This window comes from Cupressus sempervirens, chromosome 3 (genome assembly GCF_028749045.1).
Source record: "Cupressus sempervirens isolate cs-2001-9-10 chromosome 3, ASM2874904v1, whole genome shotgun sequence".
NCBI classification, from domain to species: Eukaryota; Viridiplantae; Streptophyta; class Pinopsida; order Cupressales; family Cupressaceae; genus Cupressus; species Cupressus sempervirens.
This window is the reverse complement of record NC_143120.1, coordinates 494,548,684-494,692,862: the sequence shown is the minus strand read 5'-3', so window position 1 is coordinate 494,692,862 and position 144,179 is coordinate 494,548,684. Positions and strand designations below refer to the sequence as shown.

The window sequence follows — 144,179 nt, the reverse complement described above, 5'->3', positions numbered from 1 at the left end:
TTGCTCTGCATAGCCTAGAGGAATTCAAAAACAAATTGAGAAACTCATTAAAAAAGAGGAAGGATCTAGCCATAGCTGAAAATGATATACACTACAAGGAGATTGATACCACCAACATATTTTCGAGTGGAGACACTAAAGAGTTTGATACAACAATAGCAGAACTGATGGAGAAAAATAAAATTCAAGCAGATGAGATAAGATCTCTCAAGATGGAACATGAATCACAGGCTATAATGATATGTGAAATTACTGAACAAAAGAAAAGAGCAGTTGATGATAAGGTCATAATGGAAAATGACAAAAGGAATCTTGCAAACAGACTTGAAGAAAAATGTACTAAATTGACAAGGATCTCAAACATGCAGATGGATACACTTGCTCAAATGATGAATCTTCATCATGAACTCAATATGAAAGATATTGAGATCTCTACTTTGAAGATGCAGAAGGAACAAATGCAGAATGAATTGAACAGAGAAAGAGAGGTGGCAGAAAATCTCAACAAATCAAGTGAAGCCATCAAATATTTTGAGCGAATACTGAAATCTCCAAGATCAACCCATGATACAACAGGGCTTGGATATAACAACACTGAAGTTGGAGAATCATCAAAGAGTGCAGAACAAAGAAGTGAAAAAGGTAAAGATGTTAAACCTATATGTCATTTCTGTGCAAAGAAAGGACATACATCTAATGTCTGTAGAAGCAAGAATGCCCATCAGCATAACAAACCCAAAAGCATAAATCATTGTCATAAATGCAAGAAGCAAGGTCATCAAGCATATGAATGCAGAATCCAAACTATCTAGACATCAAGATTTGATGGACATTGTTATAACTGCAAAAAGTATGGACATAGAGCTTTTGAATGTAGATCAAAGTCTATGTGGACAGTAAATCAACCGGCAAAAGCATCAAACCATGAATTTTGGGATTACAACACCAGGTACAACTATCACTATTGTCAAGAATATGGACATATCCCGTAGAACTGCATAAGAATGCATTTTAGAGGGAACTACAAAAGATGGTTGAGTCAAACTACATGTTTCAGTTGCTTAAAAACTGGTCATGTCAGCAGGAATTGCCCAACAAGGTCAAAGGCATCAAGTTCTGAGTTTAGCAATGGAAAGGCAAAGATAGATGTTGGACATATCAGAAGTGAAATGAATATGACATGGAGGAAGAAAGATGAGTATAGCACATCAAGTACAAAGATCACTTCACCTAATAGGTCAAGTGATCACACTTCATCAAATTAAGCAAAGAATAAGTGTGTGGGATTGATAAACCAAGTTACATCATAAATCAGTCCCAAGACATATAAGAACTGCGAAAATGAAATCAGCATAAGCAAAGATGCTAAGTCAAAATTGAGAACTTTGTGAAGATCTGTCAAAGTTGTCTTCAGGAGCCGAGTTGCTAACAACGATCGAGTTAATAATTGATGCCGAGCTGTGAAATATCAATAGGAGCCGAGTAAAGTAAAACACAATGGGAGCCGAGTCATTTCGAAACTTTTCAGGTGCCAAGTAGATAGTTGGCAACGTACTAAGCATTTATTACTCTATTTTGAAGGGTACATAAATCCAATTTTTGATCATTTTCCCACCATTCAAATGAGAAGCAAAGCCGAGAAGAGCGGAGAAGATCAAGATCAGCTCAGAAGCCATTTGTGAAGATTTCAACAGTGATTCAAGACAAGTTTCATCGATTTAAGGTATTTTACTTAAGTGCCGAGCTACGTAGGACTTATAAACTTGTTTAAATCATAAATCGTAGTTTGGAAAACAATGGCATCTGGGTCAGGAACCACTAAGGGTATAGAGAGTCATGAAGTACAGTTGGTTAGCAACGAAGTTAAACAACCTAAATTTAAGCCCATTCCAGAAGTAGCATACAAGAATGATCCTGTAGGTGCATTATCAGTTATTCCGGATAAAGTTGTTATGGTCCAAGATGTTCGCAGATGTTATAATTGCAAAATTGGTGCCATAGGAGATTTAGAAATCTATAGTGCATATGATAAACTATGTGAAAACAAAGTACTAAAAAATGAGTTTTCAATAATAGAAAGAAAAGGTTTAACCTAAACCCTAGCATTTCTGACTATTTTCAAAATTGAATGGGTACGGATAGTTTTGAGCTGAATACATGATGGATCTTTTTGGTTAGAGTCAGGGCCAATAAAATTCACCAAGAAACTGTTCATAGGGTTATTGGTATTCCAACCCTAGATCGGCCAAAGACCCTGCAAAGTGACAAAAGGGAAGTAATAGAGAGAAATACAGGTGCTAAATGGAACAATAGAGGAATGACTATCGACACAGTCACAGATCCCCTACTAGATTTTGCCGTGAGAATCATTTCACATAAATTCTATCAATCAAGCAGGTTAAACAGTGTACCTTGTATAGCAGTTGATGTTGCATACAAGATAATCAAAAGGGATCACACTTATGATTTAGCAGAGCTCATGTTTCAACAGATTAATGAAAATCTGGGAGCTATAAGGAAGAGCAAGGGAGCTCAATGCAAATTTGGATCTGTTTTGATGTGCATGTTTTTCTATCTGATGAAAGAATTTCCTTCTATGGGTAAGGTAAGATGGAATCCAGACAAAACAATTGTTGAACAAATTAATGGATACATTGAACAGATGGGTGAAAATTTTGATGCCCAAATGACTGGTTACTTTGAGGACTTCAAAAAGTCCATGAAACAAAGAATGAGAATTCCAGTCTCATTGACTGAGAAATATGAAAAAGACATTTATTTTCTTGTAGATATAGATTATACCTACATACAAGCAGTTATACCTAGAGTAAGATGGCTTAGGCCACTAGGTTATGAACTTGATGTTGATCAAGCCTCTGCAACAATAATAGCTCTACTTGTAGAAGAAGCTGATAAAAATGCAAAATTTTTTGGAACCTATGATGTTGTCAAATCAAAGGTGATAACAGATTTGAAGACTACTTCAACAGTAAAGAAGAAAGAGAAAATGGTGAGACAAATCAAGAGAAAATTTGGCGTGGAAGAAGAAGGAACAACAGAAGAAGAGGGAGAAGACATTGAAGAAGAAGGAGATAAACTTCAAGGTCTGACTCAAGGGTTAGGAGAAGATAAAGAGGAAAGTGCCGAGATAGAAGAAGCCAAGGAAGCACCAGTTAAGAGAAAGACCACAACTCCTTCTGCTCCTCAATCCAAAGGGAAGAAAGTAGCTGCTCCTGCACCAAAGAGACCTACCACAAGGGCTGCATCACAAAAAGCCCAAGAGGAGGCAAAAGGAAAGAAGAAAGACTCAAAGAAGATTGCTGCTGAGTCAAAGAAAAGGAAATTTATTCCCCAACCTAAAACAGATGAGGAGAAAATAGAGTCAGAGGAAAATAGTCAATTTCAAGTGGTAAGACACAAACCCCAGACTGCTGTTGATAAATTATGTTCAAAAATTAGGAATGATGATTTAAAAGGTTTAAAGAACCTGAATTTTTCTAAGCTCACCAAAGAAGAGCAAAATAAATTAGAGGAATTTGTGTATGCCATGATGGCTGAATATAAGCACACACCTCTAGAATTAGATGAATCTATGCCAAGAGAATTGTATAAAATTGTAGAAGGTAAATGGCATTTTTGTTTACAAATGGAAAAAGAGATAAGGGAGTCAACATTAGCCAGATTGTTGCCTGATTTGACTAAAGATCAAGTAACAAATGCAGTAAAAAGGCATAATAATAGATTCACTCCCAAGTATAGAGCATTTAGCATATTGTAGAATAAAATTGAAGAGGTAGTTACTAAATCCACAAGATTGTGGAAAATAGTTTACAATAAATTAGAAGATGTATATAATGAAGAATATAAGGCAGAGGCAAGTGCCAAGACAAAGGAAAAGAAGGTGTCAGGAACCAAAGAAAAAGAGAAGGAACTAGTGGAGAAGAAGAGTAAAGAAGAAAAGGAAGAAGAGGCACATAATGAGGAGAAAGAGGAAGAGAAAGATACAACTGAGCCACAAAATCAAAGTATGCAAGACATACAGGTATCTCCTCCTAGTCCTCCTCATGCCACCATCACACCTGCAGATATCATAAAAATAAAAGATGTTACAGATACTTCAAATCCAAACATCAATTAATTAACTACAAAGGATTTGGAAATCCTTGATCAATCATCACTAGTAGCAAAATTAAGTTCAAATCCTGTATTGGTCAGTGTTGATGAATTACAGAATCCAGAAGTTAAAATAGAGATAGTCAAGGTAAAAGCACAAGTGCCACCTTTGACCATACAAACTACTAGTATTCTATTTCTTCCACCACCACCTCCACCAAGTATAGTCACTTATACACTCCAAATGTCGAGTACAGTAGCAGGGGAAATAAAAGAAACATCTGAACAACCAACAAGTTCAACCCCACCTAGCGATCAAAAAAGGGATATTCAAGCTGAAGAAAAAGATGAGACAAAGAAGAAGGAGGAGACTGCAATACAAACACTGGTTGCATTACCAAAATTTGGTACTCCAACACAGACTCTTCAGCAGCCGAGCACAGATGGGTTATAGCTACAAATCAGGACACCAGGCTCGAGCTCATCAAAGGCAGTCAGGAAACTTCACTATGGAGTTCCTGAGCTTGATGAAGAAATAAAGATCCCATATTATGAATCTAGCACTCTTACTGAAGAAAAGATTAATGAAATTCAGAGTGCATTGGACAAAAGAAGGAGACAAGAAGCACTAAGAAAAGAATACAAGCATAAGCTTACCTTAAATGAAATTAAAAATATATTCATAGAAGCTTTTTGCTTACAGTCTCCAGATGAGTCAAGACCAATTATAGAGCAACTATCTGATATAGTTGACCAGGTGACTAATGAAGACCAGGAAACAAATGCCAAATTGCTTGAATGGTCAGAAAGGAAGTTCCAAGGTAAGGTAAATAGTAAAATATCCAGTGATATAGCACTGTCACAAGAAGAATTGGAAAAGAAAGTTATAACAGTTAAAATTGTACTAAGAAACATCTTTTCCCTGTACAACAAGTTGTATGATTTTTCCACATTCACACAGGACACTAGCCAGAAAATACTGAGCTTGGAAAACAATCTAAAAATTTCTAGCATGAAACTCCCCACAAATCCAGCTCAGAGTGAGAAGCATTTTGTCCAATCGCTTCACACACAAAGAGAGTTAGTTGTCTTAGCAGCAGAGGAGGCAACCACAAAAGCTAAATTGATGCAAATTCAATCATCAATAACTCCTCATTTGGAACTACTTCACAAGGAGCAGATAAATGCAGAGACAATCCTCAGGAAAGACCCCAATCTTTCTTCATCTGATGGACTTGTACACCTAGCAGCAGAGATTGCCATCCAGCATAAGACATTGCATGTCACATTAGCAAATTGGGATGCAGCTCTGAAGGTAATCCTTGAAGTAAATAGCACATTTTTGGCTAAGTATGGCATTTCATTGTAAGACCCTTGACATAAGTGTCAAAAAGGGGGAGAATAAGTAATAAGAGAGTAATAAGAAGTGATTAAGTATGGGGGAGTTAAGTACAGGAATGAAATGATAAGTATGATAAAAGGGGGAGATAGCAAATTTAGCAAATTTTGGGAGCAAATTTTGAATTTAGGATAAATTAATGAGTCACAAGGATCTTAATTAAGTGTTTTTGCCACTCATGTCAAAGGGGGAGATTTTTAGCTTAAAGAATAAAATTTGACAACTGAGTGTCAATACACTTAACCAAGATCAAAAGTAAGTGCCAAGTAAGATAAAGTGTCGAGCTATAACAAGTTCTGAGTATAACAGGTGCCGAGTGTAACAGGTGCCGAGTGTTAACAATTATCGAGTGTAACAGGTGCCGAGTGTTAACAAGTGCCGAGTGGAACAGGTGCCGAGTGTTAAACAAGTGCCGAGAGCAACAAGTGTCGAGTGTAACAGGTGCCGAGTGATATAGTTTTGTTTAGGTGCTGAGCTATCCAGGAAACAACATGTGCCGAGTATCAGCAATACTTCAGGAGCCGAGTAATTCAGTAGATCAACATAAAAGTTTGAAATTGCACAAACTATGATGCAAATAGTTTTTGAAGCCGACATAAGATGAACTTTGAGGGATTTAATGATAAAGTCAAATCTTTTATTTTTTTCGTGCAATTCACATGCAACCAATAAGAAAAATGATAAAGGCATGCAACCAATCAGTAAAAGACAAGTATTGAGTAGGAAATTGAGATTCAATATGGATCGTAGATCCAAATCAAACCCTAAGTCTTTGAAGTCTTTATAAGGAAGACAAAATTTCATTGTAAATATACATGAAAGGACATACAAGGGTGTATAAGGAAATCTATTTTCAGAAGCGAGGGTTATTAGATCACAAAGGATCAAGATCAAGAGAAGGCGAAAAAGGAGCCTACATTCAGCAATCAAGGATTGTAATCTATCAGGTTTATTGTATCTAATACTCTCTATCAATTGTATTAGAATGAAAATCCTATGGTGATAGGTTAGCTTTACAGCTATTTTGTAGATCCTTTTGATTAGGTGATTAAAATCCTTTAACAGGGTGACACTTCATGTTAAGTGTTTGTAAATCCTCTAACCAGGTCACTATTAATACAATGTAAAGCCTTTAACAGGGTAGGCCTTTAACATGGCAAACCATCAGAAGTGGTTGAACAATATTGCTGCAGTAAATTTTGTGGGTAACATCCCCACCCCAGTTTTACCTTCTTATTCCTGGAGGGTTTCTGGGTTACCAAATTCTAGTGTTATGAGTTATTGATGCATGAGTTTTGTTACATGTTTATTTGATGTATTTACATGCATGCAATTTACTTTCAGTTAAAAGTTTTATTGGCTAAAGTGTGATGCTTATGATTCACCCCCTCCCCCTCTCATAAGTACTCTTTCCATATTTGAATATTCCAACATTAAAATCATAACGAGGCATCCTCACGATCTGACGACCACAACATTTTAATTTTTTCTGCCTCTTTGTGGTCTATCCTTTGTTGCTGGCCATTAACCGTGCGACTGGGTGCCCATAGGTTTTTTGACCTTTCAATTGACTTTAATCATGTGGTCGCACCATTGTACTAATGGTTACACTTTCTACCTATGACTATGTGAAAACCTTTGGTCAATCATTAAGTTGTGGCTTCGTACATTGCCATGCATTTTAGACCTTTGCTCTTGCGACTAAGTGATCAATCACATTATTCTTTGAGTTTGATTGTCGCATGGTCACGGTCTAATTAATTTTTATATTTACTAACTATGCGACCATGTGATCAAGTATCTTAATCCTTCTTGCTAGTTCGTTGACTTAACAACTCTTATCCTTTCTAATTATGCAATTGGGCGAACAAGCATTTTATGCACTTTTATAACAATGATCATTGAGTCACAACTCAATTCTCTAACTGTCTAGCTAACATCGTGATTGCATGATTTAACATCTCTTTAACCCTTTCACATGGTCATGGTCAAAGAATCAAATACTTAACCATAATACGTGCCCATGTAAACAATCAATCCCTATGTAAATGGCTCCACCTGTCATGTGTCAACTTTTGACTGATCTAACTTTGCTTTGTACCATGGGTCCATCATGCCACATGGCAGGCAACTACATCATCGTGGCCCTAACCCATGATTATTTATTACCTCCTATGAACATGTGATCAACAACATTTCTCCATTTTTCCATTTCACCATGCAAACCCAAGCTCAACCTAAACCTCATGTGATCCTATGATTGAAAAATTGTTCATAATTCAATCGTTCATAAGCTTCTAAGCATTTTTGTACAGTTGCGACAGATCATAGACCTTCATTATCTAAGCGCTTGACCATGTGACTTAAGCAATCACCAACTATTTTGCTCATGCATGGTTTGAGAAGAGCCTAAGTGCTTGTTTGCCATGACTCAACAATCAAGGGAAAATAACTGCCTTGTCGGGTTGTGTCATTTGATGTTGCATTTTGACGAAGAGCCTCAACCTTGCAACTAACCATAGTCACCTAGTCGCACATTAGAAACAAAAATTTAGTCAGAAAGTGCTAACCTTAGAGGTATTTTGAAAAAAAATTAAAAATGAAGAGTGCAAGCTTAAAAAATAAGGATTTGCTAGGGTAAAGCATTTTCATGAAAAAATCAAGGAAACCCTAGGTGCCTGGCATGGATAAAAATTATCAACATGAAGGTTTCACTAGAGGATACAAATAGATTGCAATTAATACTAATTGCTCAACAATAAAAATGTTTTCTCAACAAAAAATTGGATATTAAGCCTAGTGATAATGAGGGCTAATAGTGGCTCTGTCTGGGGATGATGGATAACTTGTATCCATCCAAGAATGTAGAATTTTTGGCAGAAGCAGACCATATAACAAAAACAACCCGAGACAAACTTCTGAGACTATACAAAAATATACACATATATATAGAGGCTATAGACATATGTACATAAAATTATACAAATGTACAAAGATATACAAACCTAAATACTATTCATGGAAAATAAATACCTTCAATAGAAGTATTTCTTCAAAAAAATTCCATGAGCTGGCAATTCAAGAAAGCTTCCTGATGATTCCTTGATGAAATATGTATCCTCACCCCAAAAAGAATCAACCAGATAAGGGCCAATCCATACATGATCAAATTTTCCATGCTTACCTTTTTCCTCCATATGTGCATTCCACATTAGGATAAGATCATCTGGTTCAAACTTTCTTTCCATTGCCTTTCTTTCATACATATGCTTTACTTGTAACTGCAACTTTATGTTTCTTGCAGAGGCTTCCTTTCTTGTTTCAGTCAACCCAACCAATTCATCCATCCTTTCTTGCAAATCATCAATGATATATTCATCATATACTTGGATGTAATTGTACAAGCCTATAAGGTTGTTCTCAGCCTGGATTCCATATACAAGATCAAAAGGTGAAACACCTATTGCCTTCTTCATTGTCCTAGACTGCCAAGTGCAATTTTGAATCCCATGCTTTCTTGTTAGCATCCAAAATCCTTTTTATAATTTTTAACAAGCTTTTTTTTGTGGACTTAGCTTGTCCATTTCCTTGTGGATGATTGGGTAATGAGGTTGACTTGGTAATGCCATACTTGTCACAAAATTTAATAAATTCTCCAGAGTTGAAGCACATGGCATTATTAGTCACTATTCTTTCAAGACACCCAAACTTCGTAATTATATTATTTGGCAAAAACTTATTCACCACTTTACTAGTGGAATTTCTTATGGGAATAGCTTCCACCCACTTTGAGAAGTAGTCAGTTGCCACCAAAATCCAAGAGTAGCTAGTGTTGGACTTGGTTGAGATTTTACCTATAAAATCCATCCCCCATTGCTGAAAGGGTGCCTATATTTCTATTGATTTTAGAGGAGTGTTCCCAGAGAGCTTTAACTTTCCTACAAATCTCTAGCAAGGGTCACATTTTCTAACCAGGGCTTGGGCATCTTTAAACAAGCTAGACCACCCAAAGCCCGCTCTCATAATCTTGTGGGTAGTAGTCTTTTCCATTTAATGACCCCCACACACTCTAGAATGTATCTCATTTAGTACTCTTTTTTATTCCTTTTGATCAATGCACTTCAAGAGTATCCCTTCAAAATTTCTCCACCATAGACTACCATTTACAATAATGTATCTGATTGAATGCAATTTTATATATCTTTATTCATTATCTGTCAAATAGGGTGGGGCTTGCATATGCTGTAGATAGTATACTACATGTTTATGCTAGTCATATTGATCCATATCACATGTATTTAACTTGAGGTCTTCTGATACTACATTTATTTGATTACCATCTAGATTTGATTGAGCCATTAGTTTAGCTAATCCTTGACCTCTTACCAATTTGGTGATCTAGATATCTATATTGAATTATTGGATTCTACTGATCCATTTGCACCTCCTACAAGATACCTCTTGCTGAGAAAATATATACTTAACTATTACACTTAGTACAAAAGCAATAACAATAGCACCCACTAGGTAACATCTAAAAGCCTTGACAACTTTGACTAAAGCATATGCCTACTTTTCATTGATTTTATATTTTAGTTCAACAAGTTGTAGAGACTTGCTAAAATATGCAATTGGTTGTTCATAGCCTTCATCATCTTTTTGTAGTAAGACAAAAATAATAGTATGGAAAGATGCAAAGGAAAAAATATACCTAGGCTTTCCATAGTCTGGGGTCCTAAGGACTGATGCATTCTTAATAGCAGTTTTAATTTCTTGGAAAGAAATAATAGGCTCACCTTCCCAAATAATAGTTTCTCCTTTCTTGAGCATTTTGGAAATTGGTCTGTTGATCTTAACAAAGTTTGTCACAAATCTCCTTAAGAAATTTACTTGTCCAAAGAAATATTGTATACCCTTGACATTCTTGGGCTTTGGTACCTTGTCAATTTTTGTTACTCTATTAGGGCCAATCTTCACCCTATCGTTGGACACAATATGACCCAATAAATTTCCCTCGGTCACCCAAAAGGTGCATTTCTTCAGGTTTAAGGAAACACCATAGTCCAAGGCTTTGATAAAAATCTTTTCTAAATGTTTGCAATGGTCTTCAACCTTCTCTGAATATGCAGTTAATTCATCATGATATACAACCATAAACTTGTCAATATATTCATTAAAAGCTACATCCATGGCCCTTTGAAATGTTGCCCCTACATTGATTAGACCAAAGGGCATTCTTACATACACATAGGTCCCCCAAGGAGTAGTAAAGGTTGTCTTGAACTGTTCCTTCTCATCAACAAGGACTTGGTTATATCTTGAGAATCCATCCATCATAGACATTAGCTTTAAACCAGTAACTTGTTACAACATAGCCTCCATATTAGGCAATCCATAATTATCCTTCAAAGATGCAACATTCAAGTTTCTAAAATTAACACAAATCCTAATGTCACCATTCTTTTTCTGACTGGTACCAAGTTAGACACCCATGAAAAATGCCTAATTGGCTTTATTATCCCCCCATCCCTAAGCTTCATAAGTTTTTCTTACATCTTAGGGCTAAAGTTGGATTCATAGGCCTCTACTTCTATCTGAAAGGTTTAACAACATCCTTGAGAGGTATTACATGTTGAAACAAATCTTACCTTTAAGCCTTAAGGTCATCATACATACATGCAAAAACATGTCTAAATCTTCTTAACAGACTTATCAAGGATTTTGTAATTTTAGGGGATAGGGTTTTACCAATATATACCTTCTTAGGGGATTCATCAGTGCCAAGATTTATCTCTTCTAGCTCATATGGCTTCTTATATTTGGCCTCTGAACATAATCAATCTTGGTTATCATAAACATTTTCCAAAACCACCAGTCCCTTGGGTACCTTGTTAGTCTTGAGCTGCAGGATCTCCTGGCTAAAGATTTCCTCATTTCCATCTAGTGTTTCTATCCAAGCAGTGAAATCCAACTCTTGGCCATGATATTTATCCTCATTAAGGAGGAAATTCAAGATGTCCATATCATCTTCAAAAACTTGCCAACTTTCTACATTGTCTAGAATTGATGGCATGTTCTGTATTTCAATCTCAGACACACTGGCAAATGATATGTCATCTAGCTTAATGGCTATATTAACTAATATATTAGCCATTTTATTATTACTTTTTTCCCTCCAAGAAATACCAAAGGCATCAAATGCCTCTATTTGATCTCAAACAACATTCCTATACTGCTTCAGCCTCTTGTTCTTAGAGGCATATGTTTCCTTAACTTGAGACACAACTAATTCAAAATCCTCAATAATGTGCAACTTCTTATTTCCATGTCTAGCTGCAACTGTTAATCCTAGTAGCAGTGCTTCATAATTTGCAACATTATTGGTACATGTGAAGTTCAAGGCAAATGAATATCTAAAAGTGTTTTTCTCTTGGGATATAAATACTATCCCAACTCTTGAGCCTTCCCTAGAACTTTCTCCATCAAAAAACATTGTCCATAATTTCTGTGAATCCAAACATTTAGTCACCTCTTGTGTAATCATAGGAGGTGGTTGCTCAATTTCTTGGATGATAAGTTCAGCCCTAAATGCATTGACCTTAGTGTCCAAGAAACAAGTAGCATCCTTATCAATACTATCCTCAAAGACATAGGTAACCCTTGGCTTCCTATTGATTTTGATAGACTTGTCTCCTATATGGAAAGTTGTATAGGATAGGTCACATTTTAGGTTACCTCCCATTGCAACACTCCATTTTCTAGAAAGTAACACCCCATAGTGGGGAGGACTATCAACTACCAAGATTGTCATGGTCATTTCAATATCAGGGTAAGAAACTAACTTGAAAGGTAGGGCATTAATTGTACCTATGGAAATCACCTCTCTTGCATCCATTTCTCTACACCTACCTTGTTTAGTATCCACTTCTAAAGCAAGTGCTTCCATCACCTTGAAAGGCATAATAATGTTTGATGCCCTTGAGTCAATCATATGATTTTTTAAAGTTTGGCCATTTATGACTAAACTGAGGAAAAAGGGATCAATATCTTGCAGATAAGCTACAAAGGAGTTATCCAAACACATTTGGGGTATTTAGGACATGACTTCTTTGTCTTCTTTATCCTTTATTATAATTTATGTCTTGGATGATAAGACTATTGGTTCTTGTGTGACAACATTATTATTTCCTATCCCATCCAACCAAGATAAAGCATTATTTTTGTGTTCCTCTATCCTAAACATCTCTGATAAGGGAACTTTAACAATGATTTGTGATAACATTGAAATCATGTCAACAGGGTCATAACTGGTGGACTTAATAGAAATACCTGTGAATTCAGGAGTTTGAACAGTAGGAATCTCCTTTTACTTGAAGTTATTAGAGTCAGATTTCTTTTCTTGTACAATTACCTTAACAATTTTAACTCCTTGAAACTGCACCTTTTTCTTTGGCTCCCACTTCTTGCTTTTTTTATCCTTGAGCTTGGATGTCTCATGAGTGTCCTTCTTATGTTCATCATTTATCTTAACAATAGTGTCCTTAATGAAGATACTAGTTGGCTTAGCTGGAATACTATTAACAGTTTGATTTCTTAAATTGTAAGTACTTTGGATTTTAGCCACCATCTCTATAGTAATTCTATCAAACTCCTCTTTAGATGGTTTTCTCAAATTTATGCGATCCACGCCTAACAATACATTACAGATTGTGTTCTCATCCTGATCTTCATCATCTGAAAACAATTGTTGATGATGCATTTGATATACATTTCTCTAGTCTAAAACATCAATCTCGGATTCCTCTATGTCGTCACAAAATTTTACCATATTGCATTTCACATCCTCATGATTTTCTTCTTCCTCTCCCTCATCATTTTGTGCCTGGTGATTTGATGCAAATGATTGAGTAGCTATATAGTAGTCATAGGAGTGAGGGGATTGACATACAATATACCATGACATATCATCAGACATATTCACAATATTTCTTTGTAATGCGCCTGGTGTACCTTTATCTTTGCTAACCCGAGTAGGATTTGGGATGGGCTTCCCATCCTTCCATTGTGTAATATAAGGGTAGTTTTTCATCCTAGGTGGTTTGATGTAATTATTGTTAAATGGGGCCTTCTCACCAACATTTGGTTTATTTTCATGGTAGGTCAGTAGATTCATATTCTTTAGCAAGCTTAAAACTCGCCTCATTGTATCTTCTTTAGGCTTATTACCTACCATAGGCCTCTCACCATCCTTCTTATTTGATTTTGGACTAAAAAGCTTTGGTTCATCTCTTATCCCCAACTTACCAGAAGCCCTTCTATAATTTTCAATATTTACAACCATTGTATAGGTCTCCCTCAAAGTTCTAGGTTCTTTATCCCTTAGGATATATGTCATCTTACTATCAAAGGCATTGAAATAAGTTGTGAGACACACATCCTCACCTAGCTTCATAACTTGGAACAATTTATACATTCCTTTTTGAAATCTCACATTAAAGTCAAACATGGACTCATTGGGGGTTTTTCTTGATATTGTCAAATTCATTCAAGATGAAAATAGCATTGGTCTTATCACCATATTGTTCTTTGAAATACTTCTCCTAGTCATTCCATGAACTGATACTATTATCAAGCAACCTTCTAAACCAATCTCTAGCATCCTCTATCAGTGAACGGACAAACAACTTCATCACTACATCTTCATGCTCGACCTCATAGTCCTTGAACATGTCAATGAATTCTTCAGGTGCTCCTCACCAATTATGGCATCATTTCTTAAAAATTTGACAACCTTATCTCTCAAGTCATTAGAGATAGGGCGGGGAAAACTGAGAATACCCATAAAGGACATTTTCTTATATTGTTCTAGATAGTAAGGTCTTTTATGAGAAATAACAACATTAGATGTGCTTTCCCAAACAACTCGGCTTTGGATAGGGATCTAGGGTTGTTGGACTTGTTGGATAATAGGGTTATGGCTAAATGTAGTAGAGAAAATGGCAGGGGTTGACTGAGATAAATTTTAGTTAGTTACTGTAGGTCCACAAGTGGGAATAGATGGAATAACTTGTGAGGATGGATTAGGGCAAGATGCTAAAGTAGAGTTAGCTTTAATAAATTGTATCTTTCTCTTAATTTTAGCCGCATGAGCTTCATTTTCTACTTTCTTAGGTTCCTTTGCTAGATCTTCCCTTTCCTTCTTAGCCTTCTCTAGATCTAGGTCAAGCTTAGACATGGTAAGGCTTGTAGACTTACTAGGAAAAAACTTGGGGCTCATTTATTTGTACTCGCACAATTTTTTGATTTCCCTTATCATGGTCTTTTACAGTCGGATGTACAAAAGTGGGTTCAACATGTCTATAGGGTTGCACCTATGCAATAACATGTCCCTCTTTCTCTTTAAGAAGGTGCTCCTACTCTTGGACCTTGGACCTTAGAACCTCTACATCTCCAAAAGCATATTGGTGTAGTTTAGGAGACTTCTCCTATAGCCTTTTTTTTTGCTCTTGTGAGGAGGTCATTCTCCTAAGAAAGTTATCTCTCTTAATAAGAGTATTCAAGGTGATTTGTTCTTTTTCTTTTTCCAAACGAATGTGTTTAGCTCCTTCTTCTGCAACCCTCTTCTTAAGAAGGACTAGTTCTGGGAGTAAATCTTTAGGGTTTGCAGTAGTTGCCTCTGAATCTACTAGGTCATCCAAATCTATGAGGTTAGCCACACATGGTCTTTGTCTAGGACTAAAATTGGTATCCATATTTTCTCTAAAATCCCAACTGTGGTTTATTTCATTCACTAGTTTCAGTCTACAAGGGATATCCCCTACAAAAGATGCATTTTTATCATGATGTACCATGTTGGTCATGTCTTCACTTTAGGTTTATCTCAATATATCTCTAAGTGAGTATTCCAAGTTCCTTTTGTGAGAATCGGGGTTTGGTGCTTTTAATTTTGTTAACCCTAGAATAACCCTAATTTTTGTTTCACTAAATGCCACCTTAAGAAAGCTTTTGGGTTGTGTGCCTTTTCAAATTAAAATACGTGGGAGAAATCATTTTAAATTCCCTCATTTCTATTTCTAGAAACCTTTTAAAAAGTTGTTCACATTGTTTAAATATTTCCTAAAGTTCCTAAAATATTTTTGACCCAAGCTTTTATCTCTAATTTTTTGTGGGTTCATGTTTCTTTTTGAAAAAGTAACCGAGTAATGATAACCCTTGATCTTCTCAAGATCAAGGGTGAAGATCAAAGGTTGTCACCTTGTCGCCACAAGAAATCGCATGTCATTTACTACTAGCGATATGGTGACCAAGCCACAGAACCCAGTTAATAAAGGAACATGGTTTTAAGTTGAGCAATACACACTATAAGATCTTCCTATGATGGATGGTGGTCTCTTTGTCACCATGAGAAACTGCAAGTTTTTAATCCTTGGTGACATAGCGACCGCCCGCAAAAGGAAACACTGCAAGACTGAACTTAAAGACAACACCATAAATTTGCATATCATCAATAGCCTTGTCAGCATGTCAGGATGGTATGATGTTAGATGCCACTGAGGATTCACACTAAATGAAATGTATTCTTGATCTGCACCATCAGATCTCTTCAAGATCGATAGTGGTCACTTTGTCACCATGAAAAGTTGTATACTTTACCGCTAGCAACATAGTCACCAAAGGGAAATACCATAGGCCCACTTTTCTTACAATGAAGTTATCTTTTGATTTCTACCATCCAATGCAAGGGGCATTGATGATGGTCACTATGCCACCAACGAGAGTTGCTCGATTTTTACCCTTGATGACATAATGAGAGCATGCCATGTGTCCAAAGGCACAAGTAGGTCTAATGTAAGTCAATAGTAGTGAAAGGAAAGGCAAATGGGATTGACTGCCAACTTGGAGGGTTGAAGTTGAGTCATCAAAGGTTTTATTCTTAAATCGTCAAATTTTTCAAAAATATACGGTCTATTTTCAAATTTGAAGGTGATGCCACCCTATTTCTCTGTGATCCATTTATGAGAATTAAGGCTTCTCGTGCATAGTCAAGCCAGGAATATATTGTGGAAACTCAAAGATTTTCTTCATGCAAATAGATGTCTAATTTTCTAAGAGTTAGAACCTGTTGAAGAGTTATTTCTCGCCTGGTTGAATTGTGAAAGAACTTTTTGTATCAACAATTTAGTGTAGAATTTAAAGAAGAAACAAGAGAGCTAAGTAAGTATCTCAAGCCGTATATCACTCAAAGAATTCTAGTTTTTTTGCGTTATTATCAAATATTCCTCCAAAGAAGGGTTTTTCAAATAAAGTGGAATATGCCAGTAGGAATATACATGATGATTTCTTAGAATAATTAACTAAATCCACAAATGAGTCAGTCCAAATGCAAAAATTAATTCCTGTGAACCCTAGACTACAGATTGTAGATGGCTTGTATGATAAAGGAAATTGGACTAGGGATGCCATTACCTCTAAAATAGGTCTCCAATTATTCAAGAAATGGTTCTCAAAAAGGAAATTATTTTCCCCCATGGAAATATTTGGAATTTTGATTTGGGTAAGTTAGTAGTCCCTGGGGTTTTCATGGATTTAGACCTTCTCACAACCATAGTCCTAAATTATGAATCGATATCTAGGATAGTGAGGAGGGTAGATGGGGAATGTCTATTAAGAATTAATATAGAAGAGATTCGAGATGTTTTTGTGTTGGAGCCAATCACAAATTATCATGAGATCATTGACTTCCAGGGATTGGAAAAAGAATACTTATCTCAAAAGGATCAAGTCATATAAGGTGCATTGGGAGCACACTTGGTCACAATTGGAAACTTGACTTTTGTTACAACATTGAATAAGGAGCCTTTTAAGAAACATTTTCTCAATACTAGGGCCATAGACAATTATATGACTTTATGTAGGGTTTTTGGTGAGGATGAGCAAGATTTTATGCCAAGAAAGTTCATGTACATAATGACACAAATCTCTTCTTTTGTTGTGGATATCATTTTTGATTTTGCATCTTATTTAGCAGAAAAAAATCATATAGATCTGATTGGAATTGCAAAGAGCAAAGTTTAGAAAACATTTGGCCATTATTCGTTGTTGATGCATATGTTTTTGTTTAAAGGGGTTACTTACTTTGAAAAAGAGATGGTTTTAAATAGAGAATATGAGGGAGAAGCTTTGCCAACCAGTTATGGAGTGTAGATATGAACTGGGATGCATAAGAGGCTAGTTTTGATATATTTGATAGGTACTTCACATCTAGGTTGAGGAGTCTCATATTAAGGGACAATCCCAGAATTCCTAAGGCACTGCTAGATTTTATCAAGCCTATGGACAACCCTGCTAGTTTGAAGGTGTCTCACAATTGGGCAAACATCATAACTTACTTTGTATCTATAATTTTTAGAGTGTATGGATTCCAAGGGACTCCCCATGTACTTCCTTACCAAGTGCCTCTGAAGGTAGGAATAGCTAAAATGCTATGGTGGATAGTTGGGTTGGAGGAAGCACAATTGACTAGTCAGTCTATATGCTCAATTGTCCCATCTTGTATAGTTGCTCACCAATTCATAATCACCAAGGGTGCTTGGTTGTTTTTGTATAAATTTTTAGATCAATATAAAATGGTTATTTCTCATGTTCATTTCAATGATAGTAAGGGATTCTTTGATATATTCAGACAGAGGGCTAAGACTGGTGCCAAGGACCATTGGCCCTATTTCCTTGAAGACATAATTAGAAATAAATTCTCTCTTCAAGAGCAAGAGATTAAAAAGGAGAAGTGGAGAGTTTATTCCAGGGTTTTGGAATTTATTAATTGTTTTGATAAGGATTATAAGCCTCTAGAAGATGCAAAGACAGAGGTAGATAAAACAAATAAATTGGTGATCACTTTTCTAGAGATCATGGAGGCAATGAATGAGAAAAAGACATTCTTTATGAATTCTTACCCTAATAAGGCTCGAGAGGTCATGAGAAAATTGTCTTTCACCCCTGCAGTAGGATCAGGGTAGCTAGTTATTCAGAGGAGACCTGGTTATAATGTCATTCAGAATAAAAGGTCTATAATTGATAAGGGAAAACAAATAATTGGGTCAACCAGTGCTGTTTGGGAGGAGAAACTTGATAAGCCCATGCCCAAAAGGCAAAAGATAGAAGAGAAACATGTGCCCTAAGTAGAAGAATACTCACATACCCAATCCCCACTACATATAGGAGATGAACAACTCACTAAGGAGTAGATGGAACAATTGGGATACCAAGGGGGAGTATTTATCATTGTCTTAGAGTTGGAAGAGGGGAATCCTCAAGAGCCTCCCATGCCTAGCCTAGAATTAACTATTGTTGATTATAAAGGAAGGGATTTGGACCCTGTGGTAGAGAAAGCTCGCCAAGAGTTTATTTCTGATAATAACTTTGTCAAATCTAGAGCTTTCTACCAGTTTACATGGAGGACAAATATTCAATTATTTAAGAAAATATGTAATAAGATGAAAGTAGAGCATCCTGAGATGGAAGAAGAAACTCTACAAAACCAAATACAAGGAAGAAATAATGCAAGAATTTAAGAGCTTGACCCCTGAAGAGGAGAGTAAAATGATAAAATCATCTGGGGTTTTGCTGTTGCCAAATTGGGACATTGTTGATACAATGATTTTTAATTTTGTCACCAAAAAATTAATTGCACATGAAAATGTGAAGAAAGAACTGAAAGGTGCCAAGTTTTGTGAAGATCATGTTACATTAGTGATCTAGTCAATGAGAAAAGAATCCAGAGCCAACTCTTCCTAGCTTGATGATACCAACTTGATAGGAAATTTGATTGTAAAAAAGGTGAAGGATACTACAAGTGAAGAGGTTGCAAAGCTAGGTGTTGGAACAACCAACTTCACCCTAGCCATAACCCTGAGGGATAAAAGGGAAAGATTAGAGCTACATGAAAAATATGAGAAGGTTTTGGTAGCATATAATAAAGAGGTACAAAAGATTATAGAACTTGAGAATAAGTTGATAGGGCACCAAGGACAATCTAACAGGCCTAGAATCACTTATCCTCATCCACCAGTGGAGCCTTTTAAATCCACTAATCTTATTGAAATTCTAGATACACCACAGAGACCTTAGTACTACACTATGGAGGATTTTGAAGAGGAAAAGAGCAAACTATGGGCATTGCATATAGAAATAGATATATAGTATGAGGATAAATTGAGGAAAGCTATTATGTATTTAGTTGATAAAATTGGTTGGCCAACATTTTATGAAAAATTAGCAAAAGTAATAAACATATGGGATGAGCTAAAAGAAAATGATGGTGCTCTAAAGCCAATTCAAGAGGGACAAAGATATTACTCTTTTGTGTTTTTTAGTTATTACTCTATCTTGTGAACATACAGAAAATATTTATGACTTGACTAATGATCTCTCTAAGTTTGATGATAAAAGAACTGCATTACAAAGGAGAATAATTAATTATCTTGAAAAATATAAGAGTAAAATTTTTAGACTTTTCCCCCATGCCCTGGATAGAAAGGATAAGTTGAAGAATAAAGAGGAATGGGCCCAAGAATTGGATAAACTATCATGTCTTAGGATGAATAGGTTTACAAATGAAAAAGGAAATGCATGGTGGGCAAGTACAACTAAAGAGGTTGTAAAAGTGCAACTATTTTATGATTCTTTAAGAGAATATTCATTGAAATAGACAAATTGGGAGAATATGTGATCAAGAAACAACATGAGATTTTGAATTTTAATTGGCTAGATGATACACTTTTTAACAAGTGGATGACAAATTTTGTACATGCAAAGCAATTGGAACTAGGAAAAACCAATGATGATGAAATGGAACAGGATGATTTGCAAATAATTGACACATCGATAAAAGCAGAAGAGGACAGAGGTAGGCAACCAATTGTAGTTACAAGCACAAAGGCCTAAACAAATGACTTGGCAACAGGACAATCAAATGTTACTGTCAACTTGTCAATACATGGTGATGTGGATGGAAAACCTCGAGTTGAATTAAGTCTGCAACCATCAGAACTAGGTCCACCACAAGTAGGTTCATCGATTACACCCTCAAAGGAATGACAATAGTCTCAAAGCCAATCATGAACCCCTCAGCAACACAAAGTGTAGTAGATGTGGTCCCATAAAATAAAATTCATAATGTAAAATCATTTTGTTGCACTATCTTTTGTCTTTTGTGATAGTAACCTTGCAAATATCTTTCTGCCTTAAGGACAACTACTAGTACTCTCTAGACCCAAAGCTTGATGCATCTCACATTAAATAAGTGAGATGCCAAGGCTAGAGAAGGGGTCCAAATCATTGCATAACTTTTAGTTTTGTTAAGTTTCATTCGGTCTAGTCCTTGATGCATGTTTTATGATGTATTTTCTCTGTAAATCAGAGAATACATTAAATTTCTAGGATCATGGTGTATTGCCTTGAGTTGTTTTGAGTTCTATTTCAATGTTAACATAATTTTCAAAGATAATTAATACAAAGATGAACTGTCATCATATATTTTCTCTCTAAATCTTGTCTCATTTTAATTGACTAGTTATTTTGAGGTTGTATGGGTAAAGCCTTTCTCAATTGAATGCAACTAGGATAGGTTGTATATCAGTTTACTATTACTTTTAATTCAATGGATTAAGTAAATTCTTCAGTGAAAATGATAGCATCTCTAGGCAATAAGAAGGATTTATATAAGAATGAGTTTTAGGGAGAATTGCTGATGTATTGATTGTAATGCAATCAATTAGGTCAAGAAATTGGATAGACTTTGATTCCCAATGGATGAGGCACTGATCAATTATTTCAGTTTGAATATGAAGAGATCATAGATATACATCAAGTAAAATCTTAAAATTTAAATCAATTTTTAATTTAAATGTATAAAGAACATCATAGCTGGTCTATACTTATTTACATTTAATCTTTGAGTTATAGTTAGCTGCTATTACTAAGAATTACTTGTAAATCTAAGAAGAATTGTGACCAATCTGCTGTAGGGGATGAGCATTATAATAGAATGTGATTGGATGAATTAAATGTGGAAATAGTATCAAGTTTAAAATCTTTTTGTCCCTCAGGTGCACCCATCTTGGTTTTGCAGAGCTAAAAGAGTAGAAAATTCTTATGATTTTGTTGAGGTTGGGTCCAGATCTGAAGACCGTCTAGCCGATCATTGGAAGTAGCTAATCCATAGGTTATTTTGATCTTCACCATCTTGGTATTAGGTATCTTATTATTTGGTAGTGTAAAAAACACAAACATACCTTTTATGTCTAAATGGGGTGGTGAATGCTTCTCCCAATAGTGTAGTATGCTCAGACTTAGAACTTTTGGAAGATGACTCTTTCTACCCCCAGAAGGTAATTTCTTTCTACCCCCAGAAGGTAATTTCATGTAGAGTGGTATTTTTGGGTGGGCCTTTGTAACAACATGTGTATTTTTCTTCTTATCTTCCATTGATTAGGATTATTTGAGATATTTATAGCACTAGCTACAAAACCTTAGACTTGAGTCACCACCTTTTAAAGGGAAAATGGTCTAAAATGGCCTAAAATAACATGAGAAAAACCTCAAAAATAGAGTTGACACAAAAGTTCAAATTGGGGAACATTCAACACTACACACTAGGTAATAGAAACCTTATTTTGTAGACAAAAGCACTAGTTGATATGACAATATTATTTACTCAAGTCCCTAGTAGAGTCACCATTTTTTTGGAGTTTCTTCTTGTAAGGAACATATTATCCTCTTCTAGACCTAATACCAAGAAGCATAAGACATAGACAAGCCTAAGGATCATCTAAATCCTATGGATTAGCTAAATCATATGGATTAGCTAAATCCTATACTCAACAGGATTAAATCTTAGCTCTAGGTCAACTTCAACAGAGTGACTAGGACTCACTTTGCTTTAGGCTCTATAGCGCCAAGGTGGGTAGTCCTTAGGGATTATGAAGATGATTGATGATTTGGATTTTCTTTTTAAACACTTGCTCACTGATATTTTTCTCTTCAAAACTATCCCTTATAGCAGAAAGTGATTGATTTTCTTATATGATTTGCTTATAAAATCCTTGATCATAGTAGCTAACTATAACCAAAGAAAAAGTTAATGCAAATAAGTAACAAACAACAATTTTAGTTCTTCATTACATAAAAAGGTAAATTGATTATTTGATTGTTATGTGTGTTCTGCAACTATATGAATCATAAACTTACAAGTAAAATTAAGTGACCAGTGTCTTATGAATTGTTATATAGAATCAAAACCAGAAACTCGGACCTATTTAATCAATTTGAAAATTAAATTTGTCAATAGTGAGCTTTGAATTTCATTCTCACCATATCCTTCTCATTAAACCTAAACCCTATCACTTAAAGAAAGCAATTACTTAATTCCTTGAATCAAGAGCAATCAATAAGAGACATACAACTTATCTAAATTGTATTTAATTGAAAGAACATTGTTCACTTCAATCTCAAGATCACAGATATATAAGGAAAGAGACAAAATTCAAAGACACAGATATTCAAGATTTCTTTTTTGTATTGATTTCCTTTGAAAATGAATACAATACTGATAAAACTCAAAGTATAACTCATAACTTGACAATAGATACTTGGTATTCACTGTAATCTCAAGTATACAAGGTTGATTACATTCATATAATTACAAAAAACTTGGACGGACTGAAAAAGACATAAAATAAGAAAATTCTATAGACTTCCAAACACTACTCCACATCTTGGGAATCCTTATATAGAGGATTGCAGCAAGCTTCAAATGGGAGGGTAGGTGTCAAAAACTAACTGGTCAAAAACAAAGAGGCAAAACCTCTGAAAGATTATATTAATACATTCCTTTGCAGTCAAAAAGTAGATAGGAAAGTGGGTGCAAAAAGTAGATAAAATTTATGGTAGAAGTCTTTACTTTAACTCTTTTGTCCTCTTCCATCTCCTTCTATCTTCTCGTAGCAACCTTTTGCTGTCTCTATCTAATCATCTTGCTCAGATGGTAGAGCCTTAATGTTTGCTATTACTTCCCATATAGCCACATATGTGTCTATCTCGGGCCAAACAACATCCCTAATTGCATTAAATTCTTCTATGTATTTATTCCATTTACAATCAGTAATAGACTTTACTTCTCTCGAGACTTTACCCATATCTGATTCTATCCTAAAAAGAAAATCAATCAAATCATAGACAACATTTACATCTGTCTCATTGTTGCAATAGGCTACAAACCTCAGATGTCTCAGAATATGTTCAAACCAAGAAGACCATTCCTGCCATTCCTTGAAAATTCCATTATTATCTATAATACTAGGAATAAATTTGGGATCCCCACGTCAATTGTTTTTATTTTACCTTGAATCAGTTGCATCTTTCCTATGAAAAAACCATGTACCTCTCTTACCTTATTTATCATTTTCCTAGTATTAATGGTTACCACCTTGTGTAATTCCTTTTTCTAGGGTAGTAGAGGGACCAAATTATCAAAAATTGGGCATAAGGCCCCCAAGTTATGAATAGAGGAGATTAAAGGTCTAATACCTCTAAGCACTTGTATTAAGCTCCTTGCAAGATAATGTAACTACCATGCACAATTTGTGAAACAACTTGTAAGGCACCAATTTTGTGCATAAGAAAATTCTGAATTGTCTTAATTTCTACTTCCTTAGCACCATCCCACTCATTAGTATCCATATATTGGGTTTCTCCCACAATTGCTATGCCAACTTCAATTTGAGCATCATGGTCCTTTACCTTTATAACAAGTCTAGCCACAACCCTTAGGTTCCTTATTTCATCTTCCATGTTAGCTATCTTCTTCTCTAGGACATAAGTCCTCTTCAACTCCTTTTCATATTTTTATCTAGCATCAATGGATATGCTATAAGTTGTGTATAGCTGCTCTTGCAATGTATCCATCTTGCTCTTCTCCATTAATGATGATGTATTCACCAAATTGTGGATTTGGTCACTAGATACAGTAGAGACATTCCAAAAAATTACATTTCCCTAGGGGGACTACTTTATCTCCATGAGAGTTCGCTTATTGTCATATAGAGCCATGCTCCATATTGCCACTGTCTTACTATCTATTTTAAATCTAGACCCTTGCAACTCACCTGTGATATTAGTCTCTTTAAAAGAGATTGATCATTCTAGCTTTTTGATATGGTCCAACATAAAAGGGGAACTAAGTTCCCAACTAGAAAAAAGAAACATTCCACTTCTTATTACTAATGCTCTTGCTTCCTCAGCTATGAAATTATCACTATTTGGATCATACTCCTGCAACTTCTACACTAATTCTACAATTTTCTTAGGTGAATCTCCAAGTTGCAACTGTAGGGCAAGTTCATTCTATTTCACCTTATAAAGAAATGACTTAAATTCATCATAATTTACAAAATGGTCATCCTGTGTGAATTCCTTTGCATGAATTATTCTTTCATCCAACATCTAAATTTGCAATTCAATCATGTTGGGGATCTTTTCATGCTCTCTTGCTTGTTTGATTAAAAAATTGTGTTTGATGGTATCAAAGAATTTAGATCCCTGAGGCATAAGTTGCAATGTCTTTCCTCTATCCTTGTCAAGGATTTGAATCATCTTTTGCTTCTTCTTTCCTTTAACCCATGAAGAGCTCTAGGGTTAATCATCCTCAACCTCTATAATTATAACATCCTCCTACCAAGGAGATTGGGGTTCTACTCTATCCCTAAACTCTGTAGGTACTTGTGTCATCAATTTATCAAAATTGTCCAAGCACCTATTGTACCTATCCAGATATAGTGCATCATGGTGAAAACCCTTGAATGATAGGTTTTTAATCCTCATGGCTTCTTCTATCTTCATTATCTTACACCATTTCTGAGTCCTATACATACACACCTGTGTTTGCAAGTAGTTCATGATGCAATCTTCTTCCCAAATTGGCTTGCTACTAGGAAGTGTACTTCCTCATTTGTTTAAGAGCATTCCTCACCAAATCATTTAGATCATAGGTTCTAGCTAGGGTAGAGGGAAGTTTATTCAACCAAACATTGATCTATCTCTTCTATAACATTCTTCACTATCAAAAAATCACCTATCTTTCTATTTCTGGTTACAAAAGAGCCTTTCATGACAACAGGGCCTAAATACTCTTTACTCATCATTAGTAATTGCCAAAAAAATTATGACTGACCTAATCTCTTAGGGACATATTTAGGTAATACATGGGGAGGTTGAGGACATCCAAAAACTTTTATAATTGAAAAATTCTCAAATAAAAACAAACTTGCTAAGTCATGGCTAAGTACCTTATCCCCATTTCGGCAAGCAAATGGTCTAATTAACATCCTTTCTTCCCTAGCTATTCTCTCATTTATATCCATTAACGTATTCATGATTGGAAAGTCAAAATCATTATAGAAAGCAATAGTACTAGCATAGGGATAAAACCTTTGCCAGAAGTGAGTCCACAACTGCACAAGTATGGTTTCTCCATTCTCCTCAGTGGCCTTGATAAAGTTTGGATTGATATGTCCTATATTCTTGAGAAGGATAATGTGCATCAACAATGAATAATGGAAAAACCTAAAGTTTCCCATTTCTCCCTTCTAAGCCACCTCAATTTCTTCATGCATCCTTTCAATGATGTGTTCCACAAAGTCATAACAAACATTATGATTTAGATCCTGGATATCTAATGCCATTATATATATATATATATATATATATATATATATATATATATATATATTCATGGTATTATCAACTCCCACCACCTTTTCAATCTCATGGATGGTGTATCTAAAATATTTGTAGAAGAACTCCATTAGCATTAGTCCACTCTCCTTCTTAGGAAATTCCCCCTTTTCCTTCTTTGACTTGGAAATGCGCCTCCTCATGACAGTTCCAGTGTAGAAACTCTTGGAATTCATGAAAGTCTCATTCATTTTTTCTTTCTCAATTTTCTTTGTGAGAGGTCCTCCTAGGTCAAAAACTTCAAAAAAAGTTTTCCTATCCAATCTACATAGGGTACTCATGTCCCTTCTATGGAAGGCCTTGATTGTTGGATTGTAAGACTTGATTAATGCCTTCACCAGATCAACATCAACTATCACCTCTAACACTATCAACTTTTCCATGTTTCTGATCCATGGGTTATAGATTCATGATTTTGCATACCTATTCTGATAAAAATACCAGAATAACTCATTCTCATTGGTCTCAGGTACAATGGCATCCCTATAGAAGGAGTATATATCTTTGAAGACATGGACATTCAAAGTTTGAACTTGAGAATACCTTGGGAGAAAATACACCCACTCTTTTGCATATAAAGTTTCCAATTTTGGCTTTTCCTACTCTGTGATTTGTGAAGATTCTTCCACATCAATTTGAACTATCATCTTTCGCTCTTCTTGTGCCATGATATTTGCAATTGAGAAAATTGGAACAATCTTTGTCAATACTGGCTCTGAGAACACTGAAAAACTCTGGAAATTCTTGGCACTCAAACTCTTATCTTTGAAGATATGCAATATATTATAACTCAAGAATCTTTTACATCCAACCTATTAATGGAGAGAAATGCAATAGAGGGGCATTTATGTCTCTTAATGTCAACGTGTGTAAGAAATCTCAAAATTTGCAAAAGTGTAAAGTAATGACATGTACAACTAGCCTTTCGATCCTTTCATGTACTTTTGACAGGACATAACTTTTTAAATCATAATGAGGTCTCTAACAATCATTTCTTACTTAACATTTCATCCTCACAACTCAACAACCACAACATTTTACTTTTTTTTGCCACTTCGCGGTCTATCCTCTATTGCTGGCCATTGACTGGACGACTGGGAACCCATAGTTTTTTTGATCCTTTAATTAACTTTAATAATGTGGTCATACCATTCTACTCATGGTTACACTTTCTACCTAAAACAATGCAAAAACCTTTGGTCAATCATTAAGTTGTGGCTTTGCACACCGCCATGCATTTTAGACCTTTGCTCTTGCGACTGAGTGATCAATCATAGTATGCTTTGAGTTTGACTATATCATGATGTAAGGAAACTTGCAACAAAGAATATAACTATTTCCACATAACCCATAATAGATCTGAAATAGATATGGAATTAAAATCCACATGCAAGAGAATAGATAACATACCCACAAAAATGTGACACAAGATATACCCTAAGAAACCCTCGCTGAGGGAAAAACCTAGCCTCCAAAAGCATCCATCACCATGTATTATTAAAAAAAAATGCCATTGCAATACAACCATGGAAGCCTTCAAAGCCATAGCCACTACCAAGCAATCCATGTGAACAAGCATGAATCCACAGATCCCATACCATGCTTCCAACCTTCACAAATGCTCCCTTGGCTAACCTGTCAACCCTTGTCCTGCTTGACTCTTTCCCTTTTTGCCTTATGTCTTTTTACCTTGTTTCTACAACTACCCATGTGGCTACTTATATAGTAGCAAGTCACACAAAACCACCAAGTGGTATTACATAAACCATGTGCTACCTGACCCATTGACCCACATTTAATATTGGAAATTTAATTTCTTTTCCCCAATATTAAATAATTACATGAAATATTATCACAATGCTACAATACAACTCATCAAGTATATCCTATGGGAATCTTTCCATGTTGCACATCCATCTAGGTGCAACATTACATACTAAAATAAAATAATACAATAAAATAATATTATGCAATGTGTGCAACACCCATTATCTCAACAATCTCCTACTTGTATACATTGCATAGGGTCAATCTGTAGCCACATAAATGAATAAGGGAACAATCCCTCCTAGCACATCCACCATCATGGATCAAAGTACACCATGTGCTCCATCCTGGTACCTGTAACAAAATCAAAGTATCCAACATCTTAAACACGAATGATCTCACCTCCTATTATGTCACTGCCACCGAACATACATAAAAGCCATCCAGAGAGAAAGCCACCCAATCTGTCGCATTAGAAGATCATAAAATCTTGTACCAATTGAAATGCCAAGCACAAAAAACCTGATCCAAAGGTATTCACATGTATCTGTAGTTGTCAAAATATCCAATGCTAAAATATCACCCACAACAAGTGCCAAACCCATCAAACTATCCATACCTTCAAAGATATACCAAATGAATATCACATCATCAACATATCCAATCTATAACCTACAATCACAATCTTTAAAAGAAATATCTGCCACATATATACCACGAAGCTCCCACTGCAAAAAATAATTTCAAATCTATAACCAATCCAATCACAACATCTCAAAGAAGTGAATCCATGTAGTCTTAAGGACAACCAAAACACATAAACCAATAATTTGCAAGAACAACTCTCATTGAAAATCTCCAACAGCCTCCTAAGCTCCCCACAACCAACAAAGGAAAGAAATAAAGGAATAACCATGTCATCTCTCACATGACATACATAAGCACAAACCTATGATTAAAATCTCTAACCAATCTCAAATCCAATGCAAGTGAAACCGAACATCCAGGAAGATAACCAAGACCAAAGAGAAACCATGCAAATCATAACTTGTATCATGTCCTTCTACAAACACCTCTAGATGTAAATTGTGCAAGTATGATCTCCTCCATAAAACCCCAACAAGAAGCCTCAACAACACCCAAACCATCCCTATAACTAATCATGGATGTAAGCCTCTCATGAGAAGATCAAACTCATAAACCATTCATAATCCAAGGAATATGCCCAATATAAAATCATCTCCCAAACTCAAACAACATAACAACATATGCAAATGGAGATAACCAATGCTAAACCATCTCTCAAATGTACCCTCCAAAACTAAATCATGTGCCATAGCTCAAGATCTGTATCCATGAAAGACAAACATAAATATAATGCACCTGAGAGAAATAATGGACTATACCTCTCAAGTAGAAAAACTATCGAGTAGACCAAGACTGGGGAATGAGAATGCTCATCAAGATATCAAAGTCTCCAACCAAGACTCATGTAAGAAAAATATCCTCTCAAGTCCATATCAGGTGAATGTCCCTCAAACTCTCCTACTCAAACTATCAACCATCCCAACAAATACTTCTCTAATCTAAGAGAAATCAGCATCACCACCATCTCTAAGTATCTATGAGAACCTATAACTAATCAATCCATGCCAACTCCAAATGCAACATAGCAATATCATGAAGTATCCAATTTATGATCAATGTATTTGATACCAAGAAACTAAACCAAGATCATTGTCAAAGTTCCAACCATGGCCTCAGGAACATAAACATGACAACATGATCTAACCATCTCAACCAAAGAGATAACATGCTCCATATGAACAGACTATAACATGTCAAAAAACTCTAAACATGCATCAAGAGTATACCATGACATAATAATAAAACCATCCTCACACCAAGGATAACATGTCAAATGAAAGCATAAACCACACCTTTACCAAGAACCCCATTAGTCCTCAAGATGCAACCATCTCCACACACCATGAAGAAAAAGCATCTCCACATACCATGAAGAACCATCTCCACACACCATGAAGATAACGAAGAACCCCATGAGTCCTCAAGATCTAACTATCTTCACACACCATGAAGATAACAAGTGCACTATGCAAATGTCAAAGATGCTTCTGCAGTAACATGATCTAAGACAAACCTCCAACATTTACAGACACTCAATAAATATATCAATGCCAATAACTCCCACTCAACTGTGGTATCAAGTAACTCATAGAATTGTAAAATCTATTTCCTCCTTGAAGATTCTCCAGGTCTACACTCACATAGCCAAAGTGTCAGTACCAAGTGAAACCAAAATCTCCAAACCCAAGAAGGTACAAACCAAACTAGGAACTAATCCTGCACTATCACCCCATCACTGCCACAAGCTCCCACTCAACTGTGTATCCAAACTATCCATGACATCATGATGAAAAAAAACCATCTCTAACCATGAGAATCAACTAAGGCATCAAACCATCAAAGAACTCGAAGTGTACATCATGAGCTCCTCAAAAGAAACCATATGACCATTATCCTCAACCAAGAAGATATACCACCATAACCAAATTAGGAATCCAAATCAATGAACATCAAGGATGTACTTGTATATCCAATCATGTCATGCCAAAATCCATGGCACCATGATCACATCCATGAACCGAGCAACTAACTCTCAATATGTCCAACTTGTCAGCATAAAATAATCAACCACAATCCTCCACCATGACTATACTTGGTAACAACATCTCATCCCTTCTACATAAAGAAAAAAAAATTCAAAAAATCATGTGACTTAGGGCATGAACAACCCAAATCCAAGCCACCAATTTGAATATGCATCAATAATGAAAGATCAATGGGCAAAGACAACCCATAACCAAGCTATAAATGTAACCTGTAAGTATAGACCGCTTACAACACTGCATAACTTGTAGACTTAAAAAATCATCATACATATCCAAACCAAACATTGATAACCATATTATCATGAGATCAATTTGAAATATGAACTGAGTATACAATGACATCAAATCTTAAATCTCTAAATATACAATGTCATAAACTCACAATGCTATCATAGCCAATATATATCATAAACTGTTCAGATTAACATATCACCAAATAAACCATGCCAAACCTACACCAAATCTAAACCAATGTGTCGAGCTCTCCAAGAGCTTTTCGTTGACTACTTGAAGTCCAAAATCTGACTTCGTATGCCCAAGTTATGCCCTAATCTGTGCTCAAAATAAAAAACATCTAACTTTCAGGCTCTTAAAACCTAATAAAATGTCAAAATTAGAGAACCAAACCTACACCAACTTGTAGTGCTCTAAATTAGCTTTCCAACGCCTATAAGAAGTTTGAAATCCGATATCTTGAGAGAAAGTTATGGTCATTTTATTGAGATATTTTTTTTTTTATCATTTTCACTGTGGTTTTTTTTTTGTGATGAAAATTCTGACGGGATTAAATTTGATGGCCATCACAGGTTGAAACTAGAAAACTCTTTCATTTCCTCTAAACATGGCCAAACTAGGGCATATTATATATCAAAATTTATGGAAATGTCAACCCATATCCAATGGTGAGGTTTGCTTTTACGCAAGAGGTCATTTCTACAAGCTCCCTCTAAAAGCCTCATTTAAATGAAACATCTGAAAAAACTTTTTGTCCAACAATTTCACATGCCCAAATTCTAACAATATCCTATCATAACAGAAAACCCAAACCCTTAGATCTACAATAAATAACTCATATATCTTGCCATTCTTTTACCCTCTCATGCATTCCCATGGATTCAATCTAGGGTTACAGTAATAAAAACATAGCTCTGATAGCACTTGTAAGGAAACTTGCAACAAACAATATGACTATTTCCACATAACCCATAATAGATCTGAAATAAATATGGAATTAAAATCCACATGTAAGAGAATATACAACATACCCACAAAAATGTGACACAAGTATCTTAACCGTTCTCACCAAGTCGCCGACTTAACAACTCTTATCCTTTCTGACTATGTGATTGGGAAAACAAGCATGCTATGCACTTTTATAACAATGATCACTAAGTTGTAACTCAATTCTCTGACTATCTAGCTAACATCGCGACTACGCGATTTAACACCTCTTTAACCCTTTCACATGGTTGTGGTCAAAGAAATGAATACTTAACCACACTACATGACCATGCGAACAATCAATCCCTATAAAAATGGCCACACCTACTACATGTCAACCTTTTATTGATCTAAATTTGCTTTGTATTGTGGGTCCATCATGTCACATGGTGGGCAGCTCATCATTGTGGCCCTAACCCCTTATTATTTATTACCTCCCACGAACACGTAATCAACAACATTTTACTATTTTTCCATTTTTCCATGCAAACCCAAGGTCAATCTAAACCTTATGTGATCCTGTGACTGAATCTTTTTTCATAAGCTTCTAAGAATTTTCACACAATCACGATCGACCATAGACCTCTATTATCTAAGTGGCTGATCATGTGACTTAAGCAATCACCAACTATTTCACTTAGTTATAATTTGAGAAGAGCTTAAGTGCCTGTCTGCCATGACTCAATGATCAAAGGAAAATAACTGCCTCGTTGGTTCACGTCGTTCAATGCTATAGTTTGATGAAGAGCCTCGACCTTGTGACTAACCACTGTTGCCTGGTTGCACACTTAAGATCCCATGAGCTCTCATTAGAAAAAAAAATTAATCAAAAAGCACTAACCTTAGAGGTATTTTGAAAAAATTAAAAAAATGAAGAGCACGGGCTTAAAAAATAAGGGTTTGCTAGGGTAGAGCATTTTCATGAAAAATTCAAGGAAACCCTAGGTGCTTAGCATGGATACAAATTATCAACATGAGGGTTTCACTAGAGGATGAAAATAGACTACAATTAATCCTAACTGCTCAACAATAAAAATGCTTACTCAAAAAAAAATTGGATATTAAGCCTAGTGAAAATGATGAGTTATAGTATACATTCAAAACATATGTCCATACTAAGTTCTAGAAAACATAACTTTTGAAGAAGTCTTTACAGGTATTTAAACCTCACTTAAGTCATCTTAGAATATTTGGTTGCTCTATTTACATTTACATACCTAAAGAAAAAAGAACGAAGTTAGAACCATTTGGGAAGAAATGAATATTTGTTGGGTATAGTGAAAACTCCAAAGGGTATAGAGTCTATGTACCTCAATAAAGATCAGTTTAAGTATGCAAAGATGTCATATTTGAAGAAAAAACTACTTTAAAACTATCAAAAAGTACACAAGATGATCTCATCACAGACTTAGATGAAAATCCACAAACTGAAATTTAGAGGGAGAACATATCAGAAGAGAATGAATCACTACCAAATATAGAAAAATAGAGACATCTCTAATATATAAAAAGGCCATTATAGGCAAGGAAAATGTTTGAATAAAATAATGTTGAGCCATATGAAATTTCCATGGAAAGCAAGAAAACTAAAAATAAATCTTGTTACACTACTTTGCTCTAGTAACTAAGCTTACTAAATCTAAACCATCAACTGTTGAAGAAGCACTAACTTTTCAAGCTTGGAAAAATGATATAATTGAAGAATATCAATCCATATTACAAAATGAGGTTTGGGATATTGTACCTAGACCAAAAGATAAATTAGTTGTTTCATCAAAGTGGTTATACAAAATCAAATATGCTTCAGATAGTAGTATTGAAAAACATAAAGCAGGGTTTGTTGCTTGAGGTTTTTCTCAAAAGGCAGGTATTGATTATGTGGAAACCTTTGCTCCAGTTTCTCCATACACTTCAATAAGAATGATTATTGCAATTGCAACATCCAAAGGATGGAAGATACATCAAATGGATGTCAAGACCACATTCTTGAATGGTTTCATTAATGAAGAAGTATATATTAAACAACCTAAAGGTTTTTTTTATAAAAAATAAGAATCTATATGTATGTAAACTCAAGAAATCTCTCTATGGCCTCAAACAAGAACCTTGAGCTTGGTATGAAAGGATAGATAACTACCTCGCCAAACTAGGATACTCAAAGAACAAAGTTGATCCTAACATCTACTTCAAAATTTATAATGATGACATGTTAATACTTGTTTTATATGTTGATGATCTATTGATAACAGGTGATGATCACTTAATTGAAAGATGCAAACAAGATCTTATAGCTACATTTGAAATGAAAAATTTAGACCCACTACACTATTTTTTTGGGTTTAGAGGTATGCCAAAAGAAAGATCACATTTTTCTAAATCAAGGGAAGTACACTTAGGACATCTTAACTAGATTTAGATTGATGGACAACAAACCTCTAGCAACTCCGATGGAAACTAATCTATGTAAACTAAAAGAAGAAGTTGTGAATTCTGAGGTTATTAATCCCACTCTTTACAGATAGATCATTGGATCACTTATGTATTTAGTAAAAACTAGATCTGATATCTTCTATGCCACAAATGTTTTAAGTCATTTCACATCTGAACCAAAGAATATTTATTTGATGGATGCTAAGCATATCTTGAGATATCTACATGGTACTATTGATCTTGGATTGGAGTACAAGAATGTTGATATTAAAATTGAAGGATATACTAATTCTAATTGGGTTGGATATTCCATAAATTGTAAGATTACTACAAGATGTTATTTTTAGTCTTGGGTCATCAAAGATATCATGGTTCATTAGAAAACAACTTACAGTTGCCTTAAGTTCTACCGAAGTCAAATATATGGCAGCCTCCATAGGATCCTGCGAAGTATTATAGCTAAGAAAGCTATTATTTGGACTTTTTGGAAAACAACTAGATCCCACAGTGATTCATTGTGATAATCAGAGTTGCATCAAACTTTTTGCCAATCTATTTTTCCACAATTGGTAAAGCACATTGACACACCTTATCACTACATTCGAGACAATGTCAACATAAATGTTATAAAGCTGATTTACACCGATCAGCAAAATGCTGACATTTTTACTAAGCCTCTTGCAAGGCTGAAAATAGAGTACTTAAAAGATAAACTTGGTATGACAAATTTGTAAATTCATTGTTTTCATATATATATATATATGTATGTATGTATGTATGTATGTATGTATGTATGAATAAAATTAGATGTTTTCAAACTTGTGTTATGAGACAACCTTTCTTATGTGTAAGATCACTATTATAAGGTGATGACCTTATTTATAGTTGATCTATCTTCTAACACCAAAAGTGTTATGGTTCTTCGGGCCAAATTTTGCTAGACATCATATTTTGGTTAAACCACATTATAAGTGGTTCATAACCTTGTATTATATTTCCTTTAATTCCCTCGTTGCTAAAGAGGGAGTGTTAAGAATATTAGCTTCATGGAAATTGAAGCAAAATAATATATATGTGTTTTATATATCTGATGATAAATTAATATATTAAATCTAATTACACACACACATAAATTCCTTATCATTGTATTCTGAATGCTGATCAAGTTTATTATATTCTAAATGTCGATCAAGTATAATATATTCTGAATACTTGATCAAGTAAATAGTGATATGATGTTAATTATTTGTATCGACTCTAACTTGAACCAATACTATGATCAGATGCTAACCTTAATTAAGGTTGAGTTTACATTAAGAATTATAGCACTTGATTGGTGCTTCTTAAAAGGTTATAGTTATGTGTTGATGTATGGTTACGTAGGGTCATACCCCTATGTAAACATACCTCAATCTATGTAACCATACCTCAACACACACACACACACATATGATATGATATACATTTGTGAGTTCTGAAAAATAACCAACTAAAAAGGCATTACTATATAAGTGAAACTTAGATATGCATATTCTATATATCTACTTGAATTAAATCAGTACTAAGACATTGAAAAGGAAGATGTATTCTTATCTATAAATTCATAATCAAATTGAAGATTTCTTACACAGATAAAATTATATAGTTCAGTTAGTCTCCATCAAATTTATATTTTGTCTATAAATGGCAGTTGTACGGTTACACATCTACCAATTCCATTTGTTTGACACTTTTTAATCCTTTCCTACAAACTACCTTGTTCCTCTTTATTAGAAGCTACATTAAAGCATTGTGAACATGATCCCATTCTATTTGAATGGGAACTCAACAAATATGGATTGGGTCCACTTTGTTTTAGCATATCAACTATTAGAATAAGCATTCAAAGATATATATCATGAAGGTAATTACTAGAAGAGTAGTATTATAGAATGATGCAAGATAAATGCCAAATTATGATGTGTCTTACATGCCCATCAACTCATGTGCCAAATTGATTCATAAAGAATCTCCACCCAAAATAGAGATGGGAGAAGATACCTTGGGACTAGTCATCTCCACCAAAATAGAATCAACAAGTATAGATCAAGACGTAAGGAGAATAAATCACTCGAAAAACATCCTAAGTTCAATACAAATACTGTTATATCTTGAAATAGCTTCAATTTATTTTGATGGAATTGCAAAGGGAGGAAGTATTTGGTTGATGCTAATCATTTATTCACTCATGATGGTCCTACATCACTATGCATAGAGGTTGAGGAGCCTTGGAAACAATGACAACTAGGTAAGGGACTAGAGGAAACTATTGTTTAATGGATCCATAAAGAAAAGTGTTTAGTCAATTTACCATTGATTTAAATTTGAGAAGTGTCCTTGAAGATCATTTTCACAGTATTACAAAAAAATCAAGATGTCCTAACTTTTTTATAACTATAAGAAAAAATGGCTACTCAATTCTATTTAAAGATTTTCCAAAGTAAGGGAGTGACCTCCATTTTTTTTTTTAATGCATCATAATCAGTCAAGCATGTCCTAGTTTGAATGACAAAGCTCTCCAAAATGTTTTTGTTATATATATGACTAGGATGATTGGTAGAAATTAACTAGGGAGAATATCAATAAAACTTAGGGAAAACATGTTTACAAAATATTAAATGGGGCACTGTGTGGGGTTATAGGTCTTCAATTTTTTTGAAGGATTTTGGTATAGTCCCTTGGAAGAAATTTTATAACTTCTTGTTAATAACATTATCAATGGAACCCTTATCAATTTTTTCATTGTATTCCTCCAATATATTATAATTAATCCAATCAAAAGTATATTTCTATAACTCAATTGATAGACCATCCACACCAAGACTTCTCATATCTAGCAATTTATTTGTTTAGAATGTAAACCTATTCTCCACTAAGCTTTTCAAGGATACTATATAATATATATTTTCTACAATTCTCACTCTAGTTACAATAATTAGTTATTTTTATAGAACTAATTATACTCAAACTATCATTTTTTGTGAAGTTGATCATTGATTTACTATGAATGCTCCAACATTAATAATGCTAGGTGGAAAAACAATTGTGAATAAAACTCACAAAACTCACAAAATAGAGTTATGTAATTGAACTACTCTTTTAGGTTGTAAAAAAACTATAACAATCTCCATTGATATGTATATAGAGGTTTCTTCTACCTTCACCTCTTACAACACTTATACAAGAAACTTGTCATCCTCCTCCGCCACATATTTACCATTTTTCCCCTCGCCCATGTGGACTGACTTCCACCAAAGGCCATCCTCCTCTATTAAAAGTGATATAATTTCATCTCTTTCTTCGTGATATCTTTCCTATGTCAAACCAACTACCTCAACCAATATCATGTGGAATCCTCAACAATCTCTACAAGTAACCAACCAACCTTTTGACAATATTCACTTGCCCTATATCTATGCAAATGTCTGCCACTAGATCACTTCTAGTCTTCTTTACTTCAAAAAATAATAATAGCCACCTTTGATGCAAAATCCCATTAATCCTCTAGTATTTCACCATCTCCTCCTTATTTTTTCTATCTACAACTTTAGGCTAGGATAGCTAGGATACATTTTCACTCAATGCAAATTGTTAGGATTAATGAGACAAAAATAACAATTACATGTAAATATAACCAATATAAGAAAAATAATAAATCTCACATAAGGGAACACAAGAAACAAATATTTAACGTGGTTCACCCAATCCATAGGCTACGTCTAAGTTAGATAAATTTCAAGAATCAACACATTATTGTGAAAATGATAAGCAGTGGACTATTAATTTAAACCTTAATCCCTTCACTTGTGAAATATTGTTTAAGGATCATTGCTCATTAAATTGGTTATATTCTATTATTGTTTTGGTAATTAACATGTATGTTTAACCATCTTAATAGGAGGGGAGGGAGAGAGAGAGAGAGGGAGGAAGAGGGAGAGAGGGAGGGAGAGGTGAGGAGGGAGGGAGAGGGGCGGGGGAGTGATGGGGAGGTTTGGGGTGACACAACACATTAACCATTATAGGAAACTAATATTTTATAATGTGTCCTAACATATTTTAATGTTTTCTAAGGGGTTTTAAAGGGTCTTAAGTGGTCGTAAGAACCTCAGGATCCATTGACCCCTTTGAACACATTTATAACCACTAATACACATTGGAACCCCTTATAACACATTAATCATTGTATGATACACTTTAGGGTTTTAATGTGTGCTAATTTACCCTAATTTTTTTATAAGGGGCTTTAGTGGGTTTTAAGTGGTTTTAGGAACTCTTAGGACTCATTACAAATTCCTACGACCCCTTACGACCATTATGACACATTAGGACCTCTCATAGCATGTTAAACATAGTAGGACACTCTTTTGTGGTCTTGTATGTCCTAATGGATCCTAATGTGTCCTAAGGGGTTATTAGGGCATATTAAGGACCTTTATGACCCATTAGGAAACATTAAGTTCCACTAGGACACATTACAACCCATTAGATCTCATTGGCACACATTAGGACCCATTAGGACACAATAGAATCCATTACAACCCCTTTCAACACAATAACCATCATAGAACACACTAATGGTCCTAATGGGTTCTAATAACTCGTAACGGCTCATGATTGGTCCTAAGTGGTCTGATGACCCATTAAGACCGATTACAACCCCTTAAGATGTACTAGCACCAATTAGAACACATTAGAACCCATTAATACCCCTTAGACCACTTCAAGGTGCTCAAGACACACTAATGAGTTGTAATGTGTCCTAATGGGTCCTAATATGTCCTAAGGGGTTGTAATGTTATCTAAGTGATCCTATGACACCTTATGACCCATTAGGACCCATTAGGGGCCCTTTAGACATATAAGAACCAATTAAAATCCCTTATAACACATTAACCATCATAAGACACACCATTTTGTTGTAAGGGGTCGTAAGGGCCCTAAGTGGTTATAATAAGTCCTAATATTTCTAATTTGGGTTTAATGGTCCTAATTTATTATAAGGGGTTATAATGGGTCCTAAATGGTTCTAGGACCCCTTATAACATAGTAACCAATGTAGGATACATGAATAGGATGTAAGTGATTCTAATGTATCTTAAGGGGTCTTAATGGATCCTAAGTGGGCCTAGGGCCCATTATGACCCATTATAACCACTTGGGACACATTAGGACCAATTAGGACACATCAAAACCAATTAATACCCCTTATAACACATTAAAGGGTGCATGGCATAGTATGATACATGTATGTGTGCTAGTATATGGTAATGGATTTGAAGGGGCCATAAGGGGTCCTAAAATACTTTAATGTTTCCTAGGAACCCTACTAACCAATTAGGACCCCTTACCATACATCTTATGGTTACAAAAGGGTCTAAAGAGGTAGTAAGTGATCCTAGGACCTATTGACATACACTTATGTATCCACTAAGGGGTCCTAGAACACATTAATGTGCGTTATGACCCCTTAAGATCCCTTAAAACCCATTAATAAGTCCTAGCATACATTAGTGGATGGTAGGGAGTCTTAAGGGGTCCTACAATACATTAATGCATCCAAAGACCCCATTTAGGACCATATATCATACATTAATACATGGTAAGTAGTCTTAATGGGTTGTAAAGGGTCTTAAAGGGTTGTAAGGGGTCTTAAGGGGTTATAGGAATTATTAACATGTTTTAGAACCCCTTAAGACCCATTAATATGTATGTTAAGGGCTCCTAAGGAACTTAGGACACCTTAAGGTGTCTTAGGATCCCTTAGGACCCCTTACCATGTACTAATTTATGGTAAGGGGTCCTAAGGTGTCATAGGTGGATCTAGGAAAAATTAATGTGTCCTAAGACCCCTTATGACTTGTTAGCACTACTTTCTCTAAATGTTATGGTTCTTATTATTTTTAAGGAGTCATAGGTTCCATTGCAACCCTTATCCCCCCCCATATGCTAATGTATGAAAATGTGTCCTAAGGTGTTGTAAGGGGTCTTAAGGGGTTATAAGACACATTATTGTGTTGTAAGACCCATTAAGACCCCTTACAATCTCTTATGATACACTAATGAATGATAAGGGTTCATACGAGGTCATATGACACATCAATGTATCCTAGTATGGCTTAAGAAACCTTATCATAAATTGGTCTTAAGGGATCCCAACAGGTCTTCATGGGTTGTAGGAAATATTAATGTGTTATAGAAACACTTAAGATTTCTTACTATATTTTAGTGTATGGGAAGGGGTCCTAGGATATCTTACGAAACCTTTGGACCCTTTAGGAACCATAAGATATATTATAATATTCCTAATATAGGGAGGAAGGGAGTGAGACCCACACACACAAACAAATAGAGAGAGAGAGAGAGAGAGAGAGAGAGAGAGAGAGAGAGAGAGAGAGAGAGAGAGAGAGAGAGAGAGAGAGAGAGAGAGAGAGAGAGAGTTGATAAACAATCCTAAAATGATCATGCATAAGTCAAGGGATGAAGGTTATAATCAATAGTCCACTAGAAATTATGTTAAAGATAATGTGTTGAATCTTAAAATTTGGCTGTCTTTTTTTTAAACCCTCAAAATCCAAAACCTTTATCTTAATTCCAAAGCTAAAACTACACTCAAACATCCTTAAAGCATATACATAAAATGTCAAAGTATAAGAAACGTCTTCTACTTAAATGCTACATTTTATGTATATGATCCCAGTGTTGAAATTGAAATCAATGTGACCTATTTAAAAGGATTTTCTAATCTTTCTTTATTTCTTCACAGAGTGTACACACTATAGCACATGCACCCTATAGCACGAACACACTATTTAATCCACTATATTTTGATAGTGGTTGTGTGCTTCAGGGAAATCATACTTTTTAATACATTTGAATCCACCAAGCCCAAGGCTTGGATTTGGCTTGGAGGTCCAACTCAAATACTTGGTGGACTCAAACAAGTTTGAGAGGTATTTGTTAGAGTGGGGTTGTCATTGCACCAAAAGACCAATCTGTCAGTGCCCAATACAACCACTCAACTTATAGTACATAGGAGACGATTAAGCCCTTATCACGAATCCCAAGGGGAGTGTTGAATTTTTTTCCAACAATCCCCCCCTCAATGTTTCTTGAGGGTTTGAGGATTCAAACCTATGACCAAGCTTTGATACCACTTGTCAGAGTGGGATTGTCGTTGCACCAAAAGATTGATATATCAACGATTGATACAACCACTCAACTTATAGTACATAGGAGATAGTTAATCCCTTGTCACAAATCCCAAGGGAGGTGCTAAACAAATTTCCAAAAATGTTTTTCAGAAAACATACCAAAAAATACATTAAACAAATTATATGTTCTCAATTAGGTTTCTTCGTCGTTGCATATCGATAAACCCAAATTATATGATGTTCTAGATCTCAACTATCTAACTATTTAATTTATTTTGAATTTAGACTATTTTAAGTGTTTCAACTATAATTTCTTTTGAATGTACTTCCATTTTTTGTGAAAAACTAATGTGTAGTATTTGGGGGTTATATTTTAGCTCCTTTATCAAATTTTACAACAACTTAGTTTGTAGAAACTAGACTCCATTGCACACACTTTTAAAAAAGGAGGTTTTAATTTTTAATTAGATCTCAATGAGTTCTAGGGGGTGCATAGAAATATTTCACATTTTTGGGATGTGTCCACTTATAAAATTCATAAAAAATAAAATATACATTAAAAAATAACCTTAAAATGTAAGATAAACTATGTGGTGTTAAGTAACTTTTGACTAGAGTGATTAAATAATTTTTTAAAAAATAGAATTTTAACGGGACCACATTTGACACTATGTTATGTTTTCATTAAAAAATAATACCACTTTCTGTGACCTCCCTTTTTGAAGGCCTTCAACCCCACCATTTAAAAAAACTTAGAAACTAGATTTAGAGGACTACAACTTTTGTTTTTGTCATATCTTGAAATTTTAAGTCTAACTATCTTCATTTTCTCATTTAAGTCCATAAATTACCAATTTCAAAAAAAAAGTGGCATCTTATACCCCCTTTTTGGTACAACATCTTTGTGCAGTTACCCTATGCACTTAGTTCCTAATCATCCCAAGGCATCATTAAACTAAAATAATAATAAAATCCATCATACATTTTGGATCTACTTGAATTACTTGCTCCACCACCAACATTGTTACCCTCAACTAAAATGCATGTAACTACCTTGTGAATTATCAAAATCAAAACCTCTTAAATCATAGAAACATTGTGATGTGCTTAAAAAATTCCTTGTTACACAACTAAATATATCATTATGTGTTCTTGTGTAAACTTGATATATGTAACTTTGTCATACTATCAAATAGTAAAATAAATGACCTTCATCTCTAACATCATAACTTAGACAATTCACCATGTCAATAATTGAAAATTGACTCAACACTTGTAAACAACCTCTAAATAATCCCATAAGTTGTGTCATCCCTCACCCTCAATAACCTTCTTATGCCACTTACTTGAACATACCCTGTTACTGAAAGAATTACACACCAAACATTCATATTGTACAACAAAAATGTAAATCATATAAATTAAACACTCAAATTTCATGATAGGAATATTGACACCATTTGATAGACATGTTGACATATTGCAATAAAAACTAACAGTATCCAAAATACATCATTCTCTTTCAGAGTGTCTCTAACTTAGTTCTTATATTTATTCTCCTTTGGTTACTTCCCTTGGGATTATTCTTGTATGTACACTCCTCTTCTTTGTTGAAACTATTTCTTATGTCCAAGTATATAAACTTTCTCTTTGCATAAGTTGTTTTATCTTCTTCACTTTTTCTCTATAACCGATTTTCATTCACATTCTCTCTCTCTCTCTCTCTCTCTCTCTCTCTCTCTCTCTCTCTCTCTCTCTCTATTCACATCTACTCTCTTAATCTTATCACAATCTACATTTATTGTCCCCCGCCACCCTTTGACATCAATGAAAAGACATATCACCTACTCTAGGTCACCAAACACATCCATACTTGCAATACCTTAAATCCTTGATAAATGGTTGTAACCTAATTTTTTGTAGTTCCTTTTAGGTATTCTTTAAATTTTCTCCTTACCATGAAAACCATTTCCCCTTAGTAGTAGCCTTTGTACGTCAATCCAATTGTAATCATTTTCTTTCAATCTTACTAGACTGATGGAACCTCTTTCATATTAGTTTTGATGAGGAGAGGTAATGAGTATTAACTTGCCTTTGAGATAATCAAATGCATCCTTAAGAAGTGGATTAGTAAATATATCAGTTGTCTATTTTTTAGAGACACACTCCAATCTTACTTCATTCTCATTCGTCTTCTCTCACAAAACATGGTACTTGATTTATGTGCTTTGTCTTAGCATGGCATACTAGATTCTTAGAAATATTTATGGTTCTTGAATTATCATAATAAATCACAATTTGTTCCTAAAAAATAATTCCAATTACATATAACATCTAATTCATCCAAATGATTTGAGTACAATTACCAACAACAACAAAGTATTTTGTCTTTGTAGTAGACAAAGAAATTGAATTTTTTGTCTTGTTAATTCATGAGAGAAATATACTTCCAAAAAAAATGTTCCACCACTTGTACTCTTCCTCTCATCAACATCACCTCCCCAATCAATATCTATACACAAATATAAGGTGAATTATTATCCTTAGGATATTGCATGCCAAAAATATTGTTCCTTTTTAAGATATCAAAACCTTTCGACTGCAACTTCATGATTATATCCAGGATCATCTTGAAATATTGGAACAAAGCATATCTAATTCATGATATCAAGTCTTGTATGATTCAAATAAAGAAATCCATCAATAATTGTCATATACCTTGATTGATTTACCTTAGGGGACTTATTATATCTTAATAGTTTATATCCTATCATGACAGGTACTCTGATTGGTTTTGAGCCATCTAATCCAAACTTTCTTAGTAATTCCCATACATACTTATCTTGAGTCATGAAAATTACTTCATCTAATTGTGTAACTTGTAGACCTAAAAATAATTTTATTTATTATATCATGGGAAGCTCAATTTATTTTTTGTATTTATAGTGCAAACTCTTTACTTGACTTATCATCTCCACCAAAGATAGTATCATCAACAATGACTTCTACAATAAGATTATTTTCATTATCAAGTTTAAAGTACATATTACTATCTGAAATAGCTTTCTCAAAATAAATTTTGAGTAGATACTTGTATAATATGAAATATTATGCTCTAGGGGGTTTCTTTAGACTATACAGTAATTTATTCAACATATGTGTCATATCTAGTTCTTTACTAAGACTAAAGCCATTAGGTTTCTCTATGTTTATATCTTCTTCTAACTCACCATTTGGAAATACTATCTTGACATCCATTTGATAGACTTTGAAGTTCTTATAGGTTATGTATGCTAGGAATAGTTTAACTTCTTCTAATCTTGTTATTGGTGCAATGTTCTATCATAATAAATCTCTTCCATCTATGATTAACCTTTTTCATACTAACTTGCTTTATTCCTCATAATTTCACTTTCTTCATTTAGCTTGTTTTTGAATACCCATTTTGTGCTAATAATACTCTTTTCTTTTTACCTTGGAACAAGAACCCATGTTTCATTCTTCTTAATCTGTCATAGCTCTTTTCTATTGCTTCAATCCAATGGTCATATTTGTAGGATTTTGTTACATCCTTAGGCTTAGTATGTGGCATCAAACATATCAGATGTTGTGTCATCATTCTTCTTATCTTAAATCCTTTATTTATATCTATGATTAGATGTCCTTCATTATGATTTGATCTTAGATATCTTGGAGTCATCTACCTTTTTCATAGTTTAAATTCTTCATCTTCTTCACTTGTGTATGCTTCATCTTCTACACTTTTTTGCATGCTTGGACTTTTGTTCTATACTTTTTGATATAAAATTTGATCAATTTTTTCCTTTTTATGTTCCTATCTTCTAAGCACTCAAGACTTTCATCAAACTTAATATTTGTGCTTTCTACTATAGCACCTATATGCTCTACATTTAGTAGAATAATCAAGAATATACCTTCATTAATCCTTGCATCAACCAATCCTATTTATTAATCTCACTTTATGTAACATATCCTACCAAAATTTATGAAGTACTTAATAGTTGGTACATGACCACACCAAAGTTCATAAGAGTCTTAATAATTCCACTTTTTATCTTCACTTGATTAAAATTGTGTAATATAACAATCACAAATTCTATCCAAATCATCTACAAGATATTCCTTTTAAGAATTATAGTCCTTGTTGTCTCTATAATTGTTATATTTTCGCACTCAACTACACCATTTTGTTGTGGATTCTTGGGAGCACATAATTGTCTCTTGATTCCATGCATCTCAGAAAAAGCATTGAACTCATGTGATGTAAAGAGGAAGAAGGATCAATAAAAACACCACAAGAATGGATATGAGTAAACTCTAGTTGTAATGTAAAGAGGACTATTAGGTTCTTTAAACATATTGGTATGATCAAAGTGTTAGAATCTGAAAAGATTAACAACCCAGAAAATTAGTGCAAAGAGTAAATATCTAAACTATGAATGCAAATGATACAAAATCAAAATAGCATCATAGAGTTAGTCTCCAAGAGAGTAATGCAAATGCTGGAAGCAAAATAACATTAAGAGGACTCAAAAACAAGAGATACAAATACAAGCTAGGTAGCATGCTTATATAGGCTAGGAAGAGGGAGGAGGTGGCAACACCAACCAATGAGGAGCAACCATCTATCGGACTAAAGTTAACAAAGTATCTTCCTAAGATAGCTAATGGATGCTCACATGTAGGAAGGTGACACCTCACAACCATTCACCTAATAAGACATGCTTTATTAACCTAAGCGAGATTATTAAAAGTGTAGGAAAAACCTAGCAAAATAGGAAAAATAAAAAAACTACACTAACACCCCCCCATAAGCGAAGCTTAGGTGGATGCTAACCTAGCAAAGCTATGAAAGCAAGAAAATGGGTCCCGGAAACAAGGCCTGATCAGGTACCCAATACAAGAAAAAGAACTAGATGAAGGAAACTAAGCCTCCAATCTAGGAAATGTCCCAAAGAGAGGAACAAAAAAGAGCACGAAGCATCTCTGAAGCATGAAGCTGCAAACTCTGTCAAAATGCTGATTTGTAGAACCTCCATGGAAATAGAAGGCACGAACCATCAACCAAAGAAGCATAGAACAACAAGTGAACCCCCCCCATAATGCTGAACAGGGAGAGGGGTGACAGGAACACTGAAATGCAATGCCAAAAACATCTGCAAGAAGAAGATTTAGGAACACCAATAGTGCAATAGAAGTACAAGCACAGGATAAAGGGCAGTGTCACCGACACACTGCATGGGCTAATGTCATGGAATAAAAATTCACTTGACAAAGGTGGATGAGCACAAAAAGGCAAAACATCATGACCCCCCATGGCACTTTATAATTGAGTGCGAGTACAAACAAACACAAGGTGTACAAGATCCTAGATATGCAAAAGCAGGCACTTTATCTCAGTGCGTTTACAAAAAAAGGAATGCAACAGAATAGAAGCATACAATGCTCAGAATTCAGAAAGAAGAGTGAGCCAAAAGAACAGAAGAAGAGATTCCAAGACCTGTAGAATCCAAGTAATCCGCCAGAGTGCGAAAGTGCAAAACTCGAAGGATAAAGAACCTAGAGTAGAATCTGGATAAAAGACCTTTGCAACTGAATAACTCATAGAACTAGCTTTCCAACGATATCTGGTGAGCCTAGAAAAGAGTCCGAATGAGCAAGATATGGCTCCCGGAAGACAAAATAGAACATCTGGCTTTGACTGCCAAAATAGGAAACCAGACTGTAGTAAAAATAAAAAAAACTTGTACCATCATCTTTGTCTCAGAACCAACTTTCCAATGCATTTTTTGGATCGAAAAAATACGTCTGTATGCTCAAGTTACAGAAGAAAAACCGACAGGGCCTCCTCATGAAGAGCATATGCTAAAAGTGAAACTTGGGCACAATAATCAAGAAAACAAATAGCATCACTGCGATCTACTCAAAAAATCATGAACTTTCAAAAAAAGAATCGCCTCGATACGAGGTCGTATGAGAAAGTTATGATCTTTCGAAGTTTCCAAAATGAGAACTGTGCACAGTCACGGTTGAGAATCTGCAATTTCTGAAGAATTCATGCATAAAAATCAGAAAACAACTCTACTAGTGGATAGAGCACAAAAAAATAGGCAAGTTCATAACAAGAATCATCAAAATCAGAGTCCGTATGAGCAAGAATGAGACATTTGAAAACTGCGTTCAAATTTGCGATTGCCAACGGAGAGGGGTATGGCTATAGCTTTGCATGCTCGATTTTGCGAAATATACAGCTTGCATGCAAAATTTAAAAGATACCCAGATGGTTTTTCAGGGCTGCGAACAAAACCCAAAAAGCATTTTTCTTTTTGATGTACAAAAGATGCTGTTGTAGTGTAAATTAGACGCCTTTAATAGTAAAAAATGGCTTCAAAAATCAAAAACTGACCCCAGCAACCAGAATATAACATGAAAATGCTGGATCAGCTTCCTAAGTCCATCAATGGCATGCTGGAACCTGCAAAACTGATTGAAAACTCCAAATATGCAAGTTGGTTGTCAGATTTGAGATTGAAACCCCAGAGAAAAACTGTTTTTGTCAAAACTTTTCTGATTCTCAGGATCATCCAAAGATGCAAGAGAAAAGCATACTTTGTTTTTCAAAAAATTACAATAAAGTTTATTTGCCCCCCTCGAATCTCTCAAATAAGGAAACTAAATTCTACTCTTGCACATAGAAAAGCTCTGATACCATGTTAGAATCTGAAAAGATTAACAACCCAGAAAACTAGTGCAAAGAGTAAATATCTAAACTATGAATGCAAATGATACAAAATCAAAATAGCATCATAGAGTTAGTCTCCAAGAGAGTAATGCAAATGCTGGAAGCAAAATAACATTAAGAGGACTCAAAAACAAGAGATACAAATACAAGCCAGGTAGCATGCTTATATAGGCTAGGAAGAGGGAGGAGGTGGCAACACCAACCAATGAGGAGCAACCATCTATCAGACTAAAGATAGCAAAGTATCTTCCTAAGATAGCTAATGGATGCTCACATGTAGGAAGGTGACACCTCACAACCATTCACCTAATAAGAAATACTTTATTAACCTAAGCGAGATTATTAAAAGTGTAGGAAAAACCTAGCAAAATAGGAAAAATAAAAAAACTACACTAACACAAAGGTGATAGGAGGTGAAGGTTTAGGTTTATGCAAATGTAAAACTGAAGATTGAGGTTGAGATTCAACATGATTAACCACATGATTAGCTTCTTCTACCTTTTTATCATAACTAATGTTGGTAACAAGAGAAGAAAGTTGATTAATGATATTAGTTGAGTGTGAAGGAAAAGGATTACAAATTTGAAAATTCTAATTAGGAGGTGCTATAGATTTATTCATACTATTAACCTCAACATCAACAAATATACCATTAGAATCAATGCGATCTTGAATAGCATTTTTTAGAGCATAACACTATTGAATACCATGACCTGATTGACAATGGTACTGGAAAAAAATATTGTGATCAAATTATTTAGGCATTGGTTTTCTGGTGTCAATAGGACATGTCGAATGAATTTTCAAGATGTTAGCATTAATCAACTTCTCCCATCACCATAGATAAAGAAGTGTATTTACAACTAGGATAATACACTGAGGAAAAAGTAGTCGTGCCTTTGGATGTAGTAGCCATTTGATCATCAACTTTATTGGTTAACTTGTGAATTTTCATATAATTGTTAGGCTTGGAGAATTTGTTTAGATTAATAGTGGCATGATTGTTATCAATATTAATAGGATCAATTAGAGCTCTCAAGTTGGCTCAATTGTAACTGATGATGGTGAAGCACAACTAAAAGATGTGAAAATGAAGTATACTCAGTAGGAAGAATCTTATCTCTAATTTATTTTTGTAAGTTGGAAATAAAAATATGTTGAATATCATGATCAAACATAGGATAATAAATTTATGAATACAAGTGTTTAAATCTACCAATAAAGTCACTGACCTTTTCTTTAACATTTTGATTACAATCAAACAAAGAAATTTGACGACCAATATGGTTTTGAAATTGTTGAATAAAAGCATTAGCAAGAGTTGGAAAAGAATCAATACAAGAGTTGGAAAAGAATCAATAGAATAAGGGGGTAAATAGAAATACCATTGCAATGCTCTATTCCTAAAGGTATGTGTGAACAACTTAGCCATGAGCCTATAGTTGTGAGCAAAATCACTACATATAGTTTGGAAAGTCCTAACGTGAATCACAAGATTATCATTATCATTATAAGTCTCAAGATGAGGTATCTCAACATTTTGTGGGATAACACTTGTTGGAAGTCTATTAGGAAAGTAAGATAATGTGTGAATCATGATCTATAATTTTTTTAACTCTTTGAAACAAATCAAATGCATTCACCATTAACTCATCTCATATCATCATCATGAATCATATAACTATAAATTGAAATAGATCCATCTATTCAACACATCCATAAACATGAGAGTAAATGTAAACACATAACACAAAAATTGGTTACCCAAAAACCCTCCAAGGTGAAGGTAAAACTCAGGTGGGCATGACACCCACAAATTTTCACAATTGCAACAATAAAGTGTGCCTCTTAAGGCTACAATATTTGATCACTTCCGGTGATCTACCTTGTGAGGGATCTACCCTGCTAAGAGCTTACAAGACTTATTTATTCTACCTTGATTAAAGGATTTAAACTTATAACTAAGTATGCACTCTGTTAGGACATTTGAATAGGCCTGTTAGGACCACTTTGTTAAGAGATTTACCTTGATTCACTTGCTAGAATGTATCAATAATTGATCCTTCAATTAGCACTGTGATGCTAGATTATGGATCTCCTCTTTTCAATTTTGATTTGATGTCATTATCTGATAAAATCTATTATGTCCTTCACTACCAGGTTTCTCTATCTGATATCTACTTCTAAACATCAAAATATAGCCTTTCTTTGTTTGTACACTTGACTCTTCTATCTCCCCTTTATCTCTCATGCAAATACATTGATTTTAGTGTTTAGACCCTCCCTAAATAAATATTTAGAGAAGGTTCTAGATCATGACCAACAATCCATATCTCTCCTTTTTGCCTCTTATTCCTTCCATTTTTATGATTGGTTAAACTACCTTCATAGGGGTTGATGACCTCTGACAATTTGTGTAAAAAACTCCTTAGCTATCTTAACAATCCTCAAATCATGTATAGAATTCAACCAAAATGGTTTGTGTCATTAGAAAAAAATATGCCAAAACTGGTTTACTTGACACTTGAATACCCTAATGCTTGGTCACAACTAATATTCATGTTGTCCCTTGGCTTCTATATGCTTGGCATCGTTTGTGAAACTCGACATGAACTAACTCTGCTTTAGCTCAACGTCTATTGACTTCTAATTTACTCCACATAAACTGACACTCAGTCCATACTGGGGTGCTCGGCAACCTAAGATTTCTTGGCTCACATTGAGATGTAAACAAGTCCATAATCATTCAGCCTTCATTAGGTGGCTCGATCATAGTGATGATCGACCAACTCTACTTAGCAAATGACTAAGTGTTTGACACTAATAGCCAACATGACTTGGAGATCAACAAGAAATATGAATGATATCTAAGGAAAGGAGACTAGAAATATCACACGAAGGTGTGTTGTACTTAGATTGATGGAATCGATGGAATTGAGTGATGGTTTGAACTAAGCTAATAATCATATAATTAGAAGACACAATAATAAGCATAGGTATATTGGATATATATACTACTATATTTGCACCCAAATTGTGATGCAATAACTGTGACGGACCTGCCATCGTAATATAGGTGTAAATGTAGTAGTAGTTAAGTTGTAAGAAGTGGAAGAAAAATGCATTTATGTTGGTAGAGGATTAGAAGATACAAGAAGATGATTGGAATATGTGAATGGAATTGTACCATTAGAGGCTAATGAAGAAGGTATGGAAGAGGGAGGAATACCAAAGGGAAGTGAAGGGTTATTAAGATCAACACTTAGAGGATTAGAAACTTGTGTAGAATTTTTCATGAAAGGTTGAGCATAGGTAGGAATGTTAGAAATAATAGTGGAAATAGGAATACAAGGTTTAGTGATTGTGGAAGGAGTGTATCCTAACTCTTGCACACATTCTATCAAAGGCATAACATGAGTATTAATAAGGGGAGATACACCACCCAAGATAGATATCTTATTATCATAATGAGGAATAAGATTCTTAACAGCCTTAATAGTGACAACACTATCATGATTTTGATTCTATTGCATGAGCCAATTTTCCAATTTATCAAATTCATGAGAGATCTTATAAACTTGGTAAAGAGGAGCTCTTAAGGCTTCATCTTCATCATGTGAAGAGTGAGAGTTATGTTCCATAATAGGATTGAGATCATGAGGAAAAATATTAGTTTCATCATGGGTCCTAGGAAGGAAAGACGAATCATGATCAAAAGAGCCCATGAGTCTTTGACTTCTCTTAATGGGAATGCTAGAGGTTGGACTTAATGTATTAAATCTCATAGGAGATCACAAAAGAAAACTCTAATGAGATCTAACCACACAAATACCAATGTAACAAAGAACATAAAAATAAATATCTAACCACATTAATATAGATAAATCTAACTCCAATAAGAAAAAGAGGAAATATGCTAGGTTCACCAAGAGAAGGTAAAAAAACAAATTTGAAACAATCTAACTCCAAGAAAGAGGCATGAGTCAAGTTCACAAAAAGAGAAGGTGAAGACCCAAAAATAGAGATCAAGGGATCTAACTCCAAAATAAAAAAGAAAGGACGCATCGGGTTCACCAAAATATTTAGGGAGAAATGGATACAATGAATTTAATGATGTTAAAACTTGATAAATGAATTCATTACCTATCCACTTTCACACTAAGTCATTCAATACAAGATAAAAAGGGGCTTCCAAACATAACTCTCAATATAATCCAAGTTAGATTAGAAAAACCCGAGGAGACAAAGGAATGTTAATGCTAAACACAAATTATATCAAGGAAGTATGCAAGCAAGTCCTCTTTCGTGCAATATAAAATTGAATAAAGATGTGTAAATGTAAAAGTACAATTGATTTAATTGATTAAATGTGAAGGGTAAGATAGGTCTAGATGCTAAATATAAGTGATCTTCCCAATTAATATATGAAGATTGGTCTAGACCGAAAGATGAAGTCAATGACATAGGACTCATCTTGAAATTCATTAAGGAACGTGCATTTTCACTATGAAAATCATAGATCTAAAATAGTGAGGGATTGAGGAACATGCATTTTTACTCTGAAAATCATAGATCTAAAATAGTGAGGGAACTTCCATTTGCAAATTTGTAATCACAGTAAAAAACCCCCCAAAAAGCTATTTTTTGTAGGGCTTCAAGACTAGGTAAAAAAATGTCATTGTATTCTGGAAGTGGACAAAAATATTACCTTGTTCCTAGGGTTTGTAGAAACTTTGACTCGGCTTCTTTAGTAGCATGGTGAATATTTTCCAAATATGTGATTGCAATTCGACTAACTTGTTCATGTGTACAAAAAATCTTATTTTTATTTTTGGGTGGATGAGGGCTTGTGTTGGTCAAGCCCTAGATTGAGGAATCAACCTCAAAATTGAAATGTAAATATGTAGATGAAAGAAAGACAAATGTAAATATTCACCTTATGCATGTAAACGATTGTCAATAAGGATTTGAATCTTGTAGAAGTTGAACTTGCAATAAGGAATGTAGAATATCTCCACACATGCAATTGATCTACCAAAACCACATCATAGAGCCATGGATATAAATGTGCACCAACAAACAAGATAATGGATGCCTCAATGTAGATCTCCTCCCTTGATGGCCAACAAAATGCTAGATCTTGAAGAGGAAATGCTCACAAAGGATCCTTGAATCATCAAATACTTTGGATGTTTGATGAAAATCTCCTTGCTTCAATGCTTGAATATGTTTTTCCTTGTGATTTCTTGATAATGAATAACTTAATTACTTGTATCTTGATTCTTAGATGTTTCTTGATGTGAAAATGAGTTTCCTAGGCTTCCTTTCACACAATTTTTTGGGTGAGAAAACAAAACAAGCCAATTGGACAACCCGATCATTAAATTTAAAGCCATGGGACAAAACTAGGTTCGAGATCCAAAATCTTCAAGGTTCCAGAATAGGTTGACTTCATCGACCTCTTTTGGAATAGGTCAACTTTGGAAGTCGACCTATTCCAGAAGAGGTCAACCAAGTCAATATATTGCAGGGCTGGTTTACAAAAGAATCCTTCTCTTCATCTGATACTAAGAAATGAAATAAGTATTTTGAATTTTACATTCATTTGTCTTTCTTTACTGCCATCATGGTGAATACAAATCCTCTTGGAGATTTTGATACATTTATTGTTTTATTTATAATAGCCATCAAAGTACTTGTTGGTACAAAAGATTCCTTCTCTTTATCTGATACTGACAAATGCAAGAAGTATTTTGGATCTATACATTCATTTGTCTTTCTTTGTTTCCATTATGGTGAATGCAAATCCTCTTGGAGATTTTGATACATTTATTATTTTATTTTCTTTAAAATTTATAGTAATATCAAGTTATTATTTTTATCAAAAAAATTGTAGAGTTCAGTCAAAACAATAAAAAGCTTTATGAAAAAATTTGATAGGACTTACTTTTTAGACATCAACAAAAATATAAGGAAAATATTAATAATGGAAGAGTAAGATTATAAGCACGATATTAGATATATGATACCGTAATATGAAAATAATATAATAAAAAGATGGATGCAATGTCTTATTCATTCTACATAAGAAACACAACTTGCATATTGACAATTCACTAGTTTCATTGTACATAATTTGCCAAACATATAGATTTTCTAATGCTAGTTCCCAAAGGTAGCAGCATGATTTCTTAATTTTTTGTGAAACTTAATCTCCAATCTATAATTGCTTGCCATATCAACTAACAAAAATACACATTAAACTTATTCTTCACTTCTTATGTGATAAACTAGCAGTTCCAAGCTTTTGTGCTTGCAACGATCAGCCGAAAGGTATTTACAAATATTTTTAAAACTGTAATTTAATGTACATAAATTAAATTAAAATTAATTTTTAATTTAAGTAAAATAAAATTTAATTCTTTTAATAAACTAAATAAATATTACTTATTTATTTAATTTATCATATATTTATAAATTATCATCTAAAACAATAGCACGTATAAAGTCAATAGTAAAAAATAAACTAAAGAAATTATAAAAACTAAAAACTAAACTAATTTAAAGTCTTAAATATATAAATTAATATTCATTTAAAAGAAAATCTCCACCAAAAAATTTATTATGAAAAATTAATATGAGAAATATTAAAAAAATATTTAAAAAATAATAAATCCTCCCACAAATATTTTATATTAGCTAAACTACTTTAAAAAATAAAATAAAATAATTTAAAAATTAAAACTTCAATAAATTTTAAAAATCAAAAGTTAAATAAAAGGAAGAAAAACATGAATTAAAAGTGTAGATAACAAGTGAATAAGTTTCTAAATAAATAAATAGGAAAGCAAGAGAGCTAAAATTGAAGATAAATTAAAATTAAAATAAATCTCATCTCAATAAATTAAATTATAAATAAAATTTAATTAAAATAAAATAATAGTTATTTTTTAAAAATAAACAACCAATAATAAATTAAAAAATAAGAGTTAATAATAGTTGATTAAGTTAAATAAATATAAATATTTAAATAATGTATGACATATCTTATTATTTTATAGTTATAACTTTTAAGTTAAATAAATAAGAAAAAAAAACCAATGTTTAACAATGTAGATGATAACGAGGCAAGAGCCTACAACACAACGGTAAATTGTGAGTCTCTTATCGAAGAGGTCTTGGGTTCGAATCTACTCATGCTTGACAAATAATAATAATTAACATAATAATTAGTCTTGGCTTCGGCCTCTTACCGATATTAAAAAAAAAATTAGCGTAGATGATAACTAATTAAATTAAACAAATAGAAAAAGTAAGAGTTAAAAGTGGAGTGAAATGAAAATAGGTAGGAAAAAAGTATTTATATAGTCCCACACATATAGCCTATCAACTTTATTATGTACATGTAAATGAAAAATCCATTGTAATTAGCTTAAGAGAATAAATAACACTATTTAGAACTGAAATGAAGTGTTGTGCCTATGAACTCATCGAAAAAATTTCATTGTTTGTAAATAACTTAGATAGTACAATTTATAATTCTTGAACATTAATTTGGGACATTCAATTGAATTTTGCACCACCATCAAAGTAGACTGTAGTACAAATAAGCCACAATAAAATTTGTTAGCCTATTTGAACAACAATTAGTTGACTATGATGCACCATTCAACAACTTTGGCTGAGATGGTAGCTTAACATCCCAAGCAATTGAATGTATTAAATGCAATGATGGATTGTACCCTCAAAATGTTGTGGTTTTCAATCAAATACATTTGGAAGGAACTACATTGCTATGCACCTCTTGTTTTATTCTTCATATAGCATAATGAGATGGCATAATTAGTATTGTGTTGGTTTTCCTTGGTGATTATATCTTCTTGCATATGTGCAATTTTAATAAGAGCATTATCCAAGCTCAAGGTTTATTATGTTTGCAAGCTCAACATCTAGAATTGGAAGAACCATCTTTTGGTAGAAAAAATGTTTCAAATTATTATTAACAAGAAATTTGAACATTTTTTAAAGAGAATTTATGAGCCATTTAGATTGTTCACTTGGATCCAAGATTAACTTATGTGTGAAGGTTTGATCTCTTTTGTATAATTCGAAGAATTTCATAGGCTTTAGTTTAATATCAAGGTCTACTATAAGCTTCCATTTGTAGATGCTCAGTGGTTACTGTGTCGCCTTTTTGTTACATTGCTTTAGCAACTTGGTCATTACATCTATTGGTTTGATATAATTGTTAAAGATTAACTCAGAAGAGCGTTGTGTATCCCTTCACTTCCAGTCCTTATAGACTTATCACATTCAGTATCTTTACGTAGAGTCCTGAGCATAGTATGAAACTGAGGTATATTTGTTCAAGAGTCAAGGTATTTCCAAGTTTATAGGGTTAAATGAAATCATATCTCATGATGGATGAAAGGGTGATATTCTACTTTTCCCGTAATGTTCATCTAGGATATTCCTTGATATGACCGACTTAAAGGTATCATACAACACTCTCACAAAAAAAATGCCTCAAAGATAAATTAAATTAAGGTGTGGCCACAATGCTAAAAAAAATCACGTCCCGAGGCAAGGAGGACAATACCAAGAAATCATCATAAATAAATGTTCCAAAATTGCAAAATCAAGAACAACATCAACGATGCATAACAATTCAAATTCTCAAAAGCAATGCGGTCATACCCGAGTCTTCCAGAGAGAAAAGAAGAGGAAGGGTTGTCCTAGGATTATGTGGTAAATCAAAAGTATGCAAAATGATTCCCTTTTATTTTTGGTCTTCCTAAAAATAGGTCAAGAGAGTGATCCACACCCTTGGTTACTTAAGAGATTGTTGATTCTAAGAGATTTAGTTCCTTAATTTCTTATGTTTCCTTACCTGCCTACCCATTATTGTCAAGAATTGTCAGGGATAGCCTAGGGTCAAGGTTTTCACCCAAATTACACTGGTGATCTTTCATACAAGAGTACGATTATGATTGATGCTCCCTTACCTAGAAATATAATATAACAAATTACTATAAGAAAGATCGATGGGGTTGTTTCATATACCTCTATCACACCTTCTCTCGAGCATCGTTCAGATGTATTGGTTCTTTTAAGAATGGTTCCATCATTCGATCTCATGTTAGCCTATTGTTGATATGATAAGGACTATTCAGTCTTGTCGAGCTTTTGTATCTTTTGAGCTATAGTGTTGTCCAGGAAAGACAGTAATAACCGAGTCATAGTTTTTCACTGAGTTGCAAGGTGTTGTTGAGTAATGACCACATTTGAGAAGACACTAGGTTTGCAAGCTTCATTGATTGTTATTGAGGAACCTTCATGCTTACCAAGTTACCCCAACTGGTGAGTATATACAATCATGTTGCCCATCTTGATATGATAGTGTCGCAAGGGTGACAATTTCTCTTTGAGTGGAAAATTCATGTGGTAAATGACCTCGATAAACCAAGTTATATCCAGTGTTACTTTCTTCTGTGTGTATGATTCTTTTGTTATTTGCACGTTGTCTCTAATTATCCCTTGTCTATCAAGTAGGAGGCTTATCCTATCAGTATTACTTCCAATGGGATCCTTCATATGTGATTAGTTACACCTCAATATGGAGTCTACGTCAAGATAATCATGGCATAAAATATTACCCTTTATTGTATCACATATTAGTCATTGCATTTCTATACCACAAGTGGGGGAGGTTTCTTAGTCACAATGTATAAACTTTCTTTCTTGACATTCTCATTTACCCCATTTAAGAGTATTTGTGTTTCACGAAGGACTAGGATCTACAATTCAAAGGGGTTAACAAGACGAAACACTGAAATTAATAAGATGACACATAGAATTTTTGTTTTGTTTTTTAAAAAATTTGTTTACTTCTTATTATTATTTATTAATTTCATAAGCCTAAATAACCTTCAGTAGACATATGAGTGTTACAACTAGATTAACAATGAGATGGACATCCCTCCGTCATCTACTGGTCCTAGGGTTTGAGATGAGACTACTCATACCTACTACTTCAATCCGCACTCCACATTTCAATGTCACCCTTGCTATTTTGTCATATGAGTTAACATTTCTTCAATGCATGTAACCCTCGATTAATCATCCATTAGAACTATCATCAATTTTGATGCCAACTATGCTACTCTAGGCAATCCATAATTAACACTTTTCTAGAGTATTTAAAATGTTCCCAAAATCAAATGGGTGTTCAAGTTCTTATCAATACCTAACATCGTCAAGGTGAGCTACCACCCTATTAGTCCTGAAGGTTGGCATGATCAAGAAGAATTATTTCCATGTGTGCCGAGAACTAGAATCGCTAGTCTTACAACTATCAATCAAAGGAATTGCATAAAGATCCTGTAACTTTAAACTTTTACGGGTTTGCGATAATATCTTATCTTATCTTGATACTTGATGGTTTAAAATTTGTTACCACAACTATTTACTATTATCTATTTAGGACGTTCAATTTAGTTGCCCATTTAGTAACATTATATGTAACGAGTCAATTCTCTAGGAAGCCGTACTTTCCTTGCAATATGGTGCTATGATAAACTTACCACTACACATTTCTTGTGGACTCATTAATGCCCAGTGTTGTATAACCTCACTCTGATACTAGAATGTCATGCCATAATTTTCACAAGGTGAAAACAAAACCAATATTTTTTTTAAAATTCTTTTTTTAGAACGAGAGTGACAATAAGAGCACAATCAATGGAAATGGTTGTGAGCTTTCATCCCTCTTGTACCCCGTAAAATCATCCCAATTACCTAGGTGTTTTCCCTTTTGTTAATTGGATGTTCCAGAGTTCTTTCAAGTAGGTTCTATATCAAATTTCCCCTTTATTTTTTTGTTTTATTTTTAGTTTATTATTCTTATTATGATAATAACTATTAATATTTTCTTAAATTTTATGCAACTTAATGATTCTTGCTAGACCCCCTCAAATATATATATATATATATATATATATATATATATATATAATTATCTTTATAGTAATGTATATCTTAGATTTAGCCCTAAGATTTACTATGTCACTTAAATTAAATTCCTCCTACTACATATTAATATCCTAAACAATATTATCCCCCTTTATATAAACATTTCTCCTTATTTTTCTTTATGCTCCGTTAGTACATTATTATGGTACTCTATTCTTATTGACCTTACACTAAAATTTGATCCTAAACCTAACTAGTCATTCCCATAATTTAACATAACAACTTACCTCATTCATCTTATTTAATTATTCCTATGTAATCATAAGCTATGCGCTAGTTCTACTCCCTAGGTCCTAGCTTGGCAACTTTTCGTTTACCCAAGACTTTCAAAGTTCATGAGTTTTCTTGCAGCACGTGCAAGACTCTTTCCCTTAGGCGCGAGTGGGGAAGGAGGGCTTCATTTATTCTTGATGTTAACAATCCCTCCAACTACAGGACTATAATGATCAATCCCCTCTTTGCTAAACTTTTTGGCAGTATGATAGAAACTAGGATCAGCAAATGGGCAGAAGAAAATCATAAACGTGCTAAAGGGCAAGCTGGTTTTAGGCCAAAGCACTCGACAGTGGATCACTGTGTCACTCTGAGACACATTATTGAAAAAGAGTGGGAGAAAAAGGAAGAGGTTTTTTGTTGCTTTGTTGACTTCAAAAAGGCTTTTGATATCGTTCTGAGAGACAAGCTTTGGTTGAGGATGGAAGAATTGGGGATTCCTAGGCATCTCAGAGCTGCTGCTCATAGGATGTACGAAGAGGTGAAAGTCAAAATCAGAACTTCAGATGGCATTTTAGAATGTTTTAGGAGCAATATCGGGGTCAAACAGGGCTGCCCTTTATCCCCTACTTTATTTGGTTTATATATTGACAAACTGGAAGAGTGGTTAAACACGCAAGAGCGTGAAGGCATTTAGCTAGGGGAATTTGTTATAAAGCTACTCCTATATGCGGACAACCTCATTTTAATTGCCAAATCTGCTTGCAGTTTGCAAGACCATCTATCTTCTCTTGAGCGCTTTTGTAGAATGGTGGGGATGCAGGTCAATATCAGCAAAACCAAGGTTATAATTTTCTCTAATAATAAAAAACAACATCAACATGAATTTTATTACAATGGAAGTGTTCTCGAAGAAGTTGCGGAATATAAATACCTTGGCATCGATTTCAACAAAAAACTAAGCTGGTCTAGCTGCAGGTATAAAAGGACGTTAGGTGGATGGAAGGCTTTCTATGCTCTTCAGAATAGGTGCCGTGAAGCGGAGTTGTGGGATTGGAAAACTATTCAAACCTTGTTCGGTCTTCTTGTGCTGCCAGTTGTTCTTTATGGGTGTGAATTATGGGCCAGCAACACTACTATAGCACAATGGAAACAAATCGAAGGAATCCAAAAGCGCTTGATTACAAGCAAGTTTAAAATTAAAAGCACTGTTCCATATGACATCATGCCAAGTGAAATGGGGGTTGCGCCTATCAAGGCACTTGCTATGGTTCGCCTTTTAAGCTATCTAAAAAGAATCAAAAAAATGGAAGAGGATAGATGGCCGAAAGTTGTCTTTAGGGACACACTATGTAAGCGAAAAAGGACATGGATGCAACAAAACATCAAGTGGATGAGTAAATGGAATATTCATTTCAATATGTGCCCCACAAATAATAAAGAAATAAAGGTCTTTGTTATGGAGAAATTCTACAAGAGAAATTGGGGAAGCGAGATTGGGAGGAAGAAACTATATTATATAAATGAGTTCAACCCCACTTGTGATCAACTCGAAAAAGTGTACATAGGAGCCAACATTTCTTGGAGAGCTAAAATTCTTATTGCTCAGCTGAGAACCAACTCTCACCAACTTCGTTGTGAGACCGGGCATTGGAAGAGGCCAAAGGAGGCTTGGGAAGAGAGAATTTGCAGATTTTGCAATTCTGGGAAAGTGGAAACTGAACAACACTTTATTCTAGAATGTGAGGCCTACAAGGATAGCAGGGATAAGTTTGCGGATACTATATGTGATATTTCTTGGCATAACCTGTTCAACGAAGAGTACATTGAGCAATTGGGGGGGCTCATCATTAGTCTACACAAGAGGCGAACAGTGCTACTTAAGTCTGCTTGAGTTGTCTTGCTGTCCCATAGGCTATTTTTAGCCTCGTAGACGTTAAAATTTTATCTATCTATCTTCTCACACCCCATGCCTAGGGCTAGGCGCCTATGGGGAGGAAAGGACATGGAAATGACTTAAGGAGAAGACCTTGTTTTTTTAGGTTTTAAAACCTTTACTTACCTTTTTGGATGGTCGACTCCCATTTGAAGTTGCTGCCACGTGCTAGGCTTGGACTTAGAACATAAGGAAAGGAGGATTTCGAATTGCTAGATCACCAACTACCATTAATGAGCCTGGTGAATAGGAAGGCGCCCAAGATATGATGAGATCTGCACCAAGACTTGAGGTAAGTTTGGTTTAGTTGACTTGAGTCATAAATATGATTTGCATTTTGCCTCCATTCGACCTAGGGGAATGGGTGGGAGTGTGACCATCCCCACTTGGATTTTCCCATTAGTTTTTTCATAAGGTTAGATTAGGGTCCCATAAACAATGCATATTTGTGTCTCCACATTTATTGTGTTAGGCCCTTGAGTTGTCAATTGTGTTTACTGTTTTTGTTATTTTATTTATAATAAAGTTAAAGTCACATCTTATAAAGGCTAAGTTGGAATTTTACTACTGTGGAGTTTTTTGAAAAAGTTTACTTGACTAACCAACTATGGTTATGTTATAAAAGGTTTATTATTTTATTAGTCTGTAATAGCATGACCTTTTTTTTTTTTGTGTTTGCCATACAAATTTCGGAATGAAAAGTGTGTATCTACAGGTCTCATATATATGTATTTTTTTGTGAAGCTTACGTGTTGGTTTAGGTCCTTCTATGCAGTCTATTAAGATTGTTGTTTAAATGCTTAATGATATTAATTTAACATTTTATTGTTCATCATGCTCAACATGAACAACTATTGCAATTTCATCAAAATCTACGTAAATCTTTTATGAATTCCTAGTTAACAATTTCCATGAACCTCAAATGTCATGCATTTTAATGATAACCATATTACATAGTATAATATTCTTCATATTCATTTAACTATCTATTCTAATTGATTGAACACATAATTGAATAACCTTGTAACTAAACTGATCTTATGGCAATAGAGAAAATACGAAGATCAGGAAGATAACGTTCTATTCATTCTTACCAACCATACTGTCGACAATTCCATTCACACATATCTACAACTAATGTGATCCTCATGCAAATCTAAGAAACTTAAGGTATCAAGAAGAATACTCAATTCTTTCCCCATGTTATCCATGATACAAGTTCTTCCCTTCAACACATGCTTACTTTTGCATATAACTAAGACAACATCAATACAACATAACCTCTTTTCATAATCCGTTCTAAATTACTTTCCACACAATATTAGCCATGCACTATATCAATCTAAACTTAATGGTAAGACCATGCAATATATAAATGCAGCAACTTCATGTTCTATGGAAATCAGAAATGGGAGCAGCATTACACTTTGCATTATAAATTTCTTCACATAACTAATGGAGTCTATCTCTCCATATCAACACAATAATGATGAATCTCCTTCTATGCGAAAACAAAACTTCATGACTTCAAGCTTTCAATATTCTCCACATGAATACTTGCACAAAGAACAAATAGGGAACCATGGAGGCTCACCTCCCAACCTAGGCCTCAAGGAGGCCACCCACCGAGCTCGAAGAAACAAGGCATAAACGGTTGCATTCAACACATTCCCATGCCATGAAAATACCCAACAATGAGACAAGATTTAACACAAGACATCACAACACATCCCATCCAAGGTTATGCACAAAGATGCAAAAAATGAATCAAGAAACGGGTGAAGGTGGGCTCTCATCATGAGGAGGATTGCATAACCATCATTCACAATTTGCACATCTTTTTAATATCAAAATGCCCTTTCGGGGCAAACAACATCTTCCCTTCTTCATACCACCTTATACCTCCCAAGATGCAAGTGAGGAAAATAATTTGCATGCCATAAAACATATACAACTATCTCCACACAAGGGAGAATTCCTCAACTCCATGAGTGAGCCCAACTAACCCCTTCACCCCAAGCATCTCTTCCCTCCCAAGGGTGAGTGATGCCTCACACCCAATTCACAAAACATATAACATGTAACAAAAAATTCAAGAAAGACTCACAACACTACCACATGCAACATACAAAACAAGAACTATTCACAAATACACCACAAGGCACCACAATCCCACCATGAACACACAATTTCTAACCTACATGCAAAATGAAGAGACTTCATGGATCATGTTACCAACCTTCCTCCAAGCAAGGCAATGAATACTTGCAGTACAGCTCCCTCTCCTTTCTTCAAATCCTATTAGTCTCTAAAAGTAGAGAGTTGCCAAGTGAGTTTCAATTTTAGCCTTGCCTCTATTTATAACCCTCTTATTTTCGGATTCAATGAAGAATGTCATTTTCATGGGGTCTCCTAGGTCCACTAGACACCATAGAGGTCATTAATAACCCCCTAACCTATAGTACTAACATGGGTAGGGTTAATTTTAATCATAATTTATCCTAAAGTTACTTTATGACCCTCCTAAAGCTAGGTAATTCCAATTTCTATTTTTTTATATTAAAGGTGACAACCTTGTCCTCTCTTAACTAAGACAATAATCAATTCCTTAATTGAGGTATTTATCACGGAATAAGGTGGCCACATGATCCATTGACGAATAACATGTCATTTCTCATAACAAGTACGAGTGTCAAGTGACACACACAGAATACACTAAAATGTCACACATGATACGTTCAAAACCTACATATGAAAAACACCACACACACACACATCTCACATTTACGAAATAAGCACATCACAACGAGGTTCACAAATCTTACAAAGATTCACCTTGGCAGAGTCATTTAACATGTGTCTATACCTTGTTTCCCCATTAAAGTTTCCATGGTTCCTCTTCCTGCACACTCAACTTAAACATCAGTAGCTCAATAAAATGATATACAACAAATGCAGATAAGGCAAAATAATCTAACATCACTGAATTTGCATAACATTTACAATCAACTTCCATCTAATAATCCTCATAAAATATTCAAAACATTGAAATATCAACTATGTGTGTCAATAATGATCTTTCTTAATATAACTCTTTATCATTTCCCCAACTCTTTCAATGAAACTCTAAATCCTCTTTAGTAAATCATGAAAACATATAAAATGAATCTTAACATATATGTCCTAAGTGAAAATTGCTCATGTGCAAATTAGGTAACTAGTACCTTTTAATCAAGTTAGGTATAGTGACATTCCTAGCAATATCCCTTTATCACCTTATGAACGATTTGTGTGATTTCCTAGGATTAACCCTCAAACTGATAGAATGTTTCAATAATTATGTCATAATAAGTTAGAACCAATTTCGAACCATATCCATATGTCTTACAGTCATCATAACCTATGCTCAAAGTTGTTCTTAGTAGAATGAATGTTATTTTATCTTTCCTAATTGCCTGGTAGATCATCCCTAGTATCTCGTGGCTAGATTCTTAACTTGAACATTTTGAATCTCATTTTCTTGTGGTATTGACCTATTGTTATTAGATAGAGTATCGACATTATGATAATCTAAAATCTAGATCAGTCTCCAAAAGAATCTCATAAATCCTTATTAATAGTGAAAATGTCAATCATGACTTAATTTATCTCCTAATCACATTCATTCCTTAAGATTTATAATAGGATATGAGGGTGGGCCTTACAGGAAAATAGAGGAAAAACTCAACATAGAGGCAAAAATAACAACCGAAGGTCATGATCAACTAGAAGATCGCAGTCCCAGGGTAGAAAAAGTAGTTGTTGGTTTTGTGAAAAAGTTGGTCATGTTAAAAAGGACTGTAGAAAATATAAAAGGGCTCAAGAAAAGGTTCTGGATAGTGGAGCAAACATCATTCATGATCAAGGTGATGGTGTTTTGGTTCTTGCGACTAGTGACAAACTTCAAATTAATGGGTAATTGACTCGGGGGCTTCATTTCATGCATCTTCTTGCAGCGAAGCCTTCACAAACTACAAGGTAAGTTTGAGAATATTTATTTGGGTGATAACAAAGCTTGTGAAAATGTAGGAAAGGGTGATATTTTGTTATCAATAGGAGGTGCTCATTTATTGCTTCAGGATGTTAGGCATGTTCCCAAATTGAAAAGAATTTTGATTTCTGTCAGTCAATTATATACTCAAGGTTTTCTTACACTTCTCATAGACACATCAAAAATTACCAAGGGTTCCATTGTTATTTCCAAAGGGGATAAAGTTGGAAGCCTATATGTTGTGGAAACTAGTGATGAGGTGGGAGCTGCAATGGTTGTTATGGATAGCGATGCCTCACTTTGGCATTAAAGATTAGGCCACATGAGCAAAAAGGGGCTAGAGGTTATGCTTAATCGAGATTAACTTTTGAGTCTCCAATCAACAACTTTAGAATTTTGTGAGCATTGTATTCATGGAAAACAAAAAAGTGTAAAATTTTGAAGAATGGCCATGACAAGAAGACAACACCATTGGAGCTAGTGCACTCAGATGTCTTTGGTTTGATAGAGGTAACCTCTCATGGAGGCACAAATTACTTTGTTTCCTTTTTTGATGATTGTATTAGAAATTTTTGGGTCTATATGATGTATAGAAAGTCTGAAGTTTTCTGAAAATTAATTTTTTTTAAAGCTCTTGTTTAAAATTAGAGTGGACACAAAATCAAATGTTTAAAATAAGATAACGAAGGTGAATATTGTTTGGGAGAGTTTGATAACTTTTGTGCAGATCAAGGTATTCGACAGGTGAAAGTTGTGTCATTCACCCCTCAAGAAAATGGGGCAGTGGAAAGACTAAATTGAACTATACTTGAGAAAGTTCAATGCATGCAATCTAATGCCGGTTTAGGCAAAGAATTCTAGGTGGAAGCTTGCAATAAAATAGTGTATTTGATTAATTGAAGTCATTCATCTCGTTTGGACTTTGAAATTTTGAAAGAGGAATGGTTGGGTAGAAGGATTTCCTACTCACATCTTCGATTATTTGCACGCCAAGCATTTTTTCATTTTCTTAAAGAAAAAAGGAAAAAGTTGGATTCAAAATCATAGCAATGTATCTTCATGGGCTATGGTGAAGATCAGTTTGGATTTCGATTATGGGATCCTATTGCAAAGAAGATTGTACAGAGTAGAGATGTAGTCTTTAATGAGACAAAATTTCCAACCCTTCAATTGACATCTTAGGAAGTACCTATTAAAGAATTTATTCCAATGTCTTTGTTTAATGAGAATAATTCTTCATTAAATCCACAATCTCAGCCTATGTTTACTACTCCTACCTCTATTTTAGCTCCAATTCCTAATTTTTCATCAGAAAATATGAATATTGATTCTTCTTCCCATAATATCTAGATCATAGTCCTTTCCCTTGCAGATATTCAGGTTGTTTCCCTCTCATAGAACAATCATCACAAGCAAAGCATACTTCTAAGGATGAGCAATTCCATGAACTAGACAATCCGCAGGGATATGGTCAAGAATTGAGAGTAGTTCAAATCAGTCAATTCGCAAGAAATGTAGGGCGTTGGATAGTAGTCACAATGGTGAAAGCATACGAGAATTATTTGGCAAAGTTCCTATTGCTCATAATGAGGGAGAGCATTGACATGCTACGTTGGAGATAGGTCACGTGTTTAGAAATGTCAATGCTTCCTTTGATTCCACCCACGGTGAACACAATCTTCAAACAGAGCCTTCATCCATATTTGGTTTCCCAATAGAGGATTGACATGTTAGAAGATCAAAGTGTGGCTGGAGACAAATTGTATGTTGCTCACAACATATCCCAATCAGCAGGCAACGGTAATGAGTAGGGTGTCTGTGAGTTTGGGGATCTAACCCACATGGCAGATGGGACAAGAATTTGATACGGGTAATGAAGAGAAAGTAACTATTAGAATGAACAATGATTCTTTCCATTTACCCTTGACCGTTCCAAGCAATGGAATGTTGGAAACCGGTTTTGATGAACTAAGGAGTGGTGGGAGTCAACAAAGAACGTGGGCTCCTCCTTTGCAAGATTCAGTTTTTAAATTTCCTCACACCATTCCTCACCAAGTAGCAACAAAGCACATACATGCTTCAGAACACTGTCTATAGTCCTACAATCATAATGCTGCCAGTGAAGAACATGACACAAGGATTGCTCAAGAGCACAGGATGAACAATCACATTGGTTGCTCAATTGGAGACAAAGGCATCCAAGGAAATGAGCAATTGGTTAGAGTTAATATGTAGAATCATTTGAATAAACAAACTTGAACAACTTCACATACGAGTGACCATGAATTGCTCCAAAATAATTCTGAGGAGACAAATATTCCAAACTTAAGGTGATTTGCTAGGTAGAGAAGGATGCCTACAAAATATTCAGATTATGAATTGCTCTACTCTGAGGAGGCAGAGCTTGAGATTTTAATCTTCGATTAGACTGAACTGGCTAATTTCAAAGACGCTTGTAGAAGTATTAATAAAAATTAGTGGATGATTGCGATGGAAGAAGAGATGAACTCTCTTAAAACCAATAAAACTTGGGATTTAGTTCCACTTCCACCCAATCGTAAAGCTTTGAAAAATCTTTGGGTATATAAGGTGAAAGAGGAAGATGGTGGCAGAAAGAGGTACCATGCTCAGCTAGTTGTAAAAGGGTATGCTCAGAAAAAGGGGCTAGATTTTGCAGAGATTTTCTCATCAATTATATGGATGACTACAATCTGAGCAGTTTTGGGATTGGTAGCTATTTGGGATCTTGAGCTTGAACAGCTTGATGTCAAGATGACTTTTCTATATGGTGACATCAATGAGGAATTGTACATGGAACAACTTGAAGGCTTTGTTCAAAAAGGGAAAGAACATCTCCATTGTCGACTGAAGTGAAGTTTGTATGGGCTTAAGCAAGCTCCAAGACAGTGGTACATTAAGTTTGATCGGTTCATGGTTGAACACTTCACCCAGTGTGAATCAGATCCGTGTGTCTACTATAAAAGGCTTCCTAGTGATGAGTGAAGTTTGTATGGGCTTAAGCAAGCTCCAAGATAGTGATACATTAAGTTTGATCAGTTCATGGCTGAACACTTCACCCAGTGTGAATCAGATCCGTGTGTCTACTATAAAAGGCTTCCTAGTGATGAGTTTGTCATTCTTCTACTCTATGTTGATGACATGTTAGTTGATGGTTCCTCTCCTCAAATAGTCAAACAATTAAAGAAAGAGTTAGCTTTTCGGTTTGCCATGAAAGATTTAGGGGCTACCAAAAAGATTCTTTGGATGACTATCACTAGAGATAGACAGAAAAAGGTGCTTACTTTGTCACAACAATCATACATTGACAAAGTTGTAGAGTGTTTTGGTATGGCTGAAGCAAAACATGTTCTTAGTTCTCTTGCTCCTCACTTCTACCTAAGTTTTGATTTGTGTCCCAAAACACAAGAAGAGAAGGAATTTATGAATAATATTCCTTATAAATCAGCAGTTGGTAGCATAATGTATACTATGGTTTCTACACATCCCAACTCTAATCATGCGGTGGGAGTAGTTAGTAGATTCATGAACAATCCCGAAAGCCTCATTGGAAAGCAGTCAAGTGGATATTGCGGTATCTCAAGGGCACTTCTGATTATGCATTATGTTTTGGTAGAAATCATGCTTAGCTGCAAGGATTCAATGATTCAGATCTTGCCGGAGATTGAGAAAAATGCAGGTCTACTACTAGTTATGCTTTCATATTCGTAATGGTTGCCATTAGTTGGGCCTCAAGGTTGCAACATTGTGTTGCACTTTCTTTTGTTGAAGCCAAATACTTGGCTCTTTCCGAAGGAGCCAGAGAGATGATTTGGTTGTAACGTTTGTTCAATTATCTACATTGGCAATAAGATGATTATGTTTTTTTTTTTAATAGTCAAAGTACAATTTTTATGACTCACAATCATTCCTCTCAGTGACGCTCCAAACATATTGATAAACATGCTCACTATGTTCGCTATGTCATACAAGAAGAGAAACTAAAGGTTGTCAAAATTGATACAAAGATCAATCCGACAAACATGTTGACAAAGGTTGTTGCCAAGGAAGAGTTCAAATGTGCCAGTACTTCTCTTGGCCTTGTTAAAAGTAGGTCAGCGTGTAGAGCAGGGGAATGAGTGATCAGCTGGTGCATCTGTTGTCTTTAGATGGGAGATTGTTGAGTATTGAAGGCCAACAGTCACATGGGTGTTTTCCCTCCACTTGTATTGTGTCTCTTTAGCTAATCATTTGTGAACAATAAATGTTGATGACATCTATTTGTAAGCTCATTCTATTTCATCAATATAATTCCTTTGCTCTCAGTGTGGACGTAGCCACGATTTGTGGTGAACCACGATAAACTTATGTGTTTATGCGTCTTGTTTTTCTGTACATTTTTTTTGCATTCTTAATTAACTTACAAATGGTGCATTATCAAGTATTCTAGTCTTAACAGGAGAGACAAATTGAAGATCATTATGGTGTGGAAAGTGTTTAGTTATGATGCTCCTACTAAGTGGTGTTCTTTATACAGAATGTTGAAGGAATAAGAGAAAGCCAATGCTCAACTTCTCTTTCACATACAAAGTACAATCAACTAAGCAGATACCGCCAGGAAGAAGGTTACATTGAAGCACATACTAACAAATGTAGCATCCCGCAATTTTGGAGTATTTAAATAATACAATTCTCCTATATAGCGATTTATTGGGATATTTTTTTATTTTCTTTGCCTAAAGTTATTGATCACATGCACTACGAATAATGTTTGTGTAAGTGAACATACATATGTATGTATGTGAATAATGATAAAGCATGATAATTAGACTTTTGAAATGATAATATGAACTACTCATGCCTCGAGCAATGAATACAAAATAGCATAGCCAATATGAATTCTTGGGAAACATTTCAACATTGTTAATGAAGCCATTTAAAATAATAGGAATGTTTGCATCCATCGATATCATTGGTTCATAGAACAAATTGAAAAGAAATAACTTGCGGTTTCCAGAGGTAATGGAAGAACAAAAAACTGCCCGATTGCATGCTTGGAATTAAAACTGCAACCTTGACTTGGTAACGCAAAAGTGTGTTGATTTATCAATACTAAAATGGGAAAACAGGTAAGAAGGAAAAAGAAACATTGGCTTGTGATATCTGTGAATAATTTTCTTAATATTTTTCTGCATCAATTATTTGTTACCCCAAACCATGAGGGCTTGAAAGCTAAAATAAAGGTATCGAAGGCATTGAAAGGTGATTTTGAGTCCGTGGCAGAAGAACAGAGCTACATTATAGTGGGGTTTTCAGGTACATTTTAGTAGGTTTTTCTGCTAAATTCATGCATTTACTCTTCTAATGATATTAATACATGAATATGGTAAATTGATAGGAAAAAAATATAAAGAAGAGTTCAGTTTTGAAGTTTGGATTTAATGTATTTAAATTAAAGAAAATTTCTGAGCTGAAAAAGCATCTATAACTGTTTGGATATCACTGTTTTGTGATAAAAGATAACTGTAATTAAAACGAAGTGAATAGTTGATAACAAAGTATAACCACTGTAGATCATGTTCGCCTGAAAATGAATTCAGTTTGAATGCGTGTGTAGTCAAACATGCATGTTATATATTTTAACATGTCTCTGTAGATGGCATGCATTCATAGGAAGCATATTATGTGCTATACCTTCTTATTTGTACGTTATGTGTAAACCTTGTACAATTCTGATTTATTTGCTAGGATGAGACTGTTTACCAAGCTGTATCACATTAACAGCCTTGTAGAGTGCATTTCATGGTTCCGACCTTCGAATTCCATAGTTCCTAAGCGAATGTGGCAATGTGAAGGATTACGAATCCTAAACATGACCTATTGTGCTGAAATCTTGGTAATTAACGTATCGTGTCTGATCTTTTCTTTGGATAATTAACACGTCTTTACTTATGTTGTTTTGTGAAATCTTGTGAGTGAGGATGTTACACAATCTCCTATGAATTTGAGAATCGAGAGTTACGGCATTGGTGATTATTATGTCAAATTTCATGATGGTGGTTGGCAGATGAAAGTGTTTATAGAAATTGTGAAGAAGATTTGTGGATGAAACTGTGATTGTGATCATGATCAAGATATTGAGGTCATTGACTCCAAAATGGAGTAAGATGGTATAATTTTAGTTGTCAATATCAAAAGGAGACATGGAAAACAATGCCAACAAAGCTTATCAAGTAGAGCATGAGATGACAAGTAATCAATCAAGATAATCACACTTTCACAATGAAAATTTAGAATCTGGTAAGAATCATTAGTTTTTAAATTCCTTTGTTTAAATTATATAAGATTTTAATTTTAATTTTTTTTATTTGATGTAATGCTTAAGAGGACAAATAGGCGAGGAACAATTTGCCTCAAAACAAGGCGAAGGTGATATTTATCTTGTTCCAAACATTAAACATAATTTGTGTGTAGATCAGTTGTGATAAGAAACTTTTGTCACAATACATCAATGTTATTATTTTATTAAATAGAGGAGATGAAAGCTTCTTATATAGATTTACATAACAAAGTTGCTCTTACCTAGAGAGAAAAAAACACCAAGTTCAACTAACAAGATTTTGAGCAAACGCATGATACTCCAAAATAGACTACAAAAAGTCACAATTTTAAAGAAAAATATAGAAAAATTTGATACAATTTTTGAGGTGAAAAATCAATCAAAACTAGGACAACAAAATTTGAGACAAAGAATAGAGAATGCAAAGCTTCATTTCTTAGAATAAAACAATAAAATTCAACAAATATTTTTTGAGAATTTTTTTTAAAAAAATCCAATAGATGATTTTTTAGGAGGAAATTATAAACTCGTACATTAAATCAAAATAGATATTTTTTGAGAACTTTTTATTATAACCACCAAATAATTTGAAGAAAAAATTATAAACCTCACACAAAATCTTTATGCCACAAAATACAAGACTTCGTATAGTAAAATAGTTCAGGCATGCAACATGCTACCCACAAAAAGAACATGTAAACAACATACATCTATAATGCAAGTACATGCAACCCTAACACATTACAGACCGAAAAATTGTGTAATCAAAACTTTGGACCAAACTTGAAATTTTCAGCAAAATTCTTCAACGATGAAGGACAAAATTTTATAAAATACTTCCAATTTTTATTTTAAAAATTTAAAAGGTAAATTTCTGGGAAAAAAATCTAGAGCACAAACTCGATTTTTTCTTTAAAAATTGGCCAAATTTTATGAAATCCAATGGACCAACTCTGATATGTTATGGTAAATCCCATAACAAAACAACTTATATAGACTCAATTTTTACTTTAAAAATTTACCAAAATTTATAAAATCCCAATAATATCATAATATGATTGGTTAATTTGATATTATTGTATTAAACAAAAGAGATTAACAATTCTATAAATTTACAAATACAATGTTTCCAAAAGAAACAATAGTAAAGTAACTAAAAATAGAAACTACCTCTTAAATTAAAGATTAATTAAGATGGCCATTAAAATATTTATTTTAAGATTCAAAAAACTTCAAGCTTCGTTTGACGATTATAAATGTGTAAGAATCAGTGCAGCAAACTAATTGGTAAATCCTTTTAGCCTAGGAATAAAATGCTTATTTCAAAATTAGCACGTTGAATACAAGTACTTGCTTGGCCACAATTGAAGATACAAATTGGTTATAGCATTTGAAAATCGAAACTAGGAAGCTGGCATCTTCTTTATCAATAGAAGATGGTGCGTTGTCTTCCAAAGGTACATGCGGAGAACAAGGACACACTCAAAGCTTGCATTCTTTGAAAGCATCATTAAAAAGAGACAACTCAAGTAAAAATGGTAGGCAAGTAGTCTACTGGAGTTGATTCATTCACACTTGTGTGGCCTGGAATTTAACGGTCACCCCTCCATGTCATATCATTTTCTAATGACAGTTTAGTTAGTTTATTGTCTTTTATTTTTTGGTTTAAGATTAATATTAGTTGTTATTTTCACTAATTTGTGAATAATTTAATAATGCTTTTAAAAAATATTTTATTAATATGATATATTTAATAATTTGTAATATTTACAAAGAAGTGATGTTAATAAATACATATATTGAATAAAATTATAAAAAATAATTATGAACTTGTAATATATTTCAAATTAAGAAAGTTTCTAAATATATATATATATTGCATACTAATATTTTAAATTGATAAAACAAATTTATATTATGTTTAAGTTTATGTATGCATACTAATATTTTAAATTATTAAAACAAGTTTATATTATGAGTTAAAAATATTATATATTGACTATAATAAAATATTGATGGACTTATAAAAAATTAACCTGTCAATCCATACGATCCAAGAAATTTTATGGCTGTCATATACGGCTTAAAACTAGAAAAACGGCCAAAACAACCATCAATTTTGAGGCCCGTGTGCCCATATAACATGCTTTAGAAAAAAAACATGACAACATGTAAAGAAAACATGTCTGCACTTATTTAGACTATTGAACAGTCGCACTCTTTCAATTAACTATGCAGAGTATACGAAAACCTCAACTGATCACTAAACTAGGATTGACCAAAACATCTACCTGAGGGATTCTGCCACCTTAAAGTAATAAATTACAACCTTCTTCAAAAGTCATGATAGTAATACTGCCAACTCCTTTACCACAGATCAATTCTTCTTAAGAGGAATTTGGTATAAATTGCGCTAGAATTTAAAGAGTGCATTACAAATAAAGCAGTATTTTTCTATGAACTAATCAGATATTAAAACAAATCTACAAAATTACAGTCTATTACAAGTATAAAAGAAAGGAAATGCTTAGCAAAAATGAATGTGTCCACTCCCAATGAAATTTTACAAATCCTCTGATAATTGAGACCTTTTATCATACAGAACATGACGAAGACTCCAGCAGCTCCACATTAAAGGGAGGTTTTAAGGTATTATACAAATCAAAGTTCTTGAAGCTCTTCTTCATGATTTATGGTATCCACAGTCTTATAGGTTCCAAACGCTTCTTGTTTCTGTCTCCACCAATACCAGCAAATTACCAAACATGAGGCAAGCAGTGTAACACCCACAGAACCACCCAGTAATGCCAATCCATGCTGTTGAAGCCATGATCTGTCACAGCCACAATAAGATATAGTTGAGAGGCATAGAAGCAAAAGTGATTTGAGACAAACAAATATATGGATTGTTCAAACATTGTCAGCGTGGATTTGAAACCTCAAGCATGCCCTAAAGCATTAACTCTATTACAAATTGATTCATTATTTGCTGAAAGTAAAGGCGAAGACAAAAGAGAGTTAGTCAAAATAAAGTTGACGGTGATTAAGAAAAAATCAGCAATTAAAATGGAAAGCCCGATAAATTTGAAGACAGCGATGTGGTATAGACTCCATGTTACTTGTTAAAGAGGCAGAAATTAATATATTAAAAGGAAGTTGATGTTAAACTATAGATCATGGTTGATTCAAAGCATGGATGAAAAGCTGCTGATTAGAGATTGTAGGGAGCTCTAATTCATAATGAGAACAGTTTGTATACATAGTGGTTTGCAAGAGCAAAGAAGTCAGTGCCTCATCTATATAATAAACAATGATTGGTATGAGAAGATGAAATCAACAATTAAAATGGAAAGCCCGATAAATTTGAAGACAGCGATGTGGTATAGACTCCATGTTCCTTGTTAATAAGGCAGAAATTAATATATTAAAAGGAAGTTGATGTTAAACTATAGATCATGGTTGATTCAAAGCATGGATGAAAAGCTGCTGATTAGAGATTCTAGGGAGCTCTAATTCATAATGAGAACAGTTTGTATACATAGTGGTTTGCAAAAGCAAATAAGTCAGTGCCTCATCTATACAATAAACAATGATTAGTATGAGAATATGAAAAGGTTCAATTTGTTAAGATTATAGATTATAAGAAAGCCATGATAGCAAAATGCTTGCTTCTTAAATAGAAACGATGGGATAATGATTTCAATTATAATGATTTAAATACAAAAAGCAGTGATTACAATATTAAACAACGGTTGACTATATGTAAAGACATATGCTGGGAAGCAATCGGTTCTAGATCATTAAAAGGCGTGATTAATTATTCCATGTGGTGTGAGAAATACTTCTTTAGCAAAGATGTCAGATTAGATCTATTAAATTTTCACAATCCATAATAGTGCTGCTATTATTTCTGGGTTCAATTGTGTGAGAAATTTTGCACATCAACATTTCGGATCACACTCTGTAATTCATCATTAGCATGCAAATGTAACAAGAGAGTGATAGGAACATAGGCTAATTAAGATTTATATGGTGGCATTTTCTGATTTAAAGCATATGGATCTTCATTAGGCAACTTATATCAAGGATAATGATGTACAGATAAGTATTTATTATCCTTAAGTATTACATTTATCTCCTCATTGTAGTCTTTCTCTTATTCGTATTTCTATACATATTATAAGAGCTATTTGCCTTGATATTTTCCTTTCTCTCCGGGGATGTTCTTGTAGGAAAAAGAAGATTGATATCAGATTCAGAGGGAGTCTGAGAGTTTATCATAAGCAATCTTGGATGAAAAGATCAACAAATTGATATCCACTTAATGATTTCTTCTCTGTGATAGAGAATTTCAAGGTGAAATCCCTTGTTCCACCCTTTGTGAGTAGGTATGGTGGATCCCCTTCTGCACTGAGGCATGGTGGAAATGCATTTTTTTTGGGATAAGTTTAAGGTGAAAGCCCTTGGTTCCACCCTGTGCACTGACTAAGGCATGGTGGATGTCATGTGAGTTACTACATGACATTGTGGTTACTATAGTAAGGTGGCCATCTTACAACAGTCTAACCTTCTATCATGATGGATATCATATGATTGATGTCTAACCAAATCATGATAGATTATATCTTGTAAATCAATATCAACTGAGAGACTTATATCATCTAATAGATATCTATGTGTTGTATTGTATAGATATATGTCATGGTGGAATAACATCCTTAAACAAACCATGAATATAATGTTCCTATGGTAAGTATCATTGAAGATATGTGTGCACATACCTTATGGACATTTTGAGTATTTAGTGAATATCGTGCAACTTGATATTTTGAGGCCATTTCTCGGAGTACTTGGTGAATATGACATGACTTGATATTCTGATACCGTTACTCCTACTATCATGAGATGATATCTAATGGTGAATATCTTCTGATAAGGATATTCCTAAACATGCCATTCTTGATATTACGCAGAGGTAATATCATATCCTGTGTTTATCCTCCCTAGCTAAGAGGAGGTGCTGATGTTTTGTAACTGCAGTCGGATAAATCCTATGAGACTAAACTATTGAAGATATATATATATATATATATAAATCAATTGTCATTATATTAATCACCTAATAATGGATAGACATATCCGATGAAGAGACATTTCTCTCCTTGCCTCATCCTCAAAATATAAATGCAAGAAAGATCACTACATTTGAAAAACACAAAATTTACAGGCCGTGCTATTACATTTGCAGCGATCCACAATATGCATAAATGATAAATGATCTAGACGTATTTTACAATTCAGCCAATTATCTGTTAAAAGCAATATAGCTTTGCATTTATTATATCTTCAAAATGGATTGTAAACCATAAATATTGTAATAAATGACTTTGATAAGTTAAAAAGAAACTATAGTACCTCCTATATTTGCATTATGTTCCATGGCCATTTTGACTTGAGAGACACTTTGTTTATTTTTAATTGTTTATTTGCATGATGATATGCTTCGATAACTATACATTATTTTGATTACCAATATCATAGCTGGTAGATGCTAGCTTATATTGATATTTAGTTTGATCAAGATGCTTTATGATAATGCCTGGTTTATTTTGTGCCTAGACTTGGATTATGGAATATACTTAATCTGATAGATATTATTGGATTCATTGCTGTTGTCCTTTTCTGCTATGGACATTTGTCTTTAACCTTCAGAAGATATATGCTCATTTGCTTGTAAAAGATTAATTAAATGCTTTAATTTAAATACTACATCACGTTATTATATGTTGCTATTTTGTACTGCACCATTGCTATGCGTTGTTGCTTGCTGATGCTAGTATGAAATGGGAACAAACTTGTAGTCATTTGCTTGTAAGATCTAACAATGTCCCTTTCTCCTTCAACATGACTATGTTTGTTTGTTGAACATCTACACTTGATGTTTGCTTGTTTACTAAATAGGTACCGAGTACATTCATCTTGATTACAAGATCTTAGTGTGTACCTATATTCCCGAAGACTAAGAGATAGTGACCTCGAACTTTCATTTTGAGTCAACGGCATCCCTATATGGGCAACATATCCGTATTATTGAGATTATTATTAACCCTCCAGTAAATGTACAGATTCATAATGCATTATGTGACTGTGTATTTAGGGTTCCACAGTTATAATTAAGATCCTCACTTAATTGTATGATGGGGAATTTTAATGATTTAATTTAATTTATATATTTACCAGCTAATTTGTCGTAGTTGAATTCCAAATAGCTAGAATTGTTTTATTTAATTTGGGAAAAGGGCCAATTAGTTTATTAAGTGGTTAATATTCTAATTTATATGTAGCTTTTAATAAAAGTGTTTATATTAGTAATTAAGGGAGTTTTTATCCTCACTTTTATTTTCCACGAGTTGAGAAATTGAGTTTTTGCTCCAAAACCGTCGTTGGAGATTTTAGAGATTTATTAGTTGTGAGAGATTGTGGCTCATCCAATCATCGCATGCATAAGCTCATTGGAGTCGCAGTTTGAATCTTCGGAGCTTTCTCCAATTCTTTCTCTTCATTCCCGGTTTCAAGCTTTTGTACCACTTTGTTTTAATGCATTATTTTGATTGCTAAATGGTTGGAGGTTGAGAACTAGTATTCCTCTCCTTTTCATAACCCAATTAGGATGGGTATGAATGATCGTATGATTTTTTTGAAAATGCAAGTTTTTAATTTTTACCTAGTTATGCTGTCACATTTTGCATGCATGCCTAGATTGTGTTTTTTATTGGATTTTTCGGAGTTTGAATAGATTTTAGAAGTGGGTTTTTGAATTCATCGAATTTCGATATGTTTAATTTTAGGGCAATTTTCCTTAGCCTCATTTTGTGTGCCATCTAGATTTGAGCTGAGAATTTGGATGATGGAAATGGATTGTCCTCCATTTTTCCATTCATCTCATGTTTTTAGTCAAGGGCTTCCAGATTTGTAGGCGAGTCTTAACATCTGATAAAATGCTTGCTTTGAGTGTATCTTATAATTGTATCATTTGATTTGCATTTCTCGAATCCAACCCTTGCATATTGTTATATCATTGTTTTATGTGGAGTTGGTTGTGCCCACCCACGTGCACATGAATATGCCTATGGCAGGATCTTACAAAGCCTGAACTCCAAGATATAGGTTAGTTGAGTATTTGTTCATTCGATGTTTGGATTGGGCATTTGCATTGCCTTATGGCATTCGTTGTATAATGAGAGGGGTATGTACTGATAGATATGTGGTGTGCTTCTCATGGGTACCCTAACCCGGAAGTGGCTGACAAGGTAACGTGAAGAGGTTTTAACAAAGCGATAACCAAATAAACACATGGGATAATAAAATGTAATACAACATATGAGATCTCCCCATCCAGAAGATAGTCATGTCCCAAGGGAGTCAATGCAAGGGTGGTGTGTCCCGATAGTAGCCAGTCTTCTACAAAAGTTGGTGCGAGATCACAGTATAAGGCCTCCCGAGGGAGTTGATTTAACATACCCACATACTACTTGGGCTAGTACGAGCCACATGATTACACTCCAGTAGGAAATATTGTATCCAATAGATTGCTTGAGTAGTTTCTTGAAGTAATGCATTGCATTCATGATCGTTGTATTTTCTCTTCCATTGTTTGGCGTGCATGTAAGCCTTTTGGTACTTTATGGTGATTGTGACAGTGGTTAGATCATTATCTCCATGAGTACAACAGGGTGGACCTATGCTACCTATAACATTATTGGGGATCGGAGAAAAGGGATAATTTTCTTCCAATTGCAAGACCATGCCTCGACCTTCTCCTCTTGTCCTCTTGATTATTGTACTTGTACTCTTTTATGCAATTTCTCTTCTAGAATTGATTAGTTGATGTAATCAAGATGTTAGATGATTTAAATGCTATTCCTTGTTGTATTTCATGTTCATGATGCGTTCGAGTGATTACCTCCTCGATTCGCTAGCTTCCACTACTCCTCAATGTGGAGGTTTTATGTCATTACTTTGCATTTCTAACTTGGCCCATGGACACCAATTTTCTAGGTTGACAATAAAGTAATTTATCGTACGATACAACATTTAATCGTTTCCCTATTGATGTTTCATTGTACGATAGAGCATCTACTATACAACATGCGTTTCATTGCACGGCTTAAAAGGGTTTCATTGTATGGTATTACACTATATCATTTCCCTTATGGAGTTTTATTCGACGATAATTTGCATGGAACCTTCATATCTTGGACAGAGGGTACTTTTGTGCATGATTGAAAAATGCAAGAGGGATATTCAAATTTCTTTTGGGAGACACATCTTTCCAATTCGAAACAGATCAGATATCGATCACCATATGGGTAGCTAGATGCAACTTCTCATTTAACTATGGAGTTTAGTTTGGAAAATAAACTTGTATGATTAATCATGTCGGAATTATATTTTGGGTTTAGAAAATGAACATCGACTTGAATGGTAATATAGAAATCTGAATAAACCTTGCATGTTAATCACTCAGATGGCAATTCAATTGTATGGACGAAGTTAATGCTTGAGAATCTTTAATTAGTGTGTTAATCTTCCGCCTGTGATATGTTATTTTGATGGTTAAACTTGTCTTTAAACAAAAAATATATATATTAGACTTCGATTGATCCTTGTTTTCAAGGATTCTCTTGCAGGAAATTACAGGAATAGGAGATATATATCTACTCATCACGTGTATAATTCTACAAAGAGATGTGGGTTCTGTTGCTTGCTCTCTGCTCAATTACAATGCAGAAACCATTGTTAAGAATCAAGATAATGAAAGACCTAGCATAATTAAACATGGGAAATGGAAATCAATAAGAGGAAAAATCATATACTCAGTTTAAAACAGAATAAATCAAATCAATTGTAAGATGAATTCAATAAATGAAATTACATAAATTATTTCCTCAAATTAAATAGTAAAATTTGCAAAACTCACAACCCATTAGAATAATCTTCACATTGTATAAATGCATGATGCGTTACAGACTTTAGAATTACAATAAGAATGTTTTTAAGTAACGATACTGTCAACATGCTAATATTAGATTTCTAATGGTTGCTTCTCCCTTTGTCCTAACATTTATAAGCTTAGAACACAACTTCTGTCAAGATTCCAATACAAAAATGCTAGTGGCCGCTTCTGTCTTGCTTGTTATAACACAGTTTTACTTCAGCTGGTGACTTTCTGGTCTGTAATTCAGTTTTGTTTAGCTAAGCTATGTTTTATGCGGTTGCATACATTATGCCTTTAATCCAACATGAATGGATGACTGTTTGCTTTTTATTATCTTTAAGTATTTTAAAGCTTTCGTCCATTTACACACCACAAGTCATTGAAAAACACAACTTCATCTTCCATAAGCACGGTAGAATCCCTGTAAACAAGGTGAAATTTTTCACCAACTAGAAACAGAATAACTAAAAGACAAAGCTGAACAGGAGGAATTAATCAGTGGCCGAAGCCACACAGGTCAATGAAAGAAAATAGGAAACTCAAGCCTCAAGGAAGATGTTGATCATAGATTTCATCAGGTGGTAAGAAACTTCAAGATCCTATGTGACAATAATATAAATATGATGCCAGGGAGAACCAAAAGGATGCCAACAAAAAAGACTGGCCAGTCATCTCAAACTTTAATCCCCATATTGGTTAATTGTTAAAATAAAGGTTAACAGATCAGCAAAATCCCACTTTTAAAATCTGTGTATTTAAAAAAAGGATGACTGGAATCGCAACTTTAATCAAATTTCCTCATAGTAAAAATTTATAGTTAAAACAGTTTCTCCTTCTATAAACAACCATTTTCAATGAATTTGAAACATTATTAGATGTGAAGTGCTGTTGTGAAAACTGTTTGTACAATATAATGCAGTCATAAACTTTATCAAATCTAGGTATCACATGTTAGCATGAATGTTGATGATACTACTTTTGGGGAGTATCCTAAGCATTGGAGAGTACTGACATGTTGCATTCATGACTGTGTTTGTCATTGATGTCAACATAATAGTAAGTATGTGACGAGTGACAGAGTAGCAGATTGGACAATGTTTTGATTGTTTGGTAATGCACGTTCATGGACATGTTTGGTACAATGTCCTGATGTGAAGGTTCAATGCGCAGCACGTAAGTCGAAGATGTACGGAAGTTGTATCTGATTTACAGAGACAGGGTACTTGAGAAGCAGTTTCTAATGTTTGCATTATATCCTTTGGCAATGATATAATTTGTTGATGTGCGGTCAGCCAATGACTAATGATAGTCTGATGATGACCTCAGTGGATGCACAAGCCCTAGTGTTGCACATGTGAGAAGTTGTATAGACTTTGAGCCGACAATGCTATTGTAATTGTAAATTAATTAATTATCTTGTTATAATTAATTGGGAAAGCCTCAAGGCTGACTGAAGGAATTATTTTGAAGATATAGTATAAAGGAAAGATGTTTTCCTTGTTTGTAAAGTGTGTTGTGATCATTGTATTAAGTGTGAAGTGCAAAAAGAAGCAGAGTGTTTACTAAATGCGAGTAAGTGATCCAAGGGATTATTGGATGCGAGATTTGGGATCTAGTTACAAGATCAAAACGAGTAGAAGTCCGGTTGACAGTTGAGAATGAGGAAACAGCAGTACTATTCATTTCTATTATTTTGCAAGGAATAATACAAAAATCATTTGGACAGTGGGTTCATTGATCTTGCCCTTGAAGCTGTTTGGGCAGTGGGTCCAACTATCTTCAACAACTCCTAATAGGGACTGATCACTAAATGTTGTTATAGACTCCTTACAGGGTCCATCCTCTAACAAGCAATATTTATATTAGTACATCATCTTGTGGGTACCATCCCCACCGGGGTTTTCCCTCTGATCAAGAGTTTCCCTAGTTAACATATTTAGTGTTATTGTGCATGAGTATCTTGTTGTGGTTCCTAATTATATTGCTCATATGGTTAAAATTTAATAAGGTTGATAATTGTGATATTAGTTGGATAACTGATTCACGCCCCCACTCCCCCCCCCCCCTCATTTATATTGGTGGACTATACATTCTAACACACAATATATGTTACCTATCTTGTACTATCTTCTATTGTAGATGTTAAAAGGTAGCTTGGTTTGAATTGTTGAGTCCCTAATTGTTGTTTCACTCCCTCAAACAAAATATCACTCAAAAAAAGTGAAATGAGATTATGACAACATTGCAAAAGTTTGAAGCCCAATTCTACAAATACGAATTTCATTTATTGCTCTTCTAGCTCAACTTAGACCTTGGAGGGTGTTCCAAATCGTATAGCTTAAAGGTATTAAATCAAACAAAATGGATAACCAAAAATACATACAACAATGCTGAGATCAAGGAACATTGAGAGGGAGGGTGAACCAGTGTTGCGGCACTTCTAATCAAATTAATCTTTTTATCACACTGCCATTTAATAACTGAAATGATAAAGTATAAAAATAAAGCATACACAACAAGAGAGCTCATAACACCATGATTTGTTCACAAGGGCACCTTGGCCAAGGGAAAAACCCGGTGGGGATTGAACCCACAAGATAATGCACTAATATGAAATGGTCCTAGTTAGGAGACCTAACCCTATTAGAATCAATACAGATCTTTTAGTAAATAAGTCCCTGTTAGTAGACAAGACCCTATTAGAGGTTTGCAACTCTGATAGGAGTTGAGAGAACAAAAAGGGAACTAGCTGCTAGAAGATGAAGGTTATAGCCACCTTCAAGGACTCTATCCAATACAATAAGGGTTTGTTTGGCTACGGGAATAAGAATATGTGAATAGGAATACGTATTTTGGAATTGTTATTCTATAATAGAAAATAAGAATACGTATTCCTATTCTTGTTTGGTTCAGTCGGAATTTAATGGGGATTTCAAGGACCCAAAAATTTATGTTTTCTCAAATAAATAAAATTGGAATAGGAATATGTATTCCAATTCCACCTATTTAGGTGGAATTGCAAATGCTCATTTTTGGGCCAAAATTGGAATACGTATTCCTATTCACAATTCCGATTTGGTGCACCCAAACAGAGAAATTGAAATTTTAAGAACTTACATATGCCTATAACACTCATATTCCTGCTGCCAAACAGACCCTAAGGTATTACATCAAAATCTTGAACTATACATAGCATCACAGTGCCTAATTAGTTCCAATAAAGTTCACATCTGCTTTGTTCTATCATCCAACATCAAGGCTTGCATATCACAATAAAATATTGTAATCATACATATCCTCGCATACCAAAATACTTTCCTTTATACCACTTCAATTCTTTATTATTGTAGGCTTCAATAAAGCTTTACCAAATGTATCCATACACAAACCAAAATACAAAATTAGACCATGCTATCCAAGAGTTAAGGCCTTGTATGTCGTCCCAACAATGCTGAGTTATTGAATTGCCAAACCAATTCAATTTACTAAACCAAATTACCCAATCACCAAAAAATGTCTTCTAACACTGTCTTCTAGGACCTGTGCTACTTCACATTGTTGTATCTCATGTTGCATCTCATACTAACATTAGCAATTATATTAATAGACCATATACATCTGATATACCATATTCCTAAAGTTATAGACCCATCTAATAAATCCTCTCTCATCATTGACCAAAACTGTTTAAATGTGCTCTGTATACCTTTCCTAGACTTGGGCATTTTACACATTCTTGACATACCATAACTTATCACCATCACTAGCAACTATACCAATTATGTATGTTGCCACCAATGACAACATACATATGGTCTCCTCGCAATCTCTTGCCAACAAACAAAACCTAATTGTTGACTTGGCCCCAAAGCTTGTTCTCGAGCCAAGAACAACTAGGTGTCTCAAAATGTCTAAATAGCTAATAAAGATGTGCAAGCATAACCCTCATGAAATAGATTCATTTCCTAGCACTCTCCATGATAAATATCTGGTTATATACAAGATCGTGAATGCATCGCATTGGGTGTTGTATTCCTACACTACTAGTAAATGTGATGTAGAAGCATCCTAGGTGAAGGGCAATCTTGCATCACCCAAAAATATTTTTGTTTCTTTTTTTTCAATAAGGGTGTTTCAATGCAGAGTTGCTATTTGTGGAAGCTTACTATTTTTAGTAAGGTGGTCATATGAGCTCAAAATGTTCTAATTTCATAGGTGGAGGTTCATCTTAGATAAATTAGTATGCCAGTTGAGTTTCATTGCCATATCATATGTATTGTTGAAATTATTGAGGATTTTCGGTATAAAATTATAAATTTAGTATAAAAACTTTGAGCTCAATTTTGAAGGCCTTAAAGGCTCCTCAAAAGGGTCAAACCTTGGCTGACTAAAGATTGTGCAATTCAGGCATTGTAATATAGAAGTTGTCGTTTCCGAAAAGTTGTTATACTAGCCAATCAGATCTGTGGTTAAAAAATTATGGCCTCCGAAAGTTGGGCTACCTAAAAATATAATTTGTAATTGTCTTGAGCCGATTCTATGTAATAAAATGTGAAAAATAATCTAATTTTTGGGTTGGTCGGCCTTAAGGTTAAGGGCTAATTGTCTTGAACCTTCCCAGGTAGTGGGTGTCTAGGGCAATTCTGGGTGGTGGTTTGCCATTCTGTCTTACAGAATATTGTAAGGAAAATGCCAATGTTGCTTTGCATATTGCATTTATGCAATTCGTAATTCCATACTTTTGGAGATAATAAGAAGCTCATTTTCTATTCTTGCAAGTGTTTGTTGGTTTTTTATTTCTATTACGTGTTTGTGGTATTAAGGAGAGCATCCTTAATCTAAATGTTTTTAAATTTTTTTATGATTTAAGATAAGTAAATCACGTTACAAGAATCATGAACTATGTGTTTTGTTTACACCAAAGATTATATAATTCATTGGAGAGCATGCTTACTTATCCAAAACATAATTTCATTTATCAATACATAATAGGAGAAAGATAATCGCAAGGCTTGCAAAGTTTTCAAAATCTTGCCACTTTCATCTAGCTCAATATTACACTTATGTTAGCAAATGGAGAAAGGAAAATCCTAGCTATGACTAAGATATCCCCCAAAAAGGTACCTTGTCATGTCCCCTCTTTAGCTCTATCTAGCAGTGACATGAGAGTTAGCCTATTATGGAGCCTCGTAGGCTGGCAATGGTGATCAAGGACTCAGTTAGGGTTTTCAACATCATTATATAATTCATTGGAGAGCATGCTTACTTATCCAAAACATAATTTCATTTATCAATACATAATAGGAGAAAGATAATCACAAGGCTTGCAAAGTTTTCAAAATCTTGCCACTTTCATCTAGCTCAATATTACACTTATGTTAGCAAATGGAGAAAGGAAAAGCCTAGCTATGACTAAGATATCCCCCAAAAAGGTACCTTGTCATGTCCACTCTTTAGCTCTATCTAGCAGTGACATGAGAGTTAGCCTATTATGGAGTCTCGTAGGCTGGCAATGGTGATCAAGGACTCAGTTAGGGTTTTCAACATCCGGATTTGGTATTACAAGTAGTAGTAAATCAGTTGAGGGCAGTTCCTTGATTGTAAGAGATTCCTATCTTTTACGAGGTGGTGACGTTTCTAGAGTTGAAGTTCTATGAGATCACCCCCTGGTCTCAATTTCAGATTTGGGTGTGTTTTCTATATTTTAGGAGTATCCCTAGATTTAAGGGTGTGAATGCTAGTTGGCCCAGGTTGTCTGGCATCAATCACAGGCAAGTGACAAACTCAGTTTCATGTTTTAGAGGTGTTTGGGTTGTTCCTTGGCTACTTGGCAAATATTTAATATATTTAAATATTCTCCTAAGTTAACATTTTAATAATTTAAATAGGGCTATGTGTTTAGCCATTTTGTAGTAAGGAGTTTCTGGCTCCATTTGGATCGATTTGCCTATGTGTGATTGATTGTTGTAAAGAGGTCAATCTCTAGTATTTGATTATCACTTGCCGAGACTTATTTGATGCTTGGAGCTATTTTTCATTAATAAAGTAATGATTTCCTTCTGTTTGGACACCTTTATTGGGAAAATAATGTTAAATTATAAAGTTCAAATGAAATCGACTTTAGGGTCCGAATTGCCTTGGAGAGGGGATATAAGGAGAAGGCAACCTAAAGTATCTTTATCATTTTGTCAACCTATTTTGGACACCATTGCTCTGGAAGAGCATTCCTCGCTTAGGATGCAAAGCCTAGTGTTGAGAGCAGATTTGTTGGGACATAGCCCTCAACAAGATCAAATTTGAAGGTTCTTATGCATACAATTTGATCACAACAAAGGATCAATTTTTAGTATTGTAGTCACACTTTACAAGCAGTGGATTTATTGGGAAGGCGGCCACTTTGGTTCAGCTTGGCTTTTCCTTATAGCAGTTCGCAGGAGGAATTATGGAGTGTTTTTTGCAGCAGAATGGAGTTGTTTTATTGCAGCAGCTTGGGCTCTATTATTTGAATTTGTTTAGCTGTAGTTGGTTCCCATCTTCAGTTGTCATCTATATTGGTACTATTCTGATATAAATCAGACTCTATTGGTACGGTTTTAGAATCATTTCCAGAATAGTATGTATTGTTGCATATGATTTCTATCACTTCTATTTTATCAATTACTGTTATTTATTCATTGTCATACATATATTTTGAAAAATGCAAAAAAAAACAACCTTCTTCTGCAACTTATGTCTAGCTATATAAGAGCAAAGAGAAATCTACAAGAAAATATAATTTATATAATTAAACAAATAGAGCAGCAGAGCAAATATCCATTTGAGATATTTTAGTGGTATCAGAGCCTAGTTCTTGCCAGCCTGTTGGGTTAGTTGCAGAATGAGAAACGGGTGCTCTAAGGTTTCATCTCCATCAACAGGTACAAGTAAGAGGCCTCTTGTTAAGGCTTTCAACGATGCAATCATAAGCAGCTACCATCAGTATCGTTCTCTTCCTAAGGAGATACAAGACATGCTTGCAGTCACACAATTTATGGGTATACCAGAAGCCAAGGATGATTTAGTATCCAAAAGTTCATATCAACAGCAAGGAAGGAAGGAAGAATCAAAGGATAGAAAAGAAAGTATTGGGAGATAAGATAAGTTAACAAAGGAAACATAGACCAACAATAACCAGCAAGAGGAATTACCAGATGAAGATCTTGAGGGGGTATCAAAAGAGGATATTGAAAAAAGCCCTGCTCTTCAATGGCAGTCCACATCCTTTGCTTATGGATTTACACATGTCCATAAGCTTATTTTGGAGAGTGAATTAAAGGTTGGTGAAAAAAATATCATTGCAACCTTGTCACATTTTGACAGTTCCCACAGGTTAGTAGAGAGCTACATTTGGAAGGTCCAACTTGAGGGAAGGCATAAATGTAAAGAAGAGGCTTCATCAATCTTTGATTTGCATGTACTTAAGACAGCCATGGAGGCAATGAAGAATAATTACTTAAACCTCCTTTCAGATAGAAATCATCTTCTTGACCTTGGTGTTATTTACTCTATTGCTTTACAAGGGAAAGAAGAGGAGATTGATTAGCTTATTTCAGAACTTTTAAAGGTTAGAGAAACTTTGGGAAATTCTCAAGTAGCTCTCCTCATGGCAAAAAATCAGATTGAAGAACTAAGTAGGGAGTTGAGTTTAATCTGTGCTTTACCTACAAAATCAGAAAATTAGTGGGAGGAACATTATGTGGAGCTGAGTCTACTACATTCTACTTTAACTCAATCAGAAAACTTGCCTCTTGCAACAGCTTGTTCAGATAGACAACATATTCATGAGGTGAATCAGGAAGAGGAACCGCTTGATGATACATTATCCAGTGACACTAGTAGTTCCATTAATACTGAGTATATACAAGATGATTCCAAAGAAGGTATAGAGGAGGATTCCAAAATTCTGAGTTTGGATAGCAGCAATTTTACTTCCCATTCTCATGAGTTTGTTGCATATAATCTTGAAGAAGCTGATGACATACATTTAGTCATTGCTAATAACCTCTTTTCCGAGATGAGTGCTGATTTGAATTTAGATAACCCACTCTTTGAATTGGATGATGAGGAGGCGCTTGATCTTGATGACACACAATGATATGAGGAGCTCAATCTTGGAGTATGATTATAAAGTTGAGCATATACTTGGTGGGCTGAACACTCAAGAGTTGTCCCTTACGAGCATGGATGACACACATACTTCTATTAAGAGGTGGCCTCATGGTTTCCTTGACAAGGCAAAAATAACCTTGCTGATTGGTGATTTTGTACTCTTCAATCCATTGAGGATTAGTGACTATCCTAGTGGGGATCTTATGACTCATCTGAGTTTTTCGTTGTCTACATTAGGTTTTCAACAGTATGGGAGTGATGGGAGGTGCCTCTATAGGTTAGTGATGGAGTGGGGAGTGTTTGTTGTTGATTGGAATTGGTTTGATAGTATGTTTGATATCACTTGTGCTGCTCGTCAAAGTTATGACAGTAAGATAGGGTGGCCATTGTTGATAGTTTTTGAGCATGCAAGATATTACTCACCCATAGTTATGATGTCCTGTATACACAGAGGGTTACTTGATAGTGATGGTGATAATATGAAGTTCTACATCACACACAGTATGACATGTGTTTTGTTATGGGACCCAGGTATTGATTCGCGAGATACATCACTTTACACAGACTTTCATATATTGCTTCATGGTTTGGAGTGTTTGGGCATTTTTGTCAGAATGGCACAACTGGTTGTATGTTTGAGAAATATGGAGGGTCACATGCTGTGGTTGAGCATGTTATTTTGTCAGTTTCCCCAGATTGCATCATGTTCAAGGATTGTTAGTAGGGACCTCACGAAGAGGCAGTGGCAATATGGGTTTGCACATCTATTCAGACAGGTGCAATATGAATATGTTGCATTCTTTTTGAAATTGGTTTGGAATCCAGGAATCAACATGTATAATACATTCCTCTAGTGGATTCATGGTGAGATGCAACACTTTGAAGATCTTGATGTTTATATCAAAGTAGCGCTATAGAGGACATGGGTGCGTTGGTTGCACTTGGGCGAGTATTGTTATAATACTACATATCATATGTTGATTTCTATGACTCCATTTAGAGCCCTCTACGATTATGATGCACTATCTTTTGTTGATCTGGTGGTTAGTGACAACAGGGTTCCTTTGGCACAGGATTGGGTACAGGAGAACCAGGACATCATGAGATTTCTTAGAGAGAATCTTCAACAGGCACAGAATCAGCAGAAGGTCTACACTGATCAACACAAGATTGAGAGGATATTTGAGGTGGGGGATATGGTGTACCTATGATTGCAGCCTTATTGACAGAGCACCCTTAAAAGGGGTGGACCTAAGAAGCTCAAACCTTGTTTTTATGGACCATACAAGATTATCATACATGTTGGAGAGGTTGCGTATGAGATTGAGTTACCATTTGGCAGTAGGATTCATAATGTGTTCTGTGTGTCATGTTTGAAAAAGGCACTAGGACAACATATTATATCATCTCCAGATCTTGGAAGAGAGGGAACGCTAGCTAAGAAGCAATGTGATATGAGAGTATCTGATTCGCTAGAGAGGTCTCCCTATAGAGGACGCCACTTGGGAGGGCAAGACTATTTCACAGCATCCAGCTTTGCAGTTGCTTGTGGGCAAGCATCTCCGAGAGGGAAGGATTTGTCATGTCCCCTCTTTAGCTCTGTCTAGTAGTGAGATGAGAGTTAACCTATTATGGAGTCTCGTAGGCTGGCAATGGTGATTAGGGACTCAATCAGGGTTTTCAGCATCCGGATTTGGTATTACAGGCAGTAGTAGATCACTTGAGAGCACTTCCTTGATTTTAGGAGGCAATTCTTTGATAGAACTATTATTATTATTTGATTCTAATTTTGTTAATTAAATTGTTAGTAAAGATAATTTAGTTGGTTTTATTTTGTTATATTTAAAATTTTCAAACATATGATTATTTCACATGTTTTTTTTATGGTTTATATCTTATAAACATGATATTTTTTATGTAATGATTTCAAATCTATTTTGATTAACTATATATATATATATAATTTTTATTTTATTTTTTGAAAATTTTATAAGGCAAATTAATATTGATTTTTTTGTCTTGTCGAAGTTCATTCGAACTTCATAATTGTCAAACTTGAACCTTGTGACTTAGGTTATCAAGAAACATAAGTAGTTTTCAAACTTGAAGCTTGTTGACAATTATACACCTATTAGAAAACTAATGGTTATCGAGCAACAAAAGTAGATTTCAAACCACAAGAAACCTACCATAGGTTCACGAACCACCTCGAATTGCTAACAATAGCAAAATATTTAACATTTTTCATTTAGGCAATGGCTTAGGGTTTTGATTAAAGGGAAACAAGTTGACAAACAAAGGAACTCACACCCTAACAGTTAAACAAAGGAACCTTGGGAAAATTAACTTTCAAAGATTTTGCAAAGCCATAATATGGGCTATGACTACTAGGAAGATTATGCCCCCTTAGATGTTAAAAGTACCCTCTACAATTAATGTAATGCATAATTGTATATTTTGTGTAATTGTTAGCCTTGTTTACAAGAAGTTTCTCTATTGTGTTATCATTACTCAAAAATTTCTAATTTGTTATTAACCATCCAATCAGTCATCAAATTGAAGTCTCTAACTTGTGTTCATGGTCACAAGATGTTGACTTCAAATTTATCGTCTTAATTTGTTGCAAGATTTCCATATCAAGTCATCGTAACTTTCTCATCTCATAGATTCTGCAAAAATTACACTTTACTTGATTTGGTTTTCATCAATGGTAATATAGCTTCTAACAAAATATAATGGAGAAGTTGCAAGCATAAATCCTTCTCAAGAATTCAAGGGTGGTTTGTGATTATTTTGCAATGATCATGCTTCCAAGGAATTCCGATTTACATTCCCAAAATTTCTAGCAATTTTCACAAAATTTTAACCATTTGTTTGTTTAGGATTGGAACTTCTAATTGGCGTGGATAAGAGATTCTTAAGTCCCTAGGGCATTCCTTGACATCTTGGTGGCATCTTAGTAGGGTGGGGGGGAGGTTCCTCATCCCAAAAATGCAGGATTCTTAAGGCAAGGAAAATGCCTATCCATGGACTTCTATTTTGGGAAAGCACCATTTTTTCATAAAGTTATCTTAAGAACTAAAGTTGTTTTGACTTGGACAAAAATCATATTTCGACCAATTAAAATATACATTGCAACTTTGGACAGATGTGCAATAAATATTTATAATTAAATAATTGAAAGTTCAGTTGCCAAAAAAGTTATAAAAAAATAACTTAAATATTCAATTATTCTTAGGAGGGACATTACGTGACTAAAGGGTAAAAAATGAATTACCAAACAAATGTCACTACGTAATCATAAATTCTAGAAAGATCTAAATTGGTTATAAAAGGAAGTTGTGAGAAGACATTTCATCATTCTTGGATTCATTTACAAACCCAAGTTCATGGATGAAGACCTACCTAGCCAATTGAGTGATTTCACCCAGAGATCGCCATTGAGTTCAACATTCTGTGTCTTGTGTATGTTTGTGTAAAGTTTAGCTGAATGTTAAATCATTTATCAAATATTTGAGCCAGATTGGTATACTTTCAAGTTCAAGGAGTTGCAAGTAACACATTTATAAAAGTTTGCAGGCAAGAATTTACTTGTAAGAAGATTTGTTCTACCGAGCCTGGTGTTCTATTTTGTTGCTTGCAAATGTTTACATAGTATTTATTTATTTGCAAAACCTTGTCATTCACTTTCTAGTATCATACAAGTTGAATTAAGGGAATTGCTGATATTGCATAAAAAGTGAGCCAGACCTAAAAGGAGATGACATTGGAATTTATGTTTGTTTATCAGTGACAGCAAGTTGGAGGAATATGCAGTTCTGATATACAGGGACAGCATTCAGTACAACATTTTATAAGGCCAAAAAGGACTGATTCGTCTAATTTTATGATCTATATTAGAGTCCTCAAGATTCTAGCAAAATTTAATAAACTTTCATTTACAATTAAATTATTGAATGCCATTGTTTGCAAAAGTGTTGATGGCTATCTCTATATGTCAACTGGTTTTGATTATTCCTGTGATCAATATTGATAGTGCAGCCGTTCTGAACTATTCAAAGCAATCTTATTGATTGACTTTAAGATTTCCAAACTCTGATGAAATGCCTATGAGTTTAGGATTAAGTATACAGAAATTTGTTGAAAAACTTGGTCAGGGTTACCATAAAGCTGAGAAATAAAAGTTTGTGACCTAAGACAAGAAAAGGTATGATCTAGATTTGCAATGTCAAAAGTTTTAAGTTTCATAAAACAACTAGTTATGATCCAAGCTATGAAAAATGGATGAAATGAGACATGAAAAAGAATGACTCATACAAAAAACATATTAAGAGAGATGCAAAAAAGGCATGATCAGAGATACACATGTATGTCTACAAAGAAGCGTCATAGAAGAAACAAAGTGCAAGAAACAATACACAAGGTATAAATAGAGAAAACAAAAAGGCATGAAATACACAAGGAATTCAAATGTTAAAAGCATAGATTAGTAATGGTTCTTAAACCTTTATGTGAAAGACATGCAGAATTTTGGTAAAAAAATGTACCAAAACAACTTATACACTTGGAAATTGTTTCATAGCTTTTAATTTAAGTTATTGTCAAAAACAATGGTGATACAACCTCAAAATATTTGTATTACAAAATAATAAAACAAATCAAAATTGAAGAAATATTCTTGTGAAAGTAATCCTAGAAAATTCTACATGTGTAATTGCTAGAGCAGTCACAAATTTGATTCAAACAAGCCAGGAATTCAAAGGGTCAGATGTTACAATAGAAAACTCAACTGCAAACCTTGATAATGAAATATCTAAAAGAGAACTGGATCTAAAGGTTCATTGAGCACCCAGTCACCTTTTATTGTCAAATTGAACCTTTCTCTTTAAAAAAATAACACTTGTCATATGTAGATTTCCAATTTTGTTACATTATATAGTCCATATTAAGATAATATCTTATACTTTCTATAATAGTCAACTACTTGTTTGTAGTCCGTCTTTCAGTCTAGATAGGAATGTTTCCTATCCCGTCTCTTTTTTCTTCAGTCCAAATAAGAATGTTTCCTATCCTGTCTCTAGTTTTGTTTCTAATTTCGTCTTCAGTCTACGTTGTTTCTTTTAGAAACAACGTCCTTGTAATTCTTTATAAGGAACACATTTGTTCCTCTGTTAATTAATGAATCATCCGGAAATCCGGAAATCTGCCAACTCTTCTTGAATCTTGTAACATGGTATCAGAATTATTTGTTTAAATTTTTTCAAAATTATTTCTGTCGAATTTCTCTAAAACCCGCTTAGGGTTTTCAGCCTAGAGAAATTCCCGAACTCGGGTCTGCCTGTGTTTGTTCAGCACACTCTAGCCCCATTCGTCCATGCACATCGATCTTTGAAGAAAAATCTGCCATTTTTTATCAAGAAATCTGAAGTTTTTTCAAGCTTTTTTTCAGCTAGGGCCTTTTTTTCGAAACCCTAATTTTTGGGGTCGAAAAAATATTTTGTTTGCAGATTCTTGATGGGTTTTTCGAGAGCTCAACTGGGTTGTCGTCCGTTTTTTCTGGGTGCCTCGATTTTCGAGCCAGCGGATCCAAAAAACGACAACAAATTCCTTTTGTGTTTTTCGAGCTCTCTTCTGGGTCATTCTCTGATTCTTCTGGGTTTTTCGTATTTTTGCTTCAAAAAACGTGCCTTCACAGATTTTCACAGTTTTTCATTGAAAAACGTGCCATGGCATCTCTGACAAATATTCTGCTCGAACATAATTCCAAATTCAATGGTCGCAATTATGGAACCTGGAAGCAGCGCATCATCGCAATCTTCGAATATTGAAACACCGATCAACTTGTTCTGGGTGTTACGCAGCGTCCGACTTCTCCGGGTCCTAATCAAGGCGAAGCTGCATTTTTCGCCTTCTGAATTTGTTTCTGTTTTTAATGGGTTTGTTGATTTTCTCCTCAAAAATCATTTCAAGTTGTCTGTCATACGCAAGGTTGCGTGAGATTCTGGGTTTGTTGATTTTCTCCTCAAAAATCATTTCAAGTTGTCTGTAATACGCAAGGTTGCGTGAGATTTTGGGTTTGTTGATTTTCTCCTCAAAAATCATTTCAAGTTGTCTGTAATACGCAAGGTTGCGTGAGATTCTAGGTTTGTTGATTTTCTCCTCAAAAATCATTTCAAGTTGTCTGTAATAAGCAAGGTTGTGTGAGATTCTGGGTTTGTTGATTTTCTCCTCAAAAATCATTTCATGTTGTCTATCATACGCAATGTTGCGTGAGATTCTGGGTTTTACCGTTTTTTCCACAAAAACGAAGTAAATGCAACTTATTTTGAGTCATAGCACTCTTCTGGCAAAGCTTCTTGGTTTCAGCATTCTGTAGATCCAGGGAGGGTCTCAATTATCACAGAATGTTCCGACATCCGTACGGTGACCATTAAGGGAGGGTATTAAGATAATATCTTATACTTTCTATAATAGTCAACTACTTGTTTGTAGTCAGTCTTTCAATCTAGATAGGAATGTTTCCTATCCTGTCTCTAGTTTTGTTTCTAATTCCGTCTTCAGTCTACGTTGTTTCTTTTAGAAACAACGTCCTTGTAATTCTTTATAAGGAACACATTTGTTCCTCTGTTAATTAATGAATCATCCGGAAATCCGTTAATCTGCCAACTCTTCTTGAATCTTGTAACAGTCCATCCTGTCATCATATCTGTGCATTTATACAAAACATTTATGATCTCTTTATCTTATATTATAGATTAAATAAAATGGTTATATAAGGAATATTAGTTTTTAAAGGTGTCAAGTTGAAGCATCTAATTCTCCTCCAATCCAGAACACAGGCTTAAACTTTGAATTCTTGATCATAGAACAATCAATTCATGTCTCACCTGAAATTTGTCTTAGTTTTAAAGCATGGGTATATCATATCCCAGAGTTTAGATTAACAATTTTCCCTAAAACTCTGCACTTTTTCCAGCTGTCAAATAATGCTCTCTTGCGACAACATTATACCACGGTGAATGCTCCTCATTCTTCAATATAATGCATCATTAGCAACTTTTGGTTCAGAGTATAGAATGAAGCAAAAGCACAGACCATGAAATTTCTGATAACTGTAAAGGATTGGAAGCGGATAATTATAAACTAACATGCTGTATAGAGGACTCAAAATGCATCCTACAAAATCCTGACCAGGTCCTGAAAATACTGATTAAAAGAGACTTTTGATAAGTATATAAAATTCAATTTTACAATAGCTTTCCACAACTATTATTTCATTCATTAACATTATGCTCGGTTACCGGATTTGCACCCTCTGCCCCTGTGCATCTTGGTGTGGATGCGTTTGGGTGCAGATGTGCCCAAATACGCTGTGCATGTGCATCCACAGGCTGTGGATGAGTATCCAGGGTCAACTTTTAAAGCAGATCAGCCTTTTCCTCTTTTACTTTTTTAAAATTAATTTTGCATATTTCTTTGATATTTTTGTATATATATAAATTAAAATATATATTTATATTTAATACACACACACACACACACACACACACCCAAACGCAACAACCCCGCCCCCCCCCCACCCCACCAAAAAAAAAAAAACTCGCATATGCACTTGCCGGGTTCTCGCATCTGGATTTGAACTGGTAAATTAGACAATATTAATAGTTAAGAAGGATAGAAAGCTATTATATAACAGAGGGATCAAACAGCAACAAGCCATCTTGCAAAACAGGTGAGAAATACATATGTTATCAACAGACAACAATTACATACCTTTCTGAAGGAGGCAAAATTTTCCAGCTTAATAAATGGTAAGTTCCAAATGCATCACGAAGGTGAACCTTGTGTTCTGTTAAAAGGGATATGATTCTCTGCAAAGATTAAATAATTAAGGAACAAAAATCAAAGGTTGTTCCAGAATAAAAATAAGACAAACTTGTTCAACATCAGCTGCAAAATCATCCATATCAGTCATTCAAGAATTTGAAATTATAGAGATTTCAGTTTAATTACCTCAGCAGTATAATTTGATATCTGATTACTAGAATCAGCAGGTGAAACAGTCCATCTAATTTTAACTCCATCCCCCTCGCTGCTGAAATTCAGTATATGAACCTGATTTGATATTTGCCAATGAAAATTAATGCATTTCTCTACTATTTGAAACATAAATGCAAAATTATATCATAAGTTATTGACATGCCGAAAAAGCTTTTAATGGTTGAAATGTGTACTCTTCATTGTATTTTGTTTGATAGGATTTATAATCACCTGATAACTAGCAATTTCCAGCTCCCGTGCCATATCTTCTTTGAATTTAGGTAAAATCAACATGAAGTCTTTAGAATCTGTAGTCATGGACATGAACAATTCCAGCCCTCCAATTTTTTGATTCTGACCTGTATTATCAAAAGCAAGGTATCAACCTCCACTCTGCAAGCAGATATTCATACATGCACAAATATTTTACAGATCAAAAATACGCATTTGAGCAGCACATTATGAGGAACTACATATCACATGATAAATTCAAATACTGAGACTCATGTGGCTCAGCACATCTGTTTTTTACAATTTATATGGTTCTTCTATAAAACGTGGCTTCTAGGCTATAAAGTAATGTATAAACATACAAACTCTTATGGTTTACTCACTTTTGCCATGATTTTTCTATAGAAGAATATTTCAAACTGCCAGTATGACCTTCATATTTCATTATTCCTATAGAACTGTAGTCTATTTGGTTTGTAACTTACAAGGCTAGATCTTCTAGTTCCTGAACCAAAACAAAATCCATTCTATCAAAAGGCTGCCAGATATTATTTTGATAGCAATTATATTGAGAAATCATGTGGAATATGACCCTAACCTAGCTTTAATGTTAATTGTGATGTAAACACAAACCCTAATCCTATTTTTAACTCTAAACCCTAATCCTAATCAAAACTCTAATTATAATGATAATCTAAAAAATATTACTATATATTAATTTATTTTATGTCTTCCATGTTGCATTGCAACTGCTACTAGCTTATATATATTTTGTAATATGTATAAAATATGCCTAACAATATCATTCTCAAGGTGCCTATTCAACTTTTATAAGAATTGCTTAAGCACTTCATAAATTTGCTAATGAAAGTGCTAGGGGCATTACTTAGGCCAAAAAGCATCACCATTCATTCATACAACCCTTCATTGGTTTTGAAGGTTGTCTTCCACTCATCACCTTCCCTTATCCTTATCTGGTGATATCTACTTTTCAAGTCTTTCTAGGAGTGATAACAAGCCCCTCCTAAACAATCCATCAGATCCTCTATTCTTGGCATTGGAAATATATACCGAATAGTGATCTTGTTAATGGCTCTCGAATCAATGCATAGCCTCCATTTGTCATCTTTCTAGGGTGCAAGGATGCTAGGCATTGCACATGAATTGCGACTCTTCCTTATCAACCCCTTGTCAAACAATTCCTACACTTGTTTAGCAATTTCTTCATTTTGAGATGGAATCATCTTATATGCCGCCTTGTTTGGTAAGGTAGCCCCAGGGATGAAGTCAATATGATGGCTCACCTCTTGGATTGGTGGCAAAGAGTTAGGCATGTCTTCCACCACAACCTCCTACTTTTGCAACAACTTTGTCACCTCTTTAGGAATTTCCTCTTAAGTTGTCCTATTTTAGTGCTTTAGTCTTGTAATCTTTAATTAAAGATCCTTTATCTCCTCTATTCAAGACATCAAAATAGTTGAACATGGTATCAAAGTTGGTTGATGAGGTTTTCTAGAATTTGGTAATTTTTTAATAAAAAATTGTCACCCTTTTTTTCTTGTAATTTGTTCCAGAAATTTTTTAATCATTATTTTTAATGAAATAATGACTTTGCATGTTTAAGGATTTTTATTTCTGCTCTATTTGAAGAGTTTCACAAAGGATTTTTACAATTAGAGATTGCAAAGGCTTTTTATAGAAATTCATAGGTTTTTTTTTCATATTGACTGAAAGTCGCAAATTTTAAGAGTCACATCTCCAATTTTCATGTCCCTTTTTTCTTAGTTGCCCGATTTGGGTACACGAATCGGATCAGTGGATTTGGGATTTTTTCTTTCCAATAATGATCCATGGAGGATTCGTGTGTGTGTGTATACATTTTTATATACTAAGAGAAATCATTTCTGATTCTAGTATGCATCTATAAATCTAGTATACTTGATAATTGATCTATTTTCATGATTATAAAGAAAATCAGAACATTCACATTCATGATTTTATGTTTTTGTGCCTTGTATTTCCTCACATTTGTGTTGGATCCTCAGGATTCGTGCTTGGATCCTTGAGGATCCAGGCAGGATCTTTGAATCTGCCTATGGATCCGTCAGGATCCTTGGGCCACGGACCCTGATAGATCCACAAGCGGGATTGCGGACCCTGCCCAAATCCACATGCGGATCTAGACCTGGATCAGACCTGAATCTGGATCTGGGGTCCGTTACGCGAATCCGGTAACAAAGCCTTTTTCGGATATTATTTGCAGAAAATTGCCACTCAACTTTTATCAAAGCATGTAGTGACAGTTCATTTGACAATGCTTAGAACGCGACTGAAGGACACACAACTACTTTGATAGTTTGTTAACACTCCCTTCCCATATTCGAAACTGACTTTTTTAGCACTCACCATCATGAGATCAGCTCCTAGCTTCACTGGGAAACTATTAATGGAAATGGATTCATACTTATAACTTCATACATAGCAATGAATTGTTGAAACAAGTGGTGCTTCCTACTAAGATTACTTGCACAGAGCATATTAATCTCCTTGCAATCATCAAGGACAATCAGCATACTGCTATTTGAACTTGCACGGTCTCCCTTATCTTTGTCTTGTTTGGGAATTCTCCCCATGCACAACTAATAACCTTGGAAGATCCTTGATCGTTTTTTTCTCATGGTTGAAACTACTCTAAATTTACCCCTAGAATATCTTATAGCAACTATCTCATTGTTGCATATTGGAACATTGTAGAACATTCTTGAGTTTGTCTCCTTGACGGTCCTTTTGACCTTCATTAATATGATGAGTCTCTTTTGTCTAGCAATTGGTTGAAAAATTATTCTTACTTCATTCTCACAAAGGGCATTGATTCCTTCAACAATCTCCATGATCTCCTTGGTTTTAGAATTAAGTTCATCTTCCTTGTGAGTGGCTGCTATAGAAGTATACTTTTTAGCCTTGTATAACGAGTAATGAGTCATACTCAGCTGTAGACAAATCTCGTCCACCTCTCTTTCCTTATTTTTTGCAAACTTGATAGCAAGATCCAGTCACTTAGTAGCTGCAAGTAATATGATTTGATCTTTTCAAAAGCTTCTTTGATAGTGCATAATTGAGTACTAGAATCTGAAGAAAACGTAGGCTTTTGTTTCTTACTAAGCTAGGAGCCAAAAATCACAGGGGTGTGAAAACCATGTTTAGAAAACACTAAATATACTGCTGAAGACAAAAAAAAATTGTTAGGCTGGGATAGACATGGGCTGGCACGCAAGTGTATAGGAAGCATGGGCTTTGAATCACCAAAGTTTTCTGATGGAGGCCCCTAAAAGGAACAAACAAGGCTTCTCAATGCTGCAACACGACAAAAGAATGGAAGGTCACTGGTGCTTGCTAAATCAGAAACAAACCACCAAAAATGCTTTGTCCAAATGGCAAGTGCTTGCTAAATAAGAAACAAACCACCAAAAATGCTTTGTCCAGTCGCGAGTGGTAGACGTTGGGTGCGAACCTGAAGTGGGTTTGGAAACCCTGTTGTTTGTGTGCACCTTCCAACCTCTGCACACCAAGACAAAACCTAAACTCCTAAGCATTTAAGGTGCGCACATGCACACCTCCCCAAGGTGCACATGTGTGCACCTTCCCTCACAAACCTAAACAAACAAATGCATAGAACTCTAAGGCACTATAGAAGTGCGCACATGCACACCTCCACAAGGTGCGCACCTTTGTGCCCACTAAGACAAAAAAACTTAAACTCTCAGTTCCCCCAAATTGCAGTGCGCAACTATGCACGTGCGCATGTGCACACCTCGCTTAGGTGCACACCTACGCAGGTATTCAAAGGCCAAAACAGCACACCTACACACCTAACAAGGTGCGCTTGGTGCATTGAACTGCATGTCAGGGGTTTTTGAGGGGATTTGACTGTTTTCATTGCATTTTGGATTGGTTTTGATATGTTCTAGATTAATTAGAGTATGTTTTAGGTCAAGTTTTAACCTTTTGACTAATGTTTGCCTCACTTGTGCAAATAAAATGGCGTCTTTATCCTCTTCAATGGCAAAAAAGATGGCTCCGAAACCAGTCACATTTAAGTACCAAGGGGCACCAAGGAAATCTAGGTTTCAAGATAGACATGCCAAAATTAGAGACATGGAACTCAGGCATATAGACTAGAATGCGTTCCTCACGACTTGCAACAAGCCTAAAGATAGGTTTGTTATGGTATCAGCACTCATGCGCTCAAGCTTTGTGAACATAGCATCTCACCCAACATCAGTTCAATTCTCAAGACTGATAATGACCCTTGTGGAACACCGTGACCGAAGAGAAGGTTGTTAAGAGCGTTATAGGAGAGAGAGTCTTGGACCTCTGACCTACGAACATTGAGAAGGTATTTCACCTTCCTAGGGCGAACCAATATCTACGAATAACATATGATAGAGGAGAACGATGGTACAAGGATAATCTGAAAGAAGCAAAGGAGATAGTGCAATCCTCCTTCCTTATTGACTAAACACTAGTGGGTTGCCGAATAGGCAAAGTTCATATGACAAGGGGGTATATGAAGGACGACATCGGATATGCAATTGTGCTTTTGAGCAGAGAAATGGGACTTCCTATAGCAAAACATCTTTAAACTTGGCTGGTCCACTTTATAGAAACCATAGGAACGGCAAAGATGCCAATTGATTGGGCTACCATCTTAAGTGATAACTTGGATGAGCAACTTGTAGCCGTCGAAGCCGATCCACACTTCTATATGACCATGGTGCATTTGTTGGCGGCTAGAACCAAAGATTACCCAAGCCTCTACAAAAAGAGAAGCATGCAAGATGCAAATGATTGGCCCTATGTGGTATATCCACAATTGGTGAAGAAGAAGCTCCTAGTGCAAAGTGTGGAATACAGGGTGGTGAATGACAATTTCATCTTCACAATCATCACGTTCATTGAAGGTGATTATGTCAAAAGAATGTCGGTAGAGGCAACAACCCAGATTATAGAAATCGGCAACACCTATCTTAGGGTAGTTGGTACTCTACTGTGCCCAAAGAAGCTCCCAAGATACCCATCTGATAGGCTCATCCTACTGCAAATTGCATAACAACTCACTTCTGCATACAACATAGTGAGAAGACAACATAAGAAAACATGGGTCTGGTCCATCACAATTGGTGCTTTCAAGGTGAAATTAAAGCAAGATATTATCACCTTCGATTCAAAATGGGACCAATATCCCTTGGAAGAATACAACTCCCCTCACCCATACTTTGACAACATTGGCATGGTACAACACTTGGCAGGGAAAGAGTTTGTACATGATGCATTGGAGGACCATTGGATGAACATTGTAGATGACTACGATGTCTATATAAGGGACTATTGTAGGATGACTCTATTTTTAGCAGAATGTGTTGATGATAAAGATCCCTTTTAAGGTTGTGAAAAAGGATACTAAAGATGTCATGGATCCATTATACAACAGGGATAAAATCTATGACCGGCCTATAACAAATGTTGAGATTGGGAGGGATGAGAATGCAGATATAAATCATCGGGCTAGACACATAGTCGAGTTGACAAAGGAATGGATCAAGAAGCCATTTAGAATGGATTTAGTTCCTCAGGCTATCCCCCTACAAGCCACAGCGAGGCCAATCAAAGGAAAAGGTGCAAAAGTCACTGAACCAACCTTCCCCACTCAATCCCCAGTAAGGCCGAAAATGGTTAATCAACATGAGTGGGAGGTTAAGTACTGTGGAGTTGACAGGTGTACGATGAGGAAAAGAATATCTTCTAGACCCAAGAAGCAAACAACTCAAGCAGAGGCGCCTCCATAAGGACAGGTGCAACCGGAACAAGTTGAGCCTGAAGCATAAGAGCAGCCACAAGAGGAAGAACTGTCGAAACAATCGGAGGAAGAACAGGTAGAGGAGCAGAGGGTGCCACCAGTAGTAACTAAAGAGGAAGAAGCCTCCCCCTCAGCTCCAAAAAGGGCAAGAACTGAACCAATTGTGGCGGAAACACGGAGAAGGAGTCTAAAGAAGAAAAGCCATTCGTCGCCACAAGTGCCTAAGACCATCCCAGAAGCAAAGGATGAAGAACAAGGGGAGCAAATTGCATTTGTCCCCTTGAGCCAAAGAACCCGCTTGGCTAAAGCAACAAAGGAGGAGAGGAGGAAAAACTCCACAGTGACACCTCCATCTCTTCTAAGGGAGCCTATCCAGGAATCAACATCAGAAGATAAGCAACAAAAATGGATAGACTATATGGAGGGTCAAGAAACTAATGTCTTCACCTCTCTGATTTTGACTTCATGCCAGTAGGCATTGAGATGGTCGAAGCAAAAATAAGAGATACTCCCACGAGTGAACCCTTATGAGAGGACTAGAATCAATTGTCACCTCTACCTCAAGGACCTTTGGGTATTCCACAACCACCATCTCGGGATTTGGCAATTTTGGATAAAGGTTCAGTGACTCTAGTTCCTCAGGCTACATAAGAAGAACAAGAGATCGAGGAAGGGGAGCCCCAACAACTGCATACTGATGAAGTATTTGAGGAAGGAAAAATACTTGAAGAGCCTCAACAAACTCCTGAAGATACAAAGGCTAGGACCTTAGCCCAACTAGATACAAAGACTCAAACTGAAGATCTTTCTCAACAGGAGAAGACTCCAAAGAGGACTGATAAGGGAAAGGAGTCGACAGTAAGACCAGCCTCTTTAGCCAAGAATATGTCTCCCATGGGCACTACATCGACATCACTAAAGAGGGAAGTTATGTTTCACTAGAAAAGGCAACTGGAACTAACAACCGAGGAGGGAATGAAGATATTGGTAAAAGCAATCAAGAAGCCTGAGCCGCCTATGAGTGATGCGTGAACACTGGCCTTCATAATGAAGAACCAAGACCAGGACTTGCTTGCATATATAGTCATTCCTCCTCCGCACACTGACACTGAACAATTAACTCCTAAAGACTACCAAATCAAGGAGGTCATGTTGGGAAGACCCACAATAGACACTGCCAAAGTGATGATCACTATTGGTATGAAAGAGGTGTTCAGGCATATGGACCGAGATGAGTCTGAGTTGATAACACTACGGAAGCAAAATGGGCTACTAAGAGGCTACTTACATGGAGTTGTGGGCCCCATCGACCTAGAAAATCTAGAGATTGCTCTTGCGGTGGCATTAGAGAAAAGTGTAACAAAGGCAGCATAATTAGATTTGTTTTTGGAAGCATGTCAGCAATGGCATGACAATTTTAAAGAGATAGGTGTACAGATAATATAGGGTAATTTGAAACTATTACACTACATCCAGTCAGGTGTCGACAAGTTGATTTCCATAGTGAACCAAGATTTTGGGCTAATGCATGAAGTTCATACCTGGACAAATGACCTAAAGGTCAAAGGTATCGAATGTTGATGGAAGTATATACTACTGAGGAGCTAGACAAGCTTGACGACTAGATTTAGAAGATATCATCCAGCTGTAAAGTAACGGAAGGATTACACACAGAGATCCAAAGGCTTAAGGATCAGACTCAAAAGCAATTTTTGGTAGCAGAAAGGTATTACAACGCCACTTTTCTTGAGATTTTTGAAGATGAGGCTAAGGCCAAAGCTTATTACGACACAATTAGTGGTCCAACAATTCCAAGGAACATTCGAGAATGCTTCGTCAGATGAAGACATAACACAAGCATTCAAGACTGAAGAGGTGTTATTGGAGTTGGATACAAAGCTTGAAGATTTTGCGGCAACTCGAATTGAAGTTAGTAATTACCAACAATCAATAAAGGATAAATATGGAGCTTTGGATAACATCTAGACATCATTTTGGTATAAAGGGGAAGAAAACCCAAATGCTCGAAATTCAGTTTTGACACTAGAAGAATTTTAAATTTTTGGAACATGTCACCCAGGTGCGTATGTGCGCTATTCACAGAGGTGCGCCGATGGTTTTAAAGAAGCAATGCGCCGACAATTAACTGACAATTCCTAATTTAGAGCTTTCCATGCACCAGAAATGCATTTTGCCAGCAATTTAACTCCCATAAACACCTAGAGAAGGTCAACCTTCCATGTTTAGAGCTTCCAGAGACTCCTAGATCATCTTGCAGCTACATTCTCATTCTTTTATTCTTTTGAGTCATGTAAAGGCTCATGCGCCCATTAATGAATATAAGCAAGGGTGGAGACCTAATAAGCACCATTTAGAATGTCAGTTTGTATATAATTAGATTTGTTTAATTAGTTTTTAGCATGTGCTTGCATTTTAATAAGTCTCACTCCTAACACAAAGGGAGGAGATGATTTCTTATAAATACATGGATGTAATATGTACTCTAGGCCGTTATTTTGATGCAATAACATATGCTATTGGTGCTCTCATTCTAAGTATAGTTATTCTTGTTAGAGTGTGTTATTTTTGTGAATGCATGTTCATGAATAATAATAAAGACAATGGTTTTATTGCGTTGTTATAATTGTGCAAGATTTTAGTTCAAGTGTTTGCCTCGTGTTAACGAATTTCTCTGACGTAACGAATTAGAGAAAAGATCAACTATTGTTCTTGCATAGCGTCTTGTCTCACATGAGCGCACTTTTCGTGGCCTTGCGATTTGATGAAACATGAAACATCTTTCGGTTATTATTGAGTTCCCATCGACGATTGCATCAATGGAGATGAGGAAGTGTTGCTACTAATTTCATTGGTTTCCTACCCAATCTTTTTGATGATTTAATTTGTAGATGAGTTGTTACCATGGTTTATGTCCATTAGGAATTTCCCTTTCAAGTTATTTGCTTTAATCTCTCATTACCTTATCTTTGTTATTTGTTTTTCTAACGCTTGGTTAAAATTGGAATACTTATAGTTGCATCGATAAATTGCGTTCATCATAAAACAAAAAATACCTTCTTTTTTTGTGGTTACTTTTTCAAACAGCAACAGATCAAACAGATTATTTGAAATTGTTTAGAACCAGCAAAGGCCTCCTCATGTACATACACATTTATCTTCAATTGAGCAGATTCTAGTAAGTCGCAAGATTCACCCAAAACCTTGGAGTTGATCCTCGATTAGTTTTTCAAGAGGGGGATTCGCAAGGATCCCTGCTGTTCAACATCATGCAAAACGACAGCTCAACAGGTTCGTTGGGGGGTTCGTGAGTATATATGTGTATATATATGCATAATTGCAAAACTAAGTTATTTCATAGTATGAATATATGTTGCTTGATTATTGATCAATGTCAAATGTCAAAGATAAACATTAAAATACTCGTTCATTAATGTATGTTCATGATTGTGAAGAAAATCATACATTGAATTACTAAATTGCAAAATAAAATTTCAAAACATAGACTAGTTCATCAAATAGTAAAGTTTGAAACATAATGATAAATTAAATTGAATATCATAATGACAAGTGTTTAATAGTTTATCAATGATCATAGTATCAATGCCCTTCCAGCATCAAATGGGTCATCAAAAAATAAAGGATGAATGGCTTCATCTCCAATTGCAACTATATCTAGATCCTCATCATTGGAACCCAAATTGGTTCCACTAGCCCCAGATGTTGCTATTTCATCCTCCTCGACATCTAGCAAGGTAGCTCTAGCTAGTTCTTGGATGGTCATATCCAAGTCAGCAAACTCGGGTGCTACATCCTACAACTTCTCTACCCCTTCTTTATCTTGGATCTTTGTATGACATGAGGTATTAGTGATTTTGAATATATACCAAGTCCTCTACTTTCTTAGAACCCAACTGATTATGCTTCACTGAGTGGATAAAAGAGTATGTACTCCAATTTCGCTCAGCAGCAAAAGAGCTCGCAACCTAGAGAGAACCAACAATTTTTTTTTATAAAGAGAAATTTAAGAGTGTTAATTCTACAAGCTAAGTGGCCATTAAAAAAGGAAAAAAACCAACTTAAAAAATTACTTGTGATAGGATCTTAATGGCAAGACACTAAAGGTACATATAATCTTGCCTATGTAGGTACCACCATCCAATGCCATCCATCCTATTTTGGTTATTGATTGCATTAGGGTCTGCATTTTTTCCTAAGACAAAATCTACAAACTCTCTCCTAACATTTGATGTCACCTAAGGATCGCTAAAGGGCTTGCTCAATGCCTTCTTATACCCACTAGCAACCTCAAGATTTCTGAATGGTAGCATTCTACCAAGAATAGCACCTATATTAGTGCAATATAATACCAAGGAGATAGTGCATATGCTAAGTGTAAAGGTTTAGTCATCTTGTTCTAGCTATGAAGAACAACTGACTCTGCCTTTTTGTACAAGGTGTCCTTAGGATCTTGCTCTCTCCTATGAATGACCTAGGATGTCAAATATTGTTCATGTAAGTTATCTTGATGTAGTGTTAATTAAAATTAAAAATTAAAATCTCTCAATAAACAATGATAGAGTATTGTAAATAAATTTATACTTAGCATTTTTACTCGATCTAGCATTGAGTCCAAGGCATCATAGATGTCCCACAAGCAAGGCTCATCAGTGTCAGCAAATGGAATCATAGACATTATGGGCTCGATGAATTCTAATAAAAATCCACCTGCACCCACCAATCATCATCCAAGATCATTGTCTTTACCTTTTGGGCCCTTGTTGTATTCGATTGCTTCCAAACACCACATTGGTTGGTAATAACCATTTGGGATAATGCATCTTTAACCCTCACACATCGTCCTTATCGTCTAAGGATGATGTATGTGATGCAAACCGATTTTCAGCAACCTAATAACATGTTGATTGTAAGTTAATAACACATTTGAAATATGTAAACAACACAAAAACAATGTTATTCAATTATGTAAAGTATGACACAAAATGATAAATGAAACTAAATAAAGTTAAAATTAAATTTTAAAATCTACCTTCAATAATTCCAAGTGGGATAAAGTTTTGAAAATTGCTTGCAAAATATGGTGGTTTCACCCTCACCCTCGTCACATATTTCTTTCACCCATTCAATTTGGGTGCCAATTGGTTTCATCATCAAATTCAAGGAGTGGATGGTGCATGGTGTCTAAAAGATATGAACATATGGTGCTTCTACCAAAGCACCCGCAGCCCTACAAACTTTTGCATTGTCCATTACTATTTGGACAACATTATCAACTCCCGTAGACTCTATGGATTCAATGAGAATCTACGCAAATAAATTATGCACCTTCACCCCCCCTTAAAAATCAACTGCCTTCAAAAACATTGCCCCCTTGGGGGCGACAACAATCACATCTACTAATTGACGGTTTTTGCAATCTTTCCATCCATCAGAGACAATAGTCACCCTCATTTGGCCCCAAGAATCTTTTATTGGTTTGAAAAGAATGTCTACATTTTGTCTCTCACTATGCAATAAGTTGTTCTCACCTTTTCATATCCAGGATCTCAATAATGACAAGCTGCTTCATTTATTGCTTGCTCCATCTCTCCAATAAGGTGATCTAACTAGATTGAATGGAAGACTATTCACAAAGAGGTAACGCTCAACCTTTATAGCAATTTCTCTGAATTCATTTTGAAATGTCCTATCTAATGAGCCTCTCTTGCAAGTGGTGTTTCTACATCTTCTTCATCTATAGAAGGGATAGGTAAGAAGGGATGATGTCTAGTGGTTGTTTGAGAAAGTGGTGTTGGTGGTTTGTGCTTTGATTTTTATGATTTCCACCTTGACACTAACATACCAACATCTTGTTGTCCATTAACATGACTGCTATTTCAGCAGTTGGCAACCCCTTCTTCTCTGTATCTGAGCCCTCACACATATTTATCCCTTTACTCCCAAGGCCTATAAAATAATGTTTAACTCAGTGATAGGAGCCTCTATAATGGGCTTTGCAAAAATTGCATTTCCATATAAACCGCCCCCTCCCTCCAGGACATTGGTCAATTATTGTTGTATACTTCCACAATGAAGAACTTTTATCAATTTTAAATTTTTGGGATCCCTCCTCGCTTGTTGAGCTCTAACTACCCAATCTTGCAATCTATACCAAAAATTTAAAAAAAAAACATATCACATTTATTAATGAACGGTTTTTGCAATCTTTCCATCCATTAGAGACAATAGTCACCCTCATTTGGCCCCAAGAATCTCTTATTGGTTTGAAAAGAATGTCTACATTTTGTCTCTCACTATGCAATAAGTTGTTCTCACCTTTTCATATCTAGGATCTCAGTAATGACAAGATGCTTCATTTATTGCTTGCACCATCTCTCTCCAATAAGATGATCTAACTAGATTGAATGGAAGACTATTCACAAAGAGGTAACGCCCAACTTTTATAGCAATTTCTCTCAATTCATTTTGAAATGTCCTATCTAATGAGCCTCTCTTGTGGGTGGTGTTTCTACATCTTCTCCATCTATAGAAGGGATAGGTAAGAGGGGATGATGTCTAGTGGTTGTTTGAGAAGGTGGTGTTGGTGGTTCGTGCTTTGATTTTTATGATTTCCACCTTGACACTAACATATCAGCATCTTGCTGTTCCATTAACATGACTACTATTTGAGTAGTCGGCAATCTCTTCTTCTCTATATCTGAGCCCTCACAGATATTTATCCCATTACTCCCAAGGCCTAAAAAAAAATGTTTAACTTGGTAATAGGAACCTCTATAATGGGCTTTGCAAAAATTGCATTTCCATATAAATCGCCCCCCTCCAGGACATTGGTCAATGGAGAACTTTTATCAATTTTAAATTTTTGGAATTCCTCCTCACCTGTTGAAATCTGACTACTCAATCTTGCAATCTATACCAAAATTTTTTTAAAAAAAACATATCTTAAAACTTATACAAAAACTTGATAAACTTTAGAACAATAAAAAAAACTTAAAACAAACTATCAAAGAAGCGAAAAAAAGGATCAAATGCATACTTGGAACACTCAACACTGATTACTAGAAGTATTTGAGACTCCATAAACAATCTCTAAAACCTTCCTTTCAAACTTGCAAAATGGGCGCACCAAAATGAGAGAGCAAAATGAGAGTTTAAATGAGTGAAATGTTCTTTTATTAGGCTCCTTTTAAGGTTACCAAAAATAAAAATAATAAAAATAAAAATAATAAACTTATTCTTTTAAGTGTTTTTATTCACTTCTTGAACTCCCTTGTTGTGGGTCCGCACAGGTTCTTCATGGGTTCGGTTGGGTTTGCCTTGGTCCACAACGAGTCCCCACATGGTCCGTGCTACAGCCTATGGGTCCGCTCAGGTCCACACCAGGTCCCAAAAAGGCGAGTGCTATGGCTTGTGCATCCACCTAGCGTGGACACTGGAGGACCCAAAGGCCATAGCAAAAACCCTGTGGGGATCCATTGTGGACTCATGAGGAATGTGGACCTGCCACATCTCGGACCCGTTAACTTAGGTTTCACATAATCAAACTTGCTTCACATGAGAGAAATTTTCTTTCAAAGAACTAGTTGTGCCCCACAGATTTGTAAACTTTCAAAAAAAAAAAGAATCTCTACTAGATATTTGCAAAAAATAATTTTTGGAAAAAATTGCAGAGCAAAGGAGTTTACATATTTTTTATTAAAAAAGTTTGCCAAATTTCCTGAAACCCCATTGACCTACTCTAATACCATGGAATGGTTAAAAATGGGATGAATGGGAAAAACTGAATAATATTGCATTATCACTTAACTCTTAAATAGAGTTTACAAACTCTAGTTATAGTGTAGTAAAAAATAGACTTAACTGAGAAAAACTAAAATAAATGCTTAAATGGCCATTAAACTAAGTTTCTAGAAAAAAAAGCAAAATATAGAAAGAACCTAAGATTCTACAAATATTATAATACCTTCGACACCATGAATCCATGCAAACTCTCCACAATCAGTTGTAGGACCTTTTTCAAAATGTCATCATTATAGGGTGCAATAGGAGCTGTTATTTTTATGATCTCACTGTGACAAGAAGGATCTGCAAGCCTCACCTCTTCAAAAGAATATTTTAATAACCTGTGTTGTACCAGAGCAACCATTGAGGACTGCAAAGCTCAATTCAGAAGCTCCCAACTGACTGGTCTAATTTGGACAAATACGTTTCTAATTCCACCAACTTAGAAAGAACACCATCAGAAAGTTTTACTAGCTCCAATTGTAATCCAATAACATAGAGTCAATTTCCTACTTTTTCTTCTTGTAAATCCCTTAATTGTTCATCATTAAATGTGTCACTAAATTCTGTTGAGAAGAAAAACACTTTTTTGATCTGTCACTGTCTTCATTTTACTCATAGTTATATGAAGTTCGGTTCCACTGTGATAAACCTGGCCAAATCTGCATTTGCAGTAAGCAACCATGTTTGTAGTTCACTGATAAAGAGTTTTTTCAAACAATTTGTTTGAATTAAAGATAGTGGTAATTTGTTCAGTCCACAGAATTGTAGAGTTTTGTTTGCAGCTTGATACAATAAACTCTTATTAAGAAATTTCCAGATAACAAGCCAAATGTTTATTAATTCGTACCAGTTCTTAAAGACAGTGACCAGCATTATTAGAAAGAGCAAAATTAGGCAATAATCAAATAAAGCTCCTAGCAATTCCCTCGCAGCAATGAGGCCCTTTACCATTGTAAAGTCCTTAAACACACGATCTGTTTTCTATCCCTGTGTAGTGTTATAGCATCTCGACTAACAGTGTGTATGCTTTTGGTAATGAAATGGCAGTTTGCATTGAAATGACTTTTATAATGTTCTCATAGATTTATGCAATGATAGTTTTACTCATATCCAAATGTAGTAGATAAGGATAGAATTGAAACCAAATAATTTTTTGACATTACATAAATCGCATGTCACAACATAGATTTCAAGCATCAGCAAACAAATTGTGACCCCTGGAAAATGATCATTTCAAGGGGAGATTGCAATATCTACCCTGCTTTTTAACCAAAATTTCCCTCTAAAATGTCTTATATTTTGGAAAGGAATTTAGAACACTGTACTGCTGTTTTGGAACTCATTTTTGCAGGTCTGAAGTGTTTGTTGGTTTGATGGTTGTTAAATGTCATTAAATTTATCTCAGATTAGAAATATAAATGTCTTTTAATTTTCAGAATAATTTGCTAATCTCTGAGTTCTGTTTTGCATGATATAATCAGAACTTGGTCTTTGTGAAATGTGTTTTCAAATAATAATTCAATATTGATAAATACTGAATATTGATTTGAAATTCTGAATCTGATATGAATAGTTGCCAAACTCCAAAGGGCAGAGCATTAATTGATTTCAGTGCTCTTCTTGGCTGATCGGTTTAAGTATATATATCTAATGGAGAGCCATGTCCATGAGTGGACGTGTCTTCACAAAGTGGAGGCATGTCCACTCATGACACGCCTCTTCATTTGCAACTATTTGTTTACCAAACAAAAGCCCAATCACTAATTGGTATTAGTATTAGTTTGCACTTAACCAATATATATGGCATATCGCCAATCTGAAATGAAGAATAATCAGACTTCGATCTGATTGCATTCAGTCAAACATTTAAACAATGCTCGATCAGAATATGAAGAACATAAAATGACAATAATCAAAAGTAGAATCTGCAATTGCAGAATTACAATATTCTTTGATCCAATACGATCTGCTATAGATTGTAATCTATCTCCAATTAGGTCATATGCTTAGAGTATATAGAGTTTCAATCAGATACAAGAGTTAATGTTTTGACCAGAATTGAAAATAACTAGCAAAACATAGAATACGAACAATAAGACACAACATTAATCCTAGGAAAAACCCTCCAACTTGAGGGGAGAAGCCTAGCCACACCAAAAGAAAAATCTCTTTTATTATGCAAATACACGAGTTTGAATTACAATTAAGCCAAAAAAACATGGCTACTCAATCTCTATCACAAATGAACTACATCTGAAGAATACATTAAATTGACTTGATGCTTCATTATCTTGTTGTTACAAAGTGAAGACTCCTTTGTTGTCTTGACTCTTCATTAGCCAATGCTGAAGACTCTTTTGTGATCTTCATAAGATGAGGCTCTTCATATGAAAGATCAGTCATGAATGAAGTCTCTTTGCAGCCTCGTCATATTAAAGGATTACATAATGCAGCAGCAAATATCTCAAATATAATGCTGATGCAATCATGAGTACGCAAATATCTCCTGCAGCTACCGAACTTTGACACTCCTTAGCAAAGGAGATATTATTTGCAGATTTCATGCCATTGTGACAAAAACAATGGCTACACCCATGGGTGAACAACAAAACATTATCATAAGTTCTCTCAATGTGATATCATCATCTCAACATTATGTGCACAATGGCTACTCCCAGAGGGTGAAAGAACACAAAAGCTAAGTCAAGGAGTCTCTCACTAACATCCACCATGGCTACTCCCAGAGGGTGGAAATGAGGCTTTCGTCTCAGACTTCTCTCGCAGAGAAGAATGCATGAGCAAGGTTGCACCCAAACCTTCTTTTGTAAAGAAGAATGCATTAACAAGCACTTGCATCATTAAAAAAATTCACAAAGAAGAATGCATTAACAAGGGCTTGTACCTCAAACTTCTCTCACAGAGAAGAATGCATTAGTAAGGGCTTTCACTTCAAATTTCTCTCTCAGAAAAAAAAGGGATTAAAAGGGCACCTCAAATTTCTGTCTCTGAGAAAAATGCATTATAAGGGGTTTCACCTAAAATTTCTCCGTCTCAAAGAAAAATGCATTGCAAGGGCTTCCACCTCAAATTTCTCCCTCACAGAAAAATGCATTTTAGTACATATTAAGAACAACTAAATGTTGAGACTCCCTCCAAGAAGGGGTATTCCCACAGATAAATTGTCACAATAAATTACATAAGACTTCAATGCTTGTACAAACAAGGATCTTTTCCAGTCGCACTACTACATGGGCTTGCAGATCCTTTGCAAAGAACTTGGCACTGTCCATCTGCCACTCAAGCTCCCTTTGAATCTTCAAGCACTTGTATCAACCTCATAACCTCCTTGTACAAGATTACTTGCAATTCTTGCCTTGGAGGAATTGTAATTAGCACACAACTCCAAGACTTCCAACATACTCAAATTCCATATTGTCCTCCTTGACCAGTTTCAAATTGAGATTGAATGTGCAAATTTGTTCTTTGCAATTGAAGAGTCTTCCTTTGAATGTCATTTTGTCCTCTTCCAATAAAAAAATCATAATAACTCTTCGAATATTCATGCCTCAATGCATGTGAACGACACATGTCATTTACATTTAATATTACAATAAAAATTTAAGTGTCCTTTTCAGCTGAAGATGACAATAACGGTAATAACGTTCAGATTTCGAGAGATAAAGATCTCTATCGCAGCTATAAAGTTTAACAAGTCAACCCCTCATAGATTCGAATAACCATGCAATGGCTTCTGTCAATTAGAAACTACACTCACTCACCCAGGAAATAAAATTCTTCTACAATTCTACCTCCAAGACTTTTTTGCTACAGTGTCATTTAAAAAATTAAAAGCGTTATCCAGTAACTTTGTCCATGAAAACCTTTTAAAACAACCAACAATCCTAAGTACATCTTTCATTACTAAAGATAGTACTCTTCTCAAAAAAGAAACTCTTTGTTCCCAAGAACTGGATTCTCTACAAGAAACTGCAAATATTCCTAACCAAAACTAATAATCTCCACCCCCTCATAGATAGTACTATTCTACCCATATGATGATATTCAAACATAAAATGATATTCACCATGATAAACAACACATACAAAATGCCTACAAAATACTCATTACAATCTATGATACATACACAAACTATTTAACAAGCGAAACTCCCTTATTTGTTGTTATCCAACCTGCTCTGATACCATGTTAATGTTTTGACCAGAATTAAAGACAAACAACAAAACATAGAATAGGAACAATAAGACAAAACATTTATCCTATGAAAACCCTCCAACTTGGGGGCAAAAATCTAGTCAAACCAAAAAAATCTCTTTTATCATGCAAATACAGAAGTCTGAATTACAATTTGGCCAAAGAAAATACAGCCGTTCAATCTCTATCACATATGAATTACACCTAAAGAATATGTAAAATTGCCTTAACCCTACATTATCTTGTCATTACAAAGTGAAGACCCCTTCATTGTCTTCAGTCTTGACCTTTCATTGTCTTGACTCATCAATATCCACACAGTCTCTTCATTAGGCAATGTTGAAGACTCTTCATGATTTTTCAAAAGGCGTGACTCTTCATATGAAAGATTATTCATAACTGAATACTCTTCGCAGCCTCATCATATTAAACTTTTAAAGGATTAGATAATGCATGTAATAACCCCTTTAATATAGAATTCAATAATAAATCATAATAATTGATATCTTCAAAATTGGTTAGAGAATAAAAATGACTAATTAGTATTGAACTAAACTAATATTATCAATTGATTTATAAGATAGTCTTACTAAAGAAATAAATCTATCAATAATTAACTATATTATATTAGCATTTATCAAAATATAATTCATTAACCAGAATATTATTGATCTAAAATGTAAAATACCTAATGCATAAACAAACACTATGGCAGCTCGAAATGGTGGATGACCCTAACACACAACGCATCCTTTCATTGCAACATTTAAACTACATCAACAAAGATGAGAAGGCGGCAGAAGTGGACATCGGCATACAAACCTCCTGTAAAATTCTACGAAAAAAAGAAGGCATTTAAATTGAGTGCACTTGGGTAAGGACACAAACCCACCGCAGACCGGCAAACTAGACAACACGCGTGGAGAACAGACCCACCATCATCGTGCAGAGTGGAACGAAGGACAAGGAGTATATTTCGCATCCAAATCGAATAACTTAAGTGCAAGGTTATAAAGTGTTAAGAGGCATCAGACATCTCATGCGGGTATAAGGTATGACCATGTTAATTAATTACTACTTTCGATGTTTAAATAGAGTATTATATGGATACATAATTATAGATATAAGAGTGTGTGTGAGTGTGTGTGTGTGTGTATGTGTGTGTGTGTGTGTGTGTGTGTGTGTGTGTGTCTGTGTGTGTGTGTGTGTGTGTGTGTGTGTGTGAGGAATGAATGAATTTACATATTAATTCATATAAGAATGTATAGATATAAATATTATAAAATGGAAACTTTATATAAATGATGTTATATTCATTAAAGAGAGAATGAATAAAATGACTTACAGTAAGAGATAGATCTAAGGACTAATAGTGTTAATATGAGAAATTTATAATCTTCATCTAACTAACACGGCCATATTATCTCTATAATGTTTGCATGAGAGATTAATAACCTCCATCTAACCAACATGCCTGAGAATGTCTTCATCTCTATAATGTCAATATGTGAGATTAGTAGAATCTCCAACTGACATGTCTGAGATTGATGTGCCAGAATATTCCGATGATGTCAACATATGCATATGTGATTGGCCTTGGATAGAGGATGTCCCATCCAAGAAGAATCTTAAGGGGTGCACTCCCGGGAAGACAGCAAGGTAGCTAGGAAGCCCGATGTGGAGACATCCTTAATATTGTGGTTAAATTAGAGGGTAGAATAGAATAGTTAGTTTTATTATTGTTTAAATTCTGACATTTATTTTGCAGGTATTCCTTGTCCCAAAATAACCCTAGTAGTGGGGATTTGACAATGCAGCAGAAAATATCTCAGATATCATGCTGATGCAATCAAGGTACTCAGATATCTCCTGCAGCTACCAAACTTCAACACCACACACAGTAATAAACCAATGGTTAACCTGTGTGTAAACCCTTAAGCCTCAGTGATAACCCTATATGCCCAACAGATAAAGTGGAACCAAAATTATCATGCTCCCAAACTTGTATGACAACTCATGCAGGCACCATTTAACTTTCAGACCAAATCACTTTAAGGACCAGCTTGACTTTGTTGGCCCATCAAATTGTTTTTTTACCGCTTCTTACAGATTTGTTGTTTGATTATCTGTTCTTCTATAGTTTTAAAGATGCAAATGGCTACTAATTATTAATAATATTAAAAAAATTAGCTGTATTAGCTACTAGTCTAGTTATAATAAGTTATTTTTAGTAATAGTAATCATTTATTTAGTAAAATTACAATCATTTTAGGTTGGATATTCCAAGTCAAATAATCCAGTTGCTCTCACAACTTTAAGAATGCATTTCAACGACTTCAATAATGGACTCTGCCATGTTGAATGGAATAAATATGACTCAAACTTCGTAATCTTCTTTCTTCTGAAGTATTATCTAAAGCAAACTCGCTAATGTCCTCACTTTGCACAATTGAGTCCACAGGATGGGCCATGATATACTGGTGGATAGAGAGTTGTGTTAGGACATCCATTTAGGTTACATTCCATTTGTACTCAACCCTGCATGCAACACACGAGAAGAAAGAGAAATGTGGACAGATGCAAGTCCCAAGAGAATTTACCAGAATAAATACCCTTATAACTGGCAGCTAAGATGAAGGGAACATTTACTATGCCTTGCATCCTATCAAAGAAAATTTCTTGCATCTTTCAATTTAAAAGATCTCAGAAATGTTGACCCATAATATATGAACAGACTAGTCCAGCAGTAACTATATTGTGAAAGGGTAATTTGTATTTTCCATATCCTATTTCCCAGATGTATCTGAAAATATCTGGATGTAAGACAGCAGATTGTCTTTGTGGGGTAAGGTGATGAATACATCAATAGCAAGCCTCGAGAGACTAGGAATTCCTGATGCTATTTGTAAGAAATCTTAAATAATATTATCTTAAAGGAGACAAAAATTTTGGCATTTAATTGAAAATGTAGAACAGGCCAAATTTATATTTATGGCTTGAGAGTTGGAAATCCAAAAGGCAATTGTGCTACTTCATAATTAATTTAAAAGTAAGTTTAGTTTTGTACATTTCAAAATGTTATCCATACAAAAAACTTTGATAAGATTATTCAAATAATGTTTGATTTGATCAATATTTACTTAGGTTTCTTGGCAGAAGGCAACAATATTACCAATAAAGATAAAAGAAATCGTATCACTAACACAAATGTCAAACAGGTTGTAAAAAAACTCATTCAGTAGTATCTGATGGACTTGTTATAAACAAAGCTATTTTGTCTTAGAACATGACATGATAATTGATGGAAAAAAATAGCTGCATGCCTGGGCTAGACTCTGATGGGGTTGGAGCAGGTGACAAAACAGGTCCCCTAACACTTATATTTTTGTCTTGGGAATTTGGTGTTGGAGGCAAAGGAGGAGCAGCTGGCGGAGAAGGTGCAACTGACTGCAATCTCTGCCACAATTCTGAACAATTTGTCTTCCAAAATCCTATCCTTTCACGGCTCCGATCATATGTCACCAGCATGTTGCGAACTAGAATGCCTATCAAGAAAAGTACAATAAACTATGATTAACTCACTCAACAAAATTAATTTATTTTTATATGTTGCATATACAACTTATTCTCATAAAGCCATGATAAAAAATTTGTTAGATATGACATGAATGCATAGCAATGTCAGATAACTCAATGAATTATCCAAGGTACTCATCCATTTCCATTGCGTCAGCATCTATCATGAACACTGATGATAAAATGACTGGTAATTGATTAACTTTTAAAAAGCAAGAATAAGGTACATATTAGAACTCAGAAAACATAGCCAATTTCTAGTAAACTGAAATAAAACAGTGAAACACATTTTAAACTTAAAAGAAAGAAAAAAGCTATTAAGTTTCTGTACAGAAAGAGTTACCCACTCAATATTTTTGTGCAATTTAACCTACTGCTATGGCTCATCTTAAGGATTCATTTAAATGCAAAAACTAATTCACAGTCGTCATGTGTGTATATCAAGCAGCTTACCACCAAGTAAGGTTGTTGGATCTTTCCCATTTTGGAAAATCCCCAAGCAGTATGCACCGTGGACCTTAGAATGCTGTCAAGCATGACAACAAGCATTATATACAGGAATAAACAGATCAAGCACAAGGTTCAAAAACTGAATGGCAAGTAAATAGTTAGCATGGAATAACTAACTTTTCATAGAAATGAATCCAAAAACAAAATAATTAATAATAGCATCATGCATAGAAATATTTAGGAAAAGAACACTAAGGATGAGCATTTGAGTAGGCTTACCTGGAACAAGTAATTCTCAGGAGCCAATGATACCATTTGTCCTTTTTCAAATACTAAATCAACACGTGGAAATTTCCTGTTGAGCTGGGATATATCACTGGTAAAAAAGTTGTCAACATTATATCAGTTTAAATACAGAATACAAAACCCCTGTAGCTTGCCTGTTAATTCTTCCACTTCAACCATTCAAACTACCATTTAGTAAATGAAATGTGTCACCTTCCAGCACCCGAAAAGCAAATGTCATGATATGTTGGATCTGGACCATCAATTCGCTTCAATGAACCAAGTTGTTTTATCACCTGAACATGATTTCAAAATTAGTGTTTTTTTATTTTAGATTAGGCAAGAAACAGGATAGATTATTAAGATATAACTAACATTATCGGTTCTGAAAGCAAAACTTATTAAAAGTTTTATGAAAGCGCATTTTATTCCACCCTATGTTCCTTAAACAATAAAGATAAGATATATTCAGTACATATGGAACCATAGATTTCTGGTTGCTGGTAACTGACAAAGCATTCTTCTCCAAAGAAAAGTCCAGAACGAGCTGTGATGATAAGCATTGCTTGTAAGTATATTTTAATAATGAAGTAAACTGAGATCATTGTGACAAGCCAAATATTTTTCGTGTTCAAGCAATTATCACATTGTTCCATATTAGTTCCAGAAGTTAACTCTATTTGAATCCCTTAAGAGAGGCACCTAGACTTGTCCAACTTAAGCTAAAATGACATAGTCCAATTTGAAACTTCAACCATCGCCTCTAATACTGAGTGTACAAATGTTCTAGATACCATGGTCTCACCATGATAAACCTACTCTGACAATGATGTGATTAAGATGAATATTATTTTCATATTGGATTAAAAAAATGCAAGAAAGGCTGAATTGAGAGTAGAAGTGTGTAAATATTTGTGCGTTTTAATGTTTGTCCCATATGTGAAAATGTGTGAATCTTCCAGTTGCAGATGTCAAAACCAACAGGGAACTCAGAATTCCTTTAGAATATATAAATCTTCCTTGCATCCAATACCCTATTTGGGACATCAAGTACTCTCTAGACAAATGCAGTGTCATACAAATAAAGTTTGCTCAGTGAAACAACAGCCCCCTCTTCATGCAGCTTGTCAAGGCTCCACAGTCCTAGAATCAGTTAATCTCAAAGGATTAAGGTCAAGTCATTCCGTCACAATTTAGAAAGTAGGGACGTGGACTTGTCACAAGTTTTTTCTCTTTGCTCTAAATATTTGTTCATTACAGATGGCAGAAAATATCTTCAAGTACCCTGCATTATCCTAGAATAATCTAGCCAGGCCTGATTGGCCCTGGTTATTTTCCTATTGACATCAACACGGATCATAAATCAGTCTGCTCATGATAATAGGTCACTAAATTGTTGGTCCTGCTGCTCAATACTAAGAAATAATTTGCTGGTTTGGTTTCAAGTTACAATTTGGGTTCGAGAACCCAGTTCGCTGGTACAGCAAAAATTTGAAATGGGATTTAGGGTTCATTTTGGTTCATTGGTACAAAAACATTGTGTATGTATATATATATATATGCAGTCTAGAAGGATGAATTAAGATTAGAGTATCACACAGCATTATACCATCCTTGGTCCCTAACTTTGCCCCACTAGCTGCCTCTTCATGCCCTTTTCAGATATCCTTCTTTCATATGATTATTTATACTTGGATTGAATAATTTATAACTTCTTTCAACTTGTCCAAGCATGGCAGGTATTACACTACACCTCAATTTTTGACAAAAAGAACGCCATTTTATTAACTTTCCCTAGATCAGAAAGCACTTTAACAGGCAATTTTTTAATTTGTGGCAATCTCTTGTAATAAATGTAATCGTGTGGAGCAAGAAAATTAATGGGAGGACTGCAAATCAAACTGAAGTCTAATGGGATTCCTCAAGTCAAGTACTATCCAAAAAGTAACATGTATCACTCTGCCTTAATGTGTGGAAAAGTGGAGAAGTGTAATCATAATGAACAGCTTGATCTCGAAATCTCACTAATTGAATTTCTTGCCAAATCAATAGTTGTGGATTGCCCTACATTGGAAGTGTAATAATAGCGAACAGCTTGATCTTGAAATCTCATGAATTGGATTTCTTGCCAAATCAATAGTTGTGAATTGCACTACATTTTTAGGGTGAACTACAAATATGAGGATCATACTCTTTTTGAGCAAGGCTCAACAAAGGAGATCTGTCACTTTCTTCCTACTTACAAGTATTATTTTGTGAATCATGATTAAGTGTACCTTTTGGGCATTCGATATTTAAATTGGAATCTCGAAAGCTCCTTTCTCACCCTTTTCAATATGATATGACTATATAGTTTTCCTTATCCATGGACTATGTTCTAATGTGTATTTAGTTTTCTTTGCAATGTTTCCCATTCTCTATTTGGTGCACTGCCTCTTTTATTATCCACCCTTTTGAGACAAAAACCCACCACCAAAAGTTTTTCACAGGTTTATTATCTAGAATCAAAATATATTCAATACAACAAGATCTTTTGACTTTTTCCAAGTTGCAATCTAGTGCATTTCAACATACCATCATCTACATATCCTTAAAAGTAAGCACCCTCCTTAGCATAGTTGTTTTGGCAAAGCAAGGACTGGTTAGAGTTGTTAATGTTGTAGCTTCAGTCAGATTGAATTGATCTAGATTTAATCTCCAAGGGTTATTGGTTAAACATTATTGCATTTAATTAATCATCAACGATATATATATATATATATATAGATTGCTGATAATAATGTCTAATGAGTATTTTAACTCACCACAACCAATATTGATTAACATAGAGACATGTCTCTTCATGAAATATGTCTCTTCTGCTCCTATATATATGCATTTGGATCTGCACTTGGAATGCACAGAAATAAATGGTAATGTTATTACATTTGCAGAAAACGATCTTATAAAACTTAACATGGTATCAGAGCCACACTGTAATTGTAACAATAAAAAATGATTAGAAATGGTAGTGGTGAAAGGTATCAAGTAATGAAATTAACAAAATGTTTGTTAGAAATAACATATATCTGGTTCAATGACTTTCATGATTGACATGATCTTGTTTAACAACAAATATTAAAATCATGGCTAGTGACATTCATCGCTGCTACCTCTGTTCGACACAATGTCTTCCACATATGATATCTACACAGTGATTGTTGCTTGGTTTGTGAGATGTTTGTATGGTTGCATATCAGCGATTGAAGACGTTCAGAATATTTCACTCAGGGAAGGCCAATAATGATTGAGCATGGGAGTTCTGGATATGAAGTATTTTTTGTTATATATACGCTGCGACAATTTCAAGTACCAGACATCTGATGAAAAATAAGATGTTTGGAACACATATTGGATGGTGGTGTATCCACAATATTAGAAGATGAATGATGACAGTAAAATGGAAATGGTGGAAGTTTTATTGGGCCTACAAGTAATAAGACTGTTCACTGTAAAGACTTCAATTTTAGTCTTTATCAGACATCCAAGATAGCAGAAAAGTACTGATAAATCTCTAGGATGGATCTGAATATCGCTTTACTCTTATAAGCGGAATATAAAAAGTTAAAAAACATTTCTTAAAGTAGCAGAATATGAAACATATATTTTTGTTCAAATATATTATGATTGTGGAATTGGGCCCAGAACTAAAACAATGGAAGTTTATTCAAAGTGTCGGTTCATTCTTGATTAGTGATTAAATGTCAATATTTTTGGTTAGCAGCAGTTGGGCAGTTAGAATTGGTTGCAACCAGATTTCTAATGAACGAGTTTACAAACTTCTATTTATTTATAAGCATCCAAAAGTTGAGTGTGGTGAGTTGGATAAAGACGAACTGCAATAAACAGATTGATAGATGCTTTATTTTAGTTGAGTAAGAGTGCGAAGAACCTGTGAATATTGGAGGGGTGCAACAGAAAATTGTATTTGTTTTTTTTTAAAGAGTGAGCATTGGATCTTATCAGCAAATCGGTATTATTATTCTAAAGTTAATGTTCAGGTGTCAAACCTTTCAGAGTGTTGAATAAATTGTTTATATCATTTTGATAAGACTAAGATGCTACAATTTGATATATAAAACTGTGACTTATACAGAAGCGTTTTGCTGTGATTAGAAATCTAATTCTGCATTCTGAGGACAGTCCAAATCATTCCATGTTGTAGTGGCTAAATTTTCTCAGAATCTTTAGGTTTCATGCCAGTTTGATCAGTTCTCAATTTGTCAAACTCACAGTTATACAAATCTGGGTGTGACGAGGTGCTAAATCCACTGTTCAGGCCAGAAACGCAATATAACATTCTGATGTTTCGACAAACGAGCTAATACTTGAAAATGAAGGCACTCTGTTTTTCTCTTTTTACTCTAAAAGCTGCAAAGGATTTCCAGCAAGATCTTTTCCAAAAAAACATACTCCTTAAATGGACATATTATGTTATTGGCTTGGTATATTGGGAAAGAGACATCGGGAGGAACCAATGTCACTTATGGAAGAAGAGTCTGGATCCCCTGGACAGAGACGAGACTCTATCAAAACAACAGTCATACTGCATTAACTACTGCAAGGAGCCCCGTTTCAAATGTAGGAACCTTTAATATATCTATGGGAATTTAGTGACTTGTTGACATTGAAGACTTGTGCAGTGTATTCTCTAAAATATTGTGGATAGATCTTCAATACTCAAGAGCCATCAGTGCATCTTAATATTAAATATACTGATATTGATTCTGTATACTTAGCACAAAGAAGTGGTACACTGCCTTTCTGAATTTTGAAATATTTGTGGGACCCAATTGATCTGAAGTTTGAATTAGCCATTGATATGATTTATTTTCAAGTTTCCTAACAAATGAAATATCGGATCTCTTATAGGTCGTGGTGCAAATATATATTTGTGTTGTCTCATTGAAGCAACTCATGCCTATGATGTACATTGATATTTATCATCGACTACTATAGCTGAAGAGGAGACATTTTGAGAAATGGCGATTTAAAAGGGTACATACTCTGAAGTAGTTTTAAATATGTTTAAACTTCTATGTATTGAAGGGAGTGAGCTTATATAGTGACAACATCGGGTTTATAAAAGAGATAAAATTACATGTGAAGATCTTCAGGACATCTTGACTAATTGAAGACTCAACAGATCTATCTCATGATAATTTACAATGAAATAAATGCAGACTGGTCAAGAATTGGTTTATTTAGAATGGATTCTTAACTGTGCCAAGGTTGCAGACTTTGGAATGGTCAAGCTTGTTGGCAAAGATTGAGTTCTTTGAATTCTCTAAAATTAATGGGTCCACGGGAATCAAGCCCGGGCAGTAATCATTTTCAGTTTTGTTGCTGCTAGCTATGGTGTTCATATTGTCTGAAAATCTCAGTTCTGATACTTTTCCTATATTATAATAACTAGATAAGTTTAATACAAAAGTTTGAACATAATGGTTAAAGATCTCAATCGATTTAGCCATGCTAAGTCAAAAATTTAAAATTTGTGCAAAGGCTGTGATTTATTTTTGATAGAAGACTGCACGCACTAAAAGAAGAAATTCGATAAAAGGCTGCGATCAGATTTAAGAGACGAAATTATACAATGAGATTTGGTTGTTAAATGCTGCGACTTATGTGAAAAGTCATAAAGAGAGAGTGCAACAGCACCAAAGTTGGCTGATTTATCCGATATTGAAGTCATTGGAGACAATTCAGACTTGATTGCATTATTGTTGGTTATTTCCTCTTGAATACTAATTATTTGCTTATCATTGTCAATCTCTCAACTATATCTATGCATGCAATAAAAGAGTCATTTGCTTTATTATACTCGTGTTCTTTCCCTTGATTCCCAAGGATGATTATTTGCAAAGAACAGAAAGTAGTTTTCCATACTTGGATATGATGCAAAATTGTTCAATAAAATAAGAGAAGGAACTTCACATTGTGGGGGAGATAATAATCAATCTTCCATTCCCATTGTTTGACAAATGCTTATATGGAGGTATTTTATGACTTGATGGATATGGACCTTCATTACAGCAACTTGTATCAAGGATGCACAGATAAGTATTCATTAGCTTTGAGTATTACATTTATCTACTCTCTAAATTCTCTCTCTTAATTGTATATGTACGACAAGAGTTATTTGCCTTGATCTTTTCGTTTGTGTAGGGATGTTCTCGTAGGAAAAGAAGGTTAATACTTCACACATGCTACCAAATATTGTGCAGACTCAATCTTATGATAGTAGCTTCAAAAATGTTGTGATCTAGAATTCATTAATCATTTGATAATTAGGCTGGATAAAGTGAGGCTCTTGAAGTGAATATCTTTGATAATTGAGATTATGAGTATCCTTCTATATTAAGAGGGAGTCTAAAGATACATCTGTGAGATTGCATGATTTTGATGGGCCTACCCCTATATACATCATGAGGAATCGATGACTTGTCAGTAGAAAATAATAAGATTAATATCTGATTCAGAGGGAGTCCGACAGTTTATCTCATGCATTCTTGGGCAAAGAGAGCTACTAAGAGAGCAGCTAGAGGATATGACTTCCCAAAATCTTTGTTTAGAGGGAGAATTTCAAGGTGCAATTCCTTCTTAACGAGTTCTTCTCTACGAAAGAAAAGTCCAAGGTGAAGTTTATTTTAATGCATTCTTCTCTAAAATTGAGAAGTTTAAGGTGAAAGCCCTATGTTCCACCCTCTAGGAGCAGCCATGGTGAATCCATCCTCCGACATGGTTCATGGTGGATGTCATGTGATTTTCTACATGATTCTGTTGGAAACCATCATGAGAGGTGACAATCTTTCATTGATGTTTGTGTTTGAGGTTGCTATTGTAAAGTGATGATCTTAACAACGGCTTGCCTGTTATCATGATGGATTACATTAATTTGTCCCCGAATGTGCCAAAGATCATGATACTACATTTGTTGTTCTTGAGTTCTTCATCTATTATCATGATAGACTTCATTAACTTGTTGTCCCAGAATGTGTTGAAGATCATGATACCTAACGTATCACAGTAGACTACATTAAGTTGATGTCCCAGAGCGTGTTGGAGATTGATACTTGTCATAATGGAGACTACCTTGATGTCCCTAAGATCAAGGTTGTTATCCAATAGACTGCATTCAATATTGTCTCGGGGTGTGCTAGAAATCAGATAACTCATAAGTTTCTAGGATATAATAGTCTTGTTGATAAGCATCTTGGTGTTGATGCAAGTAATCATATCGCAAGAACATGAGATTGATAAGATTGCTCAGAATCAAATCACCATTTTGTTACATGGTTGTGTTGTTTAAATCCTCCCTCAATAAAAGGGAGACTTGGTGAAATAGCATCACTCGCATTATATCTGATTTGATGGATATATGGTGATATCCTTAAATATGTCATTCCAAGAATATCATATTAAGATGATATCTCTATATGCTTGAGAGCATAATGTGATCTAAATGTGTTCTATAACAATCATCCCTAGCTAAGAGGGAGTGTTAATGTTGTAGCTTCTCCTAGAGTTAATCTCCAAGGGTTATTGGTCAAATACTATTGCATTTAATTAATCATCAATATCTATATATTGATGATAATAATGTCTAACGTTTATTAACTTACCACAACCAATATTGATTAACATAGAGACATGTCTCTTCTACTCCTATATATATGCATTTGGATCTGCACTTGGAACACACAAAAATAAATGGTAGTGTTATTATATTTGCAGAAAATGATCCTATAAAACTTAACAAGAGTCTCACTTTACCATCAATGATCTCTTACATTGTAGAGTTAGATCAACTATCTAAACCCGAATGCCTTTGCAATTTGTTTCATTGGAAGTAATTAAAGAGCCCAAATTGTTAAATTATTCACATTTGCAAAGTTGGTATCCATTTAAATGAATAGCGTAGATCTCTTTGTAATACCCAGCACATCATATCACAAAACTGAGTGGTATCCAAGTTTAGAAGGAACTTTGGGGTTGTCTTAGTTAATCACAGAATCATTTACATTGTTAAGCATCTTAACTTCCTTATTCAGGAGAGGGTTCAAAATTTGGCATTCTATTCTAGAATACTAAGTGGTACATGTTGGAGTGGTCGTAAAACTCGCATCAACATGACCCCATTCTTCTGTGAATAGGAACAGTTATTGTATTAGTCTATATCTGATTTCATTCAATTTCAGAATGCAATATGTATATGTATATCCCTAGAATGCAATAAACTTGACATTTCCTGGATATTTATTACCCGAGTTACTGTTAAAGTTGTAGCTTCAGTCGGATAAATTCTATCTGAGATACAGTGTTGTTATTGGTAAATCATCATTTTCTATATATACATATTCATGTAATAATAACATATATTATACAAATTATTATCATTATTTATATAAATTAAATGATATTCAAACCTTGGAAACATGTCTCTTCATGAGACAACGAAGAAACATGTCTCCTCCTCTCATACTTATATGAGATCCAAATCTGCATTTGGAACATATCAATTAAAATGGTCATATTATTACATTTGCAGAAAAGATCCATGTTACTCAACAGTTACTGGTTTGGGTTTGTATCAATAAATTAAATTTGTATCTGTATTGATCTGAATAAAGAAACATATAATGTGGTAAATATCTGTGTTTACATCGTAAGAACAGGAGTCAGAAGAATACAACATGGTATCATATAATAAATAAAACCACCATATGGTTTTTTTAAAACAAACTCGAATGTCCATGATATATGTTTATTGTTCAATATTCAAATATAAAATCAGCAATTGGTCTAAATAAGATAAAATGAGTTTGTTTTAGTGTATCAAAGGGTTTAGATAGTGTAAGGGCTCACTTCATTTTGTTTTTTCCATTTTTTGTCATTTTATAGTTCAAACATAGAGCTTTTGGGTATTTTGTTATAATTCTTATATGATATGTATGCAGATTGACAATGATATGATATACATGGGAATACAGGGCTGACTCTTTAAGGAAAACGTATTCTGCTAGATTTCCTTCAAACTACCTTCTTATAAAACCTGCCATATGTGACTTTCCTATTGTGACAAATTCAGGAGTCGTTCAATTCTTCCCTACTCCAAACGGTAAGAACACCACCTGACGGTCTCCTGGTTAACTTAAAAAGGATTTCTATCCTTCAAAATGCTAATGCAGGTTTGGATCTGTTTAGTCTATATTCTTGTCTTCTGTCATGAGGTTGCCATGTAGCATCGGTGTCTTCGAAGATTTTGTTTGGTGCTTAAGTTTGAGCATCTCATTTCAAATGCCCAAACATTAGAATCAGTTGTATTGTGGATCAAAAGTAATGATCTCCATTTTAAATAGTACCATTCTCGTTCAAATGAAATGATTAGGAAAAGTTATTATGATTTCCAATTACAATCAAATGGTTAGTTCATTGAAAGAAGACAAATGAAAAATTGTACCAACATCCAAACATGCATAGAATTCTGAGTGGTTTTATTACTGGTGTACAGCAGAATTATCATCAAAAGATAGCTGCACTGACAGGTCCAGAACAAAAGTAAACTTTGCCAGAATTTTTAAGATTTTCACAAACTTGTTTAATCCAACTGACATATTCCTCAATTGATATAGAAATTAAATAATGTAAACTTTAATCTAACTACATCATGTTTCTAAGACCATTGTAATATTATATAATATAATACTTTCAAATATTATATAATATAATACTTTCAACCTAGTAAATTCATTCCAGCTATTTCATTTTATCATAAACCAAATGAATAAAAATAGTTTGATAGAGCCAATAGAAGGATAACAGCTCTTGACTTCAGCATTAAAGATTTTTCAACTTACAGCATCCCTAAAGGCTACAAATGCTGCTTCTGGAAGGTATGCATATGTTGTTCCACTGTCAACTACAGTTCCATATTTACCATCAAACACATGTGGATTCAGAGATAGAGAAGTGCCAGCAACTCGTATTCCCTTCAACTGAATATTGTAATATGGACTGTTCACATCCCCCCACTAACAAAAGACGTGTCAGATGTATCATATGCACATTGTATTTTCCGAGGAAGAGGAAAGTATTCAATGATATGATTTTCTAATGAAAAAGAAAGAAACTGCATACCTCCGAGTTGGATTTGATTTTGTGAATACCATTTCTGGTGGAGGAGGAATTGCACCCAAAATCATAGCACCTCCACCTATGGCCATACCACCATAGCACAAAGAGAAGGAATTAGCTATAACACCACTCTGAACAAGTTGATCCATGACACTAAGTGTTCCCCTGCCAAGCCCCATGATTCCATCTGCATGTTGATGATATATATCGCCAGTCTCTGAATTTTCACAGCCAAACACTGCACGCTGGGGCTTAAGAGCACTTTCATCACCAAAAGACACAATATCCTCTCCAAGTACACCACTACTACTGCTCATCTCCGCATATTGTCTTTCATACTTGCATTGGTTTTTCTCTATATCACAATTACTACAATGAACTCCACATTTGACAGGCTGGTAGGTGCTTGATAAGTCTGGTTGAAATCTTGGATCCTGAAAAAAAATTGTTACTTATTATAGATCTGACAACCATGATCATCTAATTATTTTAAAAGACAAAATAATTGAATACATGAATATTTTATAAAGCATGGGAAGGAAACGAAGAGGCGATCATTATTATGAATTAAATAAATTATCCACAGATAAATATTTTCTTGTCTAAATTAAATTTTGACAGAACATATCCACTCCAAAAGAAAAAACAATGATCCATGTGAAAGACTTGTATTTTATGATAATAGCAAATTACCATCCACGTATAAATAGTCCCTTATAAAAATTTAGTTAAATCAATCTCTCCATACAGGAGAGATTACTTTAAACATCCATATATTTTTTGGAAATAATTTTTTTGAAAAACTGGTTAACATTTAACCATCTTCGTTTTCAAGTAACTATGAGGTTAGACCAAACCCACACAAAAAAAAAAAAGCAAATTAGTGCAACAGCTATCAAAACCAAGCAAATTTCAGTTCAATCATGTGCCCTCAACGTATACTAGCCTGGTGATTGCCACATTGTGTACAGGTTGAACAAGGAACATATGTGACAGTACTGCCGGAATCCACTATCAGCGCAAATTCTTGTGGAGGTGTTCCAATTCGTAGTCTTGTTGTATAGTACCTGTAGCCATTCCATAAAATAATAAATTAAAAACTCAAAACATGAAATCCAAAAACCGAGAGCAATTAAAAATTTTCTATATATAAAAGAACCTGCTAGGAAAAAATTAAAAATGAACTTAAGTCAAACTACCAAAAATTCAAAAAATAATGACAATAGTCACCAGAGGAAAACAATTGATGCATATCAAGTTAATATATCTCATCAAAGCATATGAAAGCACAAAAATGCTATGTCAAAGCATTACAAGAAACAAAATGGAAATTAAATATCAACATTACCACAGATAAATAGATGTCAATTAAGCCACATTAAACACTAAGAACTTTTGCATTTTCCCCAAAAAAGGCGCAGTGTGCATAGAATATCTAACCAAATATGAGGCTGAATCATTTAGTTATACTTATATTCTGCCAGGATTTGGATATCTGTGATAAGTAAGGCCAAATCAAAATCTTCTATGCCAGTGAATTATTGATAGAACAAACAATACGGACAAAACAAAGGCCCTAAAAAAAGTCATGAAGTTTGTCATTGATCATAAATTTGTTAATTTTACAAAGGATGAAGATTCAACCTTGTAGTGCTTCTAGGTGTGGACACAATTAGAGCTTAATTGAAGCAATGCACTTGACACAAAAGCATCCCAATGCCTCATTTCCATGCAATGCAACATCCATCTTCTCCTGAAAAAAATTGAGCGTAATACACAAATGGATTGGATGCCGTTAATCCATATGGCAACTAGACTCTCCAAGATGACAACCCGATGCTTACAAAAGGCAATATTTGTTGATTTTGACAACATATTGAGTAGTGTGCAGTAAAAGAAAAAGCAAGAGAAGTTCAATTGGAAGACATAATATTTGGAGATGGTGTCGATGCTCAAGAGGAATCAACTTCCAATTTGGGGGTGGAGCCACAACTGATTGTCAAAAGTGGAACCTCAACCATTACTAGGGTGCATGTGGGGATGCCAAACTTATCAATTTATTTAACTTGCATGGAATGATAGTTTTAGCAATGATTTCTGCCCATCGTGAGATTCATAACATACTATCAGTTGTTATTTTTGATAACCTGATGAGATATCATACCCTCTATTCTATTCAAACCTAGTAGACAACAATTCCCCAATGTTCTACAGATTCAATTCATGTGTTTTGTACTGTATTTCGCATGAAATTTAACTTTTTAATCAATTTAAGCACTTTCTAAAATACTGAGCTTTCCTTAGTTTTACTTAGTTGCCTCCAAGTTTGAATTGGAACTGTGAAGTTTTCCCAAGTTGCAAACTTTAAAGTTATGCATTTCACAGTGAAATTCAACAAGAACTTATAAAATAATCATATATGAGAAATCGAAATAAATATTGTTCCACTTGAATAGTCAATCGGCAACCAAGAAAAGACGGGTTTGAAAAAGAGTAAACCAAAGAACCCAAGGATAGATTTAGGGCAGTCTGGGATAAAAATGAGTACAAACATCAAGTCTGTTTTTTTAAATCGAAAAACTCGTATGATACCGTTATAAAATGTAGGCAAATTGACAAGCAGCTTGTTGCTAGGAAAGTCTGTCCCGAGCCTTAGATATGCTATTGATCACTGAGCATGTCCCCCAGACTATCACAAAACTAATCCAAAGTTATCTTAAAAAATTTGGCCGCAACTAATTTTTTGAACAAACATATCTACTCTTGATGGTTCTTTCTTAAGGATAGGCCTTTCCGAAGACGATCCTATCTACTCTATGATTTTCCCTTCTTTAACCATAGGCCACTCTAACATTCAAATGTCAACGTTGACCGGATAACAGATGAAAATTTTACCTGACAGGTAGAAACAACTATTGAATCTAATCCTTAAACCAGAGCAAGAAACTAGTAAACCCTCATTCACCAAACAAAATATAATAATCTATCACAATTTCCGAAAATTAACCACTGCTCTTAGCACGCGTCACTTTTCTACAGATAAAAAATCGTTGCAATTCATTAAAAAATAAATCTTAAAGAATAGTTGCAAGTCAAAATCCTAAACAAAGAATGAACCAACAACGAACAAAATGACAAAATTTGCCTTGTCTTTCTTAAAGTGTACGTTAAAAACAGGGGAATTGAGGTTAAACAGCAGAGAAAATCCATTTAAAACGACGATCGTACCCGTTGGTAAGCAGATCATCATAAAGCTTCATTCGAGCGCTGGGCAACTCGGGCTTTCCAGCAGCGAGACGGCGAATGGCGGACGAATTCGCCCTGGGCAGCGACAACACGAGCGGAAGAACCATTGCAGCCGATCCATTTTGCGCATTTAAATTTAGACAATTGGAATCCCTCCCAAACAGTAAAATTGCAGTGGCGAAGAGTAGGCCCTCCCAGCACATCGCCATTGCCAACATTTCTTCCGATCCTCACTTCATCATGGATCTTTGTAGCATAGCAGTGCCTTGGAGCAAATAGTGAGAGGAAGCTTGTCTGTTACTTCACGTCACAGAAATGTCGCTTAACAGGGCCAGAAAAGTGACGCCTGCGCTGCAGCTTCCTATTCTTCCTCTCTTTCCCCGATTGACTTTCTCTACCTATGCTGCCATGATTACCTTTGAAAACAGTTGAGCATCGGCGTTTATTATAATAAATTTAAAACTCTCCCATGTGTCCGCTTTCTAACGTTGTACACAGATGATCTTATAATTTCTAACAACTCTCAACCGTTTCCCAACATTATTTCGTGCCCTAGATAAGTCCCACGTTGTTGCACAACACTTTCTTGGAGGAAACAACTAAAGGATAGAATTTCAAGACAAAATGTATTAAAGACAAAATTAAAACTTTTTTTTCAGATTCAACAAAATGTAGTGATTTTTTTTCAAATTTTTTGTTGTTTTCAACTACAAATTATGCAGATCATGAAAGATTAAATGTTGAAATGAAAATTTTGTGATGTTTTTGATTTTTTGAAAATTGGTCAACTGTATAGTTTGTAGGGAGGACAGCCGTGTCTGAGATATATAGTCTTTTAATAATTTAATTTTTTTATTGTTATTTTATTGGATTTGGGCAAAATAGATATTTGCGAGTTTTTACTCTTAGTCGAAGAGGTTCTAATACTTGAATTGGAAAAATTGGAATGGGTGATTTCTTGGACCCCTTTTATGAACAGATACAATGAGTGTTCCATTAATTCTTATGACATATGGGTTCTTCTTTCTCATGAGAAATAGGTTGGCAAGGACTGAGAGGTATCTATTGTGCCAAGCCAAGGACTAAGGGGTATCCATTCTGACCAACTAGTGGGTTCATTTTGAGCCATTCAACTTCACCACTAGACCAAGGGCTCATTGAGATTATTTTATTTTTATTTGTCTAAGAATCATTTTATTTGTTGAGAACTATTATATTGATAAGTATTTTTTAGTGAGGAGTGGTAGATATAATGCATACATCTGAGGTGGAGATTACAAGAACTGTCATTGAACAAATTTAGACTATAACATGTACAATAAACAAATAATTGTGACATAGAACCTTGTTATGTGGCAATGAATATATATTTGTAATATATGAAAAAGAGTCTTGACCTTACTTTTATCATATTTTCTAAGATAGTCTTATTTAGATAACCATAAATGAAAGAGACTAATAAGATGTTGACCTTATATTTGTTTCTTTAAACAGTTTAAATGTCTTTAGATAGAAATTGAGTCAATTTGATGCATTTGGTAATTATTCAACAAATATAGGATTTAAACAATTATTACTTTTGAGTTAGTAGATGATAACAAAATATAATATTGTTTATACTCTATGGAATTGTAAGATAATTTCCAAATGTATTATTAGTGATTACTATAGTTAATCCTTCAAAAAGTGTAGTGGATCTAAATATCCTACCTTTACATTCAACTAATAAAAATGTTTGACTATGTGTGTGTAGCTCATCAAATGTGTATCCTATGATGCTATGAGATATGTCGAACTAGCAATATATTTCTCCTAGAAAATCTCGATGTACAACATATTGCAAAATGAACTTATGTATATAACAAAAAGCAAAACATAAAGTTGTCACTAGTCCCACTTGCATTATCCATTCAAGTTAATGTAATGTCCTACAAAAAAATGCTTGCAACCAACAATCAAATCTATAAATCTATCTTTCAAAACATCAAAAACATTCCCTGGACTAATTGATCTCAAAATCAGCGATTTCAACACCCAAAGAAAGGATATATTAGTAAATAACATAAAAAATGGTAATGATATTGTAATCACCCAAAAATAGTCTAGTAAACTATAAGCCCTCTTTCTAAGTATTTTAAATCTATATGCTAGACCGCATTATGCTAAATCTTTTTTTTTTGGCATGATTTATTAATCATTTATCCTTGATCAAATCATCATTTATTTGATTTTATCCTATAGTTTGATCAACTTATCATAAGTTTTATTTAATTAAAAGAACATGTTCCCTTTCAATTAAATAAAAATCATCTTTATCCTATGTGCACATTATAAAAAAATCTAATTGAAATTTTTTTAAAAAGCAAGTTGTCTACAACTTGAATGCACACTTTCCAAGGTGAGTGGAATATCTTTTGCCTCCTAACCTCCACCACTCATTTTTTCTCTTGAGCTCATCCATCTCTTTTGCCTCTTGAGAATCTTGAGCACATGGATCAACCAAACAACAAATCTCCACTATATTTTTTTCCTATTAATCTTTACCCATCCAAATCTCTTAAAAAAAAGATGTTCTCTCCTCACTCTCTCATAACTATGGAGTTCATACTAATGTTATTTTGTTGCTTTGATTCTTGATTTCTTGAGCACTCACTTGTACTCTTGTATTATTGCATACTAGCTTGGTATTTCCTTTTATTGCATTTAGCTTAGATGACATAGCTTAACTAGGGGGATTGGAATCTCCATCTTGTTAGCTTAGTCTTGTTCTTGCATGACATAGTAGTGTAATCTTGCAATTTTTTTAGTTAGCTTTGCATTGCATCTCCCTTTGATTCTTGGATACTAGAATTCTTGTTCTTATTTCATTGAAATTTCCATTCTATGGTGCATCAAAGGTCTCCATCTATGGGTTCATTTGAGGGCCATCATTATATCAATTGGATTTTTGCATGTCAGAGATAGGAAGCTACATACCACTTCTTGAGTCTCCTACTCCATGGGATCACTTGAGAATAATGGTTTATAAAAGTGTGCTCACTTTTTAGCATACATTTTTTGACGCGCACCGTGGGGCTCGAACCAAGTTTTCAGCTCCATTTCTTTACATTTTTTTATTTTCTTATTGTGGGTTCATTATTTTGCATTTTCCACGCTGAAATATCATGCAATATTTCTTTGTATTAGGTGTGATATTTCTATGTATTACAAGTGATTCTCTAACTTTTAACTATGTTGTGTGCCTGTATTGTGGTTTATCATTTGTAGTCTATTGGTATATATTTTTGGCTTGGGATCTTTGTCCCTTGGACCTATTTTGTAGATTGGATTTTAGGGATTCATTGTACAATACTCTAGTGAATTGTTCTTTGTCGCACAAACCTGTTTGCTCACACATTTCGAATTAGATAGACTAGTTTTCTTACATCTAAATTGCATTTTAGTTTTTCTTATTTTTTATGGTACCTAACAAGCGGTTTTGCAGGTTTTATTGTGCTTATATTTCATATTATATACCCTAACTTGCAAATTCACTTATCAAAGGAATTGCTTTGTTAGATTACTAAATTGTGCTTTTGTAGGTTGCCTTGGAGATACCAATAAACATTGTGCTTGTTTATTGGCTTTCGTTCCATTTGATAGTCACTTAATAGCTCATGATTAAGAGTTCATATGTTTGGTAGGGAAGTATGCTCTTGTCTTTCTAAGACAATCATAAACTTTAAGCCATTAGTGTGGATCAAGAAAGTGAGTTGGATAAGTTACTCTTTAGTAGCCTTAATTAACTCTTTCTTGGTGTGTTTAAGAGAATCATTTGGTATAGGAGAGTATGTTCTTTACTTCTTTGAAGGACATCATAAATTTTGACCTCCACTTGTTATCGATTTTGTGTTTATCTCGTTGTAAGATCTTTTATCTTTAGAGGGTCTATTGTCAAGGGAAAAATCTCACAGGAATGACCCAAGTGGGAACAAGCGAACCTAGCTACTCCAACCCACTATAATCACAAAGCCCTCAGCAAAGACTAAAGTCTCAGGGGGACATAATATTTATTTCCATACAGTGAGGACACTTGTCAGATTGTGACCATGGGGGAATTGCTAGGTGGGTATGCTTGATGTGTTTGGGGTCCTCGAGGCCTTAATCTTGCTTATGAGATTGACACATTTAAGTTCTCTTGTAGCTATGATGCCCTAGTCCTATGTTAGGTGCAAGGGGGATGTTATGAATAGAGCCCTTATTAAGAACCTATGTTAGAAGCTACCCCATTTTTTGCCACATTGGTATCTTGGTGCAAGCAATGATTCAAGTGGACTACCCAGAACGCCCCAAGATTTGACTCGCTATATATTTTTCTTTAGATGTGTTAATAATACTCCATTACAAAACTAATATCACTTTGTGTGAGGTGAGGGAGCATCAAATTTTGGACCAAGGTATTGATGCAAGTCATAACCTTGAAGTAGTCATTGCTTGACGTGTCTTTGATTTATGCTAGACCCATGGAAATCATTTGAACATACACAAGATGGAAGGACTAGAGCTTTCATTTTGAGACCTCACATGTTCTTGTATCACCTAAGGTTGCTTTGTCCCTTGCTTGATTGTCTATAGACTACTCCATGTATCATATTTTGCTTGCTAAAACTTTCTTTTTGAACAACAATTTATTGTTGTAATTGAGTATAGAAATTATCAAAATATTCAACATTGACAAAATTGTCAAAATAGCAAATCAAACTAGGTTATTTGGGAAAAATTAGTCATTTTGCATTTCCAAATTTTTCAATCACTTGTAGTTATGAGATATTGTACACCAATCTAGGGCATTGCCTAGTAATTTTGTGGTGCATCATCTGCCTTCTAAAAATTTATCGCCTCTCCATTTTCTAGAGTATCATCCCAATTTGTTTTACCGTCTGAATTTAGGAGAAATATCATTCCATTATTCTTTTGACACCTGGTTCATAATGGTTTGTTGTGCAATTGTTGTGTCTAAGTCTCCTACAATTGCAACTTGTTCTTGGTTGGTTAGGGTGGCATATACTTGGTTTCTTTGGTCTTCTAATTGTTGTTAAGAGTTATATCTAGCTAAGAAAGATCACTTGGGTTCCTTGATTACACACTTGATTAGTGTATTGTTCACTTTTCCATATCTTTTTTTATTAGCTCTTGTCAAACTATTATCAATCCTTATTGACCAAGTCAAAACCTTTGCTTCTTTAGTCAAAATATAAAACATTTGCATCGCTTTCTAGGGAGAGTTTCATCATATGACTTTGCTAGCTATTTATTTGATGCTTAAACTTGGTTAAAATGGCTCTAGGTCTACCCACACTTGGCATTTTTCTTCTTGGTCTACCACAACATGCTAGGATTTTTTTTTGTTGAAAAGTAAACCTGAGTCACTTGAATACAACCTTGGTTAGAAAATTGTATCACTTGTCCTCTCTCTTTATCATTTCTTGTTGTCTTATCTTTTCTTGCTCATAAGTATTGTACCTTAGGTGTCTACCATTAGCTTAGATAACTTGTATCTTATTTCATCTTTTCTTGTTTATGAGTGTCATACCCTAGGCATCTACCCTCATCTTGGACATCTTGTGGTAAGTTATCATTTCTCTTGGACAAGTATACCTATGTGCTTACCTTGTTTGGAAATCAAGAAAACTCCAATTCTCCTATCATCTTATTGCATTCTCTTATTTTCTATCTCTCAAACTCCATCAATCATGCATTAGCAATTCCTTGAACAAATGGAAGAAAAATAAAGACTTTGTAGGGAGAAGATAAACAAAACCTTCTTTAGTGAAAGAACTCAATGACCAAAATTATCTAAGAAAGAGAACTAACACCCGATGAACTTGAATTTATAATCAAAAAAGTGGAAGAACTAAAGAAACAACTGCTCAACTAAAAAATGAAGAGGAGCCTCCATAAAATGAGTACTCTTCGAGATCAATATGTCCTTCTCTATTTAAGCATGACTTGGACATTATTATATCTTCTTCACACATGAAAACTCCAAAGTATGATAGCCAACATTCGATCAAGGGTTTATGCCACAATTTCGTGATGAACTTATCCTTGACCAAGATGATGAAGACATGGATACATTATATTCCCTTGATGAACAAGAAGGAGAGCATTGAGAAGTTGACTAGAAAGACTTTTCTTGGAAGATTGGAAGCAGCATAATCAAGTTTGAGACAGTCTAGAGAATTGACAAGAGTGGAGACATCTTTTAGTGCCTTGAGAATTTGTCCATGTTTATCTAGAAGTGCAAACACCCACGTAGATTATGCTAGTAGCAGTAGGACTAGATCTAAAGAAGACATAAAAATTGAAGAAGGTATAGCCCTTCTTGTGAGAAGAGAACTAGATGGTAAGAAAAAATTTATATGTTGAACTTGTAATGAATTTGGTCATTATGCATTAAGTGTCCTAAACGAGAGAAAATGTGTAAAAGAGATTTTAAGCTTAGAAGACCTAGAGATTGTTTGTATGCTAATGAAGATGATGAATCTGAGGAAAGTGTTATGAGTGAGTGTAATGATAAACTAGGATTTATGGCTATAAAAGAAGAAAGTTTTGAAATTGATATTAGAGAAGAAAAAGCCCTAGTTTCGCAAACTGAAAAGAAATATGATTGGTTTATAGATAGTAGTTGTTCACATCATATGACTAGTGATATGAACAAGTTTGTTAAATTTAGGAATCATGATGGAGGTATCGTTAGAGTTGGTAACAATGTGACCTGTCACATCATAGGGATAGGATCTATTACTCTTGATGGAAAGACTAACACTGATGATGTTTACTTTTTTGATGGTTTAAAGCATAATATGTTGAGTGTTGGACAGTGGGTAGATAAAAGTTATCAGTTACAGTTTACAAAGAAGACTTGTATTATCAAAGATAAGGACAGTGAGCAAATTGGAACGAGTACAAGATCTAAAGGTAATGTATTTCAATTGAATTCTACTAATATGACATGTTTGGTTGCAAAGGTGGATAATAGCCAGTTATGGCATTAAAAAAATTCATATAAAGTTTGATAACATTTTGAAGGCAAGTAATACATTTGCAATTAGAGATTTCCCTAAGATCATCAAGCCTACTAATGTTGTTTGCAAAGAATGTATTATGGCTAAAAAGAAAAAGGTATCATTTCCTAGAAAGAAGTTCACTACTATAGAGAAGCTGGAGATTGTTCATATAGATCTGAGTAGCCCTACCAGAACAAGAGGATTCTATGGAGAAAAGTACTTTATGATTTTTGTTGATGATTTCACTAGAATGATGTGGGTAGAATTTCTTAAAGAAAAGTCCGATGCATTTGAGAAGTTCAAGATATTCAAGAATAGAGTTGAAGATCAATTTGGTGTAAAGATCAAATGTTTGAGATCAAATAGAGGTGGAGAATTTACTTCTAGAGATTTTAACATGTTCTGTGAAGAAAATGGAATTAAGAGATAGTTATCATCACCTAAGACCCCTGAGCAGAATGGGATAGCAGAAAGGAGAAATAGGTTGGTATCAGAGGTAATAAGGACAATGATGTTTGAGAATGATGTATCCAAGAGTTTTTGGAGAGAGGTAGTTAATACAATAGTATACACCATGAATAGAGTGAAAATTAGAAAAGGTACAAATAAGACTCCCTATGAAATGTGGTTTGGTCATACATGCTTAGTAAAGTAATTCAGAACTTTTGGAAGTAAGTGTTGCATAAAGAGAGATGATGATACTGGTAAGTTTGATCTAAGAAGAGATGAAGGTATGTTCCTTGGTTATTTATTAAAAATAAAAACTTAAAGATGTTTTAATCATAGAACTAAGATAGTTGTTGAGGGTGCAAATGTGAAAGTGGATAAGAAGTTTGGAGTTAGAGAGAGGATGATGAAATATAATTCAGATGAGGAAGAAGAAAATCCTAGAATTGTTACACAAAATGTAGAAGTTTTCTTTGAGACTAACAATGACTTGTTGAATGATGTACAAATTATTGAGCAAAGAGTTGAACATAGATTTGAACCAAGAGAAGAGATAAGAGTTGAGGTAGCAACTCCTACACCTAATAGAAACTTGATAAATAATCACCCTGCAAAATAGATAATTAGAAGCAAAGGAGTGATGACAAGAAACATAGTAAATGAGGAATTATATTTGATTTCTCAAGTTGAATCTAAGAGTACAGATGAGGTGTGCAAAGATGATCATTAGATTTAAGGAATGAAGGAAGAACTTGACCATATTATGGAGAATGAGACATGGGAACCAGTTCCTATACCTAAAGACAATAATATTAGAGGAACTAAATGGGTATTCAGAAATCAAATGAATGAACAAGGTGAACTTGTGAGGAACAAAGCTAAAGCTAGATTGGTATGCAAAGGTTATTCACAATACAAAGGAATAGATTACAAAGAAATATATGCCCCTGTAGCCATAATCAAAGTAGTAAGAATTTTTTTGGCTCATGTAGCGAGTAAGAAGTTCAAATTGTATTGGATGGATGCTAAGTTAGCCTTTTTGAATGGAGAACTTGAAGAAGAGGTTTACATTGAACAACATAAAGGATTTCCTTTAACAGAAGACAAGGATATGGTATGCAGATTGAAGAAAGCACTATATGGTCTAAAGCAAGCACCTAGAACCTAGTATTCAAGATTGGATAAGTATTTGGCAAAACTTGGATTTGCTAAAGGTATGGCAAATGCTACCTTATATTTGAAAGAAATTGAGAATAGTTTGTTGAATATTGTGATATTTGTTGATAACATAATCTTTTGAAGTAACAATGAAGCAAGTGATAAGTTTGTTGAAGAGATGAAAAATGACTTTGAGATTAGCATGATTGGTGAGATGAAGTTTTTCTTGGGATTACAAACTATGCAAAATAATGATAGTATTTTCATTTCTCAAGTTAACTACTTGAAAGAATTATTGAAAAGATTTGGCTTGGAAAATTGTAAGCTTGTTGGTACACAAATGTTAACTAGTCATAAGTTATCTAGCAAAGTTGAGACACCTACAGTTGAGCAGAAGAAGTATAGATCAATGATTAGAGGTTTGCAATATTTGACTCACACTAGACTAGATATAGAAAATGTAGTTGTGATTGTAGCTAGATTTCAAGTTAATCTTAAGGAGTATCATTATGTAGCAATAAAGAGGATACTTTGATATTTGAAGGGTACACCTGATTATAGATTATGGTATGATAGATCAAGTGATTTCACTTTATGTGCTTATACTAATGTGGATTGGGAAGGCAGTATGGATGACAAAAAAAGTATCAATGGTGGAGCATTTTTCCTTAGAGGAAGATTGGTTTCTTGGCTAAGCAAGAAACAAGATTGTATTTCACAAATTATAGCTAAAGTAGAGTATGTAGTAGCAACAAATAATTGTAATCAGATCATGAGGATGAAGCAAATGTTGAAGGATATTGGGATAGAATTTTTAGATCATGTTATCATATATTGTGATAAGACAAGTACAATGAGTATTTCTAGGAATCATGTATTACATTCTAAGACTAAGCATATATCTATTAAGTATCATGTTTTGAGAGAGAAGGCTGCAAATAAGGAAATCATAATATAATATGTAAGTACAAAAGATCAGATTGCAGATATCTTTATGAAACCTTTGTAAAAAGATACATTTGAGTACTTAAGAGGTATGCTTGGGGTTATGCCCTTTCCTACTTTTGAGTAGATAATGCAGAGATTGCATCGGTTCAATGGTACATAATACTATTATTTGACTGGACTGAATGCTGATGCTTCCTATATAGGGGAGTATCTGAGATGAGTAGAGTCATCAAGGACTCTTGGTAGCTGGTTTTGAACAGTGTCTTTGGACACTTGAGCTAATTAAAGACTTACAATAGATTATTGGACATAATGAAACCTTTTTTATTGATGTTAATGGGGAGAGAAGCATGATGAAAAATGTCTCCTTGGTACTATGGGGGAGATATTTCATAGAGAAACACCATGTATAGGGGAGAAGAACCTCTAATGGAGGAAAGATTAATGTATGGGGGAGAGATTGAGATCTCCTATGTATAAGAGAAAAGTATTGTTGATGTCAATGGGAATAATATTGAATGGGGGGGAAGCTAAGAGTTGTTTAGTGTGTGAACAACTGATGCGAGTAGAAAGAGTTGTAGAATAGAGCAATGTTCTAAAGGATTTAAGATTTGATTGATGAAGAGGATTTGAAAAGAAGAGAACAAAAAGAATTACAATAGAGTATTGTTTAGGTATTCTTGGAACATGGATGTTTTTCATCTATGTTGTCATCAATGCCAAAGAGGGAGATTGTTAGCATGAATGGTGATGGTATTCCTTTGGGGGGTATCCTAAGCATTGCCCGAGCATGTGGAGATTGGTAACATGATTGATATATTGCATTCATGACTATGTTTGTCATTGAACACAACATAGTACATTTTCTATGAAGACTACTAGAGTAGCAGATAGAGAACGAGGTTGTATGAACAATGTACATATGGTCAAGTGAAGCACGGTTAAGGACATGTTCTGTACTATGTCCTGATGATCAGGTTAAGTGTGCATCAAGTAAGTTGAAGTTGTATAGAAGATATGCTTGATTTACAGAAAGCAGTAAATAGACAAAGTACCTGATAAGCCATTTCTGATGATTGGATTGTATCTCCTAAAAGAAATAGAATTGTGACGTACAAGTTATACAATGACAAAGGACAATCTGATGATGATGTCAGTGAGTGCACAAGTCTTGGAGTCACATGTGTGAGAACTTGTAAAGATTGTGAGCTGACATTATTGTGTGATTATGAAATAATTAATTATCTTAATGTGGTCCTATTACAATTAATTAGGAAAGCCTCAAGGCCGACTCAAGGAATTGTTTTGAGGACATTATGTAAAGGATGGTATTTTCCTTGATTGTAAGCATGCATTGTGATCGATATCAAGTGAATAAGAGAAGAGTATTTGGTAAATGCTAGTAAGAGATCCAAGGGATTATTGGATGCAAAGTTAGTGATCTGGTATCGAGATTAGAAGAAGAGCAACAATCTAGTTGATAGGACAAAGGAAGAGGAAGTAATAGTATAGTTCATTTCTAATATTTTGCAAGGAATAATACAAAGATAATTAGATAGTGGGTTCATTGGTCTTGCCCTTGAAGCTATTTGTATAGTGGGCCCATCTACCTTCTACAACT

The 144,179-nt window shown here is 34.6% G+C and overlaps 1 protein-coding gene across 1 annotated transcript; it reads right to left on the bottom strand.

The window, feature by feature from the left end:
* Positions 1 to 74,294: 74,294 nt before the first annotated feature.
* Positions 74,295 to 133,376, bottom strand: LOC149567344 (aspartic proteinase nepenthesin-1-like). The gene is made up of 12 exons (XM_089820520.1): positions 132,939 to 133,376; positions 130,657 to 130,777; positions 129,714 to 130,144; positions 129,434 to 129,590; positions 119,748 to 119,830; positions 119,529 to 119,625; positions 119,253 to 119,325; positions 118,547 to 118,768; positions 97,331 to 97,458; positions 97,073 to 97,174; positions 96,833 to 96,930; positions 74,295 to 74,746 (listed from the first exon to the last, which is right to left on the bottom strand). The coding sequence occupies exons 1-12, from the start codon at positions 133,172 to 133,174 to the stop codon at positions 74,575 to 74,577; spliced, it is 1,920 nt and encodes a 639-aa protein (XP_089676646.1). The 5' UTR covers positions 133,175 to 133,376; the 3' UTR covers positions 74,295 to 74,574.
* Positions 133,377 to 144,179: the final 10,803 nt, after the last annotated feature.

What these genes read in the sequence shown, in the direction of transcription:
- LOC149567344 (XM_089820520.1), bottom strand. Translation starts at nt 133,174, where the DNA reads ATGTTGGCAATGGCGATGTGCTGGGAGGGCCTACTCTTCGCCACTGCA. An exon ending in CACAATGTGGCAATCACCAG is followed by an intron (nt 130,145 to 130,656) that starts GCTAGTATACGT and finishes ATTTTTTTTCAG; the next exon opens with GATCCAAGATTTCAACCAGA. An exon ending in CCCATCAGAGTCTAGCCCAG is followed by an intron (nt 97,459 to 118,546) that starts GCATGCAGCTAT and finishes TTGATAATACAG; the next exon opens with GTCAGAATCAAAAAATTGGA.